The sequence below is a fragment of the Protopterus annectens genome, chromosome 2.part1, assembly GCF_019279795.1.
Source record: "Protopterus annectens isolate FY-2018-M chromosome 2.part1, PAN1.0, whole genome shotgun sequence".
NCBI classification, from domain to species: domain Eukaryota; kingdom Metazoa; phylum Chordata; order Ceratodontiformes; family Protopteridae; genus Protopterus; species Protopterus annectens.
Genome location: NC_056729.1, coordinates 1,523,678,137 through 1,523,822,315, shown reverse-complemented (window position 1 = coordinate 1,523,822,315; position 144,179 = coordinate 1,523,678,137).

The window sequence follows — 144,179 nt, the reverse complement described above, 5'->3', positions numbered from 1 at the left end:
GTTCTGAAATGGAGCAGTTTATGTGGATGGAAACTAGATATGAGATGGCTTCTGCTGTGATAGTCTACAGGTAGGTTGTCAGCAGCTAGTGTAGTTGGCTTGAGTTTTTCGAGGTATTTTTTTATGGTGGCAGTAGGGACAGGCTGAAAGAAGAAGTTAATCTTTTCTGCTGGTGAGAGAGTGGGGGTGAGGGGCAGTTAGCATTTGTTAGGTTGAGTATAGATTCTGTGAAAAAATTGTTGAACTGTGAGGGTATGCTGTCTGTGGTGTTGGCAGTGGTTGGGGAAGGAGTACTGATTTGACCTGACTACAAGACTTTCTTAATTGCTGACCAGAACTTTTGTAGATTAGATTGGCATTTAAATAGGATCTTAGTATAGTGTTCTTTTTTGTCTTGTTTGATATGTTTTTTGGCAGAATTTCTTAGTTCTAGATATTTCTGTCAATTTGCTTCTGTTTTGTTGTTAAGCCAATTATCTCAGACTTTGTCTCTTGTTTTTAGTAGAGCTGTCGTCTCTTTGGTTAGCCATGGGGTGTAGTTGGGTTTTATCCTAATTGTCCTGGGGGGCAAGTTTGTTTAAAATGTTAAGGAAGGTGGAGTTGAAGTACTCCACTGCTTTGTTTAACAGAAGATGTGTGAGAGGCACCCAACTGCAGTCTCTGAGTATGGATATGAATTCTTGGGGATTGAAGTCTTTTTTGTTTCTTATTTGGTGGTAGGTTGGGGTCTTTGAGGGCTTTAGATGTTGCTGAAGTAGAAGGGTAGGAAGGTGGTCATTAAGGCTGTCTGGAAGACTGCCAGAGAGTATTAAGGGGTTGGGCTGGTTACTAAGGATCTTGGCTAGAATTGACTCTTTTTTAGATGTTTTGTCTATCCTGGTGGATTTCTGGATCAACTGAGAGAAGCCATAGAGACTAATGTGGTTTGTGGAGGTGTCTGAGTTACAGTTGTGCCAACTGATGTTAAAGTCTCTTAGTATAATTGTTTCTTGAGGGAGGGAATTGGATAGCCATTGCAGAATGTGTTCTAGAACAGGAATATTATTTCCTGGTGGGATATAGCCACCTACTATATTTATGTGTTTTTTGGAGTTAAGTCATAGGTTTGTTAGACGTATTATTGCATTTTTAAAGTCTGGGGTGACTAGATCTATCCTTTCAAGGGTGAGATTGTTTTTAAATAGTATGGCTACATCACCTCCTCTTTTGCCTTTTCTATCTAGTCTATGTATGTTATAGCTATGTCATTGCTACTGATTTCTATTTGAGCCATGTTTCTGTTATCAAGACTATGTCAGGTGTGTATGGTGAGACGTATAATGGAGTTCACATTCCTTCTTAAGACTGCTTCTATGGTTTATGTTTAATGTTAGTAGAGCAGAGCTTTTTTGGAGAGGTTTAGTGAAGTGGATTGCTTGGTGTTGCGTGAAGTGTTGAGTTGGATTGGTTGTGTTAGGGGGCCAAGGTTGGGATGTATACCTCTGCTGAGAATTAGTTGTGATGCTATGTGAAGTATCATTTTCAAGTATTTTTGATTTTCCTTATAATATTTCAAAGAGGTATGTGAGTGTGATTTTATTTATTTTTATTTATTTACTTATTTTATTTTACATTTGTTGACTGGGATTGTCTGACTGAGCTGAAGAGCCCTTTTTCAGCGGAGGCCCGAGGAGAAAATCTGCAACATATTATACAATTTTCATTATAAATTAGCATTAAACAGCAATGTTACAGGATTATTACAAGGCATTAAGTAGCAATACAATGTTATACAGTGTCAATAATCAGGAGTATAGCATAACTATTTCAAGATGTATAAAAAGAAATATCTCATTAAGATGAGTATAGTTTTTGGAGTAAGTGGTTAAAAAAGACAGCTTTATCATAATGTAGTTGCATGAAGGCAAGACAATTACAATAGAATGTTTCTCTGAGGCAATTTGCTTAATAGATTTTAGAAGACAGTAGAAAGAGTAGTCAAGGACGATTAGAGAGCTAGTGAGAAGAGTGAGTTAATGGCAGAAAGTAGATTAAGGTAAGAGAAGTAATGGATGTTAAGGATGGAGAGTGTAGTGGCAGGACTAGTGACTTTTAAAGTGCTCTTTGGTGGCTGTCTTAAATTGTTTAGGCTGTGTAAGGGTCCTGATTTCTAGTGGGAGCCTGTGATTGATGGGGGAGAATGATAAATGTGAATAAGGTGATGTTTTCAATGTTAAAGATGTTATGTCTGTTTGGTTATGTCATGCTGAGCTGAGTTCATTATGATAGGATGTGAGTTTTGTGGCTATTATAAGCATATCGCTCAACCTCTTAGAGCAAGAAATCTGGACAAAACCATAAGGAAAAGTGGGACAAAGGTCAAAATTAAGTACGATTTTTAAATATTGCCCTTACAAACTTAGAAAGTTGATCGAATAACAGGTTTTGCATTAGCATGAATTTTCTGAAGGGTATGAAGTCTGAAACTCAAGTGTCTGTCATTTTATAAATTTAATCTTTAATGATTTGCAAGTAAATTGAAAGCAGGTGAGATTGGAGAAGAGTTTTGAAGTTTGAGTGACTCTGAGTATTTCGAAGGGTGACAGGGAGAGAATTTCAGAGTTTAGCTAGGGAGCAGGATAATAGTAGGTGACCAGGGGATCGATGAGGCTTATATATGTTTAGAAAATTGTGGTTTTCTGATCTTAAAGAGGTGGACAGAGAAGGACAACTAGAGGGTTTGAATATGAGGTTGTGATCAGTAGTAAGTCTAAAGAGTTTGAGGTAGTAAGGAAGTTCAAGCCATTTCAGGGAGTGGAGAGAGAGAGAGAGAGAGAGAGAGACAGTGATCTAATAAGTTTCTGGAGTTGGTGGCAAATTTGGAAATTTTATTGTAACAGGCTTCCAACTTCGTCTGTAAGCCTAGCTGAGGATTAGTGAATGGGGAGGGGGGGGGTGTGTGCTGGGCACAGTACATAAGAGAGAGAAGAACGTAAGTAGTGGTAAGGGTGTGTCTGGTGTTGGTTCTATATTACAAGATCGAAGCTTTACTTAATTGAATAAGTAAAGCTTGAACTTGTAATATCGAAACCGTAAATTGTCGAATGGCCGATTTAACCTAGGGGAAACACTTCCCTTGGCCGTTATGTGGAGTATGTCTGTTTCTCCAATTTGGAGTGATATTTAGGTAGGGGGGTGTGGATGGTGAAGCCCCCCCACTTGATTTCGGATGTAAAGTTTTTGTTTTTTTTATTTGGCCAAGGGAAGTGTTTCCTTTGGTTGAATCAGCCATTTGACAATTTTAGCTTTCGATATTACAAGATCGAGCTTTAGTTATTCAAGTAACTAAAGCTTCAATGTAATATAGACACCTGGTGGAGGGGGTAAGGTAACGATTGTGTCTATACAGTAGACCTAGTTTTTGGTGAGTTTTTTTATATTACTTTGATATGGATGTCAAATTTTAGATTTTCATCAATTATGACACCAAGCAGTTTGGTATGTGATACTGTTTCTATGTGGCTGTTATTCTGAGCAGTCACTGTAAAAGATCTTTTGTCTATATTGGTGTTTTTGGATGGGGAGAAGATCATTAACTTTGTTTTTTGTTTGGCATTTAAGACCAGGTGATTACTATGCATCTGTGATTCGGTATTAGTGAAGGCTAACTGAGTTTTGAGAAATAGGCTGGAGGCGGTGTCTGCTGTACAAATAATAGTCGAATCATCAGCATATTTAATGAGTGTGCCACTGGAGAGAGACTGGTGGAAGTTATTAATGAAGATGCTAAAGAGGAGGGGGGCCTAGGATGGAACCCTGGGGAACTCTGGTAGGGGTGTGTAAAAAGGAAGAATGTCAGTTTTTTCATTTGATGGCTTGCTGTCTTTCAGAGAGGTAGCTGGTGAACCAGGTGATGGTAAGGGGGAGAGGCTGAGAGAAGAGAGTTGGGATAATAGTAAGGGGTGAGAGATGGTATTAAAGGCTTTGGAGAGGTCAAGGAACAGAGTAGAAACTATTTTGCCAGAGTCGCGAGCAAGGTTTATGGAGTCTAGAAAGGAGAGGAAGGCAGTGATGTTACTATGCCCAGGACAGAAACCATGTTGTGTAGGGATTAATAGGTTGTTTTGGGTCATATAGGACATCATTTGGATTGAATACATTTCTCCATGATTTTTGTTATTGGGGATAGGATGGCTATGGGCTGAAAATTAGAAGTATCAGTGTTTTTGAGTGGAATGATAAAGGCATGTCTCCATAGTGAGGGGACGTATGATTCTAGTATGGATCAGTTTATTAAGATGTAGATGGGATGGGCAATGCTCTCTGCAGACAATTTGAGGAAAGTTGTGGGCAGGTTATTTGAGGCAGGGAAGTATGGTTTGAGTTGAAGGAGGAGCTTCTTTATTTTGCTTATAGAGACAGGAGAGAAGCTAAAAGTAGGAGCAGGGGTAGTCAGATTGTGTGGAGATGTAGAGGGGTTGTTTGGGGGAGGATGTTGAGAGTGGTGAGAAAAGCTGGTAGTGAGTTTAGCTATGGATTCTGTGAAGAAGATATTGAAGTTAGAGGCATTTAGTAATATTTAGGTTAGGGGATGGAATATCCTTATTGCCTGGGTGGGGAAGGAAGGAGATAGATTGGATAAGTTTTCTGATTGAAGTTTATTGTAGTATAATTTTTGATCCCTGATTATTAACTTTTTTTTGCAGTGTTACAGAGTTGTTTGACTTCTGTTAGGACACGTGGTAATTTATTTTTATGGTAAAGTTTCCACTTTTTGTCTCTTAGGTGCATTATTTGTTTAGTTTCTTTGGTTAACCAAGGGGAGGATGAAGTTTTAACTCTTTTAGTTTTTAGTGGAGCAAGGTTGTTAAGAAGGTTCAGGAAGGTTTTATTAATGTAATCAATGACATTGTCAAGAGGCAAGGTTTTTAAGGGTGACCAATCTGTTACTTTTAGGCAGTCTATGAATATGTGTGGGTTGAAATTGGAGAGATTCCAAGATTTTACATAGTGGTGTAGCTTTTGTGGGGGAGAGGAGTGATGGCCAGCAAATGCAGGCAGGTGGTTGCTGAGAGAATCAGGAAAGGTGCTAGTATCTGAGATAAGGTTAGGATGAGACACTAAGATCCAGTCAATGATGGTACCAGTGGTTCCACCTTTGTTTGGCCTGGTAGAAGGGTTTATTAATTGAGTGTAGTTGTAGAGGTTGATATTTAGGGAGGGGGGTTCAGAGTTTATCATAGTATAGTTTATGTTTACATCACCTAAAATAACTGTTTCGTTTTTTGATGTTAGTTGAAAACCAGGAGCGTATGTCTTCAACTATTGGGATGTTGTTGCCTGGAGGAATATAGAGGGCAGCAATGCATATGGATTTGTGTTTGTTTAGTTTAAGGAGGGCAATACAGTGTTCAGAATTGGCAAATATAGGAATGGGATTGGTATAGGGAGTAACAGTGTAGGAAGAGCAGTAGAGTATAGCTACTCCGCCACCTTTTTTGTTGGCTCTCTCAGAGCATAGCATTTGGTAGCCTGGTGGGAGGATTTCATTATCTTTTATATTAGAATGAAGCCAGATCTCTGTGATGGCAACAATGTCAGGTTGGTTATGGAACAGCCAAGTGTGGAGGATGGGAATTTTATTTCTTAGGCTTTGGGCATTGATTGTAATAAAACGAAAATTCTTGGGGGTGGGGGGAATGTGGTAGATGGAGATGAGAGTTGGGTGTGGTGTTGGTAGGGCCAGGGTTGGGGTAGATGTCCCCGGGGAGAGACAGTGAGAGCCTGTCTAGTATGAGTCTAATATAGTTTGTTAAAGAGGGATGAATGGTATGTTTGGATGGGTGTGGTGGTAAGGGAGAAGAGGATGGGGTAGGATGCCAGTTACTCTGAAATTAAATAGGAGGGTAGTGTTTGAAGAGTAGAGCTCATGGGCTATAGAAGAGAAAGATGGATAAGTAGTGTGTTTGAAGTTTGATGTATAGTGTGAAGTTTAGAAATGTGATGTATATTGTGAAGGAAAAGTATAAGAGGGGGTAGGAAGGTAGGTAAGATAGGAAAGAATTGAAAGTAGAGTGATAATTATTATTAGGTTAAAAGAGTGTACTGAAGTCTGAGACATAATGTGAGATGGTTTGGTTGAGATTAGTAGGGGTGATGGGAGGAGTTGGGAAGTTGTGTAGGTGACTGGATGCTGTGGCAGAGAGGGAAGAGTTATGGATAGAATAAATTCAGGTGAGAAATGGGGAAGAGTAGGGGAGTGGAGTGAGCCCAAGCATTAGTGAGGGCAAATGGAGTGGGGCCACACTAAGAATGGCAGGTAAGGAGTATTTAAACAAAAAACAATCAACCAGTAATGTTGCAATGGGACTGTTCTGTAATATAGATCTGTGAAAGGTAAAAGATGTGGACAAGCAAGCCATTTTGAGTAATATGGTTAGATGGGGGGGCTATGAGAGCAGAAAGAGGTAGTAGAAATAAGACAGTAAGGGGAATTAAGAGCTTGCTATGGAAGTACAAGTCTAAAGTTTCAACAATTGCTTGGAGTATGTGACTTTGCTACAGCTAAGGAGGTTATAGAGGGCTATGTTAAAACTTCAGAGGGTGCGGGGAATTTGCTACAGGGATGGGGCCCATCTGCAGATAATACCAGGTCTACTACCAAGTTTGCCAACACACTGTTATGTTGGATTCATTTTTTTGCACTGACACTGCATTGCAGGATAAGGGGGGGTGCAGTATTCTGGAGTGTTACAACCATTGGATGAGATGTTAAACCAAGCTCCCAACTGGGTCAGATAATGATAGCTATGGCATAAGTAAAAGATCCCATGGCACTTATCATAAAGGTTAGGGGAACATCACCTATTTCTTGGCAAAATATCCTGTATAAAGTTGAACATCACCTCAGATCTCCATGAAGGAAAGGCTACTGACCCTGTGGAACTAACCCAGTCAACAAAAGTGTAAAGAAATTATTACATATCACAAATATGTGAAATATTTTTTTTAACCAGGTAGGCCCACTGAAGACACGGTTCCCATTAAGGGGGAGACCTTGGAGCAGTGCCTGGTTAAGTGATTTGACCAAGGTTATAAAGGCAAATGAGAGCTGAAAGACTCAGTCCATGTACCACATGAATTACAGTGTTTTACCAACGTGATATGAAATTTTAAAAGGTTTCTTACCACAAATGTAGTTACTAAACTGCTGAAAGAAATGTATTAGGAGAAATGTTGTTGCAGCATAATGTGTACAGTAGTACTGGTGAATACATTTGCTATAGAGGTAATGAGTACTGCAGACTTGTGTTGAGTTTACTAATTGTAAAAGGCAGATTACTGCAAATTAAATGAAGGAGTAAAACCAAAGAATATTGAAAGACTGTGGTTTCTAATTAGTTAAGACTAGGGGGAAAGTTGTTGAAAATTCTACATTTTCAGGAAAGTGTTGCTAGTATGTATAAAGTATTAAACATAAGACGGATAACGTGTTTTGGTCATGTTCTAAAGAAAAGGTAAGTAACGCACCTTTAGATTTGGATATAATCCCATTATCATACACAATACTAAACTAATCATTAGGATGCAAAAAGTGTGTAATATTGCATTTTATTTTCTTGGTAAGAACAGCTCCCTGAATATTTTCTTACAGCTGAATATCTCTGTCATGACATCATGAAAAACTGAACCCATACTGCTAAAATTATTGTGTAGACTATTGTATTTCCACGATAAATACAGAAGCAAAAATAGCTTCCGTAGCTAAGGATAATTCCAAGGCATTCTTTAACTACATCCAGAATCTACCAGGGAATAGATAGTTATGTGCTGAACTGGCTGTGGATGGCACCACCCATACTCAACCATAGGTAATAGCCAACCTGCTAGCTGATAGATTCGGAGCACACTTCACCCCCCTGTCCCATCCAGTCATTCCCCAAACTATACCTGTGACCATTTTTCAGCCTCTTCACAAGTTAGACACTATTTTTCAAAAAATCTCAAAAAAAACCAATACTGATATATAGACTGTACTATATATATATGTGTACTTGCTACACTACAACATAACACATCTTAGTGTAGTGTAGTGCGATCTCAGAGTTGATATATTTAGGTAGCAGGAGGTGTGGGGGCTTGCTCCCCTGCTTATATTTGAAGAAGTTTAATATGATTTGTTTTTTTATTTGTTTCTGTATGTAGTTGTACTGGAATACAGTACATGTTGCTTTCCTATGTTTTTTCAATGTTATGGGATTCAATGTTTTGAGTTTACAGTGTTTTGAATTTTCAAGATTTTGGTCTCAATGTTTTGAATTTCACTGTCATGGGCTTTTGATCTTCTAAAGTGAATATATATATATATATATATATATATATATATATATATATATATGTATATATATATATCTATATATATATATCTATATATATATATATATATATATATATATATATATATATATAGGTTCATAGGTAGGTAATAGGCTACTGGCCCTAGGGCCTATATAAGCCTAGCCAAAAGGTACCCTGGCTTTCGCCACCCAAGAAAATCATTTTCCTGTGTCACTGTCAAGCAGAGCCACAGAAGTGATCCCTGAGGTGAATTTCCTATCTACCATCCAATCATCTAGATTTTTATTGAAGAGTGCTAATGAGGAGCTTTGTTTGATATAGATAGGTAGTTTGTTCCAGAGTATGGGAAGGCTCTGGGACAGGAATCTATCCCTCCAGCATGTTCTGTTTATTGTGGTGACAAGGTTTAGGTCCCTAGAGCATGTAGTTCATAGGGATTTGGATTTCTTTAAGTGGAGCATGTCTAAAAGCTCTGGGTTTGACATAGCTTTGTGTGTTAGGCAGAGATCGCCTCTGAGTAGGCGATATGCGACAGAGTAAAGCTGCAGTTTTTTGAGACGGTCTGCATAGGGTATCTGTTTGAGGCCGATAATTCTCTTTGTGAGGTATTTCTGTGGCCTTTCCAGTTGTTGTAGATGTCTAGTGAGGTACATACCAAAAGGGGCATTGTACACTATAATGGGTCTAATGAGTGATGAGTAGAGGGGAACAATGACCTATTTTTTCCTGGATGAGAAACCTTTTGTGATGATGTGTGCCACGTAGAAGGATTTCCTGACTACTGTGGCAATGTGATTATCAAAGGAGAGACTACTGTCCACCTGTGTCCCAAGGTCTCTTATCACACTTTTGGTGTTAAGAAGACCATCACCTATGTGGTAGTTCATGGGTACAGAGTTTTTACCAAAAGGGATGACAATGCGCTTTTTGGCTTTGAGCTTGAGGCCATGGCTTTGACACCAGGCATCTGTCTCAGCGAGGCCCTTTTGTAGGATGTCCACATCTTTTGGAGTTTTGATTATGGCTCCTCGTTTGCAGTCATCTGCAGAATTTGTTAGCCAAAAACCTTCTGTGTTAGCCTGTACTTCAGAGAAGTAGATACCAAACAGGAGAGGACCCAGGACTGAACCCTGTGGTACTTCACTTGTCACTGGTCTGAAGTTGGATTTGGAGTCTGCTACTTCCACAGTGTGGGTTCTGTCAGTGAGTCAGTTGGCAACCCATCTTGTGGCATAGGGATTTATACCTAGTTTAGTGAGTTTATCTATAATTCCAGAGAGGGGGATGGTGTTGAAAGCCTTGGCGAGATCTAGATAAGCTGTGTAAACCACCTTACCCTCATCTACGGCTTTGGTGACTGCTTCAAAGAAGTCTATCAGGTTTAGGAGACATGATCTGCCTTTTACAAACCCGAACTGGGTGGGGTCCTGAGTTTGGAGATTACCAATGTCATTGTTTATAAGTTCCATGATGATACGTTCCATAGCCTTGCAGACCAGCCTTGTTAGGCTAATGGGGGCATCTACTTTTCTGAAGTACAAGCAAACACAGGAGGGTTATGGCTGACAAAGTTTGCAGATGACTGCAAACTGGCCATATAGTCGAAAACACATCTGACATGATATCCTCCAGAAGGCTGACACAGATATCCTCAGAAGGGCCTCTACAGAAACGGATAACTGGTGCCAGAGCCATGGCCTGAAGTTAAGCGCCAAAAATGCATAGTCATACCCTTCGGGAAAAAACAAGGTTACCCCTAGCTACCATATAGGTGACAATCCACTGAGCACACAGAAAAGTCATCAGGGATTTGGGGACCCAAGTTGACAGTAGTCTTCGTTTGACACTCATGTTGCTAAAGTAGTTAGGAAAACCTTCTATATAACCACCGCCCACCTGATCATGAAGGGATTCACATCTAGATCAAGGGAGGTCATCGTCCCCTGTACTCATCACTCATTAGACCTATGATTGAGTACAATGCCCCGCTCGTTGAATGTATCTGACCAGACACCTGATGCAGCTTGAAAGGCCCCAAAAGTTCCTCACCAAAAGGATAAAGGGTCTCAAAATATATCTTATGCTGCCCGACTGAAAGAACTCCAGCTTTATTCAGTCTCATACCGCTTGCTCAGAGGTGACCTGTGCTTGACATATAAGGCCATGTCAAACCCAGATTTGATGAATATGCTTCACCTCAAAAATCTAGATCCCTCAGAACCACAAGGGCGGAGACTTAAACCTTGACGGTTATAAATAGAACGTGCTGGAGGGACAGATTCATCACCCAGAGACTCCCTATGCTGTGGAACAAAATCCCGGTACATGTGAGGCAGAGCACCTCGCTGGCCTTGTTCAAGAGGAATCTTGACCAATGGATGGGAGATCGCAGATATACCCCAGGGATTACTTCAGTGTCACTGCTTGACAGAGGCACAGAAAAATGATAGGCATAGTTTTTATTCAAACTAAAGGGGTGGCGAAAGCCACATAACTATGGGCTAGGCTTATAAATGCCCTTGGGCAGATAGCCTAGTATGAAGCTATGAAGCTATGAAGCTATGAAGTTTCCAGGGTCTGTGGTGGCTCCTCCTTTGTGGAGTGGGATAACTGTCACTGTGCGCCATTCAGTGGGCACATAGCCTGAGGTGAGGCTATGATTGAACATGGTAATTAGGTAAGGTGCCAGTTCATTCTGTAGTTCATGTAGAACACAGCCTGGGATGTTGTTAGGTCTCATGGATGCTGTGTTCTTGGCTTTGGATAGTGTGTTTTTTACCTGTGCAGCCATGATTACAGGAACTTTGCATTCTTCTGGTATAGAGATGGGCCTTTTAGGGGATGACAGAGGGGTAAAGTTAGCACTGAACCTATCTGCCAGGATGTTGGCAATATCAGTTGGTTCTGTATATTTAGTGCCATTGTGCTGTAACTCAGAGCAGATCTGAGTGTTGCCATTGAGATTCTTGACATAGCTATAGAATGCTTTGTGGTTGTCTTTAGAGTCAGTGTCAATTTTGTTTTTGTAACTAGCTTTGGAGGATTTTATGAGGGATCTCAGCTTCTTACTGAGGCTGACCAGGGAGCTTCTCCAATCATGGGATTTTACTCTTTTTTGCAACAGTTTCTTTCTTCTGTTGTAGAGTTTGATTATGGCAGGGGACCACGAGGTTGGCTTCCTTTTTTTGGAGGATAGCATCTTGGTTCTGTTAGGGATTGCATGATCCATGCACTCATGTAAGTGCTTATAAAGTGCATTTGTGTAGGATTCAGCAGTCATACCTCTATTGCCCATTGGCATGGGTGTCGTGAAGTTTGCCACTTCTGTCTTAAGGAGCGTGAAGTTGGCTTTGGAGAAACTTTTTACTGTGGTTTCCCTAATGGGGGTTGTGGGAGGGATGTGGATGTCTAGGGTGATTAGCTTGTGGTTGGATCTGACCAACGAGGAATTTACCTCTGGTGTGGAGCACCGGTTGCCCATGTTGGTAATAACCAGGTCTAAGATATTGCTACCCCTGGTGGGGGGTGTGGATAAGTTGATCCAAGGCATTGGAATTTATGAATTCCAAAAAACGTTGAGCACAAGAGTTGGTACATAAGTAGTTTTCCCAGTTAATGGTGGGGTAGTTGAAATTGTCCATTATTAGGGTATTAGGTTGTACCCTAATATTTTGCAGTGTGTCAAGAAATGAGTAGTGGGAATTCTGGGGCATGGTGGGGGATCTGTAGCAAGCTACAATTTGGATTGCCGTCTTGCCCAGAGTTAATTGCACTTGGATAATCTCGGATGCATTATGCTGAGCAACTAGCCTGGAGGTGTGGATATCCTTAATGAATATGGACATGCCTCCGCCTTTAGTGTTTCAGTCCAGGTTAGGTGGCCGAAAGGTGTGGTACGAATTATAGCCTGGTAATGCAGGGGTACTCTCTGCAGCCTTGAACCAGGTCTCTGTCACTGCACAGATGTCGATGTTCTCAATTTTAAGGAGTGCCTCGAGTGAGTGCATTTTGAGGTTTAGACTTCTAGCATTGAGTAGCAATACCATCAGATTCTTCTTGCATGTACCTGTTATGGTGGAGAATTTGTCATTTGAACTTTCCCTAAAAAAGGCACTATAGGGATGGCTGGAGCCTTAGCCAGTATCCGGAATCAGAGGGGTGACAGGTGCAGGCCATCTCTGGCAAAGCATCGTGGTTTGTCGATCATGTCAACCCAGGCAGACAGATACTGGATCCCCTTAGAATGACACCAGAAGCTTAGCCAATTGTTGAAGTCAGCCATTCTGTCCTTGTACTGTGGTACCATCCTGGGTGATGGCAGGATGCTACTCAGGACTAGGGTCATACCTGCCTGGGCTACAAAATCAGACAGCTCCTCCATGTCCCTTTTCATGTAGTCCAGGGAGGTACGTCTCAGGTCATTCACACCAACATCGACAATGACAGTGTCATATTTGTACTTGTTGTGGAGTGACCTGAGTGCATGCATTATGTGGCGGATCCTGGCACCCGACAGGCAACTGACAGTAACTTTCTCCTTGTTTAGCCTGGTGAGTAGAACATCAGTGTGCCTGACTACAGAGTCACCTATGACTAGAGTGTTGGGTACATTGTTATGCCTTATGGGCTGTGGTTGAGTGGCACACTGAGTTTGTGGGCTATGTGTCATTTGGGTTGTGTTGGGAGTGGAGGTTGCTTGTGTTTCTGCTTTGGAGGTCCCTGTTGCTTGGGCAGGTTTTTACTGAGAGCCTCCGTGAATGTAGGTGTGTGTTTTGTGTTTCTATGTGTGTGTTTTGGGGGTGTAGGTTTTGAGGGACTATGTGCTGAGTCTGGTCTGGGGCAAGTGTTTACCTTCTCCTCTTGACTGTCTAGTCCAGTCTTAGGTGAAGAGTGTTTTGCTTCCAGTTTGGGTATATAAGTGCATCTCTCACAGGTTGTAGTGTTGGGTGGTAGGAGGAGAGGGTTGTCTGTGTACATGAGGCAATTACTGCATTGCCCCAAGATGCCCAGATTCATCAGGTAGACAGGAGAAAACACTGGGAGCTGACCCTTAGTCATGCCTGGATAGGTGCTTAGTTGATAAGTACTAGAAACTATTTTCCTCTAGACAGTGAGGAAAGTTGAGTGCTGTAGTAATCTGTACCTTATTTAGTGCTTACAATAAGTTCTGAACAAGTGCTGAGCTCAAAGAAACAGACTTGAGTGCTGAAACTAAAAAACTGGCTAGTTCTAAGAAACAAAATTAAGCTAGAAAGCTTCCTTCCAACACAGAAAGGCTTGGGGGCTTAGAAGCCCATACATAGTCCTGGACACAGCAAATCTGTATCCAGACTAGACTACCCACAGGAAAGGCAGGGAACAAGCTTAGAATTTTTTTTAAGTGGAAAGAGAGAAAGGAGGAGCAGAAACTAAGCTGACTGGCCTTCTCAAATGTTCTCCCTGTATCAGGTAGAATGAGGTAATGACACTAGACTGGGAGGAGGGTCCCAGATCAAATTTAAAATAGAGGTGGGCAACTGCAAAGCCACCAACAATAAGAACAGCATACCAATAGGGAGGAAAGGTGAAAAACAAACTGCAGAAATGTTTCTCATACCAGAAAAGCAGCAGTTGATGAAAGTTTTAAACAGCTAAAGGAGCCTCTAGAGAAAGCTTTTAACTGCAAACAAGTTAACAGAATCAAACAACCCAACAGATGCTTAATAAAAGTGGACAATTTCCAGTTAATACCTCACACACAGTGAAACTAGCTAGAAAAATATACAGTAGACAAAGTGCTATAAATAACTCGAAAAAATAAGCAAAAAACAGGATACTTAATGTTATATATTATAGATCCGAGTTTGCTCAGTGTCCTTCCTTCGATTTGCTCAGTGTGAAATGGCAGAAACACTCACAAACTTAACTTCTTAGGTAACAGAAAGTTGAAACCTGAGACAACTTTAAAAAAAAAGCTCAAAAGAACCAATGAGGTGCTTAGTCTAAGCTGTTTTCCAGGTGCACACACATATATATATATATATATATATATATATATATATATATATATATATATATATATATATATATATATATATGGTTCTACCTGACATAGTCGAAACCACACAACACCGACAACATCACCGACACCACATAATCGACAGTGCATTAACACAAAACCTCACATACCCGACAACGAAATGACCGACGGTACACAATCACGAAACCCATACACTGCACACACCACAATAACAACAATAAAAACAAACACATCCCCATTCCACAAACCACACACACAACACAAGCACACCAAAATCCTTACAAACCCACACTAAACCTTACATACACAACTATCAACAACCTAACCTAAGGTCCGTCACTATCGCTGCATACTAACCCGCTCCTAACCCTAACTCACTTAACCGCCCCTAACCCAAAGTCTATCCCTACCGCACTTATCTAACCCGCTCCTAACCCTAACTCACTTAACCGCCCCTATCCCAAAGTCTATCCCTACCGCACACTTGCCTAACCCGCTCCCTAACCCTAACTCACTTAACCCACCCCTATCCCCACAGACCGTCAATATCCACACTTACCTGACTCGCACCCTAACGTCCGTCACTACCGCATACTCACACAGCCTTTTCCCATGTCGGCATCCTCGGCGTCGGTGTTGTCATCCGTCGTGTCGGTCTTCTGCATTGTCGATGTTCTGGCACTCGCGATTCGCATCGGTCTTCTTCATTGTCGATCTTCTGGAGCTCGGGATTCCGTTGGCAGTGTTCTACGCTGTCGACTAAGTCAGGTAGAACCATATATATATATATATATATGTGCATCTTTCTTTCTTTTTAATTTCTCCAAGTCTTTTGAAGGGAATGGACCCCATTCCTAAGCCAAAGTATGATTAAAGTTCATGAATTTAGTATTGGTTTAATCTTTGATGTTAGCCAGTAGTGCTCTATACAGCAACCGCAGTGTGCCCAGTAATGTCTCTCTCTGCAATTTGTATTGGGTTATATGTATTGTAACATATCTAAATATGACTGTAGATTATTTTTAAGACCCATTACTCCTCCTACTACTGAAACTCTCTGGGTACCTTTCTTCCAAATTGCTCTCATTTCTGCCTGCAAATCCTGATATTTTATGACTTTGTGTCTCTCTGTACACAAGACACTGTAGTCTCTGGGTGTAGCAATTTCAGTTTCAATGATCAATGCTACTTTTGTCTTCTTTTCATGGAGAACTATATCTGGTTTTCTCACATCTATCTTTTGAGCTGTTGGTAATGGCTGATCCCATGTGATGTAGACTTCATCATTTTCTATTATGCTTTGTGGCTCATGTTTCCACTGTTTTTATCTACTTCAATATTATATATGTTTGCACAATCCACAGTGCAACAGTCTCGCCACATTATTACGCCTTTCACTATACAGTCCCTCTGCCATTAGTATGTCACAACCAACAACAAGGTGTGTGACGGTTTCCAGTTCCGTTTTACAAAACCTACATTTGTCTGTTTCTCTGACATGTTCAATGGACTTTGTAAACCAATGTGTACATAGTCCACTATCTTGGGCCACTAATATTAACCTTTTATCTTTTGGTTTGAATTTGCCTCTGCTGAACCATTCCTGCATTCGATCCTGATCAACATGAGGTTGTTCCAGGAGTTTTGTATACTTACAACTATATTTATGCATTTTCCACATTTCTTGCTTTCTCATCTGATCCTTCACCTTATACTCTTTCTATTGTTTTATGGCACATTCAGTTGCTGCCTAATTTTTATCTACTTCTGATTTAATTTCCATTTGTACTGGTTTCCTGTGGGAGGCTCCATAGTATCTTCATATGTAAACTGATTAGATACTTCCCACTCTACGGGTCTGTCCTTAATTTGAGTGACCATTGCTCATCCATTGCTTTACCCTGTTGTGTTGTTATCTGAGTTAAATTTTCTACACTGAATTCTTCACTTTGCAGATAATCCATAATTTTAGTTTCTATTTCTTTAACTTCTCCATTACTAATTCTCTTTACTAGTTTTCCTCTTCTTCTTATTTTTTTTATTGTAAAATTTTCCATACCTGGATGTCTTTCCCTGTATTTCTCTTCAAATATCTTTGGTGCTGCTCTGTTTGCATTGATTAGTTTTGCTTTCGCCTTTGCATAAATATTGCACCACAGTAAATCACTTTTTCTTTCCCAAGTCCATATTTCTTCTTCAGATGTCTCCTGCTCCTCTTGTTTCTACTTACTTTAGGGACTAGTTCTTCCATCATGCTGTGATATAATCTGTGTTAAACTTTCTGTACTGACTCCTTCAAATATTCCATAACTTTATCTTCTATTTTTTTTTTAACTTCTACTTGACTAATCTTTTGTTCTACATTCCCAATTTGTTGGGTTTTTTATTGTGAAATTTTCCATATCTGGATGCCTTTGCCTGTATTTCTCTTTGAATATCTTCGGAGCTGCCTTTTTTGTGTTAATTAATTTGGCTTTCTCCCTTACATAAATCTCGTACCATATCAGATATTGCTTTCTTTCCCATGTCCATATTTCTTTTTTATATCCTTCAAACCCCTCTAAATTGTGTTTTTTTAAATTTTCTCTCTCTATAAATAGATGGATGGAGAAACAGATATTTATATATGTTGACAGTTGATATCCTATTCAACATGGATAAGTGTAACCTAACAGGAGAAATTTATGATAACCTAATCAAAGCTTGTGATCCTGTAGACCATGCCATTCTCCACAATCATCTACTAGAAAGAAGAATTAGTTCCTATTACTCTAAGTGGTTTATGGACTACCTTTCTAATAGTAGGTTTATACTAAAGACTGGTGCTTCTATCTCTTCTGATTCCTTCCTTTGTAAAGGTATCACTCAAAATTCAAGGATTGTTTCTCTGCTTTTCTACACCTTCATAAATAATTGTCCTGGCTGTTCCCAATCTCCTACTTCTTATCACTGACACTTAATTATAAAATCTTAAGTAAAACATGACCTGTTCAACTTACTGTCTGCCTTAAAAATATATATTAATTTTAAACACCATAGAATCCAAAGCCATGATCTTTTGCACCAATAATAAATTTTCGGTGGTTTAGAAAATAGCTTTCCCTCTATAGATAGCTGTCTATAGATAGAATCTTTGTCAATCATTTCCAAAGTACAGATTTGTTACCTGACTATCATTTGATTATAACCTTCTCTCATCTTGCCTCCAGTCTTACTATGGGACTCCCTATCTATGATCCCAGGTCACCCAACCATTCAGCTACAGTCTTAAAAACACATTCGTTCTCTTAGTGCCCATATTTTGGGAATCAATATATCTCCTGCAGTGATATTTTTATCCCCCTAAACTCATTTCATTCAAACTTTTAAATCACATTTCTTTAAACAAATACATCGCAAATGTGTTATAATGGGTAATATAGCATAGCTGTTTTCCTTTCTCATCATATGTCTGACATTATAAGCATTTTGCATGATACTTACTCACAGGAGGTTGCTGTTTTCCAAGTAAAATCATATATACTTGCACAAATTTGGTGCACTGTTTTGTAAATATTGACAATGGCATTGCACATATCATTATGCAGTAATGTGCTGTACCTTCTCTGTATGAATATGTGTTTTACTCAGATTGTCTGAATGTCTGATCGATGCCATATACTTATACAACTACTTTTGTAACTCCTGGGCTTGACCTGAAGTTCATCCTTGACCATTTTTATCTCAGTAAACAAAATAAATAACTTACTTAAAAATAAATAAAACTAATTTAGCAAGCTTTCCTTCTGATAATCACAATGAGACATATTTTTGGAACATAATGCAGCAAAAATACTTGGGTTTTTTGCAGGCATATTGGGCGACTACATACAAGCACATTGTGCAGTATGTCTTGTTTACCCATGTCCACTACCTGATTCATGAATATGAATTAGGGTAATGGACACCTCTATATGGTTGCTATCTCATGTTCTTGCATGTACTGAGCACCCCTTTGCTTGGTATGTGTACGTGTACAGCAAGGTACCATTATAGCATTACAGTGACAGGCAGCTCAGTAAGCTACTTTTTACCTTATTGTGGAGTTACATGCATAGTATGCCTTAGTAAGTGTCAGTGGTGAGCTATGCTCCACTGTCTCTCTGACTGACTGCTAAAAAAGTTACCTCCCCAGACATGACATTGGACTTAGGATTATTACCATATTATGGTAATAACGCTTTAGCAGGGTTAGGCACTCAGTGCTGTAAAATATGGCTCTATATTATTCAATCATATTGAATAATGTCACCAAATGGGCATGGTTATTTGCCAGTGATAACTGGGTTGAGGACTTGGCCAATTCTAACCTTTGCCAGGGACACAGGCTAATGATGGAAAGGGTGTGTGTGCCTCTGCTGGCCAGTGTGTGCCCGCCATAAAGCCCATCAGCCCTGCGTCAATAAGCTGCTGGCTGTCCAGTGTTCAGTTGCCTAGGTTGGGTTACCTGGAATAGCTCTGTTGAGTGAAAGTTGGATCTAAAACCAATCAACCCACCAAACATGAATTAAAAATTGCTACACTCGATGTAAATTCACTGAAAGGACAGACCTTGAAAGTAGATGACATGATGGTAAGAAGATGGCTATTACTCAGGGGAAGGACTGTCTAGAAATTATGTGGTTGTTGTGGTGAGACAGAGCCTCCAGAAGGTAGTGAGGGATGTCATCAGAATTACTGACAGAATCATGGCAATCAAACTCCAGCCTAATGGTAGGACAATATTCATAATCTCAGCCTATGCCCCACAGCAGGGTTGTGATAGTGAGGAAAAGAGTGCATTCAGACAGCAGTTGCAGGACCTACTAGATAAATTAGGATGACATGAATTGGTGTTAATGATGGGTGACTTGAATGAACATATCAGGACAGACAGAACAGGATATAAGGACTGCTTGGGTCCACATGGCTGAGGCAACAGGAATAAAGAAAGAGAGCCCATTCAAGACTTCTGACTGGCAAATGGCTTGATAGTAACCAACACGTGCAATAGTGGACAACATGCAGCTCAGGTTGAATTCCTGCTAGAAAGAAAAGGGCACTGGGGTAGAATCAATGATTGCAGTCATCCCCAGGGGTAGAATCAATGATTGCAGTCATCCCCAGTGAAACAGTCGGTCCACAGTATAAACCACTGGTTGCCACTTTCACCTGCAAGCAGAGGTCATAGAAGGCACATGTTCTGAATTCCATGATAGAACTTTCAAGTCAGAACAAATGCTATACTTTTCTAGTAGTTTTCTAACCCTGTCAGCACTTTTCAAAAGATACATATTAAAGAACATTGAAGATTACATTCAATTTATGAAACTGTATTAGAAATTAAATGGACGCACTGACATTTTCCCTCCTCTGTACTTTTCACTCTTCACAATGCCTTACACCTTCATGAAAAACTCAGTCAAATCACTTAGTATATTTTGGTATTTCTTCAAACATTATATTCATCTTTCCAAAATTTACCATTGGAATGAAAGAATTCTACATTACACCTTTGGAAGATACTTTTAAATAGTATCTGTAGAGTACCCAAACCATCAAATCTTATTTCCTCTGATGATTCCAGTTATGAAATTAAATGTCTTCCTCATTCGTATGAGTGAGTATCCCAAACTGTCCTGCCAGAGACCAAGGTTCAATTCCCTGATTGGTAATAGGTGTACCTTTTAGTCTGGCAGTTACCATAGAAGATCAATGGAAGATGTTCATCTTGCTTATGCTTCAGCAGCCTAGATGAGTAAATTATTTTCTATTCTTTTGTTACCCTTGGCAATCCAGGTAAAAAAAAAATTGATATGTACTGTTTCACCTGTATACATAATGTCTTATTCTGTATGTTCAACGTTTCAAAAGTCAATGTCATAGAATCAAGAAAAAACTTCATGAAATTAATACACCAGAAGAAATATTAAGGTGATCTCCAATGGATTATTTAAACTCTCCATCAGGTGTGTCAGATATGAGAAAGATCTTAAGATATGATAAGGACTGGCCATATTTATCTCAGCTACAGGCTTCAAGAATGCAATAAACTCAACAATGGACTGAATGAATTTTTGGCAGAGAAGAAAGTAAAATCATATCCTATAATTATAACTCTTATGCGATTGTCTTTTGTCATACACATTCACATAGTGGGTAACATTTGCAATTCACATATCTTAAAGAGATCTGCAGTTATACAAGGAAACTCCTTAAGAAAAATGAGCAATTGATGAAAAAGCATTCTGAGGCAGAGTTAAAGAGAAAGGTGGTCAAAGTCTTAAGATACCACTTGAAAACAGGACTTCAACTTTTCATTCTTTAGCTTGGAGATACTATCCTGTAAGGGAAAAGCTAAATTCTTTCTAGAATCCAAAGGTGCTCTTTGAAACAGGGAAATTGTCTTCCATTGATGAATTCCTATGTAAAACTGTCTTTAAAAAGTCATATTTTTAAACTTCGTTGTAATTTCTGTGTGCGTCTGCAATGTGATGAAAGCAATATTTTTTTCACTTTGAACCTCTTGAACCTCATACAAAAAATGACTGGAATAGTGATCTTACATTGGAGTAAAAGCTATGACAATCTAAAAAAAAAGCATTTATAGATAAAAAATACGAAGAATAGCTTCAAAAGGAAGACATAGCTGCATGAAACCCTATGAACTCTTCCAATAGACATGAATGACTAAAAGCATTTTGTCATTCCTGAAAGAGTTATGTAGGTCATAGTATCATCTGAGTCTCCTATGCTTCCCAAAGTGTTACTGAGAGAGAATTTGGGATCACAGCATCCGACGCTGAAAACATGGCAAGTGAATAAGATGCAAAATAGATAAACTTTTAGATAAACACATAAATACACAAAAACATACTCAGAGGCTCTAAATAAAAATCTACCTAAGCAACAGAGACCTCCAAAGCAGACATCCAAGCAAACACTACCCCAAAACAAAACACGCACAACACATAGCCCACAAAGTCAGTGTGCCAAGCAGCCACAGCCCTTAAGACTGAATAACACACCTGATACTCTTGTAATAGGTGACTCTATTGTCAGACACACTGACGTCCCGCTCACCAGGCTGAACAAAGAGAAGGTCACAGTGAGCTGCCTGTCGGGCGCTAGGATCTGCCACATAACGCAAGCACTCAGGTCACTCCAAAGCAAATACAAATATGACTCAGTCATCGTACATGCTGGTGTGAATGACCTGAGACGTACCTCCCTGGAATACATGAAAAGAGACATAGAGGAGCTCTCTGATCATGTAGCCCAGGCCGGTATGACCCTGACCTTGAGCAGCATCTTACCCTCACCTAGAATGATGCCACAGTACAAAGACAAAATGATCGATTTTAACAATTGGCTAAAATTGTGGTGTCATTCAAAGGGGATCCAGTGTCTGTCAGCCTGGGATGACATGCTCGACAAGCCACGTTGCTTCACTAGGGACGGCTTGCACCTGTCACCACTGGGCTTTTGGATATTGGCAAAGGCTCTTGCCACCCCCATAGTGCCTTTTTTAGGCAAGGCTCAAAAGTCAAACCCACCTCCATAGACAGCACAAGAAACAAGAAACTAAGGGTAATGCTGCTAAACACCAGAAGTCTTAACCTCAAGATGCACGCACTCGAAGCTCTCCTCAGTCTGGAGAACATCGATATCTGTGCAGTGACAGAAACCTGGTTCAAGGCTCCAGAGAGCACCCCAGCACTACCAGGTTATACCTCATATCATGCTTTTCGGCCCCAAAACCCGGACCGAACCACAAAAGGAGGGGGAGTTTCCATATTTATCAAGGATATCCACACCTCCAGGTTAGTGGTATTGCATGAAGTATTGGAGATCATCCATGTGCAACTAACAGTGGGCAAGACTGCTTTTCAGTTTATAGCATCCTACAGACCACCCTCTCAAAGTCAGGAATCCCACTCGGCTTTCCTGAAAACACTGGAGAACATGAAGATCTCTCTGAACACCATTATATTGGGCGACTTCAACTACCCAAACATAGACTGGGAGCACTACTCAAGCCCCAGCACCTTAGCCCAAAGGTTCCTGGAAATTATAAACTCAAATGCTATGGAACAACTAGTCACCACTCCCACAAGAGGGGATAACATACTAGACCTGATCATTACCAACATGGGTACTCTATGCTCCATACCAGAAGTATATCCCTCATTGGTAAGATCAGACCATAAATTAATTTCACTGGATATCCACATCCTGACCCCACCCCCAACCCAGAAAACCACAGTGAAAAACTTCTCAAAAGCGAACTTCTCACTTCTCAAAACCAAAGTGGAATCCTTCAAGGCACCAGGGCCATTGGAAACTACGGCCCAAACTGCAGAATCCTATATAAATGCATTCTACGGACATCTCCAGGAATGCATGGATCATGCTATCCCAAACAAAACCAAGACCCAATCATCCAAAGGCAGGCGTCCAGTCTGGTGGACCCCAGCCATAAATAAACTGTACAACAGAAGGAGGAAGCTACTACATGATAGAGCAAAATCCCTAATAGGGAAGGCAGCTCTGATCAGTACTAGTAAAAATTTACGATCCCTCATAAAATCCTCCAAGGCCAGCTTCGAGAGAAAAATTGCACAGGACACTAAAGACAATCATAAGGCTTTTTTCAGTTATGTTAGGAACCTGGGTTGCAACTCTCTGACTTGTTCTGAGTTGATTCTAAATGACAAAAAATACACTGAACCCACAGACATCACCAATATCATGGCAGACAGGTTCAGTGCAAACTTCTCCCCCCCCCCCCCCCAAAAGAGCAAGTATCTATCCCAGCAGAGGGCTGCCTCCCAAACATCTCTGATGCTCAGGTGAAGGCTGCCCTCTCCAAAGCAAAAAACACTGCTTCCATGGGACCAGATGGCATCCCGGGTTGCGTCCTACATGAACTCCAAGAAAAACTAACCCCTCAAATAAAACAGCTGTACAATCTCAGCCTCACTATAGGATATGTGCCCACAGAATGGTGTACAGCAACAGTGGTCCCACTCCGCAAAGGTGGAGCCTCTACGGACCCTGGAAACTATCGCCCCATAAGCCTGACTAGCCTAGTCTGCAAGGCTATGGAGAGGATCATCATGGAACTCATAAACAAAGACATTGGGGACCTACAGACACTAGATCCTACCCAATTCGGCTTCATCAAGGGCAGATCCTGCCTTTTGAACCTGGTCGACTTCTTTGAAACAGTCACCAAAGCCATAGATGAAGGGAAGGTAGTCCACACAGCCTATCTGGACCTAGCAAAGGCATTTGACACAATACCCCACTCGGGCATCATAGATAAGCTATCCAGCTTAAATATAAACCCCTATGTCACAAGATGGGTCGCAAACTGGCTCAAAGACAGAACCCACAGAGTGAGAGTTGCTGGAGCCATGTCAGACTCAAAACCGGTCACAAGTGGCGTCCCACAAGGTTCTGACCTGGGACCGCTCTTGTTCGGTATATACTTTTCCGAGGTACAGGCCAACGTGGGAGGACTATGGCTCACTAAGTTCGCAGATGACTGCAAACTGGGCACCATAATCGACTCTCCAGCTGACACAAACATCCTTCAAAAAGGTCTCACAGAGATGGATAACTGGTGCCAGAGCCATGGTCTAAAGCTAAATGCCAAAAAGTGTATAGTCATACCCTTTGGGGAAAACAATGTGCCCACAAATTACCACATAGGCGGTAAACCATTAAGTACAGAGAAAGTAATTAGGGATCTGGGGACCCAAGTTGATAGCAATCTCTCCTTTGACAACCACATTGCCAAAGTGGTTAGAAAGACCTTCTACATAGCCCACCTCATCATGAAAGGATTCACATCTAGATCAAGAGAGGTAATCGTGCCCCTTTAATCATCACTCATCAGGCCTATCATAGAATATAATGCCCCTTTTGGGATGTACCTTACCCAACACCTGCAGCAATTAGAAAGACCCCAAAAGTACTTCACCAAGAGGATCAAGGGACTCAAGCAGATGCCATAAAAAAACTCCAGCTCTACTCATTTGCATACCACCTACTTCGAGGCGATCTATGCCTGACATATAAAGCTATGTCCAATCCAGAATTAATAGACATGCTCCACCTCAGTAAATCTAAATCCCTTAGAGCCACACGCTCGAGGGACTTGAACCTCAGCACAGAAATAAATAGAACTTGCTGGAGGGACAGATTCATAACCCAGAGGCTCCCTTCACTCTGGAATAGAATTCCAATTCATGTTAGGCAGAGATCCTCACTGAATTTCTTCAAGAAGAATCTTGATGAGTGGATGGGGGATCGTAGGTTTGTCCCAGGGATTACTTCCGTGTCACTATTAGACAGAGGCACAGTAAACTAAACCAGGGGGTGGCGTAAGCCAAACAAAATCAGGCTAGGCTTGTAATTGCCCCAGCAGATAGCCTAGTATGAACCTATGAACCTATGAACCTAAAATTGTGAGAGATATAATTTTTCCTTTTGAAGCTTATTGGCGAATGTTATTACTGGCCTGCACATCAGCTACTTAGCCAGTACTGTGTGTTTGTGTGTGTGTGTGTGTGTGTGTGTGTGTGTGTGTGTGTGTGTGTGTGTGTGTGTGTGTGTGCGCGTATGTGTGTGTTTGTGTGTATGTGTGTGTGTATGAGATAACCGTTCCCTGGCCCAGCAATCCAGGAGCCTCAATCCTCACCAATTACAGCATATATATAAGAGGAAAAGATAACAAATACACACAGTAAAGTACAATTTCCCTTAAGTGCACACGGAGATCACAGTCAGTCTGGGGTGGTTGCTGCCTTGCTCCCCAGGCCCCAATAAGACTCCCCACTGGCAAAGCTATAGGGTCCAGATCTCAACCTAGCTGGCAAGCTAGCCTCCAGTACCCTCTCTGTTGCACCAGTGCTTCATGTCCCTGCCTAGGTAGCTGACACACCACACACACTTTGAGATAAGTATTTATACAACTTCACAGACACTCCTGGGAAAGGCTGACACAGATTCTCCAGCTGTGCCCCTTTACCCATACTATACGGTAGTAATTTCTGCCACCACCAGCTAATACTAATCAGCTAACCAAAGGCCCTTAAAAGGGTGTTCTAATATTTCTGTGCAATACTATTAACCAATTGGTAATGTGACTATTCAGTCTAATTCTTATTATAGTGGCTTATTACAATAAACTCTATAAATATGCAATGTACTCAAGAGCTTACTTATCTCTACACAAACCAGCCACAGGTAAAGGTTTTTAAAAATATTTAATAATAAATAATTAAAACACAAGACAATACTACTACACCACAGTAATATCTAAGAGTTCAGAGAGCACACAGAAACTTAAAACAATAGCTATTACTACAAGAAAACATATTTCTAAGACACTACTTACATAAGCCAACAGGCAGAGTATTGATAAGTTTGATCTTAAGATCAAAATGCTCACAGTCTCTCTCTGAACAATAGTTTTTAAACTCACTAATAAACATCTTTGTTAGTCCCTCCAAGATTACATCATTTTGACACTTAGTTTTTCCCAGTATACACATTACATCATTTTGACACTTAGTCTGAAGTTCCCAGGCAAAAAGGCTATATTATTTAGCAATTTAACACCTGGTCAGGAAACTACAACAATAAAAGACATTCCACATGTACACTCTAGCAATTATTCCTTAAGTTAAGACAATAGAAAGAATGTGTTCAGCCAGCCGCTTCAGCACCACTATTTAGATAATTTTAACTTCAAAGCACATTTGAAATGCTTGGCTTAGTTTTCCTTACAGCAGATGGCAAAGTTGCAACAATCTTGAAGTTCACATTTTACAGTGTTTTCTTTCATTTAAGAACACACGCCTGCATTTTACATTTATATATACAAATGATAGAATTATGTATCAAATTCTATTTGACTAGGCTGGCAGCCTTCGCCCATCTTCCCCCAATCTTCACATTTCTTCCCCCATGGAGAACTCAAGCTAGTTTTTCAAGGGACCCTTGAGAAACACTGCTTGAGAGGGTTAGATCTATCTGAGGGCACCTCACTCCTTTCCCTGTCTTGAGAGCCCATCTGAATTGGCATTGCTAATCATACTGTGGTGCTGCACTGACATATCATATACTTGCAACCCCAGGCTCCATCTTAGCAACTTATAATTTTGCTGGCTGGCTCTGTTTAACCATATTATGGGGTTGTGATCTGTCTTAACAGTGAATTCCCTTTCATACAGATAAGGTTGAAGTTTTTGCAGTGCCCATCCTATGGCTAGACATTCCTTTTTTACCACTGCATAGCATTCCTCCCTGGGATGGAGCCTACAACTGTGATAAACCACTGGGTGCTCTTCCCCCCTCTGAAGAAAATTGGCTAAGTACAGCCCCCACCCCATGGTTCAAAGCATCCACCTGTACAACAAATTATTTGCTGTAATATGGGCTGACTAACACCGGGGGCCCTCCCAAAGCTTCTTTAAGCTTCTGAAATGCCTGCTCACATGCTGGGGTCCACACTACTTTATCTGGCCTGTTCTTCCTTGTCAGGTCTGTGAGGGGAGCAGCTATGGTACTATAACTGGGGATGAACTTCCTGTAGTACCCTGCTGTCCCTAAGAATGCCCTCACCTGCTTTTCGATAACAGGTACAGGCCATGACTGAATAGCTTCCACTTTGACAGGTTCTGGTCTTATCTTACCACTCCCCACCCTATGTCCTAGGTAGGAGACTTCTGCCATACCCACCTGACATTTGCTCGACTTAATAGTCAACCCTGCCCTCTGTAGTCTGCCCAACACCTTCCTGACATGCTGAAGGTGCTCTGGCCAGGAATAGCTGTAGATCGCAATATCATCTAGGTAAGCAAGGGTAAACCCTCCTGTTCCTGCTAGGATATTATCCACCAGCCTCGGGAAATTCGCTGTGGCATTCTTCATCCCAAAGGGCATCCTTGTGAACTCATACAAGCCAAAAAGAGTCACAAAGGCTGACTTTCTAGCACTGGGAGTCAAGGGCACCTGCCAGTAACCCTTGGTAAGATCAGTGGTTGTAAGATACTTAGCCCCACCCAGCTGCTCTAGGGCCTCAATTCTCCTAGGCATGGGGTAAGCATCCGACTCTGTGTGACTATTTAATATCCTGTAATCCACACAGAACCTGGTGCTGCCATCCTTCTTTGGCATCAACACCACTGGTGAGGCTCAGTGACTGTTGGACTCTTGAATCACCCCTAGTTCCAACATCTCCTGTACCTCTTCCCTCAGAGTCTGTTTGACTCCATCAGGCACCCTATAAGGGGCCTGCCTAATAGGCCTTTGGGGTCCTGTATCCACCTGGTGCTGCACCAGGTGGGTGTACCCTGGTTTCCCAGTGAACATGTCCCCAAATTCCTGCAACACTGCTCAGATTTCTCGAAGTTGGGTAGGAGATAGCTGCTGGGACATCGCTACTCCTTCCACCAAGGTGTCAGCCCGAGCCTCACTGAGGAGATCATTCCCCAAATTTCCCTCAGACTCCTCCTGCAATCCACTGCAAATGCTCAGCACAACGGCCTCCCTATCATGGTAAGATTTCATCATGTTAACATGGTACAATTTGTGCCCCTTCCATCTGCCTAGCACTTCCACCATGTAATTAACATCACTTACCTTTACTACCACTTGTAGAGTCCCTCCCAAGCTGCTTGCAGCTTGTTGTGTCTGACAGGAATGAGAACCATTACCTGCTACCCCACAGAATACTCTCTAGTTTGAGCATTCCTGTCATACCACACCTTTTTCTGTTGTTGGGGTTCTGCGAGGTTCTCCTGGGCTAAGACCATGAGTTCCCTGAGCCTTGTCCTGAGGTTTAGGATGCATGTCACAACAGACTCCTTTTGAGACTCACACTCACCTTCCCACTCATCTCGAATTAAATCTAGAGGTCCCCTCACCCTATGCCCATACAGCAACTCAAAGGGTGAAAAACCTGTGGATTCCTGGGGAACCTCTCTGTAAGTAAACAACAGATGGGGCAAATATTTGTCCCACTACCTCTTAAACTGATCTGCAAATGTCCATAGCATGGACTTGATTGTAGAGTTTAACCTCTCAACAAGACCATTAGTCTGTGGATGGTAGGGGTTGGTCTTCATGTGCTTCACCCCACAGGCCTTCCACAGACAAGCCAGCAGGTCTGACATGAAATTGGCACCTCGGTCAGACAGTATTTCTTTTGGGAAACCTACCATGCTGAAAATCTCTAACAAAGCATTTGCCACCTTCTCTGCCACAATGGAGGACAAAGCCACTGCCTCAGGGTATCGTGTAGCATAATCCACTACCACAATGATATAATTTTTCCCTGTGGAACTTGGGGTACTCAGAGGACCCACAACATCCATAGCTACCCTCTGAAATGGCTCCTCAATCACAGGCAAAGGCATCAAAGGAGCTCTCACCTTGTTTTCTGTCTTGCCTACCTTTTGGCACTGCTCACAGGTCCTGCAGTACCCTGTTACATCTCTGGAAATTCCAGGCCAATAGAAGTTCTGCATAATACGTCTCTTTGTACATTTTATGCCCATATGACCTGCAGAGGGAATATCATGGGCTATGGCTAGAGGCGCCAGACTGTAGGGTCTAGGCACTATCAACTGCTGTACTCTCTCACCTTCTAGCCCTCTCTCAGGGGTCCACTCTCTGTATAGTAACCCTTTGTCCCAGTATACAGATTCCCCCTTCCCTTGAGAATCAGGTGCCTTCCTTTCTACCTGCCTCAGGCCTTGAAATGTAGGGTCTGAGAGCTGAGTCTGTCTCAACTCTCTCTCCTTGTAACCCTTCCCAGCTCCCCTTCCACAGGAAGTCTAGCATCCTCTGATAGTGGTGCCTCACTGTCAGCCTGGGTACTACTACTCACATCTACCCTTGCAGTTACTCTGTCCAAGGGAACATCAGTACCCAGAAGCAGCTGTGGCTCACATTCAGTCTCACTGCTACAGCATAGCTCACTCCCTGAAGTAACCACCTCACCAGTCCTGGCTGCAGGCATGCAGTCTGTCTGGGTCTCCCCCAGGCTACTAGACCCAAATTCTTGTCTCCTAGCCTCACTGCATGTAACTGCATAAGTACATGGGACTGCCTCATCCAAATCTTTCCCTCTCAGGATATCTGCAGGATGTTAGTTCCATACCCCTGTTGTCTCAAGATAACCCACTATTGGTATTTTGTCTTTCCCACTTACTGGCTCCCTCACCTTTGGTTCCCCACCTTGCCTCCATGGACACCTGTATACCACATGGCCCCACTGTTTGCATTCAAAACATTTCACCCAAGCTCCTGGATGTGAACCTGGACTAGTGGCTTCTCCTGCTACTGGCAACCTCTGTTGGGGCAGTCTGTGCTGCCCAACAGGGGTTGTTTTAGACCCATGAGCAGTACTGGGGGTCCCCTTCCTGTGCAGGGCTGGTGTAGGTCTTCCTTCTTCCCCAACTCATCTGAAGTAGCACATTGTCTATCAGCTAACCAGATCCTCGTGTCCTCAGGCAAAGTGCTAAGGGCTTGTTCCTTCACCAAAAGGTCCACCAGCCCTTCAAAAGTGTTGACCTGGCATCCACTCACCCAGCTATGAAAATAAGTGCTCAGTTCAGCAACATATTCACAAACATTTTCATCTGCCTTGCGTCTATGCTCACAAAAATGTTCCTATGCATTTCAGGTGTTAGCTTAAAACATTCTAACAGACATGTTTTACAGCAGTATAATCAAAACAGACAGAGTCAGGCCTTTTTGATATACAAGTTACAGCTTTCCCATGGAGTAAACGGGTCAGGAACCATACCCAGAGCCTTTGGTCAACACTATACTGTTTGCATACCCTTTCAAACATGTGAATGAAACTATCAAAATTATCCCCCTCTTTAAATTGCAGAAGAAATTTACTGACCTGTTGTGCTTCTGGGGTCCAGTTACTCCATTCCCCATTACCTCTATGACTCTGGTGAAGAGTCAGCATTTCCCTCTTATGCTTCCTCTGACGATCCTTATCTTCGGCTTCTATCTCCAAACTCCTAGCCTCCAACTCAAGTCTCTATAGCTCCAGCTGGATTTTTAAGTCCACTGCAGAAAGGTTGAGCTGTCCATTCTCCGAGGATATTGTATCTCCACTGCCAGTCTGATTGTCCTCCTGGATGCTGTTTTCTAATGCGGCTGTAACCAAGGCTACAATCAGGTCTGCCTTAGTCAGGTTTCCATGCACCAGTCCTCTAGCCGGGCACATCTCCACCAGCTGGCTCCTTGTCAGCTTTCCATACTCCTGTGCTGAGATGCTGCCTGCTCATCCTGACTAACTAAGCTAACAAAATAAATAAAACAATTGTGATATGAACTCTGAGTATACACTGCATGGCTGATTTAGAGTACAAAACACCTTCAGAGATCACTGTACATAAGCTGCGAAATTCATTCTATCCACACCACTGCAAACCACAAGTGAGGATATCTTATCCAAACCACTGCTACAAGAAATGTGATGACCGTGCCCTGGCCCAGCAATGAAGGAGTGTCAATCCTCACCACTAACACCAGGGAGGGCATCTCATATAAGAGGAAAGGATAACAAATACACATAGTAAAGTACAATTTCCCTTAAGTGCACACAGAGATCACAGGCAGTCTGGGGCTGGTTGCTCTCTTGCTCTCCAGGTCCCCAAAAAGACTCCCCACTGGCACAGCTATAGGGTCCAGATCTCAGCCTAGTTGGCAAGCTAACCTCCAGTACCCTCTCTGTCCCACCAGTGCTTCGTGTCCCTGTCCAGGTAGCTGACACACCACACACACTTTGAGATAAGTATTTATACAACTTCACAGACACTCCTGGGAAAGGCTGACACAGATTCTCCAGCTGTGCCCCTTTACCCAGACTATATGGTAGTAATTTCTGCCACCACCAACTAATACTTATCAGCTACTCAAAGGCCCTTAAAAGGGTGTCCAAATATTACTGTGCAATATTATTATCCAACCGGTAATGTGACTATTCAGTATAAGGCTTATTAGAGTGGCTTATTACAACAAACTCTATAAAAATGCAATGTACTCTAGAGCTTATTTATCTCTACACAAATCAGCCACAGGTAAAGGTTTTTAAACATATTTAATAATAAATAATTAAAACACAAGAAATTAATACTACACCACAGTGATATCTATGAGTTCAGAGATCACACAGAAACTTAAAACAATGCAGTAGGAAAGTTCTGATATGACAGAAAAACACTTGTCTAACTTTCTTCTAAGTTCCTAGCTATTACTACAAGAAAACATATTTCTAAGACACTACTTACATATGACAACAGACAGAGTGCTGATAAGTTTGATATCAAGATCAAAATGCTCACAATAGTTTTTAAACTCACTAACAAACATCTTTGCTAGTCCCTCGCAGATTACATCATTTTGACACTTAGGTTTTCCCAGTATACACATTACATTATTTTGACACGTAGTCTGGAGTTCTCAGGCAAAAAGGCTACATTATGTAGCAATCTAACATCTGCTCAGGAAACTACAACAATAAAAGACATTTCACATGTACACTCTAGCAATTATTCCTTAAGTTAAGACAATAGAAAGAATGTGTTCAGCCAGCTGCTTCAACACCACTATTTAGATAATTTTAACTTCAAAGGACATTTGAAATGCTTGGCTTAGTTTTCCTTACAGCAGATGGCAATGTTGCAACAATCTTGAAGTTCACATTTTACAGTGTTTTCTTTCATTTAAGAACACAAGCCTGTATTTTACATTTATATATACAAATGATAGATTTATAAATCAAATTCTATTTGACTAGGCTGGCAGCCTTCGCCCATCTTGCCTCAATCTTCACAGTGCGCACTCACGTGAGCGTGTGAGTTTTCTATGTGCTCATGTGTGTTAATATGAGTATGTATATGTGTGCATATGTGAGTGCTGTATGCATGTATGTACATGTGTAGGTATGGGTGTTTCAGTTACATGACTTATGAATGCCAATGACTTTTTACTTTTCAAGTTTTTACTGGTACATTCGGGCCAAACAAGCCAACCCCAATAACTGCAGACACACCATGTTTTACCCTTTTTCTGAGCTATTTAGTACAGCATACGTTGAATTTTGACCACACTTTAGAAACACAGAGCTTAAAAACAAATTTGATGTCTATCAACATTAGAGCACCTACAAAATACCCCAAATAGCATTCAAACCAAAGGGTAAAAAGGTCGCACAGAAAAAACATTAAGTAAAAGCTACAAGAAACACTCAAACAAGCTTCTGTATGGCTTAAGTAGAGAGAGACAGAAAGAGATAGTGCAGAGATAAGCCACAACCTTGTGCTACAACAGCTTTACAGTGACATTCACTGGCATAGGCCAAAGGTGTTGCCTGTATTAACTACCTCACTTTCACATGATAAAATACTAATCACTCTGCTGCAGATAGTATGAGACAATAAATAAAAGAAGGAAACCTAAAAGAAAGAATATAAAGGAGATTACTTTATATACCGCTTTGTTATATAGTGCATGAAATATATAATAAGGTAAAGCAATTTCTAACTTCAGTCATTTAAACATGGAAGCTGAAGAATCAGAGCCTTTTCTTTTTCCTAGAAAATAATTTCTCTCTCTCTAGTTCATGCCTACAAATGGATGAGGAAAGCACACACATACATTTTTATCTTTTGCATGTAACTTCTGTTAAGGGAGTTTTGCAAAGTCTTTAATAAACAGGAACATTTATCTGCAATACACAAAGGCTGATCTCAGAATGAGATCTTAGTCATAAATCTAAATTAGATTACTTCCCATCTTTCAATGCACACACACACACACACACACACACACACACACACACACAGTTTTCTTTCTCTCTCTCTCTCTCTCTCTCCCAGGACACTGAGGTTAATCTATACTGCATGCATCATCCAACACCTATGATAACTTCAGATACTGAACAAACATTAGATATAATTATGATGCTGAGACATGTATAGCCCATAAATAATCTAGATGTTCAAATAAAACACTTTAATGTGTGACAAAATAAAGGCAAAATATTTTCAAAGCAGGTATTAACACAGTGGTGCTCTAGATGTAACTATGTTAAAATTAGCCTTCAGCAGAAAATAACATTATGCAGTTGCACTTTATTCAAAGCAAAATATTATTTAAGTTATTAAATGAAATTAATATATGGCACTGCTAATCATGCAATGAGATTAGATAAACAAATTTAAGCTTGTTTTATCAGCTATTGGCCTGCTGCCTGAATAGATTATAACTATATATACATAACTCATCAATGAGCAGTTTATACCAGAATTATCTTGCAGATAGCCTTCTTCCTTACCACAGTTTCCTAATCAAGTTAAAAGTTCTGTATGGTGAATTAACCATGAATTATATGCACATTTGCTAAGACATCTGATTTAGTTGTAGAAATAATGTGATTTTAAGCATCTATTCATCTGAATTCTGGGTAAGAGGAAAATAATAAGCCTAAAGACAAGCTCTGTTGTCTTAAACTTACCAAAGGATAAAAATAACTATGGATAGCCAGGGGCACTAGTTGCTGGTATCATACGGCAGCTTTTATGGCAGCATCCTCTTAGGGAGGAAAACCATTTCAAATTCTTAATGCCCTTTTTTATTAATTATATACAGCAAAATCAGGACAGATTTGTCTAGCAGAAACAAACGTATGAAGGAATGGTTCTGTGAAACTGGGAAAGCAACATCATAGAACTTTACCACTTGTTATAACTCAGCAGTTATTAGTGAAGAACATTAAATAATATAACGAATTCTGAATAGCTCTCATAGTAAAATAAATCACTGGAGAAGTGAAGAGACACACTCCAGCAAAGCTGCAACTCACATTTGTTGACTTTACTGTGATGAAACTGTTATTGTACACCTGCTCTCAATAGTAAACATTTTTAGCCAAGTAGAAATCATGTCATAAGAGAACATACTTTTAGATGCAATTTGTGAATTGCAAAAATTATGTACTGTGAGATATGCAACCATTTTGTCTATAACCCACTTTTGTGAAATTATAATAGTAAAAGTGAAAAAAAGTGAGTTTGGGCTGTTTTGGGGACAAGCTATACTGCATTATGAAGGGCTTTGGCCTCCTTCATCCTCTAACAATTACTTCTCAGGTTGCACCAGCTGCAAAGGTGGGGGGAAATAATTACTCAAAAGTGGGTTGTGGATGATATGATTATCAGGTTGATGGGCAAATAGCCATACCTATGCAGTAGGGAGATGTTATCCTGATCGTAGGAAAATGATAAAAGGGAAAAATACACACATCATATAAGGTATAATATCTGCTATAACCATCAAGTGATAAATAACTGCATCATTGATACAACATGAAAACAGTAACAAGAATGAAAGTACTAACAGAGTTAAGTACTCCTACTCCTTGTATTTCTGAGACCTGTAATTGGGAGTCCAGAAACACTGATGAAAAAACAAAACAGACCAAAACAAAATAATGGCTCTAAAGGAAAGCAGAGAATATTGGCAACTGCTGTTCTCCTTTGAAGCCCCTATCCACACCTAATACCACTGTTACTTGCAGATACAAACTTTAAGATCACCACACTCAGAGAAAAAAGATATTCTCTGAGACACAGCAGTCATGGACTTACGTTACCATTTTGGATAATCAGTATCATAATTCTGAGAATTGCAAACATGATTGTCAGAATTTAAAACTGTTTTCAAGTACCTCATTCCCTCCAACTGTACTACACTGTTTATAAGTAACATAGTTGTAGGACATCCACACTAACAGAAAAAATAAACATAATGCTAAACCAAAGAACAAGGCCAAGCAGTGAACTATGGCCAAACTGAAGACACAGTGATGATATCAGGATGTTCTGCATAAACATGAATGGCTATAACTGAAATCAGAATATACCTATCTCTGCCTTCCATTATATGTTTTCTCAAACCCTGCTGCCTCAAATGTAATCTATATGAAATTCAATGAGGACCTGAAAATCCATTGATGTGCGCTACCTTACTGTGTTGGACCATACTTCTCTTCTTTCCCAAACATAATCTGCATGGTTTCCAGTGGGGCTCAGCAGCTGCAATACCATTCACTGCTTTACTGTGCTGAATTATCTTCCCAAATCCTCCACTGCACGATTATACCCATATATAAGCTGTATGAAGTTCAGCGGAGTCCTGCAGCACCACTGAAGTGTGTTACTTTACTGTACTGAAGCCTTTGACTAACCACTGCACTACCTAGCTTCCTGCCCCCCTCCAAAAAAAAGTAATCTATCTGAAATTCAGTGGGGCATGCATTACCTGAATATTTAAATGCAGGTGATCTGCTACATATCAAAGTTCAATGCATTTATTGTTTTCATGTTTGGCATTTTAAGGGTTGTGAGCATATCATTGCTCTTTCTAGCCAGTTGGATACATCTTTCTTAACTTTGATGCCAGTAATTCTGAACAACAAACAGTGTGGGAATTTTCCTGGTATCTTGGCCTAAGTTTCTCCAAGTCAGTCTCTGGGATTGTAAAAGAAATTTAGTATAATTATGGAAAATCTCCATCTTGTAATGCTGCTCTGATAGTGAATTCCAGTTTCACCCTGAATATTGTTTCTTATCAGGGTCTGGAGTACTCCACAGACTACAGGATACTGTGCCAAAACTGCTAGAATATGGAGTATGTGGTAGGCATGTAACGGGTACTAAGGTTCTGTAGTGCTCTGCTAAATGAATCTCATTATCTATTGCATATGCAATGCAATGACCACTGAGCCTGCCACATTACCGCCGAGTATAAACACAAGTTACAGAGTCTGATTCTTACCTTTGAAGGGAAACGGGATAGGGCTAAAATGGCCTGCAAGAGGAGCTAGCCTAGTATTGACTATGATCCTATAGACCTATTAGCTCCACTCATATGTCACAACTTGGACTGCAGGCATTTAGCCTGTCTGTACGACCAGTCCTGACTTGCAGGTGGAGCTGACACTTCCCGGAGCTAACAGGCATTACAACACAACTTCTGTTTCGTCCACAACACTGTAACAGCATCTCTCATGCATGCATTGTTATGAGCCAAATTACAGTGATGGCAAGCTGTAATACTGTAACACAGAATCTCAGTTAGAAAACTTTAAAAAAGAGAAGTTTTAAGCTGTCCTCTGTGTATGAATCATATAGTAGAACTACTGCCCTTGCTCAGTATTTGGCCAACAAATCAACTCCTCTGCTGCCTGAGAACATTTCCACCTGTATGTTGAAAGAGGTACTGTAGGCATTTGAGCTTTCCACCATGTAATGCCAGCAGAACCAGATGCCAAATTGGCCCATTGGTTTTAATGGGCTATTCTATTTTTTTTTCAGTTTTACATTGATATTCAATTGCTGTTGTGTTGGGAATGTTACAAGTAGAGCACTGAGAACCATTATTTGCTGTGGAGTTAGATTTCTCTCCTAGTTCTGTTTTTAGAACCAGGTATACTGTTAGTGCTTTTAGTAGTATGCTAGCCCAAACATAATTTGTTCTGGAATCCAGCCTGGTATGAATACTGCTCTTAGGTTTCCCTTGAAATTAGTTAATTTACAATGGGACGCGAAACATTTTTAAGCAGATAAATACTCGCATAATTCCATAGCTTGCTAGAACTTTATATCTAGCCTTAACATCCAATTTTCTACAAATCTAATCCTATTTTACCCCATGCAAACTTAAAGTTAATTATAGTGAAATTAATTCTATACCTTTTAGGACAATTTTTTCTTCTTGTTCTCCAATAACAATCTCAGATACCATTGCTAATCCCATCTTTAAGGACAGTCTTACAAAAGCCTTGGTATCTGTCTTTTCCCAAACAGTGATATTTTGTATAAAAGAAATTTCACTCAGCTAAAAATTGCCCATAAACTTTACATTCTTACCCCTGAAGCATAGAAATCTATATAAAAAATGTAATTATCCTTAACTTGTATATTCGCTTCATGTATTTGGTCATTTGAATTTCCTTAGTTCTTCCCTTTTTGGTGGTACAACGGTAGCATTGTTGCCTCACAGCAAGAGGTGCTCCTGTTCGATTCTCGGTTGGAGTGCCTTCTGTGTGGAGTCTGCATGTCCTCCCCATGGTCGAGTGGCCTCCGAAAGACATGTGTGAATGGGTGTGCCTTCGCTGAAAGTTGGGCGTTGGGCTGGCAACTCAGAACCATAAAAAATGACTGCCAATCATTAGTGGACCAGAGTTCCGCTGTGGCGACCCCTAACCGGGAAAAGCCAAAAAGACAAACAACTTCCCTTTTTCAAAAATGCAAAATAAAATCTGCAGATTTATTAATCTTATTGGCCTAAGAATTTATCGCTTCAACCTTCTCAGTTTAGCAGAATCGTTCAGTATCACTTATGATGCCACTTTTTATTTTGTTTTCCCTTCTATTCAAGCTACTAAACTTAAGATTGTATCTATCCACCATATCAATAAACTCCACTGGTTCATATGAAAAACGCATGCCTTACAGAAGTATCTTCTAAAAAAAGAAAACTTTCATAAACTCTGGAAAAGCTCCTGTCTGATATTAATCCCAATCCCATTTCATTCAAAGGGAAAACCTCCCAAAACAATCAAGAAAAAATGGTCATTGCAAATTTTTCATGAATTTGGCGAATCCTACCACAATCCCTTTTTCTTAATACTTTTCACTCTAAGTGCTCCTTTACCCTTTATTTAACTCTACTTTTTCATTTATGTTTTATGTATTCTCTCTTCTTATTCTCTCGGTTCTTTGGATCTTATCTCCTTGTATTCCTTATTCATCTCTGTTCATCTTTATCTAAGTTTTCCTTATACCATTTCTCCTCAGAATGTACCAATAAATTATATATGAGAGATTGCCCAAAATCTTCCCTTATATTGTGCTGCATCTTGCTATGATGCTAATTTTGAAGCTTTTTTCCCCAGGGCATCTGTTTTAAAGGAGATTTTGCTCAATGATACTATCATAGTTAAATGTAAATAAATAAAAAAAAATGGTGGGAGGATGGCATAATGGTTAAGGTGTTTACCTTGCAGACACAAGATGCAGGGATTGATTCTCACATAGGGTAATTGGCTAGGCTTAAAATGGCCCACAAGGGCAGTTAGCCTAGTACTAATCTATAAACCTATAAAATCTATAAACCTATAAATATGATTTGTGTTTATCCTGTTTTATTATGAATATTTGTGTTTTACTTGCTAGTTCCATGCTTTAGAAAAATAAAGTCCTGACTTTTCCCTATGTGACCTCAGTCTGACAAGTGTTTCCGACACTGGAGGAGTTGGCATGGTAGAAAGAAAAAAGAGTTATAAAGGACAAGCTGACTGCATCATATGGTCACAGGAAAAGAGGCAAAAATTGTCTTTTGCTTGCTACTATGTTAGTACAAACCATATAACACATAACATTTTTGCAAACTATGTTTGCTGTGTGTTCTTTATTAAGAATTGAAAGAGTGTCTGTATGTACAACTTGTGACATTGTACCCACAGATTTTTTAAAATTTTATATTTATCTTTATTTATTTACATTTGTTTACCAGGAAAATCCGACTGGACACAGGTCCTTTTTCAGCGGAGGGCTGGGGAGAAAAGCTACACGCAAAGATACATTAAGTACAGAATTAATAATAAAAATTAATAAAATTGATATAAATGCAATTTAACAATGCCAGTATAAGCCACAAACGTAAAATATGAGTAACATGGCTCTCAAATCATACTAGGAAACTAATCCATAGAAGAAATAAATCTTGGGCAAAATGGCATTCCACAAAGAATAGTTCCAATCACCAAACCTTTAGACAACTAAGAAAAGTAACAAAAAAGCTATCCTACAGGATAAAAAGAACTTTTACATCCAATTACAACAATCATCCCTTAAACAACAACAAAAATTTTGGACTACTATTAACACACTCCTGTCCCCAGGCAAAACAGTCACACCTAATCCATTAGGCTCCAACCCTGATTGCCCAACACAAACAGCAAATGACTTTAACTCTTTCTTTACTACCTCTATACTAAATTTAGCTAACCATTTAATCCCTGACACCTCTAAACTCCAAATTCCTAACTCCACTCCTCCCCCATTATTCCACCTGGAACCTATACCCACTTCCTATATCTGCTCCCTACTCCAAAAATTAAAACCTACTACCCCCTCGGCTGACAAACTACCAGCAGAATTCCTCCAAATAGGAGCCAAAGCTATTGCCTACCCCATCTCCATATTAATCAACAGAACCATAAAAGAAGGCACTATACCATCAATCTGGAAAATCTCATACATTATTCCTCTTCACAAAGGTGGAAACTCTATTGAGTTTTCCAACTTTCGCCCCATAGCCCTACTCTCCCTCTTGCTAAAATAATGGAGAAGTGTATCCACAAACAATTACTAAACCACCTACTCCTTCATAATCTCCTAGCTAACTGTCAGCATGGTTTCCGACCATTTCATAGTACCACCACAGCCTTGTTATCCTTTACTAACTGTATCAACAAGAATCGCAATAAAAATATCCTTACCTCTGCTTTCTTTGTTGACCTATCAAAAGCCTTCGACATGGTTAATCACCAACTTCTCCTCCTCCTATTGAAGTTCCTCTCTCTTGACACTCCTGCTATGAACTGGTTTACATCCTACCTCGAAAATAGACAACAGGCAGTTCTCTGGCAAAACCATCTTTCAGATCTCCTTCCCACCTCCCTAGGTGTCCCCCAGGGCTGCATATTAGGTCCTCTACTGTTTTCCATTTTCATAAATGACCTTCATCTTTCTACTCCACTCTCTACTTGCATTCAATATGCAGATGACTCTACTATCATCTGTTCAGGCTCATCCCAAACCGAACTTCATTCTTTCACACAAAAAGCTTTCGGCACAATAGAAGAATGGTTCTCTAACCATTGTCTTCTTCTTAACCCAAAAAAAACTAAACTTCTGCTCTTCACACCCTCCCACTTGTCTACCCCTCTTCATTTCACACTCATATCCAGCAATGGTGCCCTCATTTCTCCAGACCCCACCACCAAACTCCTAGGAATTACTATTGATAACCACCTAAATTTTGACACACACATAAATACTACAATAAAGTCTATTAACAGAAAACTTGGATCCCTATATAGAATCAAACCTTTCCTTACTCTAGAAGCCAGAACCACAATAGCTAGAACCCACTTAATCTCTACCCTATTATATGCCTCCCCCATATATACCAATCTTTCCAAAAACAACCTCAACAAACTTTATAAATCATATAACAATATAGCCAGACTTGCCAAAAACTCTCCATATAGGACTCATCACTGTCAGAACCTAAAACAACTAGGTTGGCTTGAACTTCCCCACCAACTACAATTTAACTAACTTATAATAGCTTACAAAGCCCTACATCATCCATTCTTTCCACCCTCATAATGCCATATAAGAACCTGAAGAATCTACGCTCCTCTAACAAAATGCTAATTCACACTACCCTATCAAAAAACTCAGCTGGTGACTCTCTATTCTCTAACTCAGTTGGTAAAATATGGAATCTATTACCACATGACCTAACTACCCAGACCTCTCTCCCACTATTTAAAGCTAACCTAAGACTTTTCTTCACTAACCACTGGTTATGTTCTTGTACCAACCCTGACTAACTGTCTACCCTTAAACTATCTGTTACTCTCAAAACCATAATATATTTATCCATTATCCTGTTTCATACATCTCACTATAGACTAACCTTCTTACCTTTTTACTAATCTTGTGAGTCATGACTACTATTTGTCATGTTTGACTTTTTCTACTGTTTTTGAAAATTGTTAACTTTAGGATCTAACAATCTGTTAATGTCATTTTTCTAATTTTGAATGTCATATTTTATATGTTTATATATATATATATGTTTTTTCTGGAGTTTTTCTCCCCGGGCCTCTACTGAAAATGGACATGTATCCAGTTAGACTAGCCCAGTCAACAAATGTAAAATAAATAAAAATAAAAATAAAATTAGTTACATGAGGACAATGGACATACATGGAGTACATTCATATATGCAGAGGAGCATTGGTTACATCTGTGATGGCACATATTGAAACATTAGTACAATAGTAACATTAACGGCTGTGATGTAGTTATAAAGCTTATTGGACATAACAGTTATGGCTGTAAAGTGAACTAGATATAGAGTTGTGTTTGGAGAGATGGTGGAGTAAGCAGGTGCAGAGATTAGGAGGAAATAGTAGGGGAAGAATAAAGGAGTTTAAAAATTTAAAAAGAATACAAAAATTATAATATCTGGTAATAAAAATTAGGAAACAGCAAACATAAAAGGTTAATTTACACCAAACACAGGTCCTACTAAGTTCATATAATCAAGCAACATAATAAAGATATGTTATTTAGGCAAGTTGAAGTTTTGTTTTTAATTCTATAAGGACTTTTGTGTGAGTCTGTGTGTGTGTGTGTGTGTGTGTGTGTGTGTGTGTGTGTGTGTGTGTGTGTGTGTGGTATAAGTTATGCTGAGGTATTCTTTACATCTTTATGATAGTTTTGTAGAGTCAGTCCTCCTTAAACATGCAAACACTACTGTTGCACAATAGTGAAGAAAAGTTAAAACAGTAACTATTACAGCACAAGTCTCATATGAACAATAAGAAGGACATGAGTTTTTGATTTACTTCACTAAGACAAATGCGATGAAAGAGTGATTAAAAAACAGACTACAACCATATTTAAGAGTTTAGCTCTACCATTCACCTCCTCTTTCTCTTCAACAAAAACACTTCCCCAACCATAACTCTTTTGGTGTTCTGATTTTTAGAAACTGTCTGTCCTACATGAACTGTTTTGCCCATCACCTTTTCCAACCTCTCTGGTAGCACTTGGCTAGCATTTTAATATCAGCATTTTTTAGAAGTAGGCCAAAAATTAATGGGATCCCACTCATTCTGTTTTCATTTTAGTTATATTACTGCCCTTCCCTTTGTGGCAGCTTGGAGAAATGAGACAATCCCTTATCTACTATGTATCCCCCTATAAGTTGTTCACTACATTTTCCCCACCAACATGTGCAAAGTTTGGAAGCTGTTATTCTCATCCTAACACAGTCACACATGCTTAAAAAACTTCTCTACACCCTCCCTATGAAATTTCCCAATCAAAATTTGTTTTTCTACTAAATAATAGCCTCTCTCAACCATAACTATCCATTCCCATACTTTCTGCCTTCCATCCTATAAGTTTCCCTTTGGTTTATACTCTTGATAGAAACTCTTGATTACATCTCTCCTTTCTTCGTATATATATTTATATTTATATATATATATATATATATATATATATATGTTTGGATCAGTACACCATAAATTTGTCTTACCTGGCCAGTCTGTAGCTTCCTCTTTCTCTCCCTCATTCTGTTCATTAGAACATTCCTGTTTTCTCACATTCCATTTAGCAGTATTCCTTTTCCCACGTGAGTCTGCACTAAAATGTTGTGCTTGTTCTTAGTCTGTAATTATATTATAGGCTTCTGTGTTTCATATTTTCAAATGTGTGTTTAGTATGTCTCACCTGCAGTGTTCACAATCTTCTTCTCCTATATATACCCTTTTTATGCCTTTTTTCATCCACTTCTCTTCATATGCCACGATCGCTACATCCATAATGGGCTGCATCAGATCCACTCTATTCTTCCATTTCATCATCTAACTCATTTATGTCACCATTAAATAACCCAACCATCCATTCAAGCTCCACCCTTTACTTTGCTTTACATACCCCACCCATGACCCCAAGGAATACATATCCACAGTTTGAGAGTCTACTTCCTCTGTGACAGCCCCTAACACTCCTGTTATAGCTCCTTTCTAATCAGTAATTTGTCTATCTTGGTAACTTGTTTGCTCCCATACGTAGAAGTGTTTTTATTTATCTTGATATGTCAGTCTACCCCTTCTCTTTCTCTTCTCTGAAATTTCATTCTCCTGTTGTTCTTATTTTTTCCTAATCATCCAAGGCTATTGTCACTCTAAAGTGCTTTGAGCAGTATTTCTGACTGCCTTCCTTTCCACTTCTGAAAATTAAACAGGATACATTTAAAGCCTCAGGACATATGGTTTTCCTGACTGTTATGTTCAGGAAGTTTTTCCAGAGGCAGACCTCCTCCTGGAGAAATAAGATGCCAATACTCTGTCTTAAGTGTTTTATGCAAAGGATGTCTTTCTGACTTCCTCACTCTTCTAGAAAATATTTCCCCATAACTTCCTCCCAAAATGATTACTGCATCCATTTTTATCATTTTTCTTAATACCACTCTACTCTATTATAGTTTTTTACCCCTCTATGAGAATGTCTTTCCTTGAAATTTCACCTTAAATAGGAAATTATATCCTCACTCTCCCTTCATTTTTTTCTACATTCGTGCTTATTTTATATGATTTAGCATTTGCCATATTCCTCATTATCAGCTCTCAACCTGCCTCCCCTATGTCTTCCATCACCCAGTTTCCTCTCTCCTCTGTAGCTTAAAAACCCTCTTAGGTTCAGTGGGTACTGCCCTACCCCAGTCTCAGAAAAAAAAATCTGTAAAGTATGACCCGGATGTTGAAAACATTCTATGTGCACTATCTGATAGATGTCTAGTCCTCAGCTTATGCGCTCATTTCTCATTCCTTGGTTTCAATTAGTTTTGTTATTGTTTTCCTGCTAACTCTACCATTATTTGATTATCTGCACCAGCTCTCTCTCTCTCTCTCTCTCTCTCTACTATAGCTAAATGCTTATCTTTAACCTTTTTATTTTCATTCATGTTTACGCTAGAGTTATTCCCTCATTTACATTACAATTTTATTTTTTTTATTTATTTTATTTTACATTTGTTGACTGGGCTAGCCTAGCTGGATACATGTCCATTTTCAGTAGAGGCCCAGGGAGAAAAGCTCCAAAAAAACCCCCAAAAAGAATAGAAAATCCATACATACATTTAAAAAAGTAATAGCAGTTAAAACTTTCCATGAACTAAAAAAGCAGTTGTTACAAAAATTTTTTTTTTTTTTTTTTGTTTTTAATATATAAAAGATACATTAGTCTAAGCAAGGAATAGAACTAGCAGTAATAATCAGGGGATATTGTATTTGAGATACAATATCTATGTATACATGCATTATATTTATAATAACATGGTAGTCAGAAATTATTAGGTATTAGAGTAGTTGTAATTTGAAAGGAGAAAAGTTAGTCCGAGTTAGTGCAGGAGCAGAGCCAGTGTGTCTTAAGAAAGAGCTTTAGATTCTTTTTAAAGAGTGGCGGTGACATTTGTGTAGTGGGATCAGTGGGTAGTAAATTCCATAGTTTTCCTACAGAGTTAGAGTACAGGGAGTCACCTGCTGAGTGATTGGATCTTGAAGTATTAATCAGCAGTTTATTGGAGGAACGTAGGTTCTTGTTGTTATTATAAGGTGTAATGATGGTAGAGAGTATAGGGGTGTTGGTGGGCTTATACAGGGCCTTGTGGACAATGTGAAGCTGTAGAAATTGAAGCTGGTTGTGAAATTCTAGCCAGTCTAGTTGTTTTAGATTCAGACAGTGATGGGTTCTGAATGGAGAGCCTGTGGCAAACCTAGCAATATTATTATAGGATGTGGCCAGTTTGTTGAGGTTGTTTTTAGATAAATTAGTATATATAGGGGAGGCATAGAATAGGGTTGAGATTAAGTGGGTTCTGGCTGTAACAGCCCTAGCTATTGGAGTTAGAAAGGGCTTAATTCTGTAAAGGGATCCCAGTTTTTTGTTCACTAATTTTATTGTATTGTTAATGTGGGTATCAAAGTTGAGGTGGTTGTCAATTGTTATTCCTAAGAGTTTAGTGGTTGGGTCGGGAGAAATGATAGTGCCATCATTTGATAAAAGTGTGAGGTGGATGGGAGTTGATTTTCGGGTTGGAGTGAAAAGTAACAATTTAGTTTTCTTGGGGTTAAGGAGGAGACAGCAGTTTGAAAACCATTTTTCTACAGTATTGAAAGATTTTTGGGTAAGAGATTTAAGTTCAGTTTCAGAGGTGGCTGTACAAATAATAGTAGAGTCATCTGCATATTGAATGCAGGTGGCGTGTGGTATAGCTGTTTGAAGGTCATTAATATAAATGGAAAAAAGGAGAGGACCTAAAATGGAGCCCTGAGGAACACCGAGGGAGATAGGAAGGTTATTTATTTTGCCAAAGTACCGCCTGTTGATGGTTTTCAAGGTAAGATTTAAACCAATTCATGGCTTGGGGATCAAATGAGAGGGATTTCAGTATGGGTAGGAGGAGTTGGTGATTAACCATGTCAAAGGCTTTAGATAAATCAATGAAGACTGCAGAGGAAAGATTATTGTTGTTGCGGTTTTTGTTAATGGTGTCTGTGAAGGATAGCAGAGCAGTGGTGGTACTGTGGAAAGGTCTGAAACCATGTTGACAGTCGGCAAGCAAGTTGTGATGGAGAAGGTGTGAAAGTAATTGCTTATGGATGCATTTTTCCATTATTTTTGCAAGGGGACATAGCAAAGCTATTGGACAGAAGTTATCCTACGCCTACGTGCCCCTGCTTGGACCAGCCTTCCCTAGGTTCTTCCCATTTTCTTTTTTATATTTGCTTGTTTTACTCTCTGCCATTCATGCTCCCCACCCCCATCCTATGATAAACTTTCTTATGTCTTTAACTGTTAATCTTGATTCTTTTACTATGAGAAGGGTCAGCCTTAAGTGAATTGACACTGTAGGGAGAGGGATCCACAGGATTTACCCCCCCCCCCCATTGCCCACTGCATTTCAAACACACATATATCACTTGGTGCCACTGTTACTACATGCACCCATCTGGGCCTACCAACATCATCTTGATTTGTTTTCTTCCCTTTTCTCACAATTTGTCTTACTGTTCAGTTTATTTCCTATATTCACTCATTCATTCAACACATCCTAAGTAGGCAAGGCACACTCCAATAATTCTGGTGGAAAAACTATATTAAGCCAAGTGCCTGGAGCCATTATGCCCACAGAAACCACTGGAACTCTAGATACTCTAAGGTTCATTTCAGAGTTTTTTTTTTTTTTTTGAACAACATTTTCATCCAATGATGGTCTAAACAATAATCCCAATTAAGGAAAGAAACTCAGTGTTACTCTTCAATATTTCTTCATTTCTCACCCTTTCAACAAACCATTACTGACCAGGACTCCTCTGGAATAACTGAAGAAACTTACTGAATTACGCTGTGTTTCTGGGGGACTATGCCATGAAGTTTCCTGTTGCTGTGAGGTGCATTTTAGAGTTTTTTTAAACAACATTTTTCATCAAATGATGGCCTGAGCAAAAATCTTGATTAAGTAAAGAAATTCTGTGCTACTCATAACTTTGCTTTTTTTCCTGCATCCTTTCAATAGATTCCAACTGACCAAGATTAGACTTTAATAAGTAAGGAAGTCAGTAACATAGCTGGTGTTGGGTGAACAGGAGCAGCCTTCCTGAGTGTAAGGTGTCAGGGGGCATAGATGCCAAATCATTGATAGGGAAATACTGATATTCAAATGCCTTGTATCACATTTGCATTCAGGACTTAAGTGCTTAAAATGCTATGGCTTCAGTTCTCCATGTTTGGGTATGTGGTGTTCAGAATGAATGTAGCAAGCTGTTTGTTATGTATGTAGCAAGCAGTTTGCTACAATTTACTGGTTCTTTCTTTGATTTAATAGAGAACAATTTTGTTGTTGTTTTTAGCAGGAGGTCATCAGATAGGTGAGCTCCATCAGGTGCCATAATCTCTACATCTATAAAGGATGAGCAACTGATAAAAAGCTTGAACAGACAGCTATAGCTCTGATAGAAGAAATAATTGCATTACACTGGGTGCTGCTAGGCCACCAGAAAGCCATTGGGATTCTAGATGCTTTGAAGTGCAATTTAGGGCTTCCGTCCAGTTTTTTGATTGAATAACAGACTTCACAAAACTTGTAAGGAAAACATTTTTGTCCTATTTTACTTAGTTTTTCAAGAAAGAAATAAGTTGTGATAAATGGCTCAATACTCAAAACTTAACAAATAGCAGTTCACAATGAACTCAGAAGACAAATGCTTGTTAGGATACCTTAATGATATTTGACAATAGTATCCATCTCCCTACCCACCAAAAGCAAGATGTTCCATTCTGATGTAACATTGGAATAAAAGTGAATGCAGGTATGACCACAGTCATATATTCCAAGTTGCTGCTGTCATAGATACATACATACACCATGCTTCCACATCTCTAATCCACCAAAAGACAGACACTGCTGTGCAAATCTGTGATGTCAGAGTGGGACACAACTGAAAAAAACATAAAACATAACATATTTCAGCTTGTTGCTGCCAGAGGTACATAAACAGCATTCTTCCTTACACTTCCCAAAAAGATATATATTTGTATGCACATCTGATATTTGATTGCGAGGAAAGAAAAAAACAATAAGGCCACAATAATGTTTCCAATTTGTTAATCCTAGACTGCTCCTATATGAGCTGTAGTTACCCTTGTGAATACCTCTGAGGTTTTGGAGGAACATTAAATAAATAATGAATCTATCCACCCACACAAGCTACACTACAAGCTACACTGACCTTTTGTGAACACCTCTGAGAAGCGCCAATTTTAGACTAGGTGGGATTCAGTTCAGAACCCACTACTAAAACTAATTTAAAATCCACTTATACAGTTTTAGGTGGTGGAATGCCACAAGATCCCCAGAAGCTTTGAAGGTCTGGATGTTGTACAGTGGATTTTATGCCTTATATTTTGAAATGTAACATAAAATGAGCACACCACAAGGGGATCAGTTATTTTCAGCCAGACAATCCCACCCCACCAAGCTGTTATAGACAATTTTGTGTACAATTGAGATGTCTGGTTATGATAAACTATGATTTCCATATAAGGAAGTTCACTTTTCTTTCCACACAAACAATTCACACACATTAAAGTATTTCAAGTTACTTCACACAAATCACATTAGTCCTGCAAAGCCAGAATAATGAGCAAGCAACAGCAGGCAGCTAATCAGTTTCCACTGCAGACAGCCAAAGCAATTCTAGCTATTTTGTGCATATTTCAGATGGCCAGTTAAGAATTCTGTCTTGCTTCTCACAAATGCACAATAGTCCTACATATACCAAATAGTGACTATTTAAAATGAGAAATCAAGAAGAAGGTCATTTACTTTCTGCATACAGCCCCCCCCCCCAACCAGAAGTTATAGCTAATAATTAAAGCCATGCAATGTATTTCAGCTTTGTAGCACAGAAACTGTAGCCACATATTAACTAATCTGTGCCCATATCCATATCTACAGCACCATTCAAAAGAACACACTTTTGTATCATGCCAACAGTGATAATGTGCACTCCTGACTTTGAATGTGACTACCTTATTTTTTGAAAATGTTGTAGATGCAGAAACGTAGTCGTGAGCTAACATCATGGTCACTGAGTAACATGCTCTTGCATTGCATACTAAAACTATAGTGACCTTTATGAAAACAAACTTCTTTGCATCACATTCTCATTTCTCAGAACAAGTCCACACATGGGTCAAGCAGACCCACTGATCCAAAAGAGAGTAACCATTAAGTTCGAAAGTGCGTTTTTTTTGCATATTATACATATGTGATATATATTTATGTGTATAATATTAATATTTCTGTTAATAGTCTGACCTAGAAGAATTGTATTAGCACTTCATGGTATCAAATGAAAGCTTATATAATGCTGAAAAAGTTGTCAAGGCTACCTGGAGTCTAATTACCACCAGTTTAAAGATATTTATGTTTTTTAGCAATAAATATGGTATTTCTGCTATTTCTGCATATTTGCATATTTTATGTAAATATACCATGCAGTGTCCTTAGACCACCATGACTGAAGAGCAATTCACAGGCCAGTACACAAGTCTGGAATGTCAGCTGACCCAAATACAGTGGTCAGTAAGCAATAAAGTATGATTTGTCTTTTTTGCAAAATTATAAATATGTGCTATATTAAAATTCCCATTAATAGCTTCACCCATCTAGATTATATGTGGCACTTCATAGTATCAAATGAATGCTTACATAATACTGGAAAAGTTGTCACTGATACCAGCTATGTGCCCACTACTCTTCAGCAGATATTCAAATGTATCTAGTAATAACATATGTGTATTAGCTTAATTAACATATTTCTGTACAGATCTCTGGCGTTATGCACTTGGACGGATAGTAATTCAGTATTTCACATATCCAGTTACCAGAAAGGTCATGAATGGCTCCTCAGATGAATAGGATACTCGGTAACACAAAACGCATGATGGTTTGGCTGGAAATATTATGAATATATGGCATATGTCAATAATTATATTAATACATTGAACCAGGTTACTTTATGGTATCAAATGATAGCTTACATAATGTTGCAAAAGTCATCACTGAAAGCAGTTGTCTACATACTACCATTCAGCAGATATTCAGACTTGTTCAGTACTAAAATATGCATATTAGCATAATTATCATATTTCTGTATATATCACTGGGATTGTGCACTTTGATGGATTTTGATTCAGTATTTCATATGTCCACTCATCAGAGAAGTCATGAATGGTTCCTTACTCCAATGGTGCTTTCTAAAAAAAATAATTATGATTTTTTTTCTTGGAAATATTATGAATGTATGACATATTTTCATAGTTGCATTAGCAACTTCATCCAGAGAGTTTTTACATGAGACTCCATGGTATCAAATGAAATTATGCACAAAACATAAAACCTTTGCACTGATAACTGATGTCTAATTAGAACTGTGTAGTAGGTATTTATGTTTATTTGTCCATTAAATATTCAGATATGCATACCAATCAAAATTATGCAAATATATCAAAAAATGAGTACCATATACAAATCTAGTTTGCAGCTAAATGAAGACCACATCTGTGTGAACAAAAGTCACTATAGTTGGGGGCCAGTCTATCATTGTTACAGAGATATTAGTACTTGTTTCTATAATTATAATAAGTAAATGTATATATTATCTAATTACTTGTTGGATTTAAAATTATGGTTATGTCTGGGTGACATATTAATATCACCATTGTGAAGAGGAGTGTGTGCAGAATAACTTGCGCATTTTAACTTTTTGAAAACTTTTATCATTTTTTGAGATATATACATTTGTATACAGTTAGGTTGAAAAGGTGCATTCTCAGAATTTTAGCTCAGGTAAAGACTGTCCAGAGAGGAACTGTTGAGATGTTAGGCGGTGTGAAATAATTCCACTCAGGCAAGGTGTGAAAGAGTTAATACAAGGACTAAACTTTGGTTCTAAAAAGTATTCATATATTCTTTCCTTCCTTCCTTCTTTGCTGCATCCCACAGCTTAAGTTTGTTATGCAAACTGATCCACTTATTCCACCTTTTTGCAGACATATATCTGTACCTGATTTCAAAAAGAGATTAAATTGCCAACACCTGGATAACAGAGAAAAACAAGGAGTTGTTCTAAAGTCTTTGAATGTGTAGGTCATAACAAACTGTGGTGTGTTCTTAGAGAAATAGCATACTGGGTCACATTATTTGCCTCCAAAGGAATCTGTATACATCACATGAAGCAATAGACAATACAGATTATGGAAAAACTGCTGGTTTCAGGATTGGGAATGGGATGTGAGTAGGTTATATATTCTCGGTCCATTTAATTTATGTGCTGAATCTTTCATGTGAAATGCAGTCATAGACAAATCAGATGCCAGAATCAAAATTTCCAGGACAAATACTATCAGTCTCGGATATACAAATGATGCAACTATGATGGTTGAAAGTGAGAAGAGTGGAAGAGCCTATTGATGAAGGCGAAAGTAGAAAGTGCAAAAGCTGTATTGTTCCTCATCATCATAAAAAAGAAACTACATTCTCTAGTCATAGGTTTATAGGTTCATATGAACAGATGCTAGTTATCTACTAAATGTACTATGTTCTTCATTTGTAACTACGTTTGTAATATTTTAATTGCTAGGATTCTTCATCTGTAACTATGTCTGTAATATTTTAATTTGTGGAGCTTTTCTCCCCGGGCCTCCGCTGACAATGGACCTGCATCCAGTCGGACATTCCTGGTCAACAAATGTAAATAAATAAATAAATATGAGACGGTTAAGGGCCCTTACAAGCATATTACTATCAGTTCTTTGCAAATAGATGCAGAAGATGTGGAGGCAGCAAAAGATTTTGTTTTCATGGGTTCATATCTCTGCAGATTATGATTACAGTCATGAATTTAAAAGATGCTTTCTTCTCGCAAGGGAAGCTATGATGAATCTGGATATAATTGTAAAGACTAGAGATAACACGTTGTCAACAAAAGACTGTATAGTCAACGTTTATTTTTCCTAGCATTAATATCTGGCCGTAAAGTTTGGTCTACACATAAGACTGAGCACTGGAAAATTGAATCTTTTGAATTGTGACGTTGGAGAAAATGTTTCAGAGTTCTTTAGACTGGAGGAAGATCAAATAAGTCAGTGCTTAGGGAAATAAAAAACTGCAAGGTCTGATAGTAAAACTAAAACACTTTGACCACATAATGTGAAGGTATAATCTACTAGAGAAAGCAAAGATGCCAGGAAAGATTGAACGCAAAAGAAGGGAAAGCAAAGACTAAGATGGATAAGCAACATTACTGAAGTCATTATTATGGATATATGTTCATAGGTGTTTAATAGGCTAATGACCACAAGGGCCTTTTTAAGCCTAGCCATGCATCCCAAATCTCTGACAAGTTCTGAAACCCTTGATAAGTGTAAGCATGGGCCTGGGAGATGAACCATTTACAGATTACCTGTTTACATCAGAGACGTAGGTGCCAAATCAGAGATGAATTTCCAGTTTCCCATCCAGTTGTCCAAGTTGCACTTGAATTGGATTAGGGAGGAACTCTGCTTCACACAGATGGGGAGCCTGTTTCATAGACAGGGTAGTCTCTGGGATACATATGTATCTCTCCAGCAGGTCCAATTTATATCACAGGCAAGGTTTAAGTGTTTAGTACGGGTAATTTTGGTACTGTTTGTTTTGTTTATATGCAGGAGGTCCATCAGAGTGGGGTCTGACAGTGCCCTGTATTCCAGGCATAGATCTCCCCTCAAACGCCTGTAGGAGACAGAATACAGGGATAGGGCCTTGAGGAGGTCTCCATAGGACATATTACTTATGCCCTGTATTCTTTTAGTGAAGAACCTTGTGGACGTTCCACTTATTGGTTATGCCTGGTTAGGTACATACCAAAGGGGGTATTGTACTCAATGATAGGTCTGTTGAATGCCGAATGCAGTGGAACAATGACTTCCTTGGACTTAGATGCCATACCTTTGTTTATAAGTTGCGCAACATAGAATGATTTCCTCACCCCTGTGGACACGTGATGATCAAAGGCTAGATTGCTATTTATGTGTGTCCTTAAGTCCCTAACTACTGGGTCAACTCTAAGGGGTGTGTTGTCAGTATGATAGCTACCAGAGATGGATGATTTTCCAAAGGATACTATTATGCATTTCTTGGCATTTAGTTTTAGTCCATGACTCTAACATCAGTTGTTTGTCTGTGTCAGCCCCTCCTGGAAAACATTTGTGTCAGTGTGAGATTCAGTGACAGCTCCTAATTTGCAATCATCTGCAAATTTAGTCAGCCAGAGACCACTGACATTGGCCTTGACTTCTGAGAAGTAAATGCCAAAAAGGAGTGGTCCAAGGACTGATTCTTGAGGGACTCCACTTGTGACTGGCCTTTTTGTAGAGGTGGACTCCCCAATTCTAACTTCCTGGGTACTCTCTGTGAGCCAGTTGGCTATCCACTGGGTGACATACGGGTTTGTATCTAACCTCTTGAGTTTGTCAATAATGCCCAAGTGAGGTATTGTGTCAAATGCCTTGGCCAGGTCAAGGTAGGCAGTGTGAACAATTTTGCCCTCATCCATTGCTTTGATGACCTTCTTAAAGAAGTCCACCAGGTTGAGTAGGCATGATCTGCCCTTGACAAAACCAAACTGGGTTGGGTCCAGTGACTGGAGGTTTACTATATCTCTATTGATCATCTCCATGAAAATTCTTTCCATGGCTTTACATATAAGACTAGTGAGACTTTTTGGTCTGTAGTTTCCAGGGTCAGTAGATGGCCCACCTTTGTGCAGAGGGATGAGTGTTTCCTTTCTGCACTCATGAGGCACAACGCCTGTTTAGAGGCTACAGTTAAATATGCAAAAAAAAAAAAAGAAGCAGATTTTGTCAGACATGCCTGATGTAGTAAAGTTCTTGAGATCAAGAAGGCTTGGACTTCACTGAATGACTAAACAACAAAAACAATAGCAAAATCCTGGAAATATCAATGATGAGTTACCTGCGTTAACTATCTGTCTGATTCTGAAAGAACTGCTCTCAGTGTAAGTGATTTACTCCAGAGTATTACACTAGAGTAGCGTCATTTACACTAAGAGTAGGTCTTTTGTAATATTTCCCTCTGTGTAAGCCTGTATTTGGAGAGGCCTTACACTAAAGTAAGTCACCTACACCAAGTGTATATCTTTTGTAATCAGGGCAGGATAACACAGAGTAAGTCACTTGCACTGAGAGCAACTCTTTTGGAATCTAGCCCTATAATATAAAAACATCCTGCCTTTAAATATCAAATGCATCAAAATGCTCATACATTTATTTATTATATTTTATTTTACATTTGTTGACTGGGAAAGTCTGACTGGGTATATGCCCATTTTCAGTGGAGGCCCTGGGAGAAAAGCTCCATATATTCAGACATATGAGATTTACATAATATAAGAGTACAATCTAGCATATCAGATGAAAAAAGAACAGTGTATTTATAGCAAAGACACAGTCTGACAGGTAATGTCATATGTCAGAGTATAATAACAATATAAGGTGCAAGACATTTGCCTAGTAGTATTAATTTCTCACATAAAGAAAAGAGTAAACATCGTACTGCAATCATCTGCTAGTTAAAGGATATGAAATAGTAATGAAATACTGATAACCTTTTGACAGCTAATAGTAGAGCTGGCAGCTAATTAGTGGTACAGGAGAAAGGGGGGGGTGGGTTAGTTGGGGTATGGACAAGGACATAGCCAGTGAGATTTTAGGTGTGCTTTAAGAGCATTTTTGAAGACACTGCTGGAAGGGAGGGTAGTTATGGCAGTGGAAAGTGAGTTCCAGATTTTGTATATGGAGTAGAAGAATAACGCTTCCCCTGCAGAGTTGTTGGGTTTGGTGACTTGGAGTAGATTTTTGTTGCAGGAGTGAAGGGGTCTGGAGGATTGGTAGGGTTGGAGAAGTGCATGAAGTGAGGGAATTTTAAAATGTAAATATGTAAATATAAAGAGTGGCAGAGCCTAAAAACAGCATGTGTTAGGACTACAGAAAAGATATGTGGCTGAGCCAGGTGTGGAAAGAAGGTAAATAAGGAAAGCTGGTGGTGAAATGCACAAGTCCAGGAAGTCATCAAAAGAAAGGAGGAGTGCAGGAAGACGTGGGAGATAGAAAAGACTGACCAGGCTAGGAAGGACTACTTACTGGCTAACAAAGAAGCTAAGAAAGAAGTTGCAATAGCAAAGAATAGGGCATTGGAGGCACTCTACCAACTTCTGGAAAGTGAGTCAGTAAGGGGCACAAAGAAACTATATCAGGTTGCAAGACAAAGACAGAAAGATAAAGAAGATAGTCAGAGACCCTTCATATGGGATGCCAGCAACAACCTGCTCGCCCATCCACAGGACATCAAAGGCAGATGGAAGGAGTATTTCCAACAGTTTCTGAATGAAGAAAACCCCACACAAGCTGTACTGCCCCAGAAACAGCCTACAATAAGAGAAGAAGAGGAGCCCGCCTTAGAATTTATATATTTTATTTATTTATTGACATTTGCTAACCGGGTTCTTCCAACTGGGCTTGTGGCCCATTTTCAGTGGAGACCCGAGGAGGAAAGCTCCAGTAGTACATTTTTAAACAAGTACAATTTTAAACAATATTGATATAATAGCAGTTATAGAAAAAAGATTCACATATGTTGAGTTACATGCATAAAGTTAAAGTTGTATTAAAAAGAGTAACATAATTTTACATTGATATAGTTCAATAGGTCAACAATAACATTTTTTTGTTTGTATAAAATTATGCAAATGCATAGTAGACGCATTGGAGAGAGAGGTGTAATGAGGTACTAAGTATGGTCCTTTTGAGGGTACATAAAGTGAAGGAAGACTAGGTGGGGTCATGGCAAGGGCAGGTCCTGGAATTGAGAAAATAAATTTTTAGTTCATTTTTAAAGGGTGAGGTGTGGGAGATTGAATATAAATTAAGGGGAAGTTTGTTCCAAGCATGGGCAAGGGAGTGTTTCTAGAGTAGTTTGCCTCCTGACCTTTCTGGCTGATAGACATCAAGTAATTGTTGGTTAGAAGTATGGAGGGTCCGGGATGGGATGTAGATGGAGACTAAGGAAGACAGAGATGCACAGAAGGAGGTTTTATAAAGAATAGAATGTAGCATATGAAATTAATAAAATAGCAGAAATTGGGGAATTTCATGCCATTGAAGAGAGTTTAAAGAAATGCAGTGGTGTGAGTTGTATGGGGAGTTAGTAATGAATCTGGCTATTTTATGGTAAGTCTGTTGGAGTTTGTTTAGAGTGTAGGCCTGGATATTGGTAAGAACTGGGGCGGCATATAAGAGGGAGGGGAGAATGAGTGCCTGGCCCAAGGTAAGTCTAGGTTCAGGGGTTAGGAATTTTTTGTTCCGATATAGCAGACCTAGTTTCTGGTTTGTTTTTTTTTATACACTGGAGTATGTGTAGGTTGAACTTTAGTTCATCATCGATAATGACCCCTATGAGTTTTGTGTGGGTGTCAGGTTGGACAGTTGTATTGTTAGAAGATTTAATAGAAAAGGAGGTTTTGTGATGAGAAAGAGAACAGGGAAGGAAAAGTAGGAGTTAGGTCTTTTTGGGATTTCGGATCAGTAGGTTGTGAGAGAGCCATTGTTTATTGGATAGTAGGGCTTGTTGGGTCAGGGAGTGTAGTTCAGGAATGTTATTTGAGATGGATATAAGTGTAGAGTCATCAGCATACTGAATAACGGAGGATGTTTTGCATGAGGTATAAAGATCATTGGTGAAGATGTTAAAAAAAAGAGGTCCCAAGATGGAGCCTTGGGGAACACCAGTAGAGATGGGAAGGAAAGTTGAGGAGGATGAGAGCCATTTGACAGATTGTTCCCTGCCAGATAGGTAACTATTAAACCAGGCAAGTACGGAGGGGGATAGGTGGAGATTTGTGAGTTTGGATAGTAGTAGAGGATTAGAGACAGTATCGAAAGCTTTGGAGAGATCTAGGAAGAGACAGGAAATGAGTTTATTGTTGTCTAGGGCCTCTGCAATGATATGAGTGAAGGAGAGGAGGGCAGTGGTGGTGCTGTGGTGAGGACGAAATCCATGCTGGATAGGGGTAAGTAAGTGGTGCATGAGGAGGTGATTGAGAAGCTGTGAGTGAATTCATTTTTCTAATATCTTGGAGAGGGGGGACAGAATGGCAATGGGTCGGTAGTTTGAGGGGTCAGTGGAATTTCCACCTTTATGAAGAGGATAGTAAAGAAAGATTTCCAAAGGGTGGGGACAGTTGATTCCAGATATAGGATAGGCAATTGAGTCAGCAGCAGGTTTGAGGAATGTAGGAGAGAGATTGTCAATGGAAGGAGAGCAACGTTTTACCTTGAGTAGTAGAGATTTGATGTAAGTAAGGGGAACTGGCTCAAATGTAAACAAAGTTGTGTTAGTGGGACTTAGAGGGGTGGGTGTCAAAGCAAAGTTTGGCTTAGAGGTTACCAGATTTTGGATGGAAGAGATAAAGTCTTTATTCAGGAGGGTAGTTTTTTCCTGACAGGAAGAGTTAGGGTATAGGGAGGGATTAGAGCGCTTTCCAGGATAGAGGATGTTGTTAAGAGTTGACCAACATTTTTGAGGATTGGATTTGTTGTTAAGCTGAGCAGAGCTATAGTATAACTTTTTGTCATTAGTTGTATGTTTTTTTGCAAGGTTTCTCAGTTGCCTGCATTTTGGAAGAAGAGGTGGTTGTTTAGTTTTAGTCCAGGTTTTCCAAGCACTATCTTTTTGTTTCATAAGGGGCCTAGTCTCATTGGAAAGCCAGGGAGCATGCTTTGATTTTACTCTGATCTTCCTAGAGGAAGCTAAGGAGTTTAGAGTACTCATGAAGATGCTATTGAAAGTGCTTATAGCATCGTTTAGGGGGAGGTGTTTTAGGATGGACCAATCTATGTTGTGGAGAATGGAGTTAAATTGGAATGAATTGAAAGTCGATAGTTTTAGACAGTCTTTGATAAAGTGGGGTTTAGGAATATGGGAGTAGTGTCTTAAGATGGTGGTAGGGGATGATCACTGAGAGAGTCAGGTAGGGTGGTGGGATTGTGGTATTGATGGGGGAATTGGTAAGGATCCAGTCTATGATGGAGCTGGAGGTGGAATTTTTATGGAAGTGAGTGGGAGATGTTTTAAGTTGGTGGAAGCCGTGTAAGTGGATACTGAGTTGAGGGGAGTCAGTTGTGAGTTTTGACCAATCAATGTTGACATCACCAAGGATAAGTGTCTCATTTGGCATGTTGTGGGAGAACCAGGATAGGATGTTTTCAAGAATGGGCAGATTGTTACCAAGAGGAAGGTAGATAGAGGCAATTGCACATTTTTTGTGGGGATTCAGATGGCAGTTAAGGATGATGATTTCAGCTGGGAGGAAGTCAGGAATTGGGGAAGGGTAAGGTGAGAGGTTAAGGTTGTTTGAGTAGAGGATGGCCACGCCACCCCCTTTTTTTACAGGTCTATCAGATTGGAAGATATTATAATCTGGTAGGAGTATTTCACTATTTGAGATTTGTGGCTTGAGCCAGGTTTCAGATAGGGAGAGGATGTGAGGGGTATTGAGAGCTATCCATGAGTGCAGCTCAGTAACTTTATTTGCTAGACTCTGAATATTCAATGAGTAAATAGTTAAGTATTTGGATGGAGATGATTGTTGTGACTGAGGTTGGTGACTGTTAGAGGAGTAATATGGGGGCAGTGTAGAGGTAGAGAGTGAGGGTGGGGCGAGAAGAAGAGGGGCCAGGGTTAGGAAGGATATCTCCAGAACAAAGTAGGTTTTTAGTGAGGAGAGAGTGTGTAGTAGATGCTAGATGGAGTTTGTATAGTTTTGACTTAGCTTTGTGGGAAGGTTTAAAAACCTGTATTATGGATAGTTTATATAGACTTGAGGTAGAGGTAGTAAAGAGATTAGGGAGATAGTAAAAGAAGAAGTAGTTGGATATATGTTGTATGAGTGAGAAGTTGGTGAACATAGGAGTGAGTCAGAGAGATTGGAGTGGTAAGTGGTGGATATATTGAGAATAATCAGTAGTGTAGAAGATATTAGAAGATAATACATGTTGGAATAACATATGGTCAGATAGAGTAGATAGAGACAGTGGTATAGAGGAAGTGGTGTTGACAAGATTGGCAGATTAGTAAGGTGGTTGTGGCAATAGGCAGGAAGTGGAATTGTGGCTGGTGGAACAGGAAGGGGAGGGATAGGTAGGTATAAAGGTAATTGTAATGGGGTGGGTGAGAATGGGGGTAGGGTATGGGGAGTGAAGTGAGCCCGAGCGTAGCGAGGGCAATGGAGCAGGGCTAGAACCCTGGTCAAGATGAAGTCAGAGAAATAATCAGAAAAAGATAGTGAAAAACTAGATTGAGAGACAAGAATATAAAGTTTCTAAAGGTATAGTCACCAGAAATAAATAAAAAAGAAATAAAATATGAGCAGAAGTATGCTTACAAAAGGACAATGGCCTCAAGCGACACAAGTAGATTTACTTGTAGCAAACCCAGTGCTGTATGGTTAAAATAAGCTACAATAGAGAGGGGCTTTGAAGGGGGGGGGATCTTACTAGCAGCTAAAAGCAGGGGAAAAGATAAAAAAATTAATATGTAAGAGACTGAAGACAGTAAAATAGGGCAGGTGCACTAACAAAGGCAGTTATGAGTATAGCTAGAAATGAATTCAGAAGAAGTAAGAACAGCACAAAGGAAGATGAAGTCAGGGAAAGCAGCAGGCTCAGATGAGGTCACAGCAGATATGATAAAGATGGTGGGTGAGATAGGGGAAAAATGGCTCCTGAGGGTACTAATGGCAGTGTGGAGAGAAAGGCGTATCCCAGATGACTGGAGGATAAGCATACTTGTGCCAGTGTACAAGTACAAAGGGGACATCCACAACTGTGGCCAGTACAGAGGCATCAAACTCCTACCACACTGCATGAAAGTTCTGGAGAGGGTAATTGATAAATGAATACTCAGAGTAGCAGAATGTAAGATGGGAGATGAGCAGTTTGGATTCAGATCAGGATGCAGCACAATTGACCCGATGTTTGCATTGAGACAGATACTTGAGAAGAAGCTAGAAATGAGGAGGCAGTCGGCATTCCTAGACTTGGAGAAAGCAAATGACAAGGTCCCAAGAAAGTTGATCTGGGCAGTACTGCCGTGGTATGATGTCCCATAAACATTGGTAGAATTAGTGCAGGCTATATACAAGGACCCAGTGACTCAAATATGAACAGTGTTTGGCCTCACGGAGGGGTTCCCAGTGGGATTTGATGTATACCAGGGTTCAGCTCTGAGCCCACTGCTGTTCATACTGGTGATGGACTACATTAGCAAACAGGTTGGAGGGGACAGATCAACAAAGTTGCTGTATGCACACGATGTGGCAGTAGCGGCAGACTCTGAGCTAAAACTTCAGCAAAGGATAGGATAATGGAATGTAAATCTGAAGGCACATAGGATGAAACTAAGCACAGATAAGACAGTGGTAATGGCAGCAAATTTGGGAAATGAGAAGAAGCTGAGAATAGAGATAGAAGAGAAGACAGGTAAACAGCTTCAAGTATCTGGGAGGGGTGGTTGAGGAGAAGGTTAGTTTGAATGAAGAGGTCAAAGCTAGAATCAAAGGGTCTGCAGCCAATTGGGATAGAGTATCACATGTAGCCTATGACAGAAGAATGCCAAAGAAGCTGAAAAGTAAGGTGTACAAGACAGTGGTGCAACCAGTCCTACTGTATGGTACAGAAACCTGGGCAGAAAAGGCAGAACAGTTGAAGAAGCTAGAGGTGATGGAAATGAAGTGCCTGAGGAAGGTGGTAGGATGCACACTGTAGGACAAATGAAGAAATGAGGACATAAGAGCAGAAGCCAAAGTAGCTCCAATTGCTTAAAAGATTGAAGAGAACAGATTACGGTGGTTTGAGCATATGTGTAGAAAAGCAGGAGACAATCTGGTGAGGAAGATTTGGGACAGACAGGAAGACGGTAAGGGGAAGCAAGGACATCCAGCAAAGAGGTGGATGGATTGTGTGAAAGAAGATCTGTGACAGTCAGGTATGAGTGTTGAAGAAGGCAGGAGTGTGGCACTGAATTGACAGAGTTAGTGACAGTTAACACAATACCCCGACCCCATGTAGAAAAAAATGGGAAAAAGGGGGCTGATGATGATGATATGTAAATATTATTTTACCCTGTAAATATCTAAATATAAATTAAACAGCCTCTCAAATGTAAAAGTGTATTCAAGAAGTGAAGTAAAACATTTGCAGTTGGGATACTCTATTGCAATTAAAATTTATTTAAAACATGTTTAACACTTTGGTCTATCAATGAAATTAGAGTTTATTATAAATATTGATTGTTGTTTGTAAGTAATTATGAAAATAATCAATAATAATAATAATAATAACAATGGATCACACGTAGTTCTTTAAATAAATATACAAATCATATATCACATGACTCCACAATTTCAGTATAACAAATTTCATAAACATACATTCATTAAGGTAAAAAATATATAGCTAAAAATCATTTTTGCCCAAGTTGATGCACCTTTTAACAGCATTAGACTTTAGCCACACCATTTAACCAGGGAATATATTTGCTTACAGCCTCAGTTATTACCTATAGTCTCTCATTTCTAGTTCATTAAAGAAATTGTGTTCTCTTAAATCAGTCTTTTTATGGTTAAAAATATAAAATTAAAACTTCTCACAGAACTACACATTGTTGTATGCTTAAGCAAAGCATTACAGTTACTTTTCTGTTGTAATCACATACATTTGTTCAGCAATTCTCTGAGACAGCAGATTAGTTGTCATACCCACATAGAATGCATTACATGCTGAACATATTGCCATATAAATAATACCATTGGACTTACACTTTTTAAGTACTGTAATCCCAAATTTTGGTACTTCTGAAATAAACCTATAGACATTACACTGCCACATTTATACATACTATTTGACTTACCTGTACATGGTCTTTCTGTAATGGCACATGACCTTTCCAACAAACTCTTAAGATGGCTATCTTTTTATACACAAAACATTTTTTTTTACCAACAGTAGCTAGTTTGTGGTCCTGATAACAGATTTGAAATTATTACTTATATTCTTAATGCTCAGACACCTGTTACATCTAAAGAAAACACTCTACATAGGTTTATTCAAACGTGCATTTTTTGAAGGCTACAATTTTTAATATTGGTAAAACTTGTCATTTCTACTTTTTAAAACCTTATTTGTTGTGTGCACTAACGAATTATGATTATAACATGTCCTCAAATATCTTTTTTATAATAATAAATAATAATAATAACTTGTGTGCAAAATATCATCATCAGTGTTTAATCTAGAGGCTCTGATCATATGGCCTCATGGTATCTTCCTTCTCATAAAAGTTCGATGATTACTATTAAAATGCAAATATTAATGTACAAAAGTTTTTTTCCCAAAAACAAGACTTGCAAATCTTGTACAATTTGTATCTCTTTTAACTGTAATATCCAGGAAGTTAGCAGATGTACAAATCTCAACAAGAGCAAATTTCAAAAAAGATGTACTCATATTTAATTATTGAGTAAACACATAACTCACAGCCTTCACATATAAAAATATCATTGATTCTTCTTCTTCTTTCGGCTTTTCCCAGTTAGGGGTCGCCACAGTGGATCATCTGTCCGCTCATGATTGGCAGTGGAGTTTTATGGTGTCGAGTTGCCAGCCCGGCACCCAACCTTCCACAGAAGGCACACACATGCGCACATTCACACCTAGGGCCAATTTAGAGTGTCCAATCCACCTACTGCATATCTTTGGGATGTGGGAGGAAACCGAAGCACCCGGAGGAAAACCACGTGACCACAGGGAGGACATGCAGACTCTGCACAGAAGGCATCCCAGCTGAGAATCAAACTGGAGAACCTCTTGCTGTGAGGCGATAAAACGATCATTAATAAACCTCTACTAAAACAAATCTTTATCAAATAAAAGTAATTTAGAAAACATTACCAGGTTCTACTAGCCTAATATGGTTTTTAAATTTACTGTTGGTGAGATTACTTGTTCATTGTATATTTTCATTGTTATTGTTAGGCATGTTCTATGCAGTACTGCACTGACATGTGCCATGCATCCCTACATTTATTTATTACATTTTGTTGACCGGGAATGTCTGACTGGGCCAGAGGCCTGTTTTCAGCGGAGGCCCAGGGAGAAAAGCTCCACAGAAAATAAAATACAAGTAGATTTTAGATACACAGATCATCACAAAAATAGAATGCATTTTTACAATATCAAAAAAAAAAAACCATTACATGTCAAGAAGAAACATTACACAAGTATTGTGTGTTTTCTAGTGGAGATCTAAGGGGAACATTTACCACACTGTATATGACAACTCCATATGCAGTTGCGTTCCACAGGGCTGCACAGTTTATTTGTAAAGTTTGGTTATTTCTCCCTTAAGTCATAATCTATTGTACATGTGCACACACACATGCATACATACATACATACATACACACATACATACACCACACACACTAGTTACCATATATAACCTGTGCCAATGTCCTACACAGCAATTATAGTCACACAGTCATATGTCCCAGCATGATTCCCTGGTCTTATCATAGGAGTTTCCAGACATTTACATTAACATTGCGCTGCTGAATGCATTTTTGCAGGCATTATATTGCCATTGTGCTACTAATTCCATTTGTGTGCTTCTACTGTACATATCCTTTTCTCTTACTCACTGTCATTATCTTTTTTATATTTTCATTGGTGTTATTATGCAATGTCTGCCATGGAGCAAAAAATGGTGTGAAAGAGGCTACCATGTCCTATACCAGACTTCCAACCAGCTGCTGAGGCCCCTGCTGCTACAAGCCATCCTCTCTGCTGGCTGATAATAGTACTCCTGTGGGAGGTAACCAGGAGGGTTTGCTGATGGCCTCTGTTGCTGTTTCTAAGAACAGGAGTGTAGGCTTCTCACTGAAGAGTGGGACAGATGGGTCATCTTGGGTCAGATGACAGGTGAAGCAGAGACTGATCAGGACTGAAGTGGACTGGTAGCTGAAGTCCTGGGTTGGCTCCTTGGAGTACATCCATATGTGACAGGTAAAGTCACCTAGCTACATAGCCCTGATTATCAAGCCACAATGGTGGAGACCACCTATGATGTCAACCATAGAGTTGATAAACCTCTGGAAGATTCCTCACTTGGGGACTTTGGTAGACAGTCCATACCCAACCCTATCCCTCCAACATGGTGTTCTCCTTCTATGTGTGTCACTCTTCCTGCTCTTTTTGTTGCCCAGTCCTGCCCATCACCACTTGACTACTCTCTGTCTGCTTGCATGCCTCTACTGTGTCTCCCTTTTGTATCAGAATCTCCACTGTGTTATATGCTTGTATGCTTGCCCCTATTGCCATGTTTATACTGTGCTTTCCATCCACATCATCCCTTCCCCTTCTACCCATCCTCTTTAAAAAAAGGCATATTTCCAACAAAAATGACCATTCTTTCCCCACCTCATGCCACTTTTCACTTCCCATTGTTCTTCTGTGCAGTCCTCTACATATCCTTTCCCCTTTCTGAGTGTCCTGTCACCACACGTTCATCCCATCTATAAAATAAACAAATTTAGCAATTTGTTATATAGTCATTATATGGGTTCTCACCTGCCATGTTGCACAATCGTGACACTTCAATATCCATGTGAATGTACATTATAGCAAGCACATAACACCCATGACAATGGACCTACATCACATGTCCTGTCATAGTCCACAGTTTCATGAATGCATGGCCTCATTATGCAGTTTTGTCTCTGTATAGGTACTCGTCCATAGCTAATTCCCATTGGCCACAATTTAGACATTGTGAGTTATAAGAGTACAATACTTTTGTGTATGAATATACCCTAAGAGATTCAGTGTTCTAATAGTTTCTGTTTTCATGCTGACAGAGATTCAGTATGCAGCATATCCAAGATCTGGACAAGTTAGATAAGGCCTTCAGGGATCAGATGTGGCAGAATAATAAAGGATCATGATGCTAAATGCTAGAAGCTTAAACCAAAAACTACACTTCCTGAAAGCACTTCTGTCAATAGAAGATGTAGATATCTGTGCAGTCACCGAAACCTGGTTCAAGACCTCAGAGAGTACCCCAGCCTTGCAAGGCTACAATGTCCTCCACGCCTTTAGACCACAAAATGAACATGTGAAAACCAAAGGAGGTTGTGTTTCAATTTATATTAGAGATTAATTCACCTCCTGTCTAGTTAGACTAGACAACTTCTTGTAGTTAATCCAGGTCTAGGTTATGGTGGGTAAGACCCCTATTCAAGTCACAGTCAGTTATAGATCCCCCTCATTGAGTCATGATGCCCAGAAAGTCTACTTCTCCAAACTGGAGACAATCGAAATTTTAATGAACACACTAGTTATGGGTATTTCAATTATCCCACCATAAACTGGGAAACCTACACTAGCCTTAACTCCCTAGCTCAAACGTTCCCTGAATTTGTTAATTCAAATGCCCTGGAACCAATTGTCCATACCCCGACAAAAGGAACAAATATTCTAGATCTGGTCCTCACCAACATGTCATACAGGTGCACTGCTGCAACTGTTGGACCCTCATTAGTTAAAACTGACCACAAATAAGTCACCCTTGAGCTGGCACTAACACCAGAACTCAGAAAGGGTGAAATCAGATTAAAAAACTTCACCAAGGCAAATTATACCCTCTTAGGTGAAGGTATAAATGCATTCCAAGTCCCACCCCAAGCTTGAAGTGGTAACTACGCCAAAGCTTACACTAAAGCCCTGTATAGTCACTTGCATAAATGTATAAACTCGGCTGTACCAGAAAGAATCAAAGCCAGAGCCCCAAGTAAAAACAAGCTACCATAGTGAACAACCAGCATCACAAACTTTAAATAAATGCAAAAAGTTGCTGACCAAGGAAACAAATGCAAGGCCCTGACCATGGAAAAGTGCCTTCCTCAGTCTCAACAGGCAAATAAGACAACTTGTCAAATTCTCCAAGGGCTCCTTTGAGAGAAACTTATACAGCCAAGGATAACCATAAGGCCTTTTACAGCTATATTCGTAACCTAAAGGGTAGGACCCAAGCATGTGCAGAACTAGTGGCCAATGGTATCACAGTCATTGACCCCACGGAGATAGCAATCCTGCTAGTAGACAGGTTTGGTAAAAATGTCACTCACTTATTCCCTCCTAACTTACAACAAACCTTCAGGCAAACCCCCCCCCCCCGCACCCTACATATCTCAAGACCAGGTCTTAAAAGCCCTGTCCAAGGCAAAAAACACAGCCTCTATGGGACCAGACAACATCCCAGGCTGTCTTCCAAAAGGATAAAACAGGAACTAGCATCACCACTAAGTTCCCTTTTCAATCACAGCCTAACTGCTGGCTTTGTTCCTGCAGAATGGAGAAGAGCTACAGTTATTCCACTCGACTAAAGTGGCCTAGCAACAGACCTGGGGAATTAACACCCCATGAGCGTGCCCAGCCTCATCTGTAAGGCCATGGAATGTATCATTATGAACCTCCTAAATAAAGACATAGGTGACCTCCAAACCCTGGATCCTACCCAATTCCTCTTTGTGAAGGGCAGATCCTGCTTGTTAAATCTGGTGGGTTTCTTTGAAAGTGTGACCAAGGCTATTGATGATGGCAAATCTGTGCACACAGTATACCTCGACTTGGCAAAGGCTTTCAACACAATCCCACATTCAGGCATTACCATTAAGCTCAGCAAACTGAAAGTAAACCTCTTCATAGTAAGATGGGTTGCCAACTGTCTCACAAACCGGACACACACTATCAGAGTGGGTGACTCCACATCAGCCAAGCAAACCTGTTACCAGCAGGGTGCCATAGGAGTCAATGCTGAGCCCCCTACTGTTTGGTATATACTTCTCAGAAGTTGACATCAAAACTAAAGGATTGTGGCTGACCAAGTTTGCAGATGACTGCAAACTAGGTGCAATCATCGAATCCCCAAATGATGTCAGTATGCTCCAGGAGTGTCTCATGCATACCAGTGACTGGTGTGTTAGTCACAGTCTCTTATTGAATTCAAAGAAATGCATTGTCATTCCCTTCAGCACAAACAATGTCCCTTCACATTATAAAATCAACAACAATACCCTAAGTACCCATGAAGTGGTAAGAGACCTGGGATCACAAGTTGACTGTGACCTTAACTTCCACCACCATGTGTCTTCTTTAGCAAGGAAATCTTTCTATGTAACACACTTGATTAGTAAAGGCATTACCTCAAGAGCAAAATAAGTTATAACCCCTTATACTAGGCACTTATCCAGCTCATAATTGAGTATAATGCCCCCATTTGGCATGTACTGTACTAAGCACCTGCAGCAATTAGAGAGACCTCAGAGGTTTCTAACAAAGAAGATCAAGGGGCTCCAGCATGTGCCTTACACAGACCAACTAAAGTCCTTGTCACTATACTCCATATTGTATAGATTTCTTAGCAGAGTCTTATGTCTGGCCTACAGAGCAACCCAAGACCCAAACCTAACAAACTTGCTGCATATCTGTAAATCAAATGGGACTAGGGCTACCCATTCCAGACACATAAATATGGCCTGTGACTTAAATAGGACATGCTGGAGGGACAGATTTATCTCCCAGTGACTGCCACATCTTTAGAACAGGCTATCAGTTAATGTCAAACAGAGCGCCTCTATGACACTGTTCAAGAGGAACCTGGATGAGTGGATGGGACACTGTAAATTTTTACCGGGGATAGTCCAGAACCTTCCAAGGCATGGGCAGTCATCACTAAATGCAATCTTGGGTACTGACTAGCATTTCTGTGGTATTATATTGGGATGACTCAGCTAGGCTTAAGTGACAAGTATATGCGAATAGTGTACTCACAAATACCATACTGCATTTCTGTCACCCAGACACCAAGGGATGTATCTTGAACCAAGAAGTGTGGATGTGTTCAAAGCCAATGTAAATTCCCAGCATGAAGCATGTACCTAGTTAGATGCCAAAAGATCCTCAAAGAAAGAATTGTTAATGTAATATAAACCTTTATGCCCCCTCAAATTAGCATTCCATGCATCCTGTACAGTTAATCCTGTGTCAGGAATATACCAGTCAACCAACTCCCATATGATGCCACTGTCCGCATATGAGCAGTCAACTATATCTAAGATGTGGAGGTGATGTGACATCACATACACTAGTGTCCAAAGTGGTTAAGAAGATGTTTAGAGGGGCTAGGCTAGATGCTACTCCTATCATCATGGATCAGGCGATAACTCACCAAGAAATTCTTGATCTCCGTGGCACATAGCATTATTTTAATACGTTTTTTAATTATACCACCATGATAACCAAGCAACAGCCACATACCAACATAAAACTTAGAAATCCAAATGACCAATTGTCAGCACAGCCAGTAGAACACCATCCAAATGTATTATAAAATGCACAGTTTATTAATTTCACCCAAACAAAACACTCTAGTGTCTATCAAAAATAAAAAGACTTAAGCCCTTTTTTCATGGTATTATGGGACTAGAATAAGTTCCCTCTCCAGTCTAAACTCTTTTAAATCAATAAAACTCCTCCCATCACATTCCAAAGTAAATATTCAATAAATTTCTTAAAGACAAATGTATTAATAAAACAAATATATTCATTATAAAAATAAATAGAAAATTACATAATCAAAAACTGTGAATATTAAAATCTATTTAAAAATATGAAAAAGCATTGTTGCCATTTATGACACTATCTATAAAATGTTTTGAAATTATTTTTTTTTAAATTATCCCAAAAGTCCCTGAATGCATCCAAAACCATTACATAGTTAAAAATATATATTTTCGATCATAAAGATGATTCACATAATAAATGGGCTGCCTTCATCCTAAGTATACTACTAATCAATGCAGTTTCATTAAGCCCAAAATTGCAGGTAGAATTAGTTTTTAATTGCCACCTAAATTCCTTGCATTCAAGCTAATGTTTCCAAGGTTCCCACTCATATCATGATCTACATTTTCCAGTATACATAATTTAAAACTATGGCTATTCATTGCGCTTTTGATCATCCATCTTCTTAATATCATACAGGTGCTGGTAAATTCTAACTTTTAATATATTTTCAGTTTTTCCAACATAACAACATGGTCATTCCATACACTGTGCTATGTAGATCACTCTACTACTGGAACTCAGATAATGTTGTGTTATCTGAACCTCCCCCAAACCTTCAAGATATATGGCGATGTTTACAATGCTCACAAGCTTTCATGGCCAGAGATTCTTTACCCACCTTGAATCTTTCTAGAAAGCTCTTTAAACAAATATTCTTCCTGTACACTACTTTAGGAAAAGGATCCCATTGTTGAATTTGTTCCCCAATGACAGAAAAGTTATCCCAATATTTATTACTAACCTCCTTAAAAATTCCAAAGTCCACATTATATATGCCACCATGTTCAGTGTTATTATTTTGCATACAATAGTGGCTCTCATTCACATGTTGATGCTTAGTTTGAAGTCATTATTCACATATTTGTATAAGGCACATACCTCAATATTTTCCATAGTATCAAGGATGCTCTACACAAGTTTCTGAATTGACCCCTCAATACATGTCACCTCTCACAGTGATGTTTCAAGTAACTCGGTGCACTAATTTTTCCCAAATACCCCTTCTTTAGATGAAAACACAATCAGGAATTACAGTGCTGAGCTGAAACTATGAAATTGTTAATATTTTTGTAATACTAGCTGATGAATTTAAGAAAAATATGTGTTACAACAGCTAAAATCAGCATCATGCCTCACCCCTTTTTTTCGTTTTGTACATGGGGTCAGATTTTGTAAATACTTTACTTTTAAATAAATAAATACAAACAAAACTTTTTAAAAGGATTTGGCTTTCTGAGTTGTACTGTTGAATTAAAGTCATATAATGGAACACTGGCATAGTGAGAGCAAACAGCTGCACCAAACTGTGAAGTCCAACCTGCCCCCAAGGATGACATCATCCCAGAGGGTGGGATGATGTCATCCCAATTCAGCACCTCACAACACTGAGGTATTGAACTGAAAGGCATCTTGCTATGCCTGGAATATATAATGAGGTTCCACACTGAATTTCATTACCTATTCTGTGAGTTCAGTCAAAGTTCTCAGATGCAGCAGCAACTTCATCTGTATGTCGCATCTCGGAGTGCAAACAAATAGCAAAGGGGGACTAATGGAGTCTTATAATTCTGAACGCAGGCCTATAATAAATACTCAGTTTGACATATTATTCCTTGGCCAAGTCCTTTTGGAATCCACTGCTAAATCTGGGTATAATTCATATGTTGTTTGTCAAGCTAGCTGTAGAGTAACAATATAATGTCAGACATTACTCTACTGGAGCTATACTCTTTTCACAAAAACTTCTTACAACAAGATTCGCTCAAAGTAAGGCAACAAAATATAGTTGTATCTATACACAATGGAGATAAGCAGTATTAAGTACTTGAAAAAGGTGGCAAAAAGTTTTAAGCTTGTTTGCTTAAAGGTATATATGGCCCTGTAATCGCTTGCCTACAATTATTTCTGAGTCGAATCCCACATCAGCGAATACTTCTTCATTGAATACCTATTTATAGAAGCTCCTAATCAGACTTTTCAGTGAAAATTTTCCTAGGGCAAAACACAGGTTGACCACCATCTGGAATTTGCCCTTTTCCCCACTATAATGCTATCTCAGAGTTGGTATATTAGGTTAGGGGGGTGTGGGGGGGTAGGTGTTAAATTTTATGATTTTGTTCTCGGCACTAGTGTGGCCTACTGTTGGTTTGCACTAGGAAAAATTTAGCTGAAAAGTCCATTTGCTGACTAAGAGCTTCAATTAATAGCTGTTTGACGAAGAGGAATTCACTGATGTGGGATTCAACAAAGTGATATAGACCCTTTATTTCTATGTTCCTATTTTTCTCAGAGGTGTAATTAGTGTGGGGCAAAGGGTGTGGCTACCCTGAGCTTAAAGTGTTAGAGTACATGATTGACAAATGTCAATAGTGTGTTGGCATTTTGCCAGTACTGCTATAACAGCAAAATATCATATCTGACTTTTCATTTCAGCTGTAGTAAAACCACTTGTTATTTTGTAGCAAGTTGCTTGTTGCAATTTAAGCAGAAGAGAGAAAAGAGGGAGTATGAACTCCAACAAGCTTGCATCTCAAGACATTCAATCATCCTTACATAAAGATAGTGCAAGTAAACATTAGTTACATAGCGTAATGGATAAATAATAATTTGCTAAAGGAAGAGAATGGTGCAGCCAAGATGAGAAAGTTACCTGTTCAAGCCATGTAAAGCAATAAGTGGATTCACTTCAGGTTCTCTTGTGAGATAATACTTACTCAGCTTTTTTTGATAATGCAATTATACATAACAAACTAAAAGAACTGTGCCTAGCATTCCAATCATTTGACACAGTAGGAAATATTAACTCCTCAAAGAATGCAAAAATACTAAAGGCTATAATGAAGAAAATAAGCACATCGTGCAGATGTAGAAGCCACACTCGTAATTAAACCAAATGCAGCATAATCAAATTGATGAAAGAAGATACACATTTTAAATGCAAATCAATGCCCAGTCACAAAATCAGGACAATAAAATTATGATCTAGAAATAAATGTTGACATTAAGTTAAGTTTTGATCTGCATGTGACAAGCAAATTAAGAAATAACTCTGTTTTTTTTTTAATTTTCCAAATGTTTGGCATTTCTAATGCCATGCCAGTAATATACTCCATTCCTATGTCCTGGCATTTTATAACTTTATGTCCTCTGTAACAGATACGATGATCAAAGGCACATCTATTAGATCATTGGAAGTCATGTTCCCTCTAAATACCTCACTAATGTGCCCAATAATTAAATACAATGATACATTTTATGGTCCAGAACAAGTCAATATACCTTGAGGAAGTAGAAAGGTTTTTAGCTAAGGCAATATACAGCTAGGAAATACAAACTACTTAAAGTAACTTTCTAAAATTCTCTTGCCCTTTGTATCTTACAGGATTCTGAAATGGGAGTGTGGCTTAACAAACAAGGTCATGTCTGACCCAATTTTATTTCAAAAGCTATGTATAGAACATACTTGGTCTTGTAGTTGCCTGCTGGAAATAAACATAAATAAGAGAAAACTATAGATATATACTTTACTCCATGACTACAAAGCTATGGATAAATTACCTGTCACAACAATGTAAAACTTGTGAGTAATGGCCTTCAAAAACAAAAATGCAACATGTCAAAATCACTCTCAAGTTTCTTGACGGTGAATCAGGCATAAGCTTGATATCTAGAGTTAGAACTCTATGAGATGGTGTTTAAGCTTCTGTGAGTATTTTGGTCTTTATACCCGGGAATGACAAAGAATCAATCTTAATTATACAAATTCCAATTTTTTTTGAAAAAGCACCTGATCTATTAACAGTTTAAAAAATATGTTGCCCTTCCGAATGGCTATAACTTTGAACAGTTTTATTATGATAAGAATCATATATGCCACAAAAAATGGGACTCTATAAGACCAGAAAATTACAGTCACTTCTGCAAATATTTTTAGGTGTCAAGTAAAGGAAGTTGATAGTGAGCATTAGAGTAATTATATTACCTTATGCTTTGTTTGTTTTTACAGGCTATTATTATTATTATTTTTACTTTCCCCAAGATATTTTGTGACAGATTAGATATGATAGTCACTGTTTATAGATACTTAATTCAAAATGTTGGAGAAATCTCCCAAATTAATATGGACATTATAGATGCATCTTGACATGCAGTGCAATGTTTCAACCCCACATGGTTTACTTAGAAGAGTAGTGTGCCCCTTGCACAAGTCACACCATCAGTGTAAATTCTCCACCAGCTGTGATCACAAGAAAAGCAAGATACATAACTTGTATAGACTTGTGAAAATACATGTCCAAGGACCCCACCACCACTCATTGTCATCTTAGGACAACTGTTAATTTTAGTACAAGTTATGACACTTCACTGGAAAGCATGGGTTAGCATGGCAGAATTACAGAATTACAGACACAAAACAAGTAGTATTTTACGGAAAGCTCAACACTGTCTAAAAATCAGTGTTTTCTTCCATAAGAGGAAAGCAATTATTGCATTCCATCAGAAGTTTTTTTATTTATCATTTGTTGACCAGGTTAGTCCCACTAGTCTAGTAGACTATTTCTGAGGGAGACCCAAGGTGGTGGTTATAGTACTAAGTAATTTGGCCAGGCATCAGAAAACTTCCTGTACTTTTTCCATAGGGGGAAGGCATTGTGTGCTATACATCCATTCTCCAGTTTCCGTTCAAGGTGTGAAGGTGGTCCAGAGAGACTGGAGCAGCTATGGTGAGTGAAAACAAGTATGAGGAGTAGAATCACTACCACTAATGGAAAAAAGTGAGGGAAGAGTGGAGGAATCATTTGTACTGAAGGGAAATGAGGTATTGGACCAGAGTGTATAAGTAGAGGAGAAGGTAGTTGATTCGTAGGAGGTATTTCAACAGAAGCTGTTTGAAGAAGAAATGGAGAGTCAAAAATAATCTATTATTACAACCCTCCAGGCTGAAGGGTGGTGGGATGATTACTTGGAGCAGATGATCAACCAAAGTGAGCTGGCAAATGACAAAACATCATGGAGTGAAATAATGGAGAAAATAGAAGAAGATGGGAGAGAAGGTGAATCAAAGGAAAGGACATATGCACAAAAAGTGAAACAAATGGAAGGAAGGAAGGAAGGAAACAAAGAGAAGGTATACAGTCAAAATAAGCAGCAACAAGGAGAAAGCCTTAGACAGGTATGAGGTATGGGACTCCTTGATTGCACATTTAGGTGTGACTCCAAAGGAGGTAAGAGTTTTCATTCTTATCAACAACGAATCTTTATGTGAATTATTATTCAAAAATGGACAGTTTATGGAAAAATTCATATGAAAATATGAGCAAAAAAAGAAAGTATATCCTTGGTCAGAGTATATTATTCAGTCATTTTTTTTAGATAAACAAAAAAGAGAATATTGGTTCAATTTAGAACAGAGGTGGAATCGTTGGACTTAAAAATGCATTTGTTGACTTTTTGCAAAGAAATAACAGATACAAGAAAGATTTATGATGAAAGAGGACTTTGGGCTGTGGGATGGGAATATGGTGTTATTCTAAATATGGAAAATAATAATGTAAAGCATATACCAAGTGTTATAAATGTGAATGGTAATAGAGGTTTTGTAAGATACAGGGGGCAACCCAAAACCTGTTTTTCTTCCTGTGGAAAAGATGATCATTTAATTGGTAAATAAAAGAAATGCTTTATATGTGAAAAGGCAGGACATGAGGCAAAAAAAAATGTGAATTAAAATATAAAAAATGTGGTAATATAGTGCATGCATGATTAGAATGTGACAATAATGGACAAAAGGTTGAAGCTGAAGAAAATATACAAGAAATGGAACAAGTTAAAAATATAATTCAGGAAATTAGAGATCTAAATGAGACAGATAAGGATATAGAAAATATTAAAGAAAAAAGAACTAAAAGAGTGAAAGAACATAGTGAGACAAGTGAAGAATATGCAAATTGGAAGACAGCTAAAGGAAAGAAGAATTTGATAGGGAAAATGGTTAAGGGGTTAAGAAAGAAAATATAAATTCATGCCATTTAAAGAAATCAAGAAAGGCAAAGGATGAGACTTTTTCTTTTTTTCCATCTTTTTTGGTAAAAACTGATAATATTACCTGTAAATGTCAATAACATGACAAATATTAAGAGGATAATTGGTGTGCTTTGTTAGATGCTCATGTTATTATGATGTTGTTGTTGTTCTTTCGGCTTTTCCCAGTTAGGGGTCGCCACAGCGGAACTCCGGTCCGCTAATGATTGGCAGTAGATTTTTATGGTGCTGAGATGCCAGCTCAATGCCCAACCTTCAATGAAGGCGCGCCCATTCTACGCATGTCTTTCGAACGCCACTCGACCATGGGGAGGACATGCAGACTCCACACAGAAGGCACTCCAGCCAAGAATCGAACAGGAAAACTTTTTGCTGAGGCAACAATGCTACCGCTGCACAACCATGGCTATATTAGTTTAACAGAGGAGAAAAGAATGCAAACAAAAAATGTGGAATGGATCACTAATATGGAATATGGGAAAGGAAGTGTCTTATGGTATATGTATATTATGTCAAGGTAACATCAAATATTTAGATGTGACAATAGTGGAATTAGGATGTATTACTATACTAGATGTAAGATGGAATAAAAGTTTTTTTAGAATTGTAGCTATGTATATGCATGTGTTACAATAAAAGAAAGGAAAGGAATGTTTAGAAAGCTTCTAAATTATGTATTTATTAGTATGGATATAATATTGGTAGGAGACTTTAATTATAATTTGAGAATATACAAGAAGAAGGGCTATGATGCTAAAATAGTTAATGAGATTATGAAATGCGGAAAATTATATGTATGGGAAAATAGACATTGGACTATTAGAAGAAATGAGATTATGACAGAAACTGATAATTCTTTGGTATCAGATAGTTTAAAGATTGTGCAACAAGGAATAAAAATCACTGGATTTTCTGATCATTTAGCAATAAGGGTAGTACTGCAAGAAAAGGCAAGATATATAAAAAAGATAAAGGAATTGAAGGATTAAATGAGAAAGAATTAGGTCAATATGATAAAAAGTAATAGTGATATTATGGGAAAATCACATAGGTATGAGAGCATTTTACAAAAATTGGACATCCTGGTGGGTTAGTTTTAAAGAAAAATATAAAACTTGTTCTTTAGAATGTATTGAAAATAAGAGAAAAAAAGAATAGAATATATATATGAAATTAAGACATGATATAGTTCAAGATATATTTAAAAAAAGAGAGCTTTTTATGAAAAAGAAACAGAAACATATGAAAATAATCAAGTAAAGATCAACAAGTTGTTATACAAACAAAAATATTGTGTACAAGGAAAGACAGAAGAAGTAGCACCTTATTTAAATACATTAGCAAAAGAAGAAAAAAGAATAAGAGAGTTAAAGGATAAAGAAGGAAGACAAGTGAAAATGCAAGAAGGTATAAGTGAAGTCATTAAGGAGTATGTTATAAAACCATTTGCTAAAGAAAATATAATAAAAGGAAATATGTAAGTTAGCTAAGGAAGATAATGAATATTTGTAAAAGAAGATGAGTATTAATGAATTAAATGAACTGTTGAGTAATATAAATATGAATACAGCAACAGATATGGATGGCATTGAATATCATATATATAATGGAATGAAGCACTGGTAAAAAGCCAAATTCTTAGAAGTTTTGAATGAATGGTTGGAAAAGAGAATACATTATAAACAGATATATATATATAGGAGTCATAAAGTTTATATGGAAAAAGGGGATACGTGTGACAAAGAATTGGAGACCTATAACTTTAAATAATACAGATTATAAGAATTTCATAAGAATTATAGCTAAACGATTGACAAATAAAATAGAAAAATTATATGAACAAACTGTTGATGAAAAGGAAAACAAATTCTAGATTTATTAGGGATCTTTAAGAAGTTAGTGGAAGATATTGTACATAAAAATGCTGATGCAAAGATTATGATAGGAGACAAGTAAATCTTATGATAAAACTCAATATGAATCATTATAGAATATCATGATAGCATATAATATAGATAAGAAAATAATATATGTACTTAAATCAGTTTATGATAGAAGTTATGTTAAAATTGATGTTAGTGGATGGATGAGTGAGAAATTAAAACTATAATCAGGAATAAGACAAGGGTATCCAGCTAGTAGCATTATGTTTTCATTGGTTATGAATTTATTGAAAAATGTATTTTAATTTGCAGTCTCTGCTTTTATGCTGTGCTGTGCTGGATTCTTAAGACACACAGTCTTGCTGCGCTGTTTACTGCTGAAATCAAAGTCACAGAGCTTTGCATGACTCCATCTGTAGTCTATTTAAAGCACAAAGTCTTTCAAATTGCACACGGATAAAGAAATATATTTTGCAGCTATAAGCACAGTTACAGATAACTTGTTTTATAACAAACGACACATACTTTTTCTGTTAGTTTGTAGCATATATTTACAAAGTTTTCCTTCATTACAGATATGAATGATGACTTCTATAAAAATACTTCTCTCTGTCCCTCTCTCACATAACTGAATTACAACAGTTGTTATATGGAGTGCTAGTCATTCACATAGATGCTGTTATTTCCTCTTGGTATCTTTTTGGCCTTCTGTGGGAAGTCACATAATGTCTGTTTTTAGACTTTTCTATTGTTCTGTCAACAGTTCTGCTGATGTGAAAATGGACAAATGCATGCAATCAGAATAACAGAAGTATTAAAGGAAATGTCTGTTCTGTTCCTATTGAAAAAACATCACATATTGTTGAGTTTATAAAAAAGGATGTCTGTTAATAGATATTTGTTCTGCAAACATGAGAAAATCATGTAATACTTGCTTTCCAATATTGCTATGTTAGGCTTTTTCTTTTTGATGCTGTGAAGAGAAGCCTGTCTGTTATACATATAGTATGAATGCACATTTTACATTGCTAAACTCTCTATATATATATTCAAGCAAACTTTTTATTCTATGCTTTATCTTTCAGCATATTTACAACATAATTAATTTCAGCCTTATGTTCATAATCTCTAACATTTATAAATGAATAAAATTAATAATATGATAGATATTATAGGATACAACATGTTAAATAAAGTTCAGTTGTCTTTAATGTACACTTATGCTGATGATATTACAATAATGACAAGTAACAAGGAGCAGATAGAGAGAGTTATTAAAAAAATAAATTGTTTGTTAATTGCAATTGTCATATATAAATAAAGAAAAAAGTAAAGGATTTGGTTTAGTAGGAAGCATAGAAGATATACAAATTAATATGGAGGTCATAGATGTTTTAGGTATTATGTTCAGTCAAAATGTATATAAAGAAGAGCAGTGGAAAACATTATTTAATGAAATAAAATATATGACATCTTTTTGGAAAACTTTTTGTTTTTCATATAGAAAGAAGGCTTATTTGATAAATACTATGAAAATAGGAATGATTGCATGTATGGCAAATGCTTATATGATTCCAACAAGATATGAAAAGGAATTGATGAATATATTATTTTCCTTTATGTGGGTTCAAGATTGAAACCAGTTAAGTGAGGAGTTATGTACATGAAAAAAGAACAAGGTGGATTGGGTCTAATCAATTGTTTATGCAGCATCAATGAATTTATACAGAGCAATGAAATGTTATATAAAAGAAGAAGAACGTTTGATAGATGCTATTATTAAATATAAGTATCAAAGGTTTAAAGAAGATATAAATGAGGATATAAAAGAATATCAAAAATAAAATTATAATATAATTATATAATTACAAAAATGAATAAGATTGAGAAAGATAGAAAAGATTGGTGTCAGAATATTATGAAAGCTTTTTATTTTAAATATCCATGGAAAGACTTAGAAACTGTGAAAAAGAATACAATAATGATGAGATTTAAATGGTAGGAAAGGATTCATGAATGTAATAATTTTCTTTGGAGATTGCCTATAAGAAAGTTACTGATTAAGTCAAACATGCCTTACAAAAGTAAATAAAACAGACTATGTCATGAATGTGGAGAGTATGAAAAAACAGAGCATTTTTTCCAAAATGTATGAGAGTCAAGGAATTATTGAATGAAGTATGGAAATGTAATATCATTAAAGAAATTAATAAAGTGGAACAGTTAAATAAAGATATGATTTCATTTGTTTTTATAGGGTTAAAAAACAAGAAGATATAAAGAAAATGGACAGAATAATATTCTATATTTCATGGACAATATGGACTAAAAGAATAAATTAACTTAAGTTCAATGGAAAATGGGTTTGGCAAAGATTTTGGTTATGGGAAAAAGGGTGGAGGGAGTGATGAAGATATAAGGTATAAAATGTGAAAAGTTTGTAATTATTTGTAAATGATGTAAATATGTAAATAATAAGTATTGCATATAATATATGTATTTCAATAAAAAAGTGATGTTTTTTGATAGGTGCCATGGAATCCTTTACATCCACCTGAGCTACCACCAACTCAGGCAGTTGGGACCTTGGTTTAATGTCTTATCTAAGGGATGGTACACTCAGGAGTGCAGCACCCTCATTATGCTGCATTGCAATGTCTGCAATCAATCTACCTGGTATGGGAATGAACCCCACAGCCTTCTCCACCAAAATTGAGCATGCTACCTGTTGCACTACTGGTATAGCTGTCTAATAGATAATCCAAATGATAAGATTAGTTTCCATTGACTATACTGTTATGCACTCAAAAAGATGTGTAAATTACTTTCATATGCCTTTATGGAAGACTGCCCTGAACCCTATTCATGATGAACATTTTTTATGAGAACAAGCAACAGGCACTCCAATACCCTACTCAGTATGGAAACATTGGTTGGCCTTATTCTCCTTATACAAAGTGCACCAGAGGACTGGATATCAGCTACCAAGATGTTAGCAAAGTGCTAATATGAAGCAGCTAAGCTGGGCCACTCTGAGGAGGAATGCCAAATACAAAGCCTATAGACGGGAGGTAGGCAATATTGGACTGTTACATTTTATTATGTACTCCTGAAATGCAGTTCTTTTGACAGTTGATGGATATATAAGTGGCAAACCTACTCAATGCTTTTACCTTTTCAAATGGAATCCTTTATAGTTCTAGATTTCAGCTAGCTGCTTGAACTACTACTGTTTGCTAAAACTGAATAATATAGGTTATTATAAAAGTAAGGAAAGATCTTCTCACCATTTAAGGTACAAACTATATACCTTTTTAGAAACTTTGTGTACAAAAATATCAATGAAAATGAGTTTGAGGAAATCATCAGTTCCCAAATAGGTTGCATCTATTTAAACTCTTGATATATGTCAAACACAACAATTATCCTAGGCTATACTTGCTTGAGATCAGATAGATGCTGGATAAAAGGTGGAGAAGTTACACTACTATACCCAAACAACTTTACTATAGTCACTTATACTAAAACTATTCCACAGTTTTCCACAGCTGAAATATTAATATTCCTAAAAATGAATAACTGCATTACAGCCTTATGTATTCCTCCAGGCAATTACATTCCTGTGTTAGAAGAAATCCTTGCCTGGACTTCAAATAATATAAAAAATGAAACAATAATCCAGGGCAATGTAAATATTCACTGGCTAGACTTCTCCTACCAACATCCTTCCTTCAATATCAACCTGCACAACTTTACCCAGCTAATTACTAATATAACTAGACCCAACAAAAACAATGACCGTGGCTCTACTTTGGACTGGATTATGGTCTCCAACCCAAATAAAATCTCCTTCACAGGTACACCACCCAATAGTATCAGTGACAACTTACCTGCCTATATACTATGTAACACCACTCCAACACTAAGTTAACACCAGTATAAACAAACAAGAGATTTATCCCATTTTAACCCAACCATCCTTAATGAAACTTTGCAAAACGTCAACTGGGATACACTAAAAGCCTTTCCCCTTGATGAGGCTATTGAGTTCTTCAACTCAATATTTCTCAAGATCCTAAACAATCTTGCACCTCTTCGACAAAAAAGAGTAAAAACTAACCATGCCAGCTGGCTCACTAGACCAACTAAGCAATGCCTGATTGCTAGGGACAAAGCATGGAAATTATGACATAAAAATAAAAATCCTTTTGACCTCATGCAGTTAAAACAACTCTGTAATCAAGTAAAGCATCTAGTCATTAAAGATATAAAAGAACACTGCCTAAGTCTGCAAAGTCACCATAAGCAAAACACCCAAACATTCTGGAACTCCATTACTTCCTTGCTAAATCCAGGTTCAAAGAATAACCCTTTTCCAAATCCAGATAAAACGCCAACTGAAAAGCCACTCTTTTGAATTCATATTTCATCAACACCATAGCTAAACTCACCACCACCTTTCCTCATATTAACTTAGGTAATAACCCTGCACGTCCACATCTATCCATACATAACACCACTGCTCCCCCTCTACCTAGATTTTCTTTCTCACCTATACCTACAAGCACTATAAGAAAACTACTCTTTAAACTCTAACCTGGTACTACTGCTACCTCCTGAATACCTACAAATGTCAGCTAATTCCATTGCCTACCGTATCATCATACTTCTTAACAGATTTAACCATGAGTCCTACATACACACAATATGGGAAAAGCATATATTCTCCCTCTTAGACATCTCTAATGTTTGATCTATCACTATCTTCTCACCCATCTCTAAAATCTTGCAAAAATGTATTCATATTCAACTTCTTAATTATCTCCTTTATAACCACATCCTTTTCTCCCACTCAGCATGGGTTTAGGCCAGGCCACAGCACCACCACATCTCTCATATCCTTCAGGAACACTATTAACCAGGCTGTAGATGAAGGAAAAATGGTTTCCTCACTCTTTCTTGAACTTTCTAAGGCCTTTGATACTGTCTCTCACCCTCTACTCCTTATAAAACTCTCTAATCTAGGTGGCTCACCTCCAACCTTACGCTGGTTCACAAATTATCTCAAAAATAGGCAACAATCAATCAAGTGGCAGCAACCTTTCTCTACATTCATTAAAACAACCACAGCCATTCCCCAAGGCTCCATATTAGGGCCCCTTCTGTTTAGCAACAACTTCCACACCACTCTTAGTCAAGGTACTGTTAACCAACATGCTAATGACTTAACCATCATCTGCACTGCCAATTCCACATCTGAACTAAAGCAACTTACTCAAAGTGCCCTCACATCTACTGAAACATGGATGACCAATAATCATCTCTCCCTAAACCCTAACAAAACTAAACTGGTACTCTTTACCCCTAAAAAAAACTACGTCCCTAAACAAGGATGAATTCACTATTCAATCTCAGAACAAAACTGTCCTTGAGCTTGTACCACATACAAAATTAATAGGTATCATCATCATAGATGAAAGCCTAACATTCAACTTGCACATATACCTCAGTATCAAAAAAATACATTAAAAATCAGGCATCCTCTATAGACATAAACACTTCCTCAACTGCTCGGCAAAACAAACCCTAGCCACTACAATTCTACTACCCTCTCTCCCATATGGTGCCCCTCTCCTTACCAATATCCAGTTCTGTCTGAAATCCAAGCTTGAGACATGCTGTAATAAAATGTCCAAACTTGCAACCAATGCAAAATACTCATCCCACCATTGTTACTCTTTACACTTATGAAACTTGCTAGAACTCACACATTATCTTACATACTTACAACTAACCACAGCACATAAAATTATAGTCAGTCCGTCAGACTGCCCTGCCCTTACTTCTTTACTTATTCAGTACCATCCAAATACACCCCTCTGATCCAAAAAACACCTGCTCCTAAAGGTAGAAAAAACAAACCTTTCAGCTGGCCACATGTTCTACTCCTTTACTTTCACCAAAGTATGGAACTCCTTCCCATCATCAGTTAGGGCTACCAGCAATGCAGTTTTCTTCATAAAATCCCTGAGGGAAGACCTTTCCTCTCTATGGAAGTGCACATGTGCCATTACCGCACCTCTTAAAATTTGACTCCCTCTTCCACCATTATTTCTACACTTTTATTAACTACTACTTCCGTCTACTCAAAATCTTCTACCTACCAGTATCATTAATCATAAAAATTCTTCTAAAGTCTTCTATCTTGAAACATCTACTCAACAATAGTACTTGTACCATGTGTCATATATGCCCTCATGTACTTAGTTTAGGACTTCATAAGTGTTTATATTTTGACTATGCTGCCAGAACTTAAGTTACTGACATGATTAACTTTGTTATTCAAACTGTGACATTTTAATTGTGAATCAGTACCGTATCTCTTATACTGTACTTAAATATTGTATTCTAATTATTTAGTTTGCTCTATCTACTGTTGGTCATATATAATATACTGTATTATTCCAACATCCTTAGGAGGCTGATATAATGGTTAAGTTGTTTACCTCATAAATGCAAGTTGCAGAGTTTGATTCTTACAGGGGTAATTGGTTGGGCTTAAAATGGCTCACAAGGGCAGTTAGCCTAGTACTAATCTATGAAGCTATAATTTATATGTGATTGTACATGATTATCTATTGTATGTGATTGTTAATGTGGAGCTTTACTCCCCTGGCTTCCACTGAAGATAGGTTCGCTGCAGCCTAGTGGACCTTCTCGGTAAACAAATGCAAATAAATAAATAAATCTTAAGCTAATAATCATTACTCAGCCCTATGTAACCATCATTCCAGCAAGCGCAGAATAACTTGGCAAATTATTATTTTTTTTCTCTTTGCAAAATTTTTGGTTATATCAATGATCTTAAACCAAATGGCTACTGTTTATTTATACAGCAAACATTTTATGCTTATTCTGTTGCTGTTTCTGATGTTTTGCAAGAATACTTTATGAATATAATTCCTCACCACAAAAAAAAGTATAACACAAAGTAGGCTATGTGTAATATATATCCACATTGCATCTTAGTGTACCTCATTGTCTGCTTATGGAATAACTGCATTAGAATGTATCCTTGTTGGTATAGTGGTATTCTTTACTATTTAGTAAAGTCCATGAACTGGAACATATAAAACAATAAAATGGTAATAACTTAAAGTGGCATACAAGCAGTGCAAGCCCTCCATCTTTGATGTACATTAATCAGCGACGGCCCATGCTATTGGACTGCCAGACTGCAGCCCCCCCAGCTATAAAACATAAAGAAATTAGAAAATAAAAGAAAGAAAAAAAATTCAAAATTTGCACATACGCACTAGTCAGGACTGCTGCTGAGACAGTCTGGAGCATGCGCAGACTATTTCAGCAGCACTCCGGACTGGAAAACATGTTAGAGCAAGATTACAGAAGTCTATGCAGTACAACTGCAATAGACTGTCCTGGAAACTCGCTGGGAAACCTCATCGGACTGCAACGGCAGCAGTCTGGAGTTTGCTGCAGTCTCATCAGGAAGGTCTCACGATTTGGAGCTGAACAGGCAGGGTCTTGTGTGGATTTATGTGTTTGCAGCTACAGCGGGGACATGGATTTATGTGAACAGAGGGATTTATTTGCTTGCAGCTACGAGATCGGCCTGCTACAGGTAAGGTAGGTGTGTGTGTGTGTGTGTGTGTGTGTGTGTGTGTGTGTGTGTGTGTGTGTGTGTGTGTGTGTGTGCCCCAGTTGCTATATACTGGTGGCTAGACTCATGGTGGTGTTGTAGGGAATACCTCAGGCTTGAACCCTGTACCTTGTATGCAGGTGTTATAGACCTGAATTCCCTACCCACCACCATTTGTAAAAAAAATGCAGATTTTTGCCTCATATTTGATCTGATCTGTTACTCATAATATCTGTGGTTTCTAAATGCTGCAATGCTTGATATTTCATGGTGCAGTGGTAGCATTTTTGCCTCACAGCTGCAGGTTCTCAGGTTTGATTCTTGGCTGGGGTGCCTTTTTTGTGGGGTGTGTATCTTCTCCCTGTGTTTGTGTGGTTTTGCTTTTGTGTCCTCCCATGTTACAAAGACATGTCTGCATTATTTCTTCCTGGGCCTCTGCTGAAATTGTTTTTTTGTTGTTAAATAAAATTGACAGGCATTTGAATTTCAGACTTCAGGTTTCTGAATGTTTAATTCCTTACATATTTGATGGTGCAGTGGTAGCATTATTGTCTCACAGCTGTAGATTTTCTGGTTTGATACTTGGCTGGGGTGCCTTCTGTGTGAAGTCTGCATCTTATCCCTGTGTTTGTGTGGATTTGCTGTGGTGTCCTGCCATTTTACAAAGACATGTGTCTGTAGTATTTCTCCCTGGGCCTCTGCTGAAAATTGTTTTTGTTCCGTCAGAAGTAAAATTGGCAGGCATTTGAATTTCAGACTTCATATTCTTCAGAAAATACATAGTAACACAACCTAAGTTTATAAGATGAATATTTGAAATTTGTCCTTATTTTTGGGACTATATTACCCCATTATTGGCTTTGTCCAGGTTTTTTTGTGCTAAGGTTGACAGCTATGGCAAGAACTGAATTCACTGAATATGTTTGAGGGCTGTATTCCCTCATTACTGGGTTTGTCCAGGTGTTTTGTGCTAAGAGGTTGACAGCTATGGTGAGAACTGAATTCATTAAATGATAGCCGTTTAAGTTTCAGTCTTCCGCTCTTTCACAAAGCAGCTGATTTGGCATAGTGGTAGGTTGCTCTGACTGTTTTGCACAGGGACCTTGGCAGTAAAATGTATGGTGGTAACACATCATTTTTCTTTCACAAAGCAGGTGATTTGGCATAGTGGTATGTTGCTCTGACTGTTTTGCACAGGGACATTGGTAGTAAAATGTATGGTGGTAACACAGCATTTTTCTTTCACAAAGCAGCTCATTTGGTATAGTGGTATGTTGCTCTGACTCTTTTGCACAGGGACCTTGGCAGTAAAATGTATGGTGGTAACACAGCATTTTATTCTAGCAACTTTCCAAAATTATACAAGCAATGTTTAATGTGTCCCTGGTTTTTGGGCTTTTGACCACCCCCCCCAATAAATTTGGCTTTTTCCAGATTTCTTGTGCTGCGAAGTCGATATGCAGTTGAGTATTGAGTAGATTTTACAAGGAGCTGAGAGCTGCAGGGGAAGAGAAGTTTAGTGCTGCTTATGCTAAGTCAGCTTGCATTGTTAATAGCACAACAGGTTGTGTACTTGCTTTTGATGCAGAAGGTTGCTGGTTCTACTCCCAGAAGGGGTGAATGCTGCCGTACTGAAAAAGTTAAGATACTAACGATGAGCCTGTTATCAGTTTGCCATCCATTTCCTATTGCAATATTACTAGCTTATCATTTTTAATGAAATATAGGCAATTTATTCCTCAGGGGCATCAGCCACTTTATTTTTCGATGAAACCATGAAATATAAAGGTGTTTGCTAGCAGCAACCTCTTCATTAGTTACAGATTTATTTAATGTGGAATTATTTGGATGACTTTTTTACTTCTTCAGAGATTGTGCATATTTACTGATAATGGTGGACTGTAGAATTGTGCATATTTACTGATAATGGTGGACTGTAGAATTGTGCATATTTAGTGATAATGGTGGACTGTAGAATTGTGCATATTTACTGATAATGGTGGACTGTAGAAGTTTGAGTAGACTTTTATGATGGAAATGTTCTGAACTGGGCAGTTTTGTCATTATGGGTGCATGCATTTTGTTTCATTGTTTACTGGAAAGATGTTCTGAATTGAGCAGTTTTGTCATTATTGGTGCATGCGTTTTGTTTCATAGTTTACTGGAAAAATGATCAAAACAATAGGAAGGTGTATCAAAGAGCACATGTATGTTTCATATGCAAGGGGCCTATGATTTGAAAACAGCCCAGAATTAATCTTTATCTGCCACTGGTAAAATGTATTTTCTTTGAATGTGGGTTTCAATGCTGTTTCAATGAATGTGAGTTTCAAGGGCAGAGAAGTTTTAATGCTATGTTTGTTTAGCAGATGTCTTAGTGTCTGTGCTGTAAAATGCAAAATAAAACTTTAAATGAAGCCCAAATCATCATAGAAGTAAATCAGTATGCACATTAGTGTTTATGGTAAATGGAGTGAAATAGCCAAGTAATGGATCATTAGAATGGCTGCAGGGGGAGGCTCCATTTGACCATGATTTTGTGAGGGGGAAAGGCGGCAAACTTAAAGACAGCCCCAACTGAACTATACCTCCCAACTGTCCAGGTTTTCAAAGAATGAATAGATTTTTGCTTCTTATTTTTGGTTTGTTCCTCATAAAATTTGTGGTTTTCTGGCAAATCATTTAGGAATTAAGTCACTAAATAATGACACACTAGTTTCAGACTTCATAACCTTCAGAAAAATGCATGCTAAAGTAAAACCTGTAGTTCTATCAACTGTCTCAGTTTATACAAGAGCAATTTTTAGTACTGTTTATATGTTACCCCAATATATTTGGCCTTGTCCAGATTTATTGCATTAACAGGTTGAGAGGTACATGCAAATAAATTGCTTTATAGAATTAGGCATAGCCAAACCTCTCAACTGCCCCTGATTTTGGCTCAAAATGTTGCTCTTCCCCCTAATAATCCCTCCGCAAAATAGCAATTTTGGAAGAAAACATGGAGGGTTTACAATTAAGAAATAACTGTAATAATCAGAGTTATAGATTACTTTTATTTCAGAAATGCATGTAGATTCTTTTATTTTGTCAGCTGCTCAAGTTAGCAGTACTAATATTAAAGTGTCCCTTCTTTGACAGGTTCCCAGCTGTATTGTGTGGCTATTTTATATTTTTACATCACATTTTTGGTCCATTTTTCATAAAATTGTGGGGTTTTTTGGCAAATTAGTGACAAATCATTAAAGACTGAAGTTAGAAAATAATGACAGACATTTGAGTTTCAGATTTCATACCATTCAGAAAATTCATACTAATGCAATACCTATTCTGTTATCTTTCTAAGTTTATAAGAGCAATATTTAAAAATTGTCTTTATTTTTAGGCCTTTGCCCCACTTCTTTGTATGGCTTTGTCCAGATTTCTTGCTCTGAGGTTGAGAGGTATGGCAAATGTGTCAGGGCCATCACAGTCAGCCAGAGACATTTCAAATTTAGGCATACTTGTTGCACCCCACTCCCCCATGTAGTGACTCTGGATGTGTCGAAGCAAGGCAAGGAGTAGTTATACAGTGTAAATGTGCAGAGTACCCCCCCCCCATCCAAGGTAGACACAAGTACTAGAGTGGCTTTTCATCTGTCCTTGATTTTTGCAGAATGGTCTGGTTTCTGTCATATTTTTGTACTCTTGATTTATACTTATTACTCAAAATGCCTGTTGCTCTGTGTTTAAGTAGCAATACTTTAATGACCATAAGGTAAGCTTGGCTGAGATCTTAAGATGCAAGTAAGCTTTACTAAGCATACTGTTAAAGAAATGTCAACATTGAAAGCCTTTCTGTTATTGCCATGTAGAAAATACTTAACTAGATAATGTATAAGCCTTGGGTATTGAAATGCATATAACGGTATTTGTAATAAAGGACAGGATTACATTATTTTAAGAAGCTCATTACACTTGGAGACTTCCAGTCATCTCTGCAGGCTTTATCCGTAAACTAAACAGAATGCCAGTCGAGTGGTACATAACCTGTACAGTAATCCTTTTAAGCAATGTATCTTGAGCTTATTTCTTGTTTGCTTTTCATTTTTTACTTTGATCATGTTTTCCCCATGAAACAAGTATGTAGTTGTCAGGAAGCAGGTCTTTTTTTGGATAAGAAACATTTTTACAAATGGGGGCATCAGAGAGTTCTACTTTCAGCATGTTACTTGGTACTTTAATAAAGCTGAATATAAATTATAATTAGAACTGGAGTACAAGGAGAAGTGGTTTGAGTTGAGTGCTGCTTTTTTTTCTTATACTTGATTTTGACTGGCATTCCATTAATGTATTTAAAAAGTAATTTATTTTTTCATGCCTCACAACCTTTTTGTTTCCATCTAGCTATTAAGTAAGCTATCATGCAGCCAATGCATTGAAATATTTTTATTCTTCTACACTTCATTTTGTCCTGATTGGACTCTCATAATGACGGTTTGGCACCCAGGGCAGTGTATTTAGTTAGTTTTTGTGGTTTTGAGCATAGCCCCTCCCCTTTCTAGTTGGCCACACCCATTACCATTGACCCCACCCATTCAGCTGTCTCCTGCTGCCCCCCTTTGATTTGAAGTCACCAGCCACCACTGACATTAATACTCATGTCTAGGTTTCCTCTGTCATATTATCTTTCTGTACAGCATTATTCATTGGCTAAAGTTCCCCTCACTTCCCCTAATGTTTGAAAGCATGTTTGTTGCACAGGTATACACACTTCCAAAGAGCTACCCCCACTTCCCATGTCATTTAAATATTTGATATCCAGAGTAACCCCTCCTTGCACTTTCTATATCATTTAAATGCTCTGTGCCCCCTTCAGACTCCTACCACAGTGCTGGCAGTGCTACACCGAAGATCTATGGTAAACATGATTCATAAATAGGATTCATTAATAATTTATCAGCATGCATTTTGTATGTTGCCAGGTCATCATGGTATTATATGCATTGCATTCCTCAGTGATGTGGAAAGCATGCTAAGATGCAATCTAGCAGTGAGTAATGTACCATATGAACCACAAAGAGGTGCAGTGCCTCCAGCTTACAATGTTAGAAACCAAGACAATTACATATGTGAACACAAAGAGAATGGCCATTGCTGTACTTAGGATATTGCATAAGTTCATCCACCATCATACCATGACAGGCAGCCCTTCTCAAAGATACACACATTCTCATCACAACAGTCTAAGCTAGTGGATGACCAGAATACTGAGTTTGTATTTTACTATGGCGTATTCAGTTCTATCTAAAAGATGGATAAATCCTTTATGCTGATTCATACTTTAAAGTCCCTTCAACGGGGGAATGTTTAAGAATCACAGTGTCTCACTGCAGACTTCCCTCTCATCTGTCCAGATTTTCACAAATGTTCCTTATAAAACTGGAAGTTTTCTGGCAAATTACTGAGGACTGTAGTCATTAAATACATGGCATACATCTGAGTTTCAGATTTCATATCCTTTAGAAAATGCATGTTAACATAAATCTTGCTATTCTAACAAATTTCTAAGTTTATTAGATCAATATTTAAAATCTGTCCCTTTTTTGGGCCCTTGGGTGGGAGATTGGTGTAATGGTTAAGGTAGTTACCTTAGAAGCACAAGGTGCAGGGTTTGATTCTCACATGGGGTAATTGGCTAGGCTTAAAATGGCCCATGAGGGCAGTTAGCCTAGTATTAAGCTATGAATCTAGCATTTTAGGTTTTGTCCAGATTTCTTGTGCTAAGAGGTTGAGCGGTATGACTGCAGATAGTATTGTACAGAACAACTCAGTCAGACCAGTTTCCATCATAAAATGAATCTTCATGAATCCTAATACTTACCTCTTATATTGTATAAAATCCAGTTTGTACTGTTCTGGCAGTTACAATGATGCACTATGGTACAGACCTTTATCGTTTGTATTTTTTTTGCTTTGGTGGTTAAATAAGTGGTTTGTAATGTATTTCATATTGTTCTTAGTGTGTTCTAGTTAATAAGAATGATGATATAAGCTGTTATCATGTACTCAATAAGCTTAAAGCAGAGGAGACCAAGTCTTTGACTTGCTGGAAGATGCACAAACAGGTTGTCATCATCATAAATGACATCAGTAGATTGAAGATGGAATGGGAATCAATGCTTGGAAAAAAAATCATGTTTATGACAGACAAAACTCCATGATTCCAGATTCATTGTAGGTTAATGATGCATAAAACATCAAAGATAAACAAGCTTTCTGCATGAATTTAAACAAAAAATGTTAAAACTTACTACTGCAGACTTGTTCAGGTGCCTGAAGGCTGCTTTGGGAGTGACAGACTTCTGGTGTTCATTTGGTGGTACTTGTAGTAACTATAAAAGGAGTATCTCTGACAGTAAAGTTTATCTTTATTTATTTCATTTAATTTCATTTTTTTTTTTCTGGTAAAGTCCAACTGGGTTATGAAAACCTATTTTAGTGGAGACCCAGGGTGAAAACCTTCAGGTTACAACAAATGATTACAAGAAATACTTTTTGGCAGGTGTTACTACACCAAATTTGAAAACAAATATACTATGCAGTAGTATGAGAAAAATATGTAGAATGGCAAACTTGTTCATTGGAATAGAGAGGATTCTTATATTTAATACAACAGTTCCTTTTGAAAGTTTAATACTACTTACATACAGAAGTGAAAAAGTTGAAATTTTAAGTAAATAATTTCATTAAGTTATACTTCAGAAATAAAAATTATTCAAATTTTTTGAAGGGGTATGGAGGCTTGATAAGGAGGACTGAAATTTGAATAGATCAAAAGAGCCTTACCGCACAGGGTTTAGAATTCCTTACAAACTGGACATTATCTTTACCTGGTCCATTAGTGCTTGATTCTGGTGTTAATGTTATAGTATATATTCAGTTGAGCATGGATTTACTCAAAGAAGAGTATCTCTGACAATATCAAGGCTGACATGAACAGATGTTTTTACTATAACACCATAATCTCCACAATACCCTGCAGTCTGGATATTATCACTGCCCTGCATTGACTTTGCAGATTATACCGTTGTTTGGTTTTGGTCACAAAAAGCTTCCCCTTAAACAGGATTACATTATATTACATTTGCTTGATCCATAAAAATGCCACCAAAAGTCAATATATGTACTCCAGTACATAAAAAACACTAAAACCAATAGTAACTGAGGAAAAGAAAAGACTGTGCCACTGAACAGTGTCATAAAATACTAATGTTAATAAAAATGAGTCAGCTTTTTCATATCAACAAAATTTTACATGAGACTTTATCATACAAAAGATTGCAAACGCTTGCTTCACTACTTAAATCATAAAATGAAATCAAGTGTTAAAAGAATCTCTTCTTCTTCTATCGGCTGCTCCCATCAGGGGTCGCCACAGCAGCTTAACTATTTCCATTTCTTCCTGTCTTCTGCATCTTGCTCTATCACACCAAACACCTGCATGTCCTCTCTCACCACATCCATAAACCTTATCTTAGGCCTTCCTCTTTTCCTGTTACCTGGCAGCTTCATCCTTAGCATCTTTTTCCCAATATACTCTGCATCCCTCCTCAGCACATGTCCAAGCCAACGTAATCTTGCCTCTCTGGCTTTGTCTCCAAACCTTCCAACCTGGGCTGACCCTCTAATATACTTATTCCTAATCCTGTCCATCCTCATCACACCCAGTGCAAATCTTAACATCTTCAACTCTGCCACGTCAAGCTCTGACTCCTGCCTTTTTGTCAATGCCACGGTCTCCAACCAATATAACATAGCTGGTCTCACTACCCTCATGTAGACCTTCCCTTTCACTCTTACTGGTACTCGTCTGTCACAAATCACTCCTGACACTCTTCTCCACCCACTCCATCCTGCCTGTACTCTCTTCTTCACATCTCTTCCACACTCACCATTACGCTGAAATGTTGATCCCAAGTACTTAAACTCATCCACCTTCGCCACCTCTACTCCCTGCATCCTCACCGTTCCTCTATCCTCCCTCTCATTCACACACATATATTCTGTCTTAGTCCTGCTGACCTTCATTCCTCTTCTCTCTAGAGCATATCTCCATCTCTCCAGGGTCTCCTCCACCTGTTCCCTACTCTCACTACAGATCACAATGTCATCTGCAAACATCATAGTCCACGGGGACTCCTGTCTGATCTCGTCTGTCAACCTGCCCATCACCATTACAAATAAGAAAGGGCTCAGAGCTGAACCTTGATGTAATTTCACCTCCACCTTAAACGCATCCATCACCCCCATTGCAGACCTCACCGCTGTCACACTACCCTCGTACATATCCTGTACCACTCTTACATACTTCTCTGACACTTCCGATGTCCTCATACAATACCACAACTCCTCTCTAGGCACCCTGTCATATGCTTTCTCTAAATCCACAAAGTCACAATGCAACTCCTTCTGACATTCTCTGTACTTCTCCATCAACACTCTCAAAGCAAACATCGCATCTGTAGTGCTCTTTCCTGGCATGAAACCATAGTGCTGATCACTAATCATCACCTCCCTTCTTAACCTAGCTTCCACTACTCTTTCCCATACCTTCATTCTGTGACTGATCAATTTAATCCCTCTGTAGTTACTACAGCTCTGCACATCACCCTTATTCTTAAAAATTGGTACCAAAACACTTTTTCTCCATTCCTCAGGCATCCTCTCAGTTTCCAAGATTTCATTAAACAATCTAGTTAAAAACTCCACTGCCATTTCACCTAAACATCTCCATGCTTCCACAGGTATGTCATCTGGACCAACAGCCTTTCCATTCTTCATCCTCTTCATAGCTATCCTTACTTCCTCCTTGCTAATCCACTGCACTTCATGATTCACTATCTGCACATCATCCAACCTTCTCTCACTCTCATTCTCTTCATTCATCAACCCCTCAAAGTTATCTTTCCATTTGCTCAACACACTCTCCTCACTTGTGAGTATGTTTCCCTCATTATCCTTTATCACCCTTACCTGCTGCACATCTTTACTAGCTCGGTCCCTCTGTCTAGCCAATCGGTACAGGTCCTTTTCTCCCTCCTTACTGTCCAACCTTTTATACAACTCATCATATGCCTTATCCTTAGCCTTCGCCACCTCTCTCTTTGACATGCACCTCATCTCCTTATACTCTTGTCTACTTTCTTCATCTCTTTGACAATCTCACTTCTTCTTCGCAGACCTCTTTCTCTGTATACTCTCCTAGACTTGTTCATTCCACCACCAGGTCTCCATGTCCTCCTTCCTCTTTCCAGATGTCACACCAAGCACCTTTCTAGCCATCACTCTTACTAGCTCTGCTGTAGTTACCCAGCTATTCGGTAACTCTTCACTGCCACCCAGTGCCTGTCTTAACTCCTCCCTGAACATCACCTCACAATTACCATTTTTCAATTTCCACCATTTGATCATTGGTACTGCCCTCACACTCATCCTCCTCTTCTTGATCACCAATGTCATCCGACAAACCACCATCCTATGCTGCCTAACTACACTTTCCTCTGCCACCACTTTACAGTCTCCAATCTCCTTCAAACTGGCCCTTCTACATAATATATAATCCACCTGTGTGCATCTTCTCCACTCTTGTATGTCACCCTATGCTCCTCCCTCATGTTAAAATATGTATTCAACACAGCCATGTCCATCCTTTTCGCAAAATCCACTACCATCCTTTGCTTAACACCATACCTACCCATCACTTCCTCATCCCCTCTGTTCCCTTCATCAACATGCCCATTGAAATCTGCTCCAATCACCAGTCTCTCACCCTTGGGTACAGTCATCACCACTTTATCCAACTCACTCCAAAATTTTTCTTTCTCATCCATCGCACACCCAACTTGTGAAGCATATGCACTAAAAACATTCATCATTACACCATCAATTTCCAGCTTCATAAACATCACTCTATCTGACACTCTTTTCACCTCCAAAACACTCTTAGCATACTGTTCCTTCAGGATAATGCCTATGCCATTTCTCCTCCCATCCACACCATGATAAATCAATTGGAACCCACCTCCGATACACCTAGCCTTGCTCCCCTTCCATCTGGTCTCTTGCACACACAATATACCAACCTTCCTTCAGTTCATCATATCAGCTATCTCTCTCCCTATACCAGTCATACTGCCAACATTCAAAGTTCTGTCCCTCACTATCACAGTCCTAGCCTTTACCTGCCTTCGGCCATGCCTTCCACCTCTTCTCCTCCTTCGGCCAACAGTAGCGCAATTTCCGCCAGCACCCTGTCGGCCAACAGTACTGGTGGCGGTCATTGTTAACCCAGGCCTCGAACTATCCAGTATGTATATGTGTACTTTTGTCTGCATGTATGATTTGGCAAAATTTTACGCCAGATGCCCTTCCTGATGCAACCCTCCCCATTTATCCGGGCTTGGGACTGGCACAAAGAAATGCACAGGCTTGTGACAATGAAAACCCTCTTACTGAAAATAAAAAAAACTACATACAAAATGTAGCTCATCTTAGTTTTGTCTCCTCATTACATTACTTTAAAAAAGAATGCTTAAATTTAATCCTGGTGGTGTGCAAGCATCCAAAAGAACTTCTTATTAACATTCAACACAATCTAAAATAACTCTTTGTCACCACACCTTTCATTAAACTCCACAAAAATCAAAAACAGGAAATAAAAAGATAATGTGGTCTAGAGCATTAGCTATCCTCTTATTTTTTAAATCATATAATTGTTCATAAATCCAATTTTCAACTTATATTTATTTTTCCTATCTGGAAGGCATTATATCTAGAACAGGAGGGAGCTTATAACACAGATTCTGAATTGCAGTAATAATAACCATGTGATTCATACCTATTTCCTGTAATATAAACAAGATATCAGAATATGAAACAATATAAAACAGATGCATCTGTAATGATCTTACACATATTTTATTTCTTTCTTTCTAAAAAATGTTTTATTTTTCAAATACTGTTGAATAAATTCCATAGTATTTGTATATAACATCTTAATAATTATGTACTACAGGGTGCCTAGAGAGAAGTTGTGGTATTGTATGAGGAAGTCGAGAGTGTCATAGAAGTATGTAAGAGTGGTACAGGATATGTACAAGGATAGTGTGACAGCGGTGAGGTCTGCGGTGGGAGTGATGGATGCGTTTAATGTGGAGGTGGGATTACATCAAGGATCAGCTCTGAGCCCTTTCTTATTTGCAATGGTGATGGACAGGTTGACAGATGAGATCAGACAGGAGTCCCCATGGACTATGTTTACAGATGATATTGTGATCTGTAGTGAGAGTAGGGAACAGGTGGAGGAGACCCTGGAGAGATGGAGATATGCTCTAGAGAGAAGAGGAATGAAGGTCAGCAGGACTAAGACAGAATATATGTGTGTGAATGAGAGGGAGGATAGAGGAATGGTGAGGATGCAGGGAGTAGAGGTGGTGAAGGTGGATGAGTTTAAGTACTTGGGATCAACAGTTCAGAGTAATGGTGAGTGTGGAAGAGAGGTGAAGAAGAGGGTACAGGTAGGATGGAGTGGGTGGAGAAGAGTGTCAGGAGTGATTTGTGACAGACGAGTACCAGTAAGAGTGAAAGGGAAGGTCTACAAGAGGGTAGTGAGACCAGCTATGTTATATGGGTTGGAGACAGTGGCATTGACAAAAAGGCAGGAGTCAGAGCTTGACGTAGCAGAGTTGAAGATGTTAAGATTTGAACTGGGTGTGATGAGGATGGACAGGATTAGGAATAAGTATATTAGAGGGTCAGCCCAGGTTGGAAGGTTTGGAGACAAAGCCAGAGAGGCAAGATTACATTGGTTTGGACATGTGCTGAGGAGGTATGCAGAGTATATTGAGAAAAAGATGCTAAGGATGAAGCTGCCAGCTAACAGGAAAAGAGGAAGGCCTAAGATAAGGTTAATGGCTTTGGTGAGAGAGGACATGCAGGTGGTTGGTGTGACAGAGCAAGATGCAGAGGACAGGAAAAAATGGAGACAGTTGATCTGCTGTGGTGACCCCTAACGGGAACAGATGAAAGAAGAAGAAGAAGAAGTAGAAGAAGATCTTAATAACTATGTACACTATTTACATCAGCCTGACACTATAACAGAGCTCAATATATACAATTACTTTATAGGTATAACAATCCAGTTATCAGAGTGTATCTGTTCAGTTATTGTAAACTGTCAATCAATGATAAGAGTTTTTTCCATGGATTGTTAATAAATGGCTTAGGATGAATCCTTAATTCTTTCATTTTAATTTCCAACAATGCTGTGGTCTTCAGTAGGCTGTAGAAGTCTTCCAAAGTAGGTATTGTGTTTGTAATCCATCTTTTTTATACACTTCCTTGAGATTGCAAGTATTGTCCATACTAGATACATATTTGACTCATTCAAATGAGGACCTTTGTACACATTTAATAATACTAGAGCTTTAGATAGGTTAAACAATTCATTAAATAAAGCTTGTAAAAAGTTTTTAATACCATTCCAAAATGGCTTAATTTTTAACACAGTCGAAAAAAATGTGATTCCAATCTACATTGTGTATTTGGTCACACCTCCAACATATTCCCTTTGTGGAAGAATTCATTTTAGTAATTCTATCTGGAGTTAAGAATGCTCTGTGCAAGCATTTCCAATTAAAAACTTTCCAGTATTGTGTAAAGGATGTATGTTTTATTGATAATAAATATTTTATTTAATTTCTTCAGTTAGCTGTAATGAGTATGCTTTTGTTATATAATTCCAATATGAGGATTTGGGTGTTGTTTTATAATTTATCAATGCCAGTCTTTCAGCTTTTCCCGGTTAGGGGTCATCACAGCGGAACTCCGGTCTGCTAATGATTGGCAGTGGATTTTTATGGTGCCGAGTTGCCAGCCGACACCCGACCTTCAAAGAAGGCACACCCATTCACGCTTGCACCTACCTGCATGTCTCTAATGTCACTCAACCATGGGGAGGACATGCAGACTCCACACAGAAGGCACTCCAAATGAGAATCAAACAGGAGAACCTTTTGCTGTGAGGTGACAATGCTAACCACTGCACCACCGCAGCCATTTTATAATGTATCATTAGTTTATAATTTATCAATATCTTGTAAAACTTCGAAATACTATTTCTCATGTCATAATCATTATATATGATTTAATTTAGGTATTTCATAAGTTTAGGTATTTCTTTAAATGAAGAATGACTAATTATTCTGCATAAATCTTGCGAATACATCAGAATGCTTTGCATAGTTATCCAATCTTGTTGTGGAATTTTGTATGTTGTTTTTAATGTTTGCATATTCAGAACTTTTAGTTCATTGATACATTGAAACCAACAAACAAATCCTTTCTGTTCCCAGGAATTAATTATTTCTCTGTATATTTTATGTAGATACTCTTTGTAACTATGAATAGTGTTAAAAGATCAAGCCAGATTTTTAAAACTATATTTGAATTAATAATAATTAATCATACGAGTTTTAGTGGGCTTAGTTGTGTTATATTGCATACTAATACACATTTGTCATGGCAAATTGTTTTTATCTGTTATTTGAAATTTTTTTTGTAAATCAAATTCTTTTATTGATATTACAGTTAGTAATTCTTTCCAATTTGCAGAGTAATTTGGACTTTTCCAATCTGAGATTGTTTTAGATATTGATGCTTTTATATATGTTTCTATATCAGGAAAGTTTAATCATCCCTGTTTCCATAGTCTGATATGATGTATTAAAGCTATTTGTGTTTCTTTTGGGAAACCATAAACATTTTATTAGGCATGACTTTATTTCTTTGAGTATATTCCTTTCTGGTAACAGTTGTATTGTCAAAGTTATATATAGAATCTTGGGTAGTAAAACCATTTTTATTAACTATAGTCTATCTTCAAATGTTAATATTATCTTGTTCCACTTTTCCACAGAGATTTTAATTGTATTGATGATATTATTGTAGTTTTTTTAGACAAATTCATTATTATCCTTGCATAGCTCAATTCATAGATATTTTAAGGTAGATTCTTGTTTCCCTATATTGTGATTCCCCTTTGTCTGCCATGCTTTTTTTATTTAAAAATAAAATTTTTGATATTGATTTATTGAAATGGCATCCTGAAGTCCTGTAAAATGTGTCAATTAAAATATTTCATTCTTCTAAGGTCTCTTTTGTATTGGATAATGTTAACAATATGCAATCAGCAAAGAGCATTACTTTAGAATTGTATTGTTCATAAAGATCTACTCCTTTGATTTTTGTATTGTCACGTATTGAACCTGCCAATATTTCAATAGCCAAAGCAAATAGAATCGGTGACATGGGACTTCCTTGTTTAGTACCCTTTGTTATATGTACAGATTCAGAGGTGAAAGGACCTAGCTTAACATACACTAAATTATTTGTATATATATTCTTTAGTAGATGAACAAAGGAAGGAGGAAATTCAAATAACACCAGAATTTTGAATAAATAGCCCCAATTTAGGGAATCAAAGGCTTTCTCTATATCTAAACCAATTATGAGTGTTTCTTTAATTTCTTTACTAACATAATCTATAAGAGAAATTATCCTTTTAATATTGTCATGTGTGTGTCTATGATATAGAGGAATGATTTTCAGCTCTGAAATTGTAATTTTATTAGCCTTTTTGGGCTGATTTCTATCCCTTTCAACTTTCTGGCTTAAAAACGCATGTGTTTGCACATTTTTTGCATCGTGCAGCACTGCGGGGCTACGGTTAAACTATTCCAGGTGCCAAAAAGTCTGCTCTTTAAATTTTCTCTTAGAACTAGCTGGTTTCTCAGTAGTAGCACTAAATTTTGAACCCCTGTGACTAGCACCTGCTCTAGAGCCTGCTGGAAAGCACTAGGAAGCCTTAAACTGATACAAGCACTCAACCTTCCTTGTCAATAAGGAGAAATTAATCATAGGCACTAAACAGCCTATAATTGCAAAGTACCTTGCAAAGTTAAGGGAAAACAGCTCTTGTACTTTACAAAAAAAACCCCACCTAAACAAGCATGTCCATGGGTCAGCTTCCGTTGATTTCTCCTGTCCAACTGGTCAATCTGGGCATTCTGGGGCAATGCAGCAACTGCCTCATGTACACAGACAACCCTCTGCTCCTACCACCCAACATTACAACTTGCGAGAGATGCACTTACATAGCTAAACTGGAAGCAAAGCTCTCTCCAGCCAAGATTGTGCTAGATAGTCAAGAGGAGAAGGTTATCACCTGCACTACACCTCAAGCAAAGCATAACCCTTCAAAACCCACACCATCAGCACCCACACATAGCAACACTAAACCCACATATGTGGAGGCCCTTAACATTAACCTGCCCAAACAACAAGGACCTCCGAGGCTGAAATGCAAACAAACACCAGTCACAACCAAAGTGACACATTGCTCACAACACCCATTTGCCACCCAACAACAGCCCCTAAGGCAAGAAAATGTACCCAACACTTTAGTCATGGGTGACTCTATAGTCAGGCACACTGATGTCCCACTCACCAGGCTAAACAAGGAGAAAATTACAATCAGCTGCCTGTCAGGTGCCAGGATCTGCCACAAAATGCATGCACTCAAGTCACTCCACAACAAGTACAAATACGACTCTGTCATTGTCCATGTTTCAGTGAATGACTTGAGACATACCTCCCTGGACAACATGAAAAGAGACATGGAAGAGCTCTCAGATCATGTGGCCCAGGCAGGTATGACCCTGGCCCTGAGTAGCATCCTGCCTTCGCCCAGAATGATACCACAGTATAAGGACAAAATGATTGACTTCAACAATTGGCTAAGCTTCTGGTGTCATTCAAAGGGGATCCAGTATCTGTCTGCCTGGGAAGACATGATCGACAAACCACAATGCTTTGCCAGAGATGGTCTGCACCTGTCACCCCTGGGATTCAGGTTACTGGCTAATGGTCTTGCCACCCCTATATTGCCTTTTTTAGGCATGGTTCAAAGGACAAAACTACCACTGTAACAGATACAAGCATGCAAAATCTGAAGGTAATGCTACTCAATGCTAGAAGTCTCTCGAGGCACTCCTAAAAATGGAGAACATCGATATCTGTGCAGTAACTGAGACCTGGTTCAAGGCTCCAGAGAGCACCCCTGCAATACCAGGCTACAACTCTTACCACACTTTCCGGCCACCAAACCAAGACCGAAACACTAAAGGTGGAGGATTGTCCATATTCAACAAGGGTATTCACACTTCCAGGCTAGTTGCCCAACACAATACATCTGAAATTCTCCAAGTGCAACTGACACTAGGTAAGACTACAATCCAAATTGTAGCTTGCTACAGATCCCCCACCATGCCCCAAGATTCTCACTACACCTTTCTAAACATACTGGAAAATATTAAGATACAACCAAACACCCTAATACTGGATGATTTCAACTACCCTGCCATTAACTAGGAAAACTACTTGGGTACCAACACCTTTTCCCAATGGTTCTTGGAATTCATAAATTCCAATGCCCTGGATCAACTAATCCATTGTCCCACCAGGGGTTCCAATATCCTAGACCTGATCATTACCAACATGAGAGATCAATGCTCCACACCAGTGGTAACCCTCTCATTGGTCAGGTCTGACCATAAGAAAATCACCCTTGACATCCACATCCCACCCCTACCCCCCAGTAAGGAAACCTCCGTAAAAAACTTCTCCAAAGCCAACTTCATGCTACTCGAGTCAGAAGTGACAAACTTCATGACACCCATGCAGACGGGATCTGAAAGTTCGACTGCTGAATCCTACACTAAGGCACTGTATTAGCACATTCACTTGAGCATGAATTGTGCCATCCCAAATAGAACCAAGACACTCTCCTCCAAAAAAAGGAAGCCAATCTGGTGGTACCCTGCCATAAGCAAACTATACAATAGAAGGAAGAAACTGTTACAGAAAAGAGGAAAATCCCAGGATGCAAAAAACTCCCTTACCAGCCTCAGTAAGAAGCTGAGATCCCTCATAAAATCCTCCAAAGCTAGTTACGAAAATAAAATTGCCAAAGATTCCAAAGACAGCCACAGGGCATTCTATAGTTATGTCAAGAATGTAAATGGCAATGCTCAGATCTACTCTGAGCTACAACAGAATGGCATTAAATATACTGATCCCAAGGATGTTGCCAATCTCCTAGCAGATCTATTTTGTATCAACTTCACCCCCCACTCACCCCCTAAAGGGTCCATCTCAATACTAAAAGATTTCCAAATTCCATTAATCATGGCCACACAGGTAGAAACTACACTCTCCAAAGTTAAGAATACAGCATCCATGGGACCAGATGAAATCCCGGGCTGTGTACTACATGAACTACAAAATGAACTGGCACCTCACCTAAGTGTCATGTTTAATCATAGCCTCACCTCAGGCTTTGTTCCCACTGAGTGGCGCACAGCTACAGTTATCCCACTCCTCAAGGGGGGGATCCACCTTGGATCCCGGGAACTACTGTCCCATCAGTCTGATGAGCCTGATCTGCAAGGGCATGAAACGCATTATCATGGAACTTATAAACAAAGACATTGGCAACCTTCAGTCATTGGACCCCACCCAGTTTGGGTTTGTGAAGGGTTGATCTTGTCTCCTGAATCTGATTGACTTATTTGAATCAGTCTCCAGAGTTGTGGATGAGGTTAAGGCAGTCCACACAGCCTATCTGGACCTTGCCAAGGCCTTCAACACCTTCCCCCACTCTGGAATCATAGATAAACTTACTAAGCTGGGCATAAATCCTTACGTCACTCGATGGGTTGCCAGCTGGTTTACTGACAGAACCCAAACTGTAAAAATAGCCAGCTCCAAATCCAGCTCCAGACAAGTGATAAGTGGAGTACCACAGGGTACAGTCCTGGGGCCGCTCTTGTTTGGCATCTACTTCTCTGAAGTGCAGGCCAACACTAAGGGACTCTGGCTAACAAGTTCACAGATGACTGCAAACTGGGAGCCAATATTGGATCCCCAAATGATGCAGATATTCTACAAAAGAGCCATACAGAAACAGATACTTGGTACCAGAGCCATGGGCTCAAGCTTAATGCCAAGAAATGTATAATTATCCCCTTTGGGAAAAAACATGTACCCATGAATTACCACATAGGTGATAGTACACTAAACACTGAAAGTGTGATGGGAGACCTAGGGACACAGGTGGACAGTGGTCTCACCTTCGATAACCACATCACCACAACAGTCAGGAAATCCTTCTATGTGGCACACCTCATCACTAAGGGCTTTTCATCCAGAAAAAAGGAGGTAATTGTCCCACTGTACTCATCCCTCATTAGACCCATTATAGAGTACAACACCCCATTTGGTATGAACCTCACAAGATGTCTGCAACAGCTGGAAAGGCTGCAGAAATACCTCACTAAAACAATCACGGGCCTAAAGCAGATGCCCTATGCTGACCATCTAAAAAAAACTCCAGCTATACTCTGTGGCATATAATCTACTCAGAGGTAATCTTATGCTTACCATACAAGGCCATGTCAAACCCTGAGCTGTTGGATATGCTCCACTTAAAGAAATCCCAGTCCCTCAGAGCCACATGCTCCAGGGATATAAACCTTGTCATCACAATGAACAAAACATGCTGGAGGGATAGGTTCCTGACCCAGAGACTCCCCATACTCTGGAATAGACTGCCCATACATGTCAAGCAGAGCTCCTCCTTGACCCTCTTCAAAAGGAACCTTGATGATTGGATGGGAGATAGGAAATTCACCCCAGGGATCATGTCAGTTGCCCTGCTAGACAGGGGTCCAGGGAAGTAAATATTGTGGGAAGAAATATACAGGAAATTGCTATGGCTAGGCTTGTATAGGCCCTAGGGCTGATAGCCTAGTACCAACCTATGAACCTATAAACCGATATAAATCCAGTTTGATCATTATTTATTGTTTTGGATAGTGGTATTTTTATTCAGCTAGTTAATATTGTCATAAATATCTTATAGTCATTATTTAATAATGATTTAGGTCTATATGAGGTACAGAGGTTTGGGGATTTGTTTTCCTTTAGGATTAGTGTGATTAAGGAATATCTCCAAGAGGGTGGTATTAAAGCTAGTGACTAGATTTCTAATAGAGTTTTATGGAAGAGGGATAGTATCTTTGAAGGAAAAAGTTTATATATTTCCATAATTATGCCATCTATACCTGGAGCTTTATTATTTTTACCCTCTTTTATTGTATCTGTAATTTCTTTGTAAGATATGGGTGCTTGCAGATCTAGTTTTCATTTTTTCTGATTTTTTTATATTAGAACATTTTTCATCTAGATTTAATTGATCGATATCTATATTTTCTTTTTGGAAATATTCCATATAGTGATTTCTATAGGCATCAAGAATGTCACCTATATCTGAGACATTTCCCCTTTCTTTTCATAGAATATACTTTTAATGTTATTAGCTTTTGATTGTATTTTGATTCTTGTGGATAAATTATGTAGATATTTGGGAGATGTGGCCAAGGTGTTAATTTTTAGATTTTCTAAAACGAAACTATTTTTATGTGGTAGAATTTTTTTGTATTTGTTATTTAATACTTCTACTTTCTTTTTCATCTCCAGATGATTTTGATTATTTTCAGCTTTTACTGGCAAAAGTTTGGATTGTAGATCTAATAATTCAGAATCCCATTCTCTGATTTTGTTTTTTATGATAAGTTAAGGTTCTACCATATATACAAATTTGTAATGATTCCTATATAATTATTTTATTTATCTCTCTGGTGTAATTAATATCTAAGAAGAACTGTAATTCCGATAATAACCAGGGTTTGAACTCTTTAATTTTAGTTATATATGCTGGAATTCTGGAGTTAAGATTAATAGTTTGCACCCATTTTGAAGTTTTAGTATCAATTAATTGTTGTTTTAAAAGGGGCAGAGAGTGATTGAGAAATTAATGATTTTAGAATGTAAGTCATGGGCAGCAAATATTTTATCTATTCTCGTTTGGGTATTATATCTGTGAGCTTGATGGCAAAACAACAAATATTTGTCTTCTTTAACTTTGAAAGTATCTACACGATGAAATTATTCTACCCACTTGTTTAAAGCTTTTTTATACAGCAGATGTATGCAGCAGTCTTTTATTTGTAGTTTCAGAAATATCAAATATACAGTTAAAATCTCCTCCTAATATTAAGTTGCCAGTATAATTATTGGAAATGAAATCCAAGTGTTTTTAACCAGTATAGATTGGCTAGGGTCCATATTGTATAATATTTAACTATTACTAATGCCATAAGGCCTTCTTTGTCTTCATACTTATAAATGATTTCTAGTTAATCACATTTGTTTTCCATAAAATTGTTACCCCTTTTGTCTTTGTCTTATAAGTGGATTGAGCCAATATCATATATTCCTTAGGCTTTCATCTGTAATTGTCATTTCTTTTGAAGTGAGTTTCTTGAAGTTGTTCAGTTTTAAATATTTCAGTAGATTTGACCTCTTAAACAAATTGCAAGCCAACCAAACCGAAAATACACAAAGGAGGAACCTTGTTTGCAGTCAAAACACCACCAAGTCGAGAAGCTCTTAACGCTTTTATTAGAACAAACCAACAGAGCGTTTTAACGGACCACCGTGGCTTCTTCAGAGACACAAATTCAAACAGAAACACTCCATTTAAAAACTATTAAATCAGGAAGTGACACGTTCCTGTTTCCTGTTACCGACAGCTTGTGTTTAAAAACACATGCAAATCATTTAAAATTCAAAACATCTGAAGGTTAAAATCATTTCAAAATAACAGAACATGAATTAGCTTGTATGGATAAAGTCTCAACCACTTAACATAAATGTGGATGACAATAAAAAGTTGTCGTTAATATTTACAACACGCAAACATGTAAAATATGTAAGTGAATATATAAAATATATGTTTACTAAAACATAAAAAACGTACAAGTGTATAAAATATGTATACAAAACATGTGTACACAATACAAGCGTCATTTAAGTCATTTTATTTATATGATGTCCATGCACTACTGAAAAAGACCTACGCACTCCCCTTCAAAAGTGCGTGCATACTTAATAGTTCTACACGCAAGTATCAGTTGTATCTTCCTAAGGGGGCCATCTATAAACAGTATGGGAATACCTAACTGTTAGGTTGAATCAAACCCTATGTCACCAAAAGATCAGTCAACCGACCGGTCTCACTATATGTATTCAAGGATGTTACAAGACACATTGATCTGCCATGTCTTCAAATAGCTGCAAAATGCTATGCCCAAATTCAGACAACGGTAACAACTGGCTGTATAATATAAACTAGCAGGTTTTACCTAAAGTAACTTTTTAGTTTAAGTACAGGGGCAATGTTACAGTTGGTGTTCAGCCCAGGGAAACAAAAAGCGTCTAAGCGCAACTGCCAGTCTAACTCACAGTTTTCTAATATTAAAGATGAAGGGCCCCCCCTGATTTTTAAAGGGACATGATCTATAGCCATAAAGCAGAAGCTGTGACCTGGGTACAGGACAATATGTTTGGCCAGTGCATTATCATCTTTACATGTCCTAATTGCGTACAGGTGCTCATACATCCTATCTCGAAGACGCCTGTCAGTTTTTCCGATGTAGAACACCGGGCAGCAGTTGCACATGGCGATGTATATAACCGATTTGCTCTCACAATTGAGTGCAAACCTGATAGCATACTTCCTGTCCCTAACTTGGAATGACTCACCTGTTCGAACATTATTACAAAAGTTACAGAATCCACATCTGGACATTCCTTTCCTTTTGTAAAAGCTGTGCTGTTGTACATCCCTTTGTAGTAATTCTTTAAGGTTTTTAGATCGTTTAAAAGTAAATCTAGGTTCACCTCCTAGTTTTCCTGCCAGTAACGAATTTGAAGAAATCAACCTCCAATTTTTACTACAATTTTTTAGTACTAAAAATAGTAACAAAACTCAAAGACAAATCAGTATCTGACCCGCTATGATCTTCATTGTTACTCATGATGTCCCTTGTAGGTACATCTTCTGTAAACCTGCTGTCCTGAAACAGAAGCGAAAACCTTAGTGGATAATATCAGTAACTCTACTGAGTTCTTGAAATTTACTTTTAAATTTTCTACCATCGAGATGGATTATTTAGATGTCAAACTTACAAAGGACCTTTGTCAGCAGTCCTTTAAGTCCTCCGTATTTAGGAAAGCTACATACTGCAACTCTTTCCTGCACTTCACCAGCTTTCACCCTTACAAACAGAAAAGATCTATAGTGAAGGGACAGCTGGTGAGGGCAGGAAGAATGTGTAGTACCTTAGTAGATTTCGTTAAGGAATGTTCCTTGTTGAGGGAGATGTTTACTAATCGGGGTTATCCTGAGAAAATGGTTGGTGAACTCATTGAGGAAGTTACACTTAAAAGAACCAGAGGTTTTTATACCCCTTTATTGACCAAGCAGAAGGTCCCCTCCCTTGCAGACAGCAGGTTTACAGAAGATGTACCTACAAGGGACATCATGAGTAACAATGAAGATCATAGCGGGTCAGATACTGATTTGTCTTTGAGTTTTGTTACTATTTTTAGTACTAACTCAAAAGCAATCTTGGACATTGTCCGTAAAAATTGGAGGTTGATTTCTTCAAATTCGTTACTGGCAGGAAAACTAGGAGGTGAACCTAGATTTACTTTTAAACGATCTAAAAACCTTAAAGAATTACTACAAAGGGATGTACAACAGCACAGCTTTTACAAAACGAAAGGAATGTCCAGATGTGGATTCTGTAACTTTTGTAATAATGTTCGAACAGGTGAGTCATTCCAAGTTAGGGACAGGAAGTATGCTATCAGGTTTGCACTCAATTGTGAGAGCAAATCGGTTATATACATCGCCATGTGCAACTGCTGCCCGGTGTTCTACATCGGAAAAACTGATAGGCGTCTTCGAGATAGGATGTATGAGCACCTGTACGCAATTAGGACATGTAAAGATGATAATGCACTGGCCAAACATATTGTCCTGTACCCAGGTCACAGCTTCTGCTTTATGGCTATAGATCATGTCCCTTTAAAAATCAGGGGGGGCCCTTCATCTTTAATATTAGAAAACTGTGAGTTAGACTGGCAGTTGCGCTTAGACGCTTTTTGTTTCCCTGGGCTGAACACCAACTGTAACATTGCCCCTGTACTTAAACTAAAAAGTTACTTTAGGTAAAACCTGCTAGTTTATATTATACAGCCAGTTGTTACCGTTGTCTGAATTTGGGCATAGCATTTTGCAGCTATTTGAAGACATGGCAGATCAATGTGTCTTGTAACATTTTTGAACACATATAGTGAGACGTCGGTTGACTGATCTTTTGGTGACATAGGGTTTGATTCAACCTAACAGTTAGGTATTTCCATACTGTTTACAGATGGCCCCCTTGGGAAGATACAACTGACACTTGCGTGTAGAACTACTAAGTATGCACGCATTTTTGAAGGGGAGTGCGTAGGTCTTCGTTAGTAGTGCATCGACATCATATAAATAAAATGTCTTAAATGACGCTTGTATTGAGTACACATGTTTTGTATATATATTTTATACATTTGTACGTTTTGGTATGTTTAAGTGAATATATACTTTATATATCCACTTACATATTTTACATGTTTGCGTGTTGTAAATATTAACGACAACTTTTTACTGTCATCCACATTTATGTTAAGTGGTTGAGACTTTATCCATACAAGCTAATTCATGTGTTGTTATTTTGAAATGATTTTAACCTTCAGATGTTTTGAATTTTAAATGATTTGCATGTGTTTTTAAACACAAGCTGTCGGTAACAGGAAACAGGAACGTGTCACTTCCTGATTTAATAGTTTTTAAATGGAGTGTTTCTGTTTGAATTTGTGTCTCTGAAGAAGCCACGGTGGTCCGTGGCGAAAACGCTCTGTTGGTTTGTTCTAATAAAAGCGTTAAGAGCTTCTCGACTTGGTGGTGTTTTGACTGCAAACAAGGTTCCTCCTTTGTGTATTTTAGATTTGATCTCTTGCTAGATTGTTTAAACCATTGCTATTTAAAGATAATAAAGTTAAATATAGTTAAATCTATCTTAGGTTATTTAGACTATTTATTTTTTTTTTTGTTTTATTGTGACTATTAAATATTTTCCTCTGATAACTATAAAGTATATGTTTGAGCTTTTAAAGGAAATTATCACTTTTATACTTTGAGTATACTTTTAGTATGTTTTGGTCAGACATACTAAAAATGTTTTTGTGAAATAACAAAGTTTAATTAATAAATATTAACAAAATTAAGATCCACACTAGCCATGGAATGAAAATCATTCCTAATCTGATGGATAAACCTAAGTCCATCAGATTATCACTCATACCTTGACAATCCAGAACATCTGAGCTCCATAAATTGAATTCTCATATGGAGAATATTTGTAATAGGAATAAGCAATATTTATATTATTTTGAACAGATATAGTCATATTGTAGATTAGACAGAATTCTAATACAATATAAATGTCTACTTATTGTATAAGCAATTAATATTTACATGAAAGATAGATGACAATTTAATCATAGTAAAGTAGGATGTATCATATATAAAACTTCAGTAAAAAATTATAGCACACAGTTATTTAACATATTCACCCTTATTTACGAAGTCTTTCAAAACTTATTACTTAATATAAATAGATGGTAATAATATTTATACCTAATGTTTATAATACAATGTATTTTACTGGATATATCAGATGTTATATTTCATTGTTTGCCAGCATTTAAGTAATCACTTTGTTTGTTGCTAACTTACTTAAAGCATCAAGCTTATTTTATGCAAACATTGATGAAAGTTAGTGCATTTTAATTATCAGTGCATTACTCTTCCTCCCATTTCCTACACATAAGGATTTTCATATCTCTCATTTCTTATTATAAAATGAGTGAAATTATAGGTTAAAAACAACAAATTCACTTATTGTGATTAATGATTACAAGTCCCCTTTCAATATTCATAAATTGTCATTTCATGGCATATACTGAAAGTTTTTAGCTTTAAATGGCAACATTCTATTTTGTATAATCAGCAAATGTTAAACTGAGTGATTATTGTCAATTTAATACTATTTGTTCAAAATGTGATTGTTACATTCTGTGACATTTCATGTTCAGGCTTCTATTGTTTCTCTTGAACAACTTTGTCAGTTTGATGCCATGTATAAAACATTAGTTACCTTGGTAACCGCTTAAGTATCATATATGGTCAAGATGGGTTACAAAAACTACAATTCAAGTTAAATCAATTACATGACTTGTTATGCATATTTACTTATATAAGAAAATCATCATGCTTCCCCTTGATGTTCAATGTAGTGTATGTCAGTTTTATGACAAATTAGGACAGTAGTGTTATTATACACAAGCCTATGTTATTAAATCCTGTCTTTAATATCTAAATTCAGCAGACTGTTTCATCTTATATGACGATTATATATTTTATGTCTAGATTTACTAAAAGCATACATTACATAACTATTGCATGTGTTTTTTTTTTTTTTTTTTTTTTTTTTTTTGGCTGTTGCTTCGTTATTTGAGAGACCACAAGCTGTAATGTTTATTCTTATTATTAGCTCCTTCCAAGCATGTTTATACAGTCCATAGACTTTAAATTATGAAACCCTTCTAGTTTCTTACTTGTTATAAATATATTTCCTTCCTTACATACATACATATCAGTACTTCAAGCACGGGCAACAATGCCCATCCAGTTTTGCCAGAATATCATTCACTAGTACATGTGGTATGTTTCCAGGCTGTTCTTAAAATATCCAAACCAATATTTGTCCTGATTCATTTTACCAGCTTGTTCCATACAGTGGCCACTCTGCCAGTGAACCACTCAACACACCTTCCATTCCCACAGATATTTCCACAAAGGAAATCTGATGACTCTCTAGCACTTCCTGCTAACCCCAAACAACCCTAGAATCAGCTATCCCCATATGCCCAACACGTCCGAGCAAGTGCACCTCCCAAACCACTGCAAAGGGTACTGGACAAGACCAAGTGCTCTAAGTCTTTCACAATAACTCAGACTTCCACTCTTATGTAAGTCCTTAATGTGTTTGGACCAAAATGCATTTTAAATATAAAATTGTGCCTATTATTATTATTTTTTTTATCAAGAATCAACTTAATGAGCTAAACGAAGTGTTGGGAGATGATAAATATGTGTACATGTGGTTTAAAACAGCCCTTTTATTATACACACACACACACACACATATATATATATAATATATATACATATATATATATATATATATATATATATATATATATATATTTTTTTTTTTTTTTTTTTTTTTTAAACCAATAACGTCATTGTCGAGAATCATCTCGGAGGCTCCTCAGAGCTGTTAAGCATTATCGTCACTCTGTTACCATTACTGTAGTAACCCGGGAGTGCCTGTTTCTGTTAGTGTGTCTGTGTACTGCATACCAGAGGCTCACGATGCACCTGAAGCAAAGCTTCGCTTCCCTGCAACTTCAAGCCTAAATTCCCCCCCTTTCAGTGAGGGAGCAGCCAGGAAAAGAACAGAGAGCAAACAGATAAAAAAAAAAAAAAAAAAAAACCTCCCAACAAGCTGCCATAACAAGAGACAACACACACCTCCAGCCCTCTCACCTCTCACTCAGCAGACGTACAGACAAACCATTCTCTGCCAAAATATCCCAAAGCACAGTTTTATCCACCCCTTCCCCTGGATCCAGGCTAAAACACCAAATGTCTCTTCCTAATACACAAGCATCAGTAAACCTCGATCACAAGCCACAACCCACAGCTTTCCAGAGACGAAAACGGCAACATATAAAAGTTGCAAAACACAGCTGCATCCACATACACCATGTCAGGCTTAATCAAACAGCACTCAAAGCTATGATACCTGCTATAATTGATATTAATTATGTTTAGCCAGAATAATAATGACAGTTGCACTAGCTGCCAGACACGGCTGCATCCAAGCACCATATCAGGAATGATCAAACAGCACTTGAAGCTATGATACCTGCCATAATTGATATTAACGATGTTTAGACAGAATAATAATGACATTTGTACTAGCTGCCAGACACAGCTGCATCCACACACACCATATCAGGGTTGATCAAACAGCACTCATAGCTGTGATACCTGCCAATATTGATATTAACAATATTTAGAATAATGATGACATTTGTACTAAGAGCTTGCTACTATTATTTAACCAGGATATACATGACATTTTTAAATCATACTTTAACTGAAAAAGGCATTAGTCTCCATGACAGCATTTTTTTTCAAAACACTCTACTGTTACTGCTATTATATATGATGTTAATGTGTTACATTTGAGTCTGAACTCTGATGAATGGTACCTTGTTGAATTAGTTAATTACTTACTTAAATTATTATAAGTAAAATCAATGAAAAATGAACAAGATAAGTATTCATTGAGTTCAAGTAGGGGAATAGAAACTTCTATGTTTGTATTATATGTTGCTTTTTTTGGCTTATATATAATGTAAATAGTAACCCATCTTGACCTAACTTTGTTTGTGAAGAATTATTGGACTCTTTGAACATTCTGAATAAATCATTACTGTTTCTCAGTTGTTTAAGAAACTGTCCTTTTTTTAAATAAAAACAGATGACAAGTGATGTACCATATCAGTTGATACTTTGAGAGATGTAGTTGTAGAGTTATTTTTTTGGGACAGCTATCTTGGAATCAGTCTTTTTGTTTCTTCTCTCTAGCATCAGTCCAAGGATTTGTTTCTTTTATTCTTTTAAGAGTAGGGGCCGTCTATTCCATTTCTTTTGGGATATACATTATGTTGTTGTTTTTGATGAATGCAGTAGCTTCTTCTAAGTCATTAAAGGTTCTCATCTCATTGGCAAAAAGTATTTTTATCTTGGCTGGAATGGCCAGCTGTGCTTTAATGTTGTTTTGTTTCAACAGTTTTATTATTGACCAGAATTTTTTCCTTTGTTCTAGTATTCTGGTAGAATAATCATTGTCAAACCTTATCAGGCTTTGATTGTATTTTAAGGGTGATTTTCTCCAAGCTGATTTTAATATTAGTTTCTTGTCCAGAAATGAAAGAAATTTTATAACTGTGGATCTAGGTGGCATATTTGCTGAGTTAGAAGCAGGTTTCCTCAGTGCTCTATGCGCCCTTTCAATCCCAAATGAAAGTCCCTCTTTCAAGTCTAAAAATTCAGGAATCCAGGTTGTTAAGAATGAAATAATGTCTTCTCCTTCAGTGTTTTCAGGAAGACCAAAGATCCTTATGTTGTTTCTCCTTTCCCTGTTTTCTATGTCATCTATTTTGTTAAGCAGTCATGTATTCTGTTTAAGCAGAAATTCTTTTTGGAATTCTTCCTCTTTGAGTCTCCCTTCAATGTCATTTAGAGAAGTCTCTATATTTGTTATTCCTGTATGGTGTTGCTGTAATAGTTCCTTAAGAGTATCAGTCTGTTTTTGAGAATTTAATTAGAGGTTTTCTAAGTCATTTTAAAGCCATCATCTTCAAAGATAGTTCTTGTAAGGTAGATGTCATCAATTGTTGTTCTTTTTTCAAAGTAGCATCTGGATGATAATTCCTTGAGTTGTTCATATTCAGTGACTCAATATATCTCCAAGTTACTTGACAGCAAAATTTTTATATATCTCCACCAAAATTGATATTTATGTAGTTTAGTACTTTATCTATAGATTTCTGATGTTATAAACTTGAAAATAAAGTTTTCCAATATTATTATACTAGTTTATGGAGCCCTCAAAATTCACTGCTCTCATTTGGCCATCTAGGCTCCACCCTCTACACATATTTTATTTCAAGCATTTGAAGATACCCCTCCTCTGAATGACATCTAGTGATCTAATACTGTAATCACTATTTTCAAACAAGTCCTTCATATTTCTGCACATTTTATTAATAAAAAAGTGTCATCCATCTCTAAAATACCCTGATTGGCAGTTAACTCTCATGTTCTTCTCCATAATATGATTGATGTTATTACTATTAACAGAGTGCATCAGTGATGTAGCAGTGTTTCAATTAATGTTGTTCTCTGTATTCAAAATCTGTATCGCTAATACTAATACTAAAACTAATAACATCAGCTAAAACATAGTCCAAGTAACCTGTCAATTTAAAACATTCCTGGAATTAAAGTAGTCCATGATGCACTAGATGTGTGTCTGAAATTAAAGGACACAGTCTGACATGTAGACTGTGAAATACATTACGCTTCACCTTTTATGAATATCTCTAGTACCATAATATAAATAGGAGTTACAAGAAGAATGGTCTTTTATTTTCCATAGTCACTCTTGGTTTTAGTATTTTTTACTGGCAGTGTTCACTTTTCATAAGTTTATAGGTATAAACTAGGCTAACGACCACAGGGGCCTTTGTAGGCCTAGCTGCACAACCCAACCTAGTTGAGCCCCTTTGTATCAAGGGCATTTATTAGGAGACAGTGTGTTAGTTAGGAAATTTGTAAAGGCTGTGTGGGAGATATGTTAGTTTGGGCATAGTTACTCTCCACCTCTGTCTATCAGTTTGTCATGGTTACACTTAAATAAGTTTAGGGATGGACTCAGCTTCATATGAATCTGGAACCTATTCCAGAGCATGGAGATCCTTTGAGACATATATCTATCTCACCAACATGTCCTGTTTATGCTACAAGCAAAATTTAAATCCTTGGAGCTAGTCATTCTAATGCTGTTTATTCTGTACATGTTCAAAAGGTCTTTGAGAGCTGGGCTCGAGGATGCCTTGTATGCCAGGCATAGGTCACCAATCAGTAACCTGTAGATGACCAAGCATAAAGATAGGGCTTTAAGGTGATCTATATAAGACAATGTGTTTATACCCTGAATTCTACTAGTAAGTAACTTTCAAGGGTGTACCGACTGTTTCATATGTCTTGTCAGGTATATGCCAAAGGGCATTGTACTCAGCAATGGCTCTGATAAGGGCCAAATAAAATGGCACTATGACTTCCTTGAACTTAGATGCTATGCCCTTACATATAAGATGGGTGACATAGAATGATTTTCTTACTACCTTGGCCACATGTTGATCATAGACCAGAATACTGTCGACATGCTCCCATGTCCCTGACTAGCAGGTCAACTCTAAGGGATGTCTTATTGATAGAATAATTAGCTTGAGTGGTCGTTTTCCCAAAAAGTGCTATAATACATTTCTTGCAATTCAGTTTTAATCTGTGACCAGTCTTTTGTCTATGTTAGACCCACTTGTAAGATATTTGTGTCATGGGAGGAATCTTCTGCAATCATCTGCAAATCTGGTCAGCCAAATGCCCTTGACATTAGCCTTTACATCTGAGAAGTATATGCCAAATAGAAGCTGTCCTAGCATGGAGCCTGGAGGTGCCACGATGGAGACCAGTTTCATACTACAGATGGTCTCTCCACACCTGACTTCATGAGTCCGATCTGTGGTCCAACTAGCAGTCATGCTAGTTATGTACGGGTTTAAGCCCAGTATAGTGAGTGTGTCAACTATACCAGAGTGGGATGTTGTACTGAATGTCTTAGCCAGGTCCAGGTAGGTGATATGCACTATTTTCCCCTCATCTATTGCCTTGATGATCTTATCAAAGAAGTCCTCCAGGTTTAGTAGGCATGAGGTTTCCTTGACAATGCCAAACTGGGTTCAGTCCAGTGTTTGTAGGTTGTCTATGTCTTGGTTGATCATTTCCTTATGATAATTCGTTTCATAGACTAATGGTTCTGCAGTTTCTGGGGTTGGTTGATGGTCCACCCTTGTGAAGTGGGATAACCACTGTAGTCCACAATTCTTCTGTTTTGAGGTTATAGTTGAAAAGTGACTCAAGTGGTCTGGATAGGTCATATTTCCATCTGTTTAGGAGGCATCCGATGATATTGTTGGGGGCCATTGAGACTGGTTTTTGGCTGTAGCAATCACCACCAGGAATTATCCCTGCTAATGATTGGGGGGGATATTTATTTATTTATTTCGCATTTGTTTACCAGGAAAGTCCAACTGGAGAAGAGCCTATTTTCAGTGAAGGCCCAGGGAGAAATGCTCCAGATGCATGTCTTTGGAATTTGAGAGAAAACGGAAGCACCCCATGGAAACCCATGTAAATGAAAGGTGGACATGCAGACTCTGTACAGAAGGCACCCCAGCTGAGAATCGAACTGGAAATTCTCTTGTTGTGAGGTGATAATGCTAACCACTGCACCACTGTGCTGCTAGTTATACTAGTTATGCTATTAGGTATTTCATGAAGGTTGGTGGGGGGGGGGGGTTGAGGGTTCAACTTTGAGAAGAATTTGTCAGCCAGCAGACTCACTATGTCGCTCTGCTCAGTGAAAGTGACACCACTGACCATCAGTTTGGAACACTGCTGTGTGCTGCCATTAAGGTTACAGAGAGAGTTGTAAAAGGTGTTGTGGCTGCCTTTGACCTGTGAGACTATATTGACTTTGGAATTGGCCTTGTTGAACTTAATTGATCCATTCAATTAATTAGGGAGCTCTCATCATTATGGTAGTTGCTCTTCCTGATTTTGGCCATGACTTCTTTCATTTTGTTATACACCTTATTAAAGTTAGGATTGCACCAGTGTAGAATGTTGACAGATGCAAATCATCTTTTGCAAAGTAATGTTGTTTTTTAACTATAGTCTCTCATTCTGACAAGTACTAAACCCTCCTGGAAAGACACCAGAAATTAGGTCAGTTATCTTTTGTTCATACTGTGGCATCATTTTTATGAAATTAAAATGCTGCTCATTGCAAGGCACATACCTGTTTGAAATACATACAGAGAGATCAATAATGTCTCTCTTCATATAATCCAGGGAGGTACATCTCAGATCATTACCACCCACATGGACTATGACTGAATCATGCTGGTACCTGCAATGTAGTGACTTGTGTGCATGCATGTGTAACTTGGTGGTTTCTGGTTTCAGGTAAGCAAATAATCTTCATCATCTCATTGTTGATCTGGTAAGTGGACCATCTGTGCATCATACAATGGAGTCCCCTATAGCAAAAGTCCTAGGTTATGTGTTTGCATGCCTTATGGGCACTGCATTTGGGGCTCCATTGGGTGTAGGCATATGTGTGATGTTTGGAGTTGCTTATAGTGAGTTCTTTAGAGACTGCTGAGGAAATGGGTTGTTGTTTATAGGCTAAAGCTGCCTTTAAGGTTTGGGAAGATTGTTTTGCAGTGTCTCAGCCTAAGTTGGTCTATGTTTATGGGGGATACTGTGTGACAGAAGAAGTGTGTGCGTTCTTGATAACCTTTTTGTATGCAAGATTTGGCCTCCCGTGAAACTGTATACTGTGTTTATTTGCTACATAGTCTTAATGACACTGTTTCTTTAAAACTGTCACTGAAGCCATGTGCTTTGAATCATTAGCTTAATTATCATCTGTATTTAAGACTGTGAATGTTCATTTTGTTTTATGGTCTGAAGAAGCACCTTGTGGCATGAAAGTGCAAACCAACTATTTCTATCTGGTTATTAAAGTTTTACTTTTAGTTTAGCAGTGCTGGTCGGTCTCTCTTTCTTGTTGTTGATATAGCTGTTTGTGAAGCCAGCCTTTCTCCATTGGATCTGCCTTTTGCCTCATTATATAGAGTTCTCCTTGGGGAAAGTCTCTCTCCTTCTCCATTATCTCATTTTCATCTGTTCCATGGATTTCTGTTCTACCTCTTATTCCAATGCTCCATTATATGCTCGACAACCCCCTCCATTAAGAAATACTTTATGGAGACTGAGGGAGTAGTTGGTCCCTACAAGTTGTTCCCTCCTCTTGCTCAGAACAGCTGCTTTTCTTCTCTCTGACATGATCTTTTGCACCCACATCTTCCTTCCTTTCTTGTATTCCCTTGATGAGAAGTGCTCCAGCATCTCCAGTTTGTAGTCATATGCTATCCTCTCAATGCTGTGTACATGTCTAGTGGCTTTTTGCTAGATTCCTTTCAGCAATCTGATGTCCTTTCCTATCCTGAACTGCACATAGTACATACATTGTCACCAAATCAGACATTGATACAGTGGAAACTTTACATCTTTGCTTTGGTAACCTGTCTTCCTGAAGAGAAATTCATCATTCTGTTTTCTGCAGTCACTCTGCTCCTGGTGATTTAGACAAAAAGTGGTTAACTCCACTAGACCCTTTCCATGTTCTGTTGCTATTTCTTCTACTCTTACTCATCCAGCAGATATCTCACACTAGCACTGTTGTGGCCCAAGTACTGTGTTTTGATTAAATGTCGGCTGTTACCTTTCTGCCCTTTTGGCCAGCTTACCTTCTTTACACTTTTCACCATTCTCCACCATTGCTCTTAGTACTGCATTACCTGAGAAGAGACTAGCTTCCATCAATTATAAATGAAATGAACACAATGAAAAGGCCCAGATTCAGGACCAATCCCTGTGATGTGTCACTAGGCATGTTGCTTCCTCTTGACATTTGCCCTTGCACCACAACTCTTGGTGTTTTATCATTCAGTTATGAAGCAATCCACTTTCTTAGACTTGAAACTGATGCCAAGTCCTCCAGCTTTCTTACTAGTCACCTTTGCGGGCTCAAGTCAATGGCCTTTGTGAGTCTAGGTAGAACATATCTAAAGGTTATTACCCTATCAGGTTCTCCATAAGTCAGCCATAAAACCTGATCTGCTTTGACGGAGAGTTTCATATGGTCATGAACCCATATTATTTGTTATCCTTCTAGGAATGCAACCAGCCTTTCCTTCACAAGTTTCTCTGTGGTCATTGCTACCACTGCTATTAGTCTGGCAGGTATGGAATTTCGGGTCTATATTAGATCAGCGAACGCTTAAAAAAGTGAACACTAATTGATAGAACTATTGTAAGCGAAAGCTTACAATCTCGAACTGTCAGAACAGCGACTTTTTTCCTAGGGAAAAAAATCGCTGATCCAAAACACATACACACAACACAAGCACACCAAACAAACAGCAATCCACATGCATACACCTAAAATCTGACACCTAACCCTACACTAAACTATACACACACCACTAACTATCCACTTACCTTAACCCAAACCCTAACCTTAAGGTCAGTCACTATCGCACACTCACCTCACCCACTCCCTAACCCTAACTCACCTAACCCGCCCTAACCCTCACATCCACACATTCGCACGCATACCTAACCCACGCCCTAACCCTAACTCACCTAACTCGCCCTAACACTCACATCCACACAATAGCACACTTACCTGAACCCGACCCGTAACTTTCCACCACAGCACTGAAAATACCAAAGCAACAGAAACGGACAACCAAATTCTTTCCCTAGGAAAAAATTCAGGTTTCTGTTGCTTCGATATTTTAATCTTTCACTCACATAAGTTCGATCAACCAGCGTTCGCTGATCTAATATAGACCCGGAATTTCTTGGATATTCCTGGATCTGGCAAGAATGTGTCAGTATTGAAAACTTTGGATTAATCATTTGTTTGCTCCACTAGAAGGCACACTATTACTTTAAAATACATTATGTCCAAGTATGCAGGCCAGGCATGATGAGTAAAAATAACACTGCATGCAGTCCAAACAGATTCTGAGAAAACAGATATGAGAGTGTGGCTGATTGGTAGCTCATGTGAGTGTATGTCAAGAAGTTCCCTGTTCAAATTCATGTGTCTCTTGGTGGGGTGGCTTTTCAAAACAGAGTTATCCTGTACGGCTCTGGTCAGTTTGGGAGATGAGCAGTACAAAGTGCTTGTAATGGTGGCAAGAACTTTTAGGTGTGTCTCCTTAAAGGTGTATACAGCTAGGCATTGTATGGTTGATATGATCACCTGCCCAGGAATGCCCCTATGTTCTTATACTCCCTAAGTTCTTTCATTTGGCATTTCCACTACTACATCTTTCTATCAAACTCAGAGTAAGATACAAATAGCCAAGATTATGTCTGTTTATGTTAATGTACAATACCCAATGAAAATGTAGAAGCCAGTTCTAACACAACACACAATCATTCTTCTAGATGCTTACAAATTCTTTAAAATCTCAGTGTGCACTTGGTCTTCAGAATGTTTACAAATGAACGCACTTACTTTGTGTTTTGTTCCTCAGCAGTATGGCATAGAATAGTAGTTTAGTCCAACTGCTTCTTTCAGTGATGGGATACCTCTGCCCTGCTCACAGGAAACTTTAATTGTTAGCTTGTGGAAATTAAGGCCGTTTATACCAGTGTAAAAACATTGAAAGGAAGCTTAGAATCCTTTTGGTGTCATCTATGGATTGGATATGAGTGTAAAACAGAAGGCTACTTAAACACAATTTTGACTTCAGAAAAAGACACTGAATATGTGGCGAGCAACTGAAATAAATGATGAAGTATTGTTTATGTGTGGAGGACAGGCTTACAACTCTAAATATACATAAAACAGTAAATTAGAATTGCCATACAGAATGCCCAGCATCTGATGTTTAAAAGAAGAAATCATATGCACAAAGTATGATAAGGTTCATAAAACAAATGAATGTTATGTTTATGGGAAATGTCAGATTTATTGGAAGATGGAATACTTTGCTCTCATGTTCAGTTCTCTGAAAACTGATCTTGTTAAATAGCAAAGTAATTATGACTGGGATTCATAGGTAACAGATTGCAATTTAGTGGCATCAGCATTAATGCATAGAGTATGACTGATTCAAAGCAGTGACCAAACATATCAGTTTTATAGTCAAAGTGCTGTTGAGTCTGCTTTACATTTAAAAATGCACTTGTATCTCAGTGCTCCCTTTATACACTTAAGAAATATCTCCATTATAAAAAGTAAATATTCATCACTTTCATCAGATGACCATTCAGCCATAAAAAGATGGTCATTTTAAAATGTTAATCATATTGCAAAGTAATCTATTCACAGAAATATGCAGTAGAAATGAATTGGACAGTACAGGTAACTTACTGCTTCTCTAGGCCATAATGTTTCTGAAAAATATTGAGAAAAAATGCATTCACTTGAGTACAAAAAGTAGGCATGTCCATACCCTTGATTTAACGACACAGTGTGAGCCTACAATGCTCAAAATAGACAAGTATTCAGTGCAAAATAATGAGTGTATAATAACATAAAAATAAGGAACCCCATGCATATTACCCATATATATTATGCAAATGAAGGAGTGCAAAATGTACAAAGCGGCCATGCTGCACATCAATGTATGCCATTTTGAAAGCTATGATTCATGGTGCATAACAGGCATAATGCTAGGAAGACTAGCAATAGTAGCACAGCTGTTGGAGCCACTGCCTGCACTGTTGTGATGGTGGCCCTCTGCATCACAAGAGACAATGCCTGACATATGGCCAACAGAATGTGGACAATTTATGAATGGACAGGCATACTGAAAGGGATGTACTCAAAGTATATCATTCCCAAGTAGACTCATGAGGGATGAGTGTATGACCATCCCTACAGTCCTGAAGATATGTGCAGTCTTAACTGTCTTAACTACATGGACCTTTCAGTGACCTAACTGGGAATTGTTAGGAATATCACAGGCATCAGTCCTTTGAATGCTAAACCACTTTCTCAGTATAATGTTACAGTATGCAGAGGACAGCATGGGAGGAAACCAAACTCATGCATACCTTTTATGACATAGTCCATTTTCCTGAGGTCCTGAAAGACATATATTGAATGCATGCTGCTTATGAAGGTCTTACCTAGTGCAGAAGGCCTGAGCTATGTCAACAGGAAGGAATTCTACTCCATGAACTAGCAGGGAGTCTGTAATGCCCAGGATTTTTTTTTTTTGTTATGCACCCTAATGCCATTCAGGAAGTTCACATTTTACACATTACCTTGATGACAGGTACACAAATCTGATTACTAGACACATGTATAAATACCAATACCATGCAAGCAGGAAGCAGGCCACACACAAGCTGTGTGTTGTGAGTTCCACATGATAAAGAGTGAAAAGGCGCGTACACAAAAACCAATTAGTAAAAAATAGAAGAAAGTCCTAGCCATGCTAGAGTTTTCACTATGTGATTCCTTAAAATCTCTTGTAAAACAGGATAATGGAATATATGCAAATGACTCCTTAAGGGCATCAGGTGTTTCAGCTATGTGGCAGTCCTGAATGCCCATGACTTTTTTTCTTTTTAAGTCTGTTAATGGACAAATTCAGGCAATAAAGCTAAACCCAACTAGCTGTGGGCATGCATAGAGCGGCGCAGTGGTGCAGCGGTTAACGTTGTCACCTCACAGCAAGAGGTTCTCCGGTTCGATTCTCGGCTGGGGTGCCTTCTGTGTGGAGTTTGCATGTTCTCCCTGTGTTCACGTGGGTTTCCTCCGAGTACTCCGGTTTCCTCCCACATTACAAAGACATGCATCTGGAGTACTTCTCCCCAGGCCTCCGCTGAAAACAGGCTCTGTGGAACCTAGTTGGACTTTCCCAGTCAACAAATGTTAATAAATAATAAATAAATAAATAAATGTTCCAGTCTTCTTATGACTTCATCAGCACAGCATAAGTGAATCCACTTACGCGAAGCTGGGAAGGTCGAAAGGCTGTTTTCAAGTTTTCATAATGCCGATCAGTGTGCAGTGGTAATATAACTATTGTAAACTGTATGTGAAGCATTTAAAAAAGTCCTCCTAGATATTGAGTTGTTCAAATTAAAAGAAATATTTTACATAAAAAAGGAAGAACCTCGTTCCCTATAGAGATTTTCTCTAGCAATGAAAAGTAGGTCATTATGGAAGAGAAAATGATTGTTTTCTGATGGAGTCACACTAGAGACTTGAAGCGTATGAGGTTGTGAAGCTGCTTTGACATTACTACTGTGACATTTTGTGAAACGGAAGTTTGTTTGACGTGCAATGTCTGACAAAGCCAAGATTGTGTCACCATAAACAGATAAGCAACAGTCAGCTGATAAATGATGCTGAACAAAATTTGTTTCAGAAATTAGCTAATGTTATTAAGAATCAAGAACTTGTGGAAAAAGTAAACAAGACTTTTTTTAATGTATTTATACATCAAGTGACTAATAAGGTATGTTTTCTCGGTTTTACAAGAAAAAGTCTTTGGTCGGACTGATAATGTACAACTGCAAAGACATCCAGGGAAAACTGTCTCTATGCAGAAAGATCAATATCAAGATTGGAACACATGGTTTCTGAAAATGAAAATAAAATAACCAATTTTTTTAAGTTGCTGGAAGAACATAACCTGCAAAACAGGTGCTAAAATAAAACAGATACAGAAACTGCTGTTTGTCCAAAAGACTCAACTTTCAGACCAAGTTGAATTAATAGTTACTAAGGGGTGATCTCTGCTTTGCTTGCAGAACCTCAACGGCCTTATAATTTCAGATCCACTACACATCTGCAAGTCAAATGATGGCTGAAACACCCACTCAAAGATTCAATCTCTTTAACAACTTAAATAGAATATACTGGAAGGATACATCTCCCAGAGAATGTCGCTTCTATGGAATTGTTTTTATCTCCATAAAGCAAAGCACATCTCTTAATCTATTCAAGCATAATCTGGGTAAGTAAATGGGAAACCATAAGTACACCCCTGGACTGGCACTGTTGCCCCATATGGATAGCAGTAACGTAAATGTCTGCCTGCCCCTGAGGTATTCATACTCATAATATAATGGGCGCTGGGTTAATTATACTAAACTACTAAGGCTAGAAACTTATTTAGAATGCATTTCTAGACTTCTGAAGGTACTCACAGAACAATAACTTAGCAAGTACCTATGAGCCTATGAAACAGATGAATAAACATGAAAGTTCTAACCAAATAGATACCACAGGCATAACTGAGCAAGTGGATGTGTTAAAACATAACTTGGATTCTGTAAAGAAAGACAATGAAACATTTATGAAAAATTTGGAAGGTATGATAAAGTTACAGATACAAGTCTGTGTGTTTACACTAAGGTCAGACTAAGACAAATCAAAAGAAAAGTGAGTGTGTAGAATTGAGAAAGACAATGCATAAACTTGGATAAAGCAAAATGAACTGGTGCTTGAGCCTGACAAACAAAGGGGAAGTCACAATCAAACACAAGTTGACATTATGTGTTTACAGAGAAATAAAGAAAATATATAGCAGGGGTTCCAGTATGCATATAATACTGATGATGATTTAAAACCAAACACCAAAACTTTCACTCTGAAAATGAGGTGCTTAAAGTACAATTCAAGTAGATGAAGAATAAAATTAAGAACTGTTCCCAGATGTCTGCTTACAATGAAATGGGTAAGAAAATCATGTCCCTAGTGCAAATACATGATACTTTGACCTAGCGTATACAACAAACGGAACCAGAACGTATTAATTAAAATGAACAGTTGGCACGCACCAGTGAGGAACTTGAAAAGGTTGTGAGTAAACAGATCAAAAGATATAAAATTAATTAAAGACACTTAGCACATGCAGGATGTAGAAAAAAATTAAAAGTGATGAGTGCATTGTTATCTTGCTGCAAGCCCCAGACAGAAATTTTGTCTATGAACATCTGTTTGGAGGCCGGAATGATTTATAGTTAGTTTGGGGGCAGTGCAGAGCAAGGCTGTAGAAGGTTTTTGGTGTATGTAGGATGTGAGGTAGCCAAGGGTGGGATGGGATTTAACCAAGTTCTCTTGGCAGTGCTTTTTGTTGTGAGGAAGATCAAGAAAGGGCAGATTTCCTACCACATACTGGTGACCAAGCAGTCAGCTAGGCATTTTGGTACAGCTGCTGAAATTGAGTAAGGAGAGCAAGGTCAAAATATTTTTTTTTCTGAATTTAGCTTCTCCCGTTCGATTCTCAGCTGGAGTGTGCGGAGTGCCTTCTGTGTGGAGTTTGCATGTCCTCCCCGCGGTTGGGTGGGTATTCTAAAGGCATGCGTAAATGGGCGTGCCTTCATTGAAGGTTGAAAATCGAGCTGACACCTCGGCATTTGTGAAAATTTATTGCCAATCATTAGCAGGCCAGAGTTCCGCTGTGGTGACCCATAACCAGGAAAAGCCGAAAGACCCAACAACATTGCACATGGGTTGAAATAGTATGGGAATGTGATCAACAGAGTGTGCGTGTGTGTGTGTGTGGGGGTGATGGCATCCCAGCTGTGAGTTAATGAGTTCCCGTTGAGGCTTTTAGGTGCTTTTGTGGGCAGTTGTCAGGCATATACTTAATGCAAACTGAAACCAGTAATATAAGTAAAGAGTTGCATGGTGGGTGGAAGTGGACGCTACTGTTCTTTCCTTCTCCCCACAACATATCTGTTATACTTCACTCCCACCTAAAAAATGGATAGGCAGAGATTTTAATTTGTTTTGCTTGTCACATGGCTTATATACTAGAAAAAATAAAATAAAACTAGACAGACACAAACTTCCAGCTCTCCCAAGTAACTGGTAGGTGTATATGTATATGAACACAGTCTGAGGGTTTACCTGCTATAGCAGCAGGGCAATGTATGCTCAGGCAGTTGCTTATCTCTTTGTAGCTGATGTGATGTTGAACCTTCTGCTGGAAGGAGATTCTTATGCTGAAGGCTTGTCCACAAGTCTGGGTTTTAGAGACCTTGAGGCATGCTTTTGGGTTTTGGCTGCATGCTTGGCATCATGTCATGCAGTGCTCATGTATTCACAGCAACTGTGGCTTACTGAGAAGGAAGGGTCACCTCCTCAGATAATGTTTCCAGGCTATATATGTAATGAACAGGATTTCCTCTTTGCACACCCACACTGAAAAATCTGCTGGTTGTTATGTTGCCCCCCTTATTCCAGAAAGGTGCTACCTGCAGCTGTGCAGTGCTACACTGTGTGAGTGAACATGCTTTACTCTTCTAGACTACTGTGCTTTACCTGTGATGTCTGCCACATTGATCATGCACACTGCTAAAGAGCAGACTAGCACTGTTTATCCCAAAATATGCAATCTGTTGTCTTCTTAAGAGGCCGTTGCTCAGTATTCTGGCAGTGCTTTGTGCCTGACCTCGAAAATTAATGCATAGTAACTTCTCTCTGAATCCCAGACTCTGTGCTTGTCTCTTAAAATTTACAAGTTGACAAATGCAAACAAGATTTGTTTATTGATCTGTGAAGGATTAAGAATATTAATTTGTACAATGAGAAGTTTATGAAATAACACATTATATATGGCATTATGCCAAACAGTGATGTTTACAGTATCTTTCAAAAGTCAGAAAGATTAGCTAATTGCTGAAGACCGATATTAATTTTGTTTACATGAAATGGACAAAAGGCATTGGTTGCTGAACAATGCAAACTGTTTGAAAAACAAAAGCAAATTATGTCTTTTCATGTTTATGTTGATCACAGCGATAGCATAATATGAATTGCTGGCATTTATTTATGTACAACAAAGAACCAATTAAATGAACTGAGCAGTCTGGACAGGGAGTTCCTAAAAGATCAGAGAAGAAAATGGGAACGTACTAGAGTTGAAAGGTTATTTACTGCCGGTAGTACATTCAACTATTTTACAATGAGATGGAAAAAATTCCACAGCAGAAGTAATTGTTGAAAACCATATTAGCACACAACTGTAATATGCATTTGCATTTTTATCATATAGATTTTTGCTTAGTTTGACTTTTTTAACACCTGACCAAAGATTCAGACATAATGCTGCTTTGTTTCTCAGATGATAATAATGTCATAATAACTGTACATGGGATGGGAACACAGGAAAATAGGAACATACAAGGTAAGTGACCACTGGGACCATAAGATATCTAGACATATGCACCTTTAAGCAAACCCTTTTCAATCACTTATTAATTCTCAACTCCCAATTTCAGCAGTGCTGTACATGATAACCGTGATGTAAAATTGTGCCTAGCCATCCAGTCATCAAGACTAGCATTAAAGGTAGCCAAACTAGTACTTTATTTAACCTGTAGTGTCAATTATTCTATAGGCTAGTAATTCATTGAGTTAGGACACTATCTCTTCAGCAAGCCTTGTTTATTTGTTGGTGCAGCTTTTGGTCCTTAGTGTAGGTATTTGTAGAGCCACTGGTTTTGCAGAGAAAGAAGAGGTTAAATAGGACTGGGTCTTTCATGGCTCAAAAAGCGAGATGCAGGTTGTCTCATAGTGACTTGAGTATAAGGAAGGTCATGCTAAAGATTTAAAATGTTTAATTTTCTTGGTTACAAATCTTTGGGACCTTTCCAACCGAGCAATATGTTTGGATTTGTACATACTAAAGGGAACACTATGTTCAGTAGTGGGACCTCCAAAAGGGCCCACAACAATACCGGAAAAGTATAGTGTCCCAAAAATCACATTCGCACAGGTGAAAACAGCCCTTTCAAAAACCAAAAACACAGCATCAGTGGGACCAGATGGTGTCCCAGGCTGCGTCTTGCATGAACTACAGAATGAACTAACCCCCCAACTAAACACACTGTTCAACCTCAGCCTCTCCACATGCTACATGCCCATAAAATGGCACACAGCAACGGTTATTCCTCTCCACAAAGGAGGGGCCACAACTGACCCTGGTAAGTATTGCCCCATAAGCTTGACTAGCCTAGTCTGCAAGGCTATGGAGTGCATCATCATGGAACTCATTAACAAAGACATTGGGAACCTCCAAACACTTGACCCGACCCAGTTCGGCTTTGTTAAGGGCAGATCATGCCTACTAAACCTGGTTGACTTCTTTGAGACAGTCACCAAGGCCATAGATGAGAGAAAGGTGGATCACACAGCCTACCTTAACCTTGCCAAGGCTTTCGACACCATTCCCCACTCGGGTATTACAGAAAAACTCACCAGCCTGAACATAAACCCCTACATCATGAGATGGGTTGCCAACTGGCTTACAGACAGAACTCACACGATAAGAATAGTGGGCTCCAGGTCTGACTCTAAACAAGTCACAAGTGGTGTCCCACAAGGCTCGGTCCTGGGACCCCTACTGTTCAGCATATACTTCTCAGAAGTACAGGCAAATACAGGAGGACTATGGCTAACCAAGTTCGCTGATGACTGCAAACTGGGAGCCATAATTGACTCTCCGGCTGACACGGACATCCTCCAAAAGGCCTTACTGAGACTGACATCTGGTGTCAAAGTCATGGCCTCAAGCTAAATGCCAAAAAATGCATAGTCATCCCATTTGGGAAAAACAAAACACCCACAAATTACCACATAGATGGCAGCCCCCTTAATACAGAAGAGGTAATAAGAGCTCTGGGGACCCAGGTAAATAGTAATCTCTTCTTTGACAATCATATTGCCAAAGTAGTTAGGAAGTCCTTCTATGTGGCCCATCTAATTACTAAAGGGTTCGCATCTAGAAATAAAGAGTTTATAGTGCCCCTCTACTCATCACTCATTAGACCCATCTTAGAGTACAATGCCCCATTTGGAATATACCTCACAAGACACTTCCAACAGCTGGAAAGACCACAAAAGTACCTCACCAAGAGGATTACTGGCCTCAAACATATGTCCTATGCATCCCAACTGAAAAAACTCTGGCTGTACTCAGTGGCATATTGCTTACTCAGAGGTGATCTCTGCCTGACTTACAAAGCCATGTCCAACTCAGAATTGATGGACATGCTCCACCTAAAAAAATCCAAGTCACTGTGAGCCACACGCTCTAGTTAGCTAAACCTTGCCACAACAATAAATAGAACATGCTGGAGGGATAGATTCCTGTCACAGAGACTCCCCATGCTTTGGAACAAAATTCCAAATTATATCAGGCAGAGCCCCTCACTAACACTCTTCAAGAGAAACCTTGACGAGTGGATGGGTAACAGAAAATACACCCCTGGGATCACTTCATTGGCTCTGCTTGATAGAGGATCAGTTAATTAATCAATGGGGCAGCGAAAGCCGACACACTCTGGCTAGGCTTATAAATGCCCTCAGGCAGATAGCCTAGTACCTACCTATGAACCTATGAAACTAAGAGTACAGTGGTAGGATCATTTTGGATTTTGATGATATTCTCTTGTAAATGAACTGGGCCATTTAGAAGAATACCCTGACTATGGTGGAAATATGATGATCAAATGAGACAGAGAGAGGGTTAGCAACATAAGCACCTAGGTCCCTTATGACTGTATCTAATGAATGAGGAGTACAATTTATAAGATATAAGGTGAGAGCAACTTTTCTGCCAAATGCTAGTATGTTGCACTTTCTTTTCATTTCATTTGCAACTGTTTCTGATACACCATGTATATGCTTATTCCAGCCCTTGATGGAGCTGTTTTGTATCATCAGATGAGCAGACAACAGTGTCCAGTTTGCAGTCATCAACAAACATGGTCACCCGCACTTCTGGGATATTGGCTTAGATGTCTGCAAAATAAATGCCAAACAGGAAAGGGCCTAAAACTGATCCCTGTGGTACACCACTAGTTAAAATTTTACGTTCAGAAAGGGAACCATCAACTTTCACATCTTGGGATCTATTTAATAGCCAATTTGTAATCCACAGACAATGTTAGGATTTACATTAAGGTTGTCTATTTTTTTCAATTATACCAGCATGGAGGATAGTGTTGAAAGCCTTTGTCAGGTCAAGATAAGCACTGTGCAGAGAAAGACCATTGTCCACAGCTCCTATAACCCTTTCAAAGAACCTCTTATGTTCAGGAGACAGGACCTGCCCTTCCCAAAACCAAACTGATTGGGATCTAGAACATAGTAGCATAAATGAGTTCCATTCCTTTACATATAAGACTGGTGAGAATGACAGGACAATAATGACTCGGGTCTTTAGAAAGACCACCCTTGTGTGGGGGAGTCACAGTGGCTGCTCTCTGTGCATCAGGAACATCCCTGTAGACTGACTATGATTGAACAGCTTTCACTGATTCCCTTTACAGCCTGCTACTTATCTGTAACTGTACTAGTTATAGTTCTATGCCTTCCGCCAGGGTATTCCTGTATTCCAGTGCAGACAGGTACCAGCTCTCTTCATGAGAGCCTGTATTCTTCTTCATCAGATTTCTGCATCTGACTCTTCATACACTCCATGGGAAGTCTGTGGGTATCTACATCTCAATGTTGAATGCATGAATTCAAGTGAATTCACAAACTTTGTAAATTCCTTATATGCAAAATACAGACTAATATCTCAAACTGGAAGATATCATCTCTTGAAAATATGCTCTTAAGCACACTGATATATTTGTGTTTGCTGTATTTCCTAGCTTAAACCTGTTAGATAACTTGAATAGTGAGTAACACATAGAAAGTGTGCACCTTTAAGCTAGAATAAGTCTTGCCCATCTTTGTTTCACAGAAGATTATATATGTAATGAGGCATTTTCTCTTCTCAAGGGTTTAATTATGATGTATATTACATACTATACAACTCTGAACTGCTGTTTCAATGTGTTCAACATTCCTGGCAAATATATCACATAATAAACCCTCTGTTTATATTTTACTAGTCCTGGGTGAGATTTGTGTATTTTTGAAAGCAGAGAGTACCTGAGTAATGATTTGGAGGTATGATTTCATAGGTTCATAGGTAGGTACTAGGCTATTGGCCCTAGAGTCTATATAAGCCTAGTCAATAAGGTACCCTGGCTTTCGCCATCCAAGAAAATTATTTTCCTATGCCACTGTTGAGCAGAGCCACAAAAGTGATCCCTGGGATGAATTTCCTATTTCCCATCCAATTATCAAGATTTTTTTGAAGAGTGCTAATGAGAGGCTTTGTTTGATATAGATAGGTAGTTTGTTCCAGAGTATGAAGAGTCTCTGGGACAGGAAGCTATCCCTCCAGCATGTTCTGTTTATTGTGGTGACCAGGTTTAAGTCCCCAAAGCATGTAGCTCGGAGGGATTGGGATTTCTTTGTGTGGAGCATGTCCAACAGCTCTGGGTTTGACATAGCTTTGTATGTTAGGCAGTGATCACCTCTGAGTAGGCGATATGTGACAGAGTAAAGCTGGAGTTTTTTGAGACAGTCTGCGTAGGGCATCTGTTTGAGGCCAGTAATCATCTTTGTGAGGTATTTCTGTAGTCTTTCCAGTTGTTGTGGATGTCTTGTGAGGTACATACCAAAATGGACATTATGGTCTATAATGGGTCTAATGAGTGACGAGTAGAGGGGAACAATTACCTCTTTTTTTCCTGGATGAGAAATCTTTTGTGATGAGGTGTGCCATGTAGAAGGATTTCCTGACTACTGTGGTGATGTGATTATCAAAGGAGAGACTACTGTCCACCTGTGTCCCAAGGTCTCATCACACTTTCGGTGTTAAGTAGACTACCGCCTATGTGGTAGTTCATGGGTAGAGTTTTTACCAAAGGGGATGACAATGCACTTTTTGGCATTGAGCTTGAGGCCATGACTTTGACACCAAGCATCTGTCTCAGTGAGGCCCTTTTGTAGGATGTCCACAACATTAGGAGTTTTGATTATGGCTCCTAGTTTGCAGTCATCTGCGAACTTTGTTAGCCAAAGACCTTCTGTGTTAGCCTGTACTTCAGAGAAGTAGATGCCAAACAGGAAAGGACCCAGGACTGAACCCTGTGGTACTCCATTTGTCACTGGTCTGAAGTCAGATTTGGAGTCTGCTACTTTCACAGTGTGGGTTTTGTCAGTGTGCCAGTTGGCAACCCATCTTTTGACATAAGGATTTATACCTAGTTTAGTGAGTTTATCTATATTTCCAGAGTGGGGGATGGTGTCGAAAGCCTTGGCGAGATCTAGATACGCTGTGTGAACCACCTTACCCTCATCTACAGCTTTGGTGACTGCTTCAAAGAAGTCTACCAGGTTTAGGAGACATGATCTACCTTTTACAAACCCGAACTGGGCAGGGTCCATAGTTTGGAGATTACCAATGTCTTTGTAAGTTCTATAATGATACACTCCATGGTCGTGTAGAAAAGGCTCGTCAGGATAATGGGGCGGTAGTTCCCAGGGTCTGTGGTGGCTTCCCCTTTGTGGAGTGGGATAACCATTGCTGTGCGCCATTCAGTGGGTACAAAGACTGAGGTGAGGCTATGATTGAACATGGTACTTTGGTGGCGTGCCAGTTCATTCTGTAGTTCATGTAGAATGCAGCCTGGGATGTTGTCAGGTCACATGGATGCTGTGTTCTTGGCTTTGGAGAGTGTGTTTTTTACCCATGCAGCCGTGATTATAGGAACTTTGCATTCTTCTGGTATAGAGATGGGTCCTTTAGGAGGTGAGAGGGGGGAAAAGTTAGCACTGAACCTATCTGCCAGGATGTTGGCAATATCAGTTGGTTCTGTATATTTAGTGCCATTGAGCTGTAACTCAGAGCAGATCTGAGTGTTGCCATTGAGATTCTTGACATAGCTATAGAATGCTTTGTGGTTGTCTTTAGAATCAGTGGCAATTTTGTTTTCCTAACTAGCTTTGGAGGATTTTATGAGGGATCTCAGCTTCTTACTGAGGCTGACCAGGGAGTTCCTCCAATCATGGGATTTTACTCTTTTTTGCAACAGTTTCTTTCTTCTGTTGTAGAGTTTGTTTATGGCAGGGACCACCAAATTGGCTTAATTTTTTTGGAGAATAGCATCCTGGTTCTGTTAGGGATAGCATGATCCATGCACTCGTGTAAGTGCTTATAAAGTGCATTTGTGTAGGATTCAGCAATCATACCTCTATTGTCCATCTGCATGGGAGTCGCAAAGTTTGCCACTTCTGTTTTAAGAAGCATGAAGTTGGCTTTGGAGAAATTTTTTATGGTAGTTTCCCTAGTAGGGGGTGGGGGCTGGATGTGGATGTCTAGGGTGATTAGCTTGTGGTTGGATCTGACCAACAAGGAATTGACCTTTGGTGTGGAACAGCGGTCACCCATGTTGGTAATGACCAGGTCTAGGATATTGCTGCCCCTGGTGGGGGTGTGGATAAGTTGATCCAAGGCATTGGAACTGATAAATTCCAGACAATGTTGAGCAAAAGAGTTGGAACATAAGTAGTTTTCCCAGTTAATGGTGGGGTAGTTGAAATGGCCCATAATTAGGGTGTTAGGGTGTAACCTAATATTTTCCAGTGTATCAAAAAATGAGGAGTGAGAATCCTGGGGCATGGTGGAGGATCTGTAAGCAAGCTACAATTTGGATTTCAGTCTTGCCCAGAGTTAGTTGCACTTGGATAATAGGTTCATAGGTTCATAGGTAGGTACTAAGCTATCTGTCTGAAGGCATTTATAAGCCTAGCCAGAATGTGTTGGCTTTTGCTGCCCCCTTAGATTAGTTCCCTGTGCCTCTGTCCAGCAGAGCCACTGAAGTGATCCCCAGGGTAAACTTTCTGTTTCCCTTCCACTTGTCAAGGTTTCTCTTGAAGAGTGTTAGTGAGGAGCTCTGCCTAATGTAGATTTCAATCTTGTTCCAAAGCATGGGAAGTCTCTGGGACAGGAATCTATCCCTCCAGCACTTCCTATTTATTGTTGTGGAGAGGTTTAGATCCCTTGAGCATGTGGCTTGAGGGGATATAGTTTTCTTTAGGTGGAGCATGTCCATCAATTCTGGGTTGGACTTGGCCTTGTATGTCAGGCAGAGATCACCTCTGAGTAGGCGGTATGCAACCGAGTACAGCTGGAGTTTCTTCAGTCAAGCTGCATAGGGCATCTGTTTGAGGCCAGTGATCCTCTTGGGGAGGTACTTCTGTGGTCTATCCAGCTGTTGCAGGTGTCTTGTAAGGTACATCCCAAATGGGGCATTGTACTCTATGATGAGTCTAATAAGTGATGAGTGGAGGGGCACAATGATCTCTTTTGATCTGGATGTGAACCCTTTTGTGATTAGGTGGGCCACATAGAAGGATTTTCTAACCACTTTGGCAATGTGATTATCAAAGGAGAGATTACTATCTACTTGGGTTCCCAGATTGCTTATTACGTCTTCCGTATTTAGGGGACTACCAACTATGTGGTAGTTTGTGGGTACTTTGTTTTTTCCAAAGGGGATGACTATGCACTTTTTGGCATTTAGCTTCAGGCCATGATTTTGACACCAGGTATTCTTCTCAGTGAGACCCTTTTGGAGGATGTCTGTTTCAGCCAGAGAATCAATTATAGCCCCTACTTTGCAGTTGTCTGTGAACTTGGTCAGCCATAGTCCTCCTGTGCTTGCCTGTACCTCTGAGAAGTATATGCCGAACAGGAGGGGGTCCTAAGCCTGAGCCCTGGGGAATGCCACTTGTAACCAGTTTAGAGTCGGACCTAACTCCCGCAACTCTCACCATGTGGGCTCTGTCCATGAGCCAGTTGGCAACCCATCTTGTGACGTAGGGGTTTATGTTCAGGCTGGTGAGCTTGTCTATAATACCAGAATGGGGAATGGTGTTGAAGACCTTTGCGAGGTCTAGGTAGGCTGTGTGTACCACCTTTCCCTCATCTATAGCCTTGGTAACTGTCTCAAAGAAGTCCACCAGGTGTATGAGGCATGATCTGCCCTTAACAAAGCCAAATTGGGTAGGGTTCAGTGTTTGGAGGTACCCAAATGTCTCTGTTAATGAGTTCCATGATGATGCACTTCATAGCCTTAGAAGACCAAGCTAGTCAGGCATATAGGGTGATAGTTCCCTGGGTCTGTTGTGGCTCCACCTTTGTGGAGCAGAATAACCGTTGCTGTGTGCCACTCTATAGGTACGTAGCCTGTGGAGAGGCTGAGTTTGAACAGTGTGTTTAGATGAGAGGTTAGTTTGTCTTTGAGCTCATGCAGGATGCAGCCTGGGACACTGTCCAGTCCCATTGATGCTGTATTGTTGGCTTTGGAGAGGGCTGTTTTAACCTGAGTGTCTGTAATTTCAGAGGCTCTACATTCTTCTGGTATGGTTATTTGCCCTTTTGGGGGTGAGAGCGGGGTGAAGTTTGCACTGAACCTGTCTGCCAGGATGTTGGCGATATCGGTCAGTTCAGTGTATTTTGTGCCATTTTGCACTAACTCCGAGCAGATCTGAGCATTGCCACTTTGATTCTTGACATAGCTAAATAATGCCTTGTGGTTATCTTTGGAGTCCTTGGCAATTTTTCTTTCGAAGCTCGCCTTGGATGATTTTATGAGGGATCATAGTTTCTTGCTGATACTGATCAGGGATGTTTTCCCTTCTTGGGATTTTACTCTTTTCTGTACTAGTTTCCTACTTCTATTGTATAGCTTGTTTATGGCAGGGGTCCAAGAGACTGGTTTCCTTTTCTTGGAGGAGTGAGTCTTGGTTTTGTTTGGGCTAGCACGATCCATGCATTCTTGTAGGTGCTCATAGAATACATTAGTAAAGGATTTTGCAGCTTGGACAGTGTTATCCCTTAGCATGGGGGCTTTGAAACTTTCCTCCTTGTTCTTAAGTAACATGAAGTTTACTTTTGAAAAGTTTTTCATGGTGGATTCCTTGTCTGGGGGAAGTGGCGGAATGTGGATATCCAAAGTGATTTGTTTATGGTCAGATCTAACCAGCAGGGGGTTGACCTCTGGTATGGAATACCGGTCGCCCATATTGATGATGACCAGGTCCAATATGTTGTCACCTCTTGTGGAAGTGTTGACCAGTTGATCCAGGGTATTTGAGTTTATAAATTCTAGGAAATGTTGGGCAAGGGAGTTAATACTTGAGTAGTTCTCCCAGTTAATGTTTGGATAATTGAAATCAACCAATATTAGGGTGTTTGGTAGGATCTTTATGTTTCCAAGTGTTTCCAGAAATGCGGAATGGGGTCCTGGGACATGGTAGGTGATCTGTACCAAGCTACAATTTGAATTGCAGTTTTGCCCATTGTTAGTTGCACGTGGATGATCTCTGATGCATTGTGCTGTACCACTAACTTGGAGGTGTGGGTATCCTTGATGAATATGCATATGCCCCCACCTTTTGTATTTCGGTCCAGGTTCTGTGGCTGAAATGTATGGTATGCATTGTAGCCTGATAGTGCTGGGGTGCTCTCTGGAGCCTTAAACCAGGTTTCTGTTACGGCACATATATCGATTCTCTCCATACTGAGGAGTGCCTCGAGTGCATGCATTTTGAGGTTTAGACTTCTGGCATTGAGTAGCATTACCCTCAGTTTTTTTGTTACTTGTGCTATTTACAATGGTGGGTTTGTCTTTTGAGCCTTGCCTAAGAAAGGCAGTATGGGGGTGGCAAGAGCCTTGGCCATTATTTGAAAACCTAAGGGTGACAGGTGCAAGCCATCTCTAGTGAAGCAGTGTGGCTTGTCGAGCATGTCATCCCAGGTGGACAGACACTGGATCTCCTTTGAATGACGCCAGAAACCTAGCCAATTGTTGAAATTGATAATTTTGTCTTTATACCATAGTATCATTCTTGGTGAGGGCAGGATGCTACTCAGGGTCAGGGTCATACCGGCCTGGGCTATGTGATCAGAGAGCCCTTCCATGTCTCTTTTCATGTAGTCCAGGGAGGTATGGCTCAGGTCATTCACACCAACATGGACAATGACAGAGTCATATTTTTACTTGTTCTGGAGTGACCTGAGTTCTTGTGTTATGTGGCAGATCCTGGCACCTGACAGGCAGCTAACAGTAACCTTCTCCTTATTCAGTCTAGTGAGTGGGATATCAGTGTGCCTGACTATAGAGTCACCTATTACTAATATGTCTGGTATGTTATTTTGCCTTAAGGGCTATGATTGCGTGGCACACTGGTTTTGTGAAGTATGTGTTTCATGGTTTGTGTTTGGGGGTGGAGGTTGCTTGGATGTCTGCTTTGGAGGTCTCTGTTGCTTTTGCAGATTTTTATTTAGAGCCTCCGAGTATGTTTTCTTGTATTTATGTGTGTTTTTTGACGGTGCTGGTTTAATGGGTCTATGTGAGACTAGTGGTGTGGGGAAAGTATTTCCCTTCTCCTCTTGACTGTCTGATCCAGTCTTGGGTTGAGAGAGCTTAGCCTCCAGTTTGGCTGTATAATTGCATCTCTCGCATATATTAGTTTGGTGGTAGGAGGAGATGGTTGTCTGTGTAAATGAGGCAGTTGTAACATTGCCTCAAAATGCCCAGATTCACCAGTTGGACTGGAAAGTACACCTGAAACTGCCCTTTGGACATGCCTGGATAGGTACAGTGAACTGTTTTAGTGAATGGCTGGTAAGGTCAAATAGAGAGCCTTGTCCTTCTGTACAGTATAGGGGGGTCTAGTGCAAGGGTTTATAAGTGCTTGCTATGAGTTTTATGCAAGTGCTGGGCTGAGAAATGAATGGCTTGAGTGCTTAAGTTGAAAGTTTGTCTAGTTCCAAGGGAAAAATTGAAGAGGAGACTTTGTGGAGCCGGGAATAGTTATACCCTAGCTAACCCAAATGCATTTTTATAGCAGGGAAATGAAAGAGATAGAAATTAGCCCAAAATGACCAATAAACTACTAATTTATGGGCTGAACCCACTCCTCCAGGGACAGATAGGCTGCTCAAAGGTCCCCTCTCTCACAGGTGAACAGAGAAACTTTCTTCTATCCAAGTAAGGTATGGGCAAACACAGAGATTTGTAACACAGCCCTGAATTCAGCACTAACCTGAAAACTGGACTATACTAGCTTAGGAAGATGGGTTGCTAACTGGCTTACTGATAGAACCCACACTGTAAAAGTAGCCGACTCCAAATCCGGCTCCAGACAAGTGACAAGTGGAGTACCGCAGGGTTCAGTCCTGGGACCGCTCTTGTTTGGCATCTACTTCTCTGAAGTACAGGCCAACACTAAGGGACTCTGGCTAACAAAGTTTGCAGATGACTGCAAACTGGGAGCCATTATTGAATCCCCAAATGATGTGGATACTCTACAAAAGGGCCTTACAGAAACAGATGCTTGGTGCCAGAGCCATGGGCTCAAGCTCAATGCCAAGAAATGTGTAGTTATCCCCTTTGGAAAAAAACATGTATCCATGAATTATCATATAGGTGGCAGTACACTAAACACCGAAAGTGTGATAAGAGACTTAGGGATACAGGTGAACAGTGGTCTCACCTTCGATAACCACATTGCCACAACAGTCAGGAAATCCTTTTATGTGGCACACCTCATCACTAAGGGCTTTTCATCCAGAAAAAAGGAGGTCATTGTCCCACTGTACTCATCCCTCATTAGACCCATTATAGAATACAACGCCCCATTTGGTATGTACCTCTCAAGACATCTGCAACAACTGGAAAGGCCGCAGAAATACTGTACTAAAAGAATCACAGGCCTAAAGCAGATGCCCTGCACTGACCGCCTTAAAAAACTCCAGCTATACTCTGTCGCATATCGTCTACTCAGAGGCAATCTCTGCTTAACATACAAGGCCATGTCAAACCCAGAGCTCTTGGACATGCTACACTTAAAGAAATCCCAATCCCTCAGAGCCACAGCTCCAGGGATCTAAACCTTGTCATCACAATAAACAAAACATGCTGGAGGGATAGGTTCCTGACCCAGAGACTCCCCAGACTCTGGAATAGATTGCCCATACATATCAAGCAGAGTGCCTCTTTGGCCCTCTTCAAAAGGAACCTTGATGATTGGATGGGAGAAAGGAAATTCACCCCGGGGATCACGTCAGTTAGACAGGGGTCCAGGGAAGTAAATAGTGTGTGAAGAAATAGCCAGGGAATTGTTATGGCTAGGCTTGTATAGGCCCTAGGGCTGATAGCCTAGTACCAACCTATGAACAAGTATATATATATATTTTTTCAGAAAATAAAGCAGATACAATCAAAAAAGACTTTAAAAGCACAGAAAAGGATACTTACTGTTAAATATCTCAGATCAGAGTTGTAGTCAATGCCCCTAGTAATAAAGTAGGAAGAAACACAAATACAGTAAAAGTAGATGAATAAAGTGCAATTTTTATATATATATATATATATATATATATATATATATATATATATATATATATATATATATATATATATATATATATATATATATAGAAAACAAACAAACTGATTTAAACAAGTTACCCAATTAACCAGAAAAAAGCTCAAAACTGAGCCCTATTCCAGCAGTCTTCAGTCAGACAAGTTCTAACTGCACACTCCTGCCACTAGGGTGCAGGGGAACCTTAATCTCGGATGCATTATGCTGAGCAGCTAGCCTGGAGGTGTGGATATCCTTAATGAATATGGACTCACCTCCGCCTTTAGTGTTTCGGTCCAGATTAGGTGGTCGAAAGGTTCATAGGTTCATAGTTCATAGGTTAGTACTAAGCTAACTGCCCTTGTGAGCCATTTTAAGCCTAGCCAATTAGCCCTTGTGAGACTCAAGCCCTGCACCTTGTGTTTGTAAAGCAAACAACTTAACCATTAGGCCACCCTCCCAACAACAGTGTGGTATGAATTATAGCCTGGTAATGCAGGGGTGCTCTCTGGAGCCTTGAACCAGGTCTCTGACATTGCACAGATTTCGATGTTCTCCATTTTAAGGAGTACCTTGAGTGAGTGCATTTTGAGGTTTAGACTTCTAGCATTCAGTAGCAATGCCCTCAGATTTTGCTTCCTTGTACCTGTTATGGTGGTGAATTTGTCATTTGAACCTTGCCTAAAAAAGGCACTATAGGGGTGGCAAGAGCCTTAGTCAGTATCTCGAATCCCAAGGGCGATAAGTGCAGGCCATCTCTGGCAAAGCCTTGTGGTCTGTTGACCATGTCATCCCAAGCAGACAGATACTGGATCCCATTAGAATGACACCAGAAGCTTAGCCAATTGTTGAAGTCAATTATTTTGTCCTTGTACTGTGGTATCATTCTGGGTGATGACAGGATGCTACTCAAGGCTAGGGTCATAACTGCCTGGGCTACAAGACCAGAGAGCTCCTCCATGTCTCTTTTCATGTAGTCCAGGGAGGTACGTCTCAGGTCATTCACACCAACATGGACAATGACAGAGTCATATTTGTACTTGTGGAGTGACCTGAGTGCGTAAGTTATGTGGCAGATCCTGGCACCTGACAGGCAGCTGACAGTAACTTTCTCCTTGTTTAGCCTGGTGAGTGGAACATCAGTGTGCCTGACTATAGAGACACCCATGACTAGAGTATTGGGTACGTTGCTATGCCTTATGGGCTGTGGTTGAGTGGCACACTGAGTTTGTGGGCTATGTGTCATTTGGGTTGTGTTGGGGCTGGAGGTTGCTTGCGTTTCTGCTTTGGAGGGCTCTCTTACTTGGGCAGGCTTTTACTGAGAGCCTCCGCAAATGTAGCTGTGTGTTTTGTGTTTCTATGTGTGTGTTTTGGTGGTGTAGGTTTTGAGGGACTATGTGATGAGTGTGGTGTGATGCAAGTCTTTATCTTCGCCTCTTGACTGTTTTGATTTTTAAATCCCTGCATAAAGCTAGCTACAACCCTGTGGTGCCAGCACATTTTCATTTCTTTATGAACTGCTATTTGTTAATTTGTCCAGCCTTACATGATGATATCTTTAAAAAACTGCAATTACCCTTTAATTTGTGTACATTTCTTAAACGTTTTTGAATTTCTGCTCTGTAACCAAGTGCAATCTGATGTGTAATATTTTTTAGGTTATCATTAGACTGCTCTTTGGAATGCTTTCTTAGACAGGCTGGAGTCAGTATATCTGAATATGTATCTGTTTACACAGCTTGTACTTTACTGCCAGATGATATCTAGAGGATTAAATGGCATTTTCTGCATTTATGAAGGAGCCTTGCAGAAGGACTGTTTTTGAATATGCTCTCCACAGATATATGTTGAGTTTTAGCCAACAACTGTTTTACACGTATTTACATATGAAACTTCTCCCACACATACCTGATGGTTAGATTTCTTTCTCAATACAAGCATCTCTGCTAGGTATATCAGTAAATGCTCCTAATATGATTGTTCTCTTGCATAAGTACTCCTACAATTCCAAATCGACTGTCCTCTACACGTAATAGAACTAGTTTATTAATGTCATACTACATTAAAGCTAGTGTCTCGGTCACAAGTTTCTGAATATTCAAAGCTCTTAGCATGTTCTAGTAATGATTTCCATTCTAGTTCATCCTTTCATGAGATTTGGCATATCCTGTTTTTAGGTATATCTACAGGTAGCCAGGATTAAATTCTGCAAGCATAATTAACCTGAAGCACAAGGTGCAAAGGAACAAAATGCTGTTCACTGTTTTCCAAAAGAAATCCCCGCCAGTGGGATTTCTAGCTGTGTGCCAGCTCTGATTCCATTTTTTTGGCATTGTTCTCCCTTGTTCCACTTGTTGCAATACTGGAGCTGCTATATAGAGGGGGGTTATGGGGGGGAGTTGTCAACCACAAAGGGAGATGCAGGGGGCATGACCGCCTATAAAAATACTTGTAGTTCACTTTTATGTCCTTCCATGTTTCAGACAATAGAGCTTGACATTTTAAATAGCTGGCATTCAAACACTGCTCTTTCTACAGCAGAAACATTTTTTATTGTGCAGTGGATTCCACATATCTAGACTTCTGTACAAACCATGCATAAGAAAAAAACACTTGATTTATTCACTTGATATATCTTTTGTTTGTACACTGTCACATATTGGCCTTATGCTATCATATTAAAATGCATTTCTTCTATCCTTGTTGTTTCCCAGAATCACAGATTGCATGCTCTGAGTGAGTGCTAGCCACTTGATAGTGTAAGCATTGGCTTTAAGTGATCTGGTGAAGTTGACTAATGTAGCCAAAAATGCTGGTGATAAGTTGGTTGGGGTCACAGCCTACATTGACCTAGACTCATTCTAACAGTGGGAGGGGTCTATGTCCACCCTACTGGCTAGCATATGCCTCCCATAAAGCCTAGCTTAGGTTACCTGGGATAGCTATATTGAGTGAAAGTTAGACATAACATCAATCAGCCTGCCAAATATGAGCTAAAGAGTACTACACTCTGTAAAGGCTGACTGTCAGTATGCAGCTTGAAAGTGGATGACATGATGGTAAGGAGGAGGATGGACATCCTCTGTATCCAATGCACAAGATGTAAAGGCAGTGCAGCAAAGCCACTTGGCTTTGGATCCAGAGTCTACTACTTAGGGGAAGGACAGACTAGACATGGTGTGAGAACTGAGGTGAAGGAGAGGCTTCCAAAGTCAGTGAGGAGTGTTATCAAAATTAGTGACAGATTCATGGCAAACAGACTCCAGGGTAAGGAGAGCACTATTCATAATCTCAATGATGCCTCATTGCAGGGTTGTGATAGTGAAGAAAAGAGTGCATTCAGGTAACAGTTGCAGGACCTACTGGATAATGTAGGACAACATGAGCTGGGGCTTATAATGAGGGACTTAAATGCAGATATCGGGACAGACAGAACACGATATGAGGACTGCCTAGGTCCACATGGATGGTGCAACATGAATAAAGAAGGAGATGCTCTTTTAGACGTCTGTCTGCCAAATGGCTTGAAGGTGTCCAACAGTTCAGCAAGAGAGACCGTCACAAGGTCATATACATGAGTGGCCAACATGCAACTCAGGTAGACTTCCTCCTGGTAAGGAAAGTGCATTAGGGAGAAATCAGTAATTGCAAAGTCATCCCTAGTGAAACAGTCTGCTCACAGCATAAACCACTGGTTGCCACAGTCAGCTACAAGCTGTGATCAGAGAAGACTTTAAGGTCAACAGGGACCAAGGTGAAGACCTGGAAGTTGATTGGAGAGAAAGAACAAAGTTTAAGGAAACACTCAGAGCTCTAGCACCTCAGGTGGAAAAGGAATTAGGTGAAGTTGAAGAAGAATGGCCGCATCTCAAAACAGCATGTGTGAGGACTATGGAACAGATATGCATCCAAGCCAGTTATGGAAATAAGATACACAAGAAAAGTTGGTAGTGAAATGCAGAAGTCCTGGAAGTCAACAAAAGAAAGAAAGAAAGAAAGTGCAGTAAAAAGTGTGAGATAGAAAAGATGGACAAGGTGAACAAAGAATACTGGTTGGCTAAAAAAGAGGCTAAGATAGCAGTTACAAACAACAAGGCATCAGCGGCACTGTACCAGCTTCTGGAAAATGACTTAGTAGTTCATGTGAAGAAACTCTATTAGGTTGCAAGGAGCAGACAGAAGGATAAAGAAGATGGTCATCTGTCACTCTTAGTAAAGAATACCAACAATAACCTGCTTACCAGTCCATGAAGACATCAAAGGCAGATGGAAGGAATACTTCCAGCAGCTTCTGAATGAAGGAATCACCACATAAGCTGTACTGCCCCAGGCACAGCTTATGATGAAAGAAGAAGAGGAACACACCCGAGAAGAAGTAAGAACAGCACTAAGGAAAATGAAATCAGGAAAGCAGCAGGCTCAGATGAGGTCATAGCAGATATGCTCAAGATGCTTGATGAGATAGAGGAGCAATGGATCAAGAGAGTATTCATAGTAGAATGGAGAGAGAGACCTAATTTTTGAATAGAATAGAAAGGAGTACAGTGCACACTCACAAAAGAAAGATTCACACCTGTGGGCAGTAGAGAGGTATCAGACACCTGTCACACTGCATGAAAGTTCTGGAGAAGGTGATTAATAAACAAATTTGCAGAACAGTAGAAAGTAAGATGGGAGATGAGCAGTTCAGATTTAGATCAAGATGCAGCACAAACAACCCAATGTTTGCAGTAAGACAAATAGTTGAGAAGAAATTAGTGATGAGAAAAGAGTTTAACTGGGCATTCCAAGACTTGAAGTATGAACAGTGTCTCAGCTCACAAAGGGATTCCCTATGGAAGTGGGTGTTCACTATGGTTCAGCCCTGAGCCACTGCTGTTCATACTGATGATGGACTACATTAGCGGGGACATTTCAACAAACCTGCTGTATGCAGTCATTGTTGAATTACATGCAGACTCTGAGCAAGAACTTCAGCAAATGATAGCAGAATGGAATACAAAACCGAAGGCACATGAGATGAAACTGACTATAGATAAAAATGTTGTAATGGCAGCAAATGGGGGAAATCAGAAGAAGATAATAACTGAGATAGAAGAGAAAATAGTGGAAGAAGTTAGCAAATTCAAGTATCTAAGAGAGATGATTGAGGAGAAGGGGAGTCTGAATGAGGAGGTCAAAGCTAAAATCAGATGGAATGCAGACAATTGGCAAAGAATGTCAGGGGTCTTGTTTGACAGAAGAATGCTAAAGAAGCTGAAAAGCTGAAAAGTAAGGCCTACAAGACAATGATGTGACCAGTACTACTGTATGGTGCAGAAACCTGGACAGTAAAGGCAGAGCACTTGAGGAAGATAGAAGTGATCGAGATGAAGTGCCTGAGATAGATGATAGGATGCACACTCTGGGAAGACGAAGAAATAAGATTATCGGCAGAAGCCCAAATAGCTCTAATTCCAGGGAAGGTAAAAGAGAACACATTTTAGTTTTTTGGGCACATGCAGGAAAGCAGAAGCAAAGTAATGAGGAAGATTTGGAACAGACAGCAATAAGGCTAGAGAAAATGAATATCCAGCAAAGAGATGAATAGATTGTGTGAGAGAAGATCTGCGACAGTCCGGCATGACTTGCAAAGAAGTTGGGAGAGTGGCCTAATGGTTAAGGTGTTTGCCTTACAAACACAAGGTACAGGGTTTGAATCTCACAGGGGATAATTGGCTAGGCTTAAAATGGCTCGCAAGGGCAGTTAGCCTAGTATGAACCTATAAGATAGGTTAGCAGCACTGAATCAAGAGAGACAGTGACAGTTGAAGCAGCAGCTCAATTCCAAGTAGAAAATGGGAAAAAGAGGACGAATGATGATAATGATGATGATGATGATTATGATGATGATGGTGATGTTCCCACAACTCTTTGTTTTACTTCAAAGCACCATAGCTCTTGAGTATACAGTAAGAATATGCTCTTTTCTTTCCTCATTGACCGTCTTCAATGCTAACTTCATTA